Raw genomic sequence first — 136,291 nt, 5'->3', positions numbered from 1 at the left:
GGCAGTCTGGTCTCTTCGATTAACGGAAAGATGTATAATGTTATTATCAACATTTACAATAATATCAAATCACGTTTTCACTTTGGATCAGACTTTTCTGAATTTTAACCTTGTTCCATTTGAGTTAGGCATGCAGGGAGAGAATCTCTATCCTTCGCTTTTCTATGTATCTTAACGATCTGGAATTGATTTTACAGAATAATAATAAAGAAGGTTTGTGCACTATCTCTGATGAGTAAGAAAGAGTTAAAGTTTATTTTAAATTGTTTGTCATTTGATATGCTGATGATACTGTCTTAAAGGGTCTCATGGGTATAAATCCATTTTATTAAAATATAGGATTTCTTAAAATGAACTTTATCGTATACTTAAGGTGGCTCGGGACTATTCGACTGCGCATAATTTCACGCATGAATTACAAAAGTATTTGTCGTAAATTTGACATAATTTTTCGAAATATTTTGATTGATTAGAAATGTTAAATCATTGTTGTTATGTGATTTATAGAATATTTTCGTTATTATTCGTATTTTTTAAAGGGTCAAAATGACATTTCAACCATTTTCACCATTTTCCCGCAAAAATTTGGGTTTTAAGGCAAAATATTTTTTTTTCCTTATCGGTGACCTATGTTTTTTATTGGCTCATTCTTTGAAGCTATATTCCAGCTTTCCATATTACAGTTTTGGACCAATTGTCATAGAACGTTTTTTTGTAATTCCGATAAAAATATGTCAACACCTCTATTTTCCCTATCATTTCATTGAAAAATGGCCCCTTTTACATACCTGTTTAAAAGTAAAATTTTGAGCTTAAATGGTCCGTGACCCCCTATTTTTTTTCGACCAATTTGATTCATTTTGTTTAAAGAATAAAATAACCAAAAATACGGCACTTCTGATAGAAACTTCGAATAGGCCCGAGCTACCTTAATAGATAAAATTAAATAAATGGGATAACTGTTCATTTAAGCTCACAATCTGCCTTCTAAGAAGCATGCATTTTTGTAAAGGTACTTTTTTTCTGTTGAACTAATAGGAGAAAAATAGGTAATATCAAAACAAAGAATGAACTAAATTACCGAATTCACTTAAATGTTACACTTGTTTAGTTTATGTATAGTTTATTTTAAAAAAGTAATAAAAAATATAAGTCACCGATGAGTTAAAAAGATATTTCAATATTATTGTAAACAAATTTCAGTGTTGCACCTGTGGCGGAGAGCCAGTTTTTAAAACAACATTACTTCCCTTGAAAATGGACTGTTGTGAAATTAACATTTAAATATTACTGTTGATATAAATTATTGATAAAAATGATTGTTTTACAAGTCATAATATCTATTTACTTTATTGTGCTTTAATTTGTTGAAGATATTCACAGATTTTCATATATTTGCAACTTATCATTTACTTATAGAGCTTTTCTATTGATCTTGCTCTTGTAAAATTAGTCCTGAGATAAATGTTTGTGAAATTGCATTACCGACCGTGCAAGGGCTGTATAGCCAGTCAAGGTCGTTAAAACTTCCAGTTGTGAAATTGCTTAATCATTTAGAGAGCCAAAGTCTTCCTATAAAGACTCTTTACGATAAGTGCTTTTATGAAAGAAAAGCTACGCAACACTGCTTGTCGACATTAGTCACTCTGCAGTACAGCTTTTCATATAGAAAGCTTGATGGTCTTGCACAGACCTTACCACTAACTGTAAGATGACATTGTTATATATAGAACAAGATGTTTATCTTCAGTCTTGCTGGTCTTGCACAGACCTCACCATATTTTGTCACTTTTATGTGAGTTTTAACTTATTTACATTTGAATACTTTTATCTTTACAAAATTGTTGATATTTGTTAAATTGTAATTTATTATAATAAACTATGAAAACTTGCTATTGTTAAGTCATACAAAGCCACATATGAAGGATCAGAGACTCAGGATTCCGATACCTACTCTTTACACGGTCTGGGGTAAAATATGTTAAAGTTGACACAGAAAATACGCAACGTAAAAACCCCTCCGGTTACACACCAAAGGGAGATAATTTCGAGCTTTTTCAATGATATAAACATTTTAAAAGTCATCTGGGGCCAAATCGAATCGAATGTTATGGTTGATTTTTGTATCATATAAAGTAGCAACTAATAGTGTAATAAATAAAATGTGTAAAAAAAAAGTTTAAATTTTTGCGGAAATTTTTGTACCCTCGAGCCTCCTTAATGGCAGAATCTTAGATAGATTTTTACAAAGACAACTGGGTTGAGTTGAATATCGTAGCAGCTACGTAGTGCTATGTAGATTTTGACTATTGAACGTGTAGCTGTAGACTAGTTGTTACATAGATATTGATAGTAGCTACGTAGCTGCTACGATATTGAACTCAACCCAGGACTCCTTAGATGAATATTGGGAGTTGTGTCCAACAAATATCAATTTTCTATAGGAATGTATGCAACCTTTGGCAAAACCAAACCAGATGCTCCGCAGGGCGCAGCTTTATACGACCGCAGAGGTTGAACCCTGAACGGTTGGGGCAAGTATGGACACAACATTCAAGCTGGATTCAGCTCAAAATTGGGATTGTGATTAAATAGTTGACACAGCATAGGTTTCTAACACAGAATGAATGTGGTCTAATAAACTTAAAATTTGTTTTTTTTGCCTTTGAGCAATTCACTATGCTGTTGAATATTAATCCTCTCAAAAAAATGTTTGAAGAAATTTTCTTTTTATTTATGAAATCTGAAATGACAAAAATTGAACCTCTCTCCCCCCCCCCCCCCCACCCCTCCCCCCCAATTTTTTTTTCACATCCCCCTTTCCCTTATTCCAAAACTGATCTCAATTCAAATTTCTGATGGAGTTTGCAACAATAACTACTCATTTAAATACATCGTAAAATATTAAAATAGTGCTTTTTATCATTGAATGGTAAAGATTGTTTTAATTTATCAGTTGGTAGTAAAAGTGAATATACATTATAGATTGTATAAAACAATGATTTAAGTTGATTCAACTTCTATTCTGGACAAATAAAGATAACTCCAATTGAAAATTTCTTGCTTTTGCGCAATATTGTGCAATTAGATATTTCTTGCTATTGCGCAATTGAAAATACTTGCTAATGCACAATACTGTGCAATTGAAGATTTCTTGCTATTGCGCAATACTGTGCAATTGAAAATTTCTTGCTAATGCACAATACTGTGCAATTGAAGATTTCTTGCTATGTTGAATACTGTGCAATTGAAAATTTCTTGCTATTGCACAATACTTAATATAATAATTTTGGATCCTGATTTGGACCAACTTGAAAACTGGGCCCATAATCAAAAATCTAAGTGCATGTTTATAGTCCGGCGGCTACAAGCATATTTCAGACGAATTGTGCACATCCAAAACAAGCATGAAATTTGGCATAGATCTTCCTCAACTATTACTCTTTCATTTCAGATAGGGAGGCATTTGAAAAAAATGTCTCATTTCCGGTAAAATCCAAAATGGCGGACATCATACTGATATCAGCCCTATATCGAAGGCTATTAAGTGAAAAGGTGTTATTATCATGCTATTTACATAATATTTGGTATCAACCTTTGTTTTGTACTACTTTTGGATATATGATATAGGTAAGATGTCTTCAACAACTCTACTTCCGGTAAAATCCAACATGGCGGATATAGTACTAGAATAAGTTTTTTTTAGGGAGGGTAATTGAAATGTGTTTTAATGTATTGCTACTATCATTACACTGGGCAGGAACCTTTCTTTTGTGCCTCTCGTGGATACAATGTATAAGACATATCTCTTTAAAAACCTTACTTCCGGTAAAATTTAGAATGGCGGACATAGAAATATCAATTTTCTATTTTAATATTCAACTTTTTTCAAAATATAAAGAAAATGTTTTTTGTTGGTTTTTTTTTGCTTGTCATTAAACTATTGGCTTCTAGTTATCCTCAAAACCACTAAATATTTCTAATGGTAATTTTTAAATCACACTTCCGGTATTAAAAAAAAACCAATATGGTGGAAATTTCAAAAATGAGTCCTCAATACATATCTTTCATTTAGAGTTTTAGATAGATTGGTTAAAACAAAATAAAATTACTGAAGTACTAAAACATTTTTCAAATTATTACTATTTGGCTGAAAATACATGTTTATTCACAGTCACCACCACATGTAAACAAAACGGTGCACGGGAGACCCGATTTTCCACATTAACAACGACCCCGACATCCTCTGTATCTGTATCTGTATGAATGCGTTGTCAATACCAATTCTGGCTTTAATATAACAGTTTGAGAGAGCGCCGACGATTTATTGACGAGGAGTAAGAGCAGATTTGACGCTCTATACGCTTGATTTGCGCACTACAGTGTCGTCTTGCTGATTCGATGCGATCACTGTCTTTATAAAGAATGAGTTTGAGTATTGTGGTGTTTTGCTTAGTAGAATGTCAAAATACTTACAGTGATTCTTAACTTGCTTTTCCACAATATTTGTTGCGTGGTATTCTTTGAACTTCTTTGCAGATATGTTTCTCTAAGGACGTGCTTTTTGGAGAAATTCGTCTGGTTCAATAGCGGGAATCAGCCCCTAAACCACTTTGTACATTAATATCAACTTCTAGCTTGTTCGTCTTGCAATTTTCTGGAGGTCTTGTAGTTCCAGTTTGGCAAGCATATTGGAGACACATACGTCCTCTCTTGACTTGTAACCTATGGTGATAAATCTTGCCGCTTGACGTTGTATCCTTTCTAGTTTATTTATGTTTGTTACCATGTTGGGTCCCATACTATGGCTCCACATTCCATCGTTGATCAACGAGCGAGATGTAAGCTGTTTTTTGCAATCTTGTGGGCAGTATTTCAAGTTTCTTCTTTGAAAGCCTAGTGTTGAATTTACTTTCTTTGCCACGTTTCATATGTGGGAAGTCCATTTGGGGTCTTCAGAAATTTGTAGGCATAGGTACGGGTTATGCTTGACTTGTTGTAGTATGTGTCCATTTGAACTGTAGATTTTATGGCTTTTGTTTCTGACGCTTAGGATGTAGAATGTTTTGGCATTGAACCACATTCCCAAGTACATCCACAATGTACAAGCTTCTGACAAAATGATGAGGCCTTAGAAAGAGTTATTTAAAAGTTATCCTCTCTGTCCCTTCGCCATTCATAAGCACTTGAACTGGGTATCATAAGAGTCAATTCCAATCTCGTCCCCCTAAACACCTGCCTTAGTATATTGCACGTTTTACCCTCAATTAGTCTTCCCTTTTGCGCAAATAGTTATTTTCTTGATTCGTTAACCATGTTAACCCCATCTAATAAGTTTGTGTGATCTTACAGTTAAGCCTCGGTGATTTAGGCTGATAAATCATCATTCTTTATGTCAAAATCACATCTTTCAATGCCATCAATGTCTCCCACGCAGTCTTATTTTTCTTTTCAAGCAATCAGAGAACCATATCACAACTGGTAAAGACATGGATCACAATAAGTGTGTATAATCACTCATTGCCAGGTGCATTTGTAAATATATTTATCCAATGGACGTCAAGTTGGTTACCTATTCCCTATTCCCTATTCGTTACCTATTCCCTATTCCCTATTCGTTACCTATTCGTTACCTATTCCCTATTCCCTATTCGTTACCTATTCGTTACCTATTCCCTATTCCCTATTCGTTACCTATTCCCTATTCCCTATTCGTTACCTATTCGTTACCTATTCCATATTCCCTATTCGTTACCTATTCGAACAAAGTTTGGAGACCTATTGTTTTTGCTCAGTTCTTATTATTTTTATTATTCTTCTTCTTCCTCTTCTTCCTCTTCTCTTCCGCCACTTTAAAAATGAACTTGTCCGCAGCATTTCTCCAAAACTGCTTGTCAGATTTACTTAGGGTTTCATAAAATGTTAGACTAATATGTCTAGGTGAGCCATCAATCGTTCATTTGTGCATTGGGGTCTATTAAGGGGTATTTAGAGGGGCATAAAGAAGGGAGGGGTTTACTATAGAACCCTATGGGATTTTATTTTCTAAAATTTTCAAATGAATATAACTTGAAAACTGTAAGTGATAGATACATGCAGTCTTCAGAAATGATTAAAGGACAATAAAACAAATCACATGAAATATAGGGGAGTCCCTGGGGGTCATCCCTACCCCCTTCAATTCGAGAATATGCTTTTAACTTGTAAACAGTCCAGATCCCCACCCCTAAACCATATATATTCTTGTATGGGACAATAAAACTAATCAAATGAAATTAAATAAAAGTTCCTGGGGGTCACCCCCACCCCGTTCAATTTGAGAATGTACTATTATCTTGTAAACGGTTCAGATCCCCACCCCTAAACCATATATATTCTTGAAAAGGACGATAAAACAAATCAAATGAAATTAAATGGAAGTCCCTGGGGGTCATCCCCACCCCGTTCAATTTTAGAATGTGCTATTATCTTGTAAACGGTCCAGATCCCCACCCCTAAACCATATATATTCTTGTAGGGGACAATAAAAATAATCAAAAGAAATTAAATGGAAGTTCCTGGGGGTCACCCCACCCCGTTCAATTTGAGAATGTACTATTATCTTGTAAATGGTCCAGATCCCCACCCCTAAACCATATATTGTCTTGTAGGGGACAATAAAACAAATGAAATGAAATAAAAGGAAAGTCCCTAGGGGGTCACCCCACCTCCTCTTGTTTGAAAACTTATAAACGGTCAACATCCCCACCCCTAAACTATATTCTTGTAAGGGACAATAAAACTAATCAAATGAAATTAAATGGAAGTTCCTGGGGGTCACCCCAACCCTGTTCAATTTGAGAATGTACTATTATCTTGTAAATGGTCCAGATCCCCACCACTAAACCATATATATTCTTGTAGGGGACAATAAAACAAATAAAATAAAATGTAGGTAAAGTCCCTGGGGGTCACCACCATCCCCTCCTGTTTGAAAACTTGTAAATGGTGGAGATCCCCACCAGTAAGCCATATATATTCTTGTATGGGACAAAAAATCAAATCAAATGAACATGGGACCATATGAATAGCGAGTTATGGGAGCTTTATTTGGGAGACTTCGTAACAGCATCATGTTACAATTACTTCTTGTTGTTTATACTCTTATATCTGGTAATAGTTCTAAATTTGTTGAGGTAAAATGATCTTTTTATGACCTATTTATATGTGTTTGTGTTCAACCGATCCTTTTACTTTATGTTCGATACTCATTTGTTCCTTATTTGATTTTTATACGTTCTACCTTTTAACTGCTTTATGTCCGTATGTTTGAAGATGGATCTTGGTTCGAAGGGATGAAATCACCGTGTTAGCGCTTGCATAAAAAAAAGATGTGGTATGATTGCCAATGAGACAACAACCCACAATAGACCAAAATGACACAGAAACTATCAACTATAGGTCAATGTACGGCCTTCAACAATGAGCATAGCCCAAACCGTGTAGTCGCCTATAAAAGGCCCAGATATGACAATTTCAAACAATTCAAACAACAAAACTAACGGCCGTATTTCATATACAAAAATATAAACGGAAAACAAATATGTAACACAAAAACAAACGATAACTACTTAATTTCAGGCTCTTGTCTAGGGACAGGAACATACTAACATAATGTGGTGGGGTTAAACATGTTAGCAGGGTGTACATCGTTTCGGAGCATGCTATTACCTTGTTTAATTCGTTCCATCACTCGCTTATAATTCGCTTATACTACGTGTATCATACGTTGCACCTTTTAAAACATGATTTTCAATTGTTTTGTTGTCTCTGGTGGTAGATTTGGGTTCTTAGAGGTGATATAACTCTATTAGCGCGTATGTACCCGTTCCAGCGCTCGGATAATACCCTGTTACTTATTCGTTCCTTATTCGCTTTTAATGCGCGGGGTAAGTATACGTTGCACCTTGAAATAAATCGTTTTTTAATTGTGTTCATGTCTCTGGTGGTAACAATGTGTTCCTAGAGAAGAAATGACCCTATTAGAGCGCATGTTCCCGTTCCAGCGCTCGGTTAATACCCTGTTACCTATTCGTTACCTATCCACTTATAATACGTTTGTTGTACGTTGCACCTTTTAGAAAAGGATTTTCACTTGTGTTCATGTCTCTGGTGGTAACAATGTGTAATTAGAGATGAAATGACCCTATTAGCGTGCATGTACCCGTTCCAGCGCTCGGTTAATACCCTGTTACCTATTCGTTACCTATTCGTTACTTATTCGCTTTTAATACGTTTGTTGTACGTTGCACCTTTGTGTTCATATCTCTGGTGGTAATAATGTGTTCTTTTAGATGAAATATCCCTATTAGCGCGTATGTACCCGTTCCAGCGCTCGGATAATACCCTGTTACTTATTCGTTCCTTATTCGCTTTTAATGCGCGGGGTAAGTATACGTTGCACCTTGAAATAAATCGTTTTTTAATTGTGTTCGTGTCTCTGGTGGTAACAATGTGTTTTTAGAGATAAAATGACCTTATTAGCGCGCATGTACCCGTTCCAGCGCTCGGTAAATACCCTGTTACATTTTCGTTACCTATTCGTTACCTATTCACTTATAATACATTTGTTGTACGTTGCACCTTTTAGAAAAGGATTTTCAATTGTGTTCATGTCTCTGGTGGTAACAATGTGTTTTTAGAGATGAAATGACCCTATTAGCGCATATGTACCCGTTCCAGCGCTCGGATAATAGCCTGTTAAATATTCGTTACTTATTCGCTTTTAATACGTTTGTTGTACGTTGCACCTTTTAGAAAAGGATTTTCAATTGTGTTCATATCTCTGGTGGTAATAATGTGTTCTTATAGATGAAATATCCCTATTAGCGCGCATGTACCCGTTCCAGCGCTCGAATAGGTAACGAATAGGTAACGAATAGGTAACAGGGTATTAACCGAGCGCTGGAACGGGTACATGCACGCTAATAGGGTCATTTCCTCTCTAAGAACATATTGTTACCACCAGAGACATGGACACAATTGAAAATTCTTTTCTAAAAGGTGCAACGTACAACAAACGTATTATTAGTGAATAGGTAACGAATAGGTAACAGGGTATTAACCGAGCGCTGGAACGGGTACATGCACGCTAATAGGGTCATTTCATCTCTAAGAACACATTGTTACCACCAGAGACATGAACACAAGTGAAAATCATTTACTAAAAGGTGCAACGTACAACACACGTATTATAAGTGAATATGTAACGAATAGGTAACGAATAGGTAACAGGGTATTAACCGAGCGCTGGAACAGGTACATGCGCGCTAATAAGGTCATTTCATCTCTATGAACACATTGTTACTACCAGAGACATTGACACAATTGAAAATCCTTTTCTAAAAGGTGCAACGTACAACAAACGTATTATAAGTGAATAGGTAACGAATAGGTAACAGGGTATTAACCGAGCGCTGGAACGGGTACATGCACGCTAATAGGGTCATTGCATCTCTAATTACACATTGTTACCACCAGAGACATGAACAGAAGTGAAAATCCTTTTCTAAAAGGTGCAACGTACAACAAACGTATTTAAAGCGAATAAGTAACGAATAGGTAACGAATAGGTAACAGGGTATTGACCGAGCGCTGGAACGGGTACATGCGCGCTAATAGGGTCATTTCATCTCTATGAACACATTGTTACCACAAGAGACTTGGACACAATTGAAAATTCTTTTCTTAAAGGTGCAACGTACAACAAACGTATTATAAGTGAATAGGTAACGAATAGGTAACAGGGTATTAACCGAGCGCTGGAACGGGTACGTGCACGCTAATAGGGTCATTTCATCTCTAATTACACATTGTTACCACCAGAGACATGAACACAAGTGAAAATCCTTTTATAAAAGGTGCAACGTACAACAAACGTATTTAAAGCGAATAAGTCACGAATAGGTAACAGGGTATTAACCGAGCGCTGGAACGGGTACATATGCGCTAATAGGGTCATTTCATCTCTAATTACACATTTTTACCGCCAGAAACATGAACACAAGTGAAAATCCTTTTCTAAAAGGTGCAACGTACAACAAACGTATTATAAGTGAATAGGTAACGAAAAGGTAACGAATAGGTAACAGGGTATTAACCGAGCGCTGGAACGGGTACATGCGCGCTAACAGGGTCATTTCATCTCTAAGAACACATTGTTACCACCAGAGACACGAACACAATTAAAAAACGATTTATTTCAAGGTGCAACGTATACCCTGCGCATTAAAAGCGAATAAGGAACGAATAAGTAACCGGGTATTATCTGAGCGCTGGAACGGGTAATATGCGCTTATAGGGGTATTTCATTTATAAGAACACATTATTACCACAAGAGATATGAACACAATTGAAAATCCGTTTCTTAAAGGTGCAACGTACAACAAACGTATTAAAAGCGAATAAGTAACGAATAGGTAACGAATAGGTAACAGGGTATTAACCGAGCGCTGGAACGGGTACATGCACGCTAATAGGGTCATTTCATCTCTAATTACACATTGTTACCACCAGAGACATGAACACAAGTGAAAATCCTTTTCTAAAAGGTGCAACGTACAACAAACGTATTATAAGTGAATAGGTAACGAATAGGTAACGAATAGGTAACGAATAGGTAACAGGGTATTAACCGAGCGCTGGAACGGGTACACGCGCGCTAATAGGGATATTTCATCTCTAAGAAGACATTGTTACCACCAGAGACACTAACACAATTAAAAAACGATTTATTTCAAGGTGCAACGTATACCCTGCGCATTAAAAGCGAATAAGGAACGAATAAGTAACCGGGTATTATCCGAGCGCTGGAACGGGTAATATGCGCTAATAGGGGTATTTCATCTATGAGAACACATTATTACCACGAGAGATATGAACACAAATAAAAATCCGTTTCTTAAATGTGCAACGTACAACAAACGTATTAAAAGCGAATAAGTAACGAATAGGTAACAGGGTATTAACCGAGCGCTGGAACGGGTACATATGCGCTAATAGGGTCATTTCATCTCTTAAGAACACATTTTTACCACCAGAGACACGAACACAATTGAAAATCCTTTTCTAAAAGGTGCAACGTACAACAAATGATTTATAAGTGAATAGGTAACGAATAGGTAACGAATGGGTAACAGGGTATTAACCGAGCGCTGGAACGGGTACATGCGCGCTAATAGGGTCATTTCATCTCTAAAAACACATTGTTACCACCAGAGACACGAACACAATTAAAAAACGATGTATTTCAAGGTGCAACGTATACCCTGCGCATTAAAAGCGAAAAAGGAACGAATAAGTTACCGGGTATTATCTGAGCGCTGGAACGGGTAATATGCGCTAATAGGGGTATTTCATCTATAAGAACACATTATTACCACAAGAGATATGAACACAATTGAAAATCCGTTTCTTAAAGGTGCAACGTACAACAAACGTATTAAAAGCGAATAAGTAACGAATAGGTAACGAATAGGTAACAGGGTATTAACCGAGCGCTGGAACGGGTACATATGCGCTAATAGGGTCATTTCATCTCTTAAGAACACATTTTTACCACCAGAGACACGAACACAATTGAAAATCCTTTTCTAAAAGGTGCAACGTACAACAAATGATTTATAAGTGAATAGGTAACGAATAGGTAACGAATAGGTAACAGGGTATTAACCGAGCGCTGGAACGGGTACACGCGCGCTATTAGGGTCATTTCATCTCTAAGAAGACATTGTTACCACCAGAGACACGAACACAATTAAAAAACGATTTATTTCAAGGTACAACGTATACTTACCCCGCGCATTAAAAGCGAATAAGGAACGAATAAGTAACAGGGTATTATCCGAGCGCTGGAACGGGTACATACGCGATAATAGGGATATTTCATCTATAAGAACACATTATTACCACCAGAGATATGAAAACAGTTGAAAATCCTTTTCTTAAAGGTGCAACGTACAACAAACGTATTAAAGCGAATAAGTAACGAATATTTAACAGGGTATTATCCGAGCGCTGGAACGGGTACATATGCGCTTATAGAGTTATATCACCTCTAAGAACCCAAATCTACCACAAGAGACAACAAAACAATTGAAAATCATGTTTTAAAAGGTGCAACGTATGATACACGTCTTATAAGCGAATTATAAGCGAGTGATGGAACGAATTAAACAAGGTAATAGCATGCTCCGAAACGATGTAGACCCTGCTAACATGTTTAACCCCACCACATTATGTTAGTATGTGCCTGTCCCTAGACAAGAGCCTGAAATTAAGTAGTTATCGTTTGTTTTTGTGTTACATATTTGTTTTCCGTTAATTTTTTTGTATATGAAATACGGCCGTTAGTTTTGTTGTTTAAATTGTTTGAAATTGTCATATCTGGGCCTTTTATAGGTGACTACACGGTTGGGCTATGCTCATTGTTGAAGGCCGTACATTGACCTATAGTTGATAGTTTCTGTGTCATTTTGGTCTATTGTGGGTTGTTGTCTCATTGGCAATCATACTACATCTTTATTTTTATGCAAGCGCTAACACGGTGATTTCATCCCTTCGAACCAAGATCCATCTTCAAACATACGGACATAAAGCAGTTAAAAGGTAGAACGTATAAAAATCAAATAAGGAACAAATGAGTATCGAACATAGAGTAAAAGGATCGGTTGAGCACAAACACATATACATAGGTCATAAAAAGATCATTTTACCTCAACAAATTTAGAACTATTACCAGATATAAGAGTATAAACAACAAGAAGTAATTGTAACATGATGCTGTTACGAAGTCTCCCAAATAAAGCTCCCATAACTCGCTATTCATATGGTCCCATGTTCATTTGATTTGATTTTTTGTCCCATACAAGAATATATATGGCTTACTGGTGGGGATCTCCACCATTTACAAGTATTCAAACAGTCGGAGGTGGTGGTGACCCCCAGGGACTTTACCTACATTTCATTTTATTTGTTTTATTGTCCCCTACAAGAATATATATGGTTTAGGGGTGGGGATGTTGACCGTTTACAAGTTTTTAAACAAGAGGGGGTGGGATGACCCCCTCAGGACTTCCCTTTTATCTCATTTTATTTGTTTTATTGTCCCCTACAAGAACATATATGGTTTAGGGGTGGGGATCTGGACCATTTACAAGATAATAGTACATTCTCAAATTAAACGGGGTGGGGGTGACCCCAAGGAACTTCCATTTAATTGCATTTGATTAGTTTTATTGTCCCTTACAAGAATATATATAGTTTAGGGGTGGGGATGTTGACAGTTTATAAGTTTTCAAACAAGAGGGGGTGGGGTGACCCCTAGGGACTTTCCTTTTATTTCATTTCATTTGTTTTATTGTCCCCTACAAGAAAATATATGGTTTAGGAGTGGGGATCTGGACCATTTACAAGATAATAGTACATTCTAAAATTGAACGGGGTGGGGATGACCCCCGGGGACTTCCATTTAATTTCATTTGATTTGTTTTATCGTCCTATTCAAGAATATATATGGTTTAGGGGTGAGGATCTGGACGGTTTACAAGATAATAGTATATTCTCAAATTGAACGGGGTGGGGGTGACCCCCAGGAACTTTTATTTAATTTCATTTGATTAGTTTTATTGTCCCATACAAGAATATATATGGTTTAGGGGTGGGGATCCGGACCGATTACAAGTTAAAAGTATATTCTCGAATTGAAGGGGGTAGGGGATGACCCCCCAGGGACTCCCCTATTTTTCATGTGATTTGTTTTTATTGTCCTTTAATCATTTCTGAAGACTGCATGTATCTATCACTTACAGTTTTCAAGTTATATTCATTTGAAAATTTTAGAAAATAAAATCCCATAGGGTTCTATAGTAAACCCCTCCCTTCTTTCTGCCCCCCAAAATACCCCTTAATAGACCCCAATGCACAAATGAACGATTGATGGCTACATTTTATGAAACCCTAAGTAAATCTGACAAGTAGTTTTGGAGAAAGGCTGCGGACAAGTTCATTTTTAAAGTGGCGGAAGAAAAAGAGGAAGAAGAAGAATAACTAGAATTGCCATTGCAAGCAATAGCGGATGTCACCCTTCCCCCTATTGCCACTAAGCGGCAGCCACTTCAAACTTGTTTAACAGTAAATGCACAAATATGCATGGCTATTCATCTTTTTGTAAATTTTCAGTATATTCAGAGCATTTTAAGGTATTTCACATTTATACCGTTTCCATGGCAATGGCAGCCATTTTGAAAATTTCAAAAGTCAAAAGTCTCATCTAAACTTGTCAGTTACCAATAATATCAAATTTCATTAAGTTAAAACCATTTTGAGAATTTTTGACATTTTTGCAGTTTCCATGGCAACTGTGGCCATTTTAGAAATTCCAACTTCAAAAGTCATATCTAGACTTGACAGTTAACAATCATATCCAGTTTCATCAATTTTGAAGCATTCTGAAATTTTTGCTCCGTTATCCATGGTAACATAGTAGTTCCAATGATTATCAAAATCATTCAAAATCTGTATATAGTGGACAACTATATTGCATACAAATTTGATGATTTTAAGTTCAAGCATGCCAAAGTTATTCACCAATAGGTAACGAATAGGGAATAGGAAATAGGTAACGAATAGGTAACGAATAGGTAACGAAAAGGGAATAGGGAATAGGTAACGAATAGGTAACGAATAGGGAATAGGTAACGAATAGGGAATAGGGAATAGATAACGAATAGGTAACGAATAGGGAATAGGGAATAGGTAACGAATAGGGAATAGGGAATAGGTAACGAATAGGTAACGAATAGGGAATAGGGAATAGGTAACGAATAGGGAATAGGGAATAGGTAACCAACTTGACGTCCATATTAAATTCCAAAGCTTTTTGCCCTCCCAAACACAATCCATAGTTCGTCTACCCCTGTCACGGAAAAGCGAAACAATAACGACTATTCGAATCATGACTCGTGCAAGTTCGTGGTTCATTGCATCAAACACATGCACCATGATTATATTGTCAGCCTCTAAATGTGAACATGGTGATAAACTTGAAATACATTTCGAAGTAGATAAGATAGAATATCATGAGCATTTGTTATAAGAAGCAAGAGCTGCATTTAGGGGAAAGGGAATACACTGACGAATCAAGAGTCAAAACAAGATTACGACAATAAGAAAGAACTTTAAAGTTTTCATTCGCAACAGCTTGCTCAATAGATTTTGAGGGGAAGGTAGTTGTAGCAACAATTACTCAGGATGTTCTGTGCTATCCATCACATGGTGATGTTTCAAACTTAGCATCATGTTCACGTAAAGAGGCTGACACTCGAATCAAGATGCATGTGTCTGATGCAGTGAAACACAGACTTAACTGAGTCATGACTCTAACATTCGATAGTCATACTGATGTTGCTGTCATTGCGGTTTCGGTTTTCAGTGACCTAGGGGCAGACTAATTTGGCTTGCATTTGGAAGTGGGAAAAGCTTCAGATATATATCTATCCATGACCTTTCAAATACACTAGGCATTGAGATATTACACGTTTGCTGGAAAAGGAACTGCTTCGGTGACATGGATGGTGTTTAAAGATGTGACTCTATCATTTAGAATGATGATTGATCAGCCAACATCACCAGATATGGATATGACAATGTCATTGATAGAACGATACGTGGTTTTGTTGTACGATCGAACAAACTTATCAGATGGGGTTAACGAAGCAAGAAAAAATGTGTTTTTGGAAGAGGAAATACTTATTGAGGCTATTCCCACGACTCGGTCTAGTCTTTTTCAGCAAGTAAAACGTGCAATATACAATGGCGGATGTGAATGAGTAACAAGCTTGGTATTGGTTCCTTTTCTAACTAGTCCATCCCTTATGAATGGGGAAGGGGAAAATATTATCCATGGCACCCTTTTCATCAACTATTTTCTGAGGCCTCTTAATCTTATCAGGAGCTTGTACATTATAGATGTAGGAAACAATATCACGATCTTTGTAAATTTGGAAAATAAGCTCTCCGATTGTGAGTAAACATGTATATGCGGCCATAAATAAGTCATTCTAAAGATGTTTAACAACTTTAGTGATTTTATTTTGTTTTAATCAATCTATCAAAAAATCTTCATCGAATATATGGATAGAGGACTCATCTTTGTAGTTTTCGCCATATTGTTTTTTACCGGAAGTGTTAATTTTGTATTGAAACATATGCAGCTGAATAGAATTAGTGGTTTTGAGGATGACTTAAAGCCAAAAGTTTAATGACAACCCCAAAAAAATCATTTTATTTACAGTTTGAAAAAAGTTGAATATAAAAATGAAAAATTATCAATATTTCTATGTCCGCCATATTGGATATTACCGGAAGTAAGGATTTTAAAGACATATGTCTTATACATTATATCCATGAGAAGCACCAAAGAAATGTTCCTGCACCATGTAATGATAGTAGCAATACTTTAAAACACATTTCAATTATCCTCCCTAAAAATAAGCTTATTGTAGTACTATATCCGCCATGTTTGATTTTACCGGAAGTAGGGTTTTCGAAGACATCTTATCTATATCATATATCCAAAAGTAGTACAAAACAAAGGTTTGTACCAAATATTATGTTAGTAGCATGTTAATAACACCTTTGCACATACTAGCCTTCGATATTGGGCTAATTTAAGTATGATGTCCGCCATTTTAGGTTTTACCGGAAGTGAAGCAATTTTTTCAAATGCCTCCCTATCTGAAATGAAAGAGAAATAGTTGAGGAAGGTCTATGCCAAATTTCATAAATGTAGCAGGATGTGCACAATTTTTCACAAAGCCGCCGTAGCAGATCAAAGAAGCCCAAGAATTCAATTTTTGTTAAAATCAAACTTAGTTTAATTTTGGACCCTTTGGACTTTAATGTAGACCAATTTGAAAACGGGACCAAAAATTAAGAATCTACATACAGTTAGATTTGGCATATCAAAGGACCCTAATTATTCGATTTTTGATGAAATCAAACAAAGTTTAACTTTGGACCCTTTGGGCCCCTTATTCCTAAACTGTTTGGACCAAAACTCCCAAAATCAATCCCAACCTTCCTTTTATGGTAATAAACCTTGTGTTTAAATTTCATAAGATAGATAAGATAAGAAATTTTATTTCAAGTCGGGTTACTTGCTTATTTGGGCCCCTAATTCCTAAACTGTTGGGATCTCAACTCCCAAAATCAATCCCAACCTTCCTTTTGTGGTCATAAACCTTGTGTTTAAATATACACATGGAAAAAAGTATTGCAACACCTTGATTTGTTAAAACTTGAAAAATCAGCCTCTTTTTTGGATGAAATATCATAAAATATGTGTATAATATTATTGGAACATAGTTTATGATAACATTGGCATTGAAACGAACAAAAAATGTTTGAAATTTTTTTTTTTTATATAACCACAATTTTAATAACAAAATGAAGTGTTTTTTGTACAAAAAAATGCATTTTACAACTTTTACTGTAGTCGAACTTTACAATGTCAGAAATTTCAAAATTAATCTTCAGATGACTGTTCACATCATGGTTGATCGTTATATGCCAAAGAATTAGTACATTGTGCACAGCCTCCATTCAAACGAGGCCCCTCATGGGGGGGTCCTAGTAATCACATAATCACCATTTTTTTGCCAATATAATCACATAATCATTAAATATTTGCTTATCTTTAGTAATCAAATAATCATAAACTAAAAATACAGTCCTAGGTAATCAAATAATCATGAAATATTTGGTTTAATAATCAAATAATCATTAAAAAAACGGCCAAGTAATCACATAATCAAAAACCCCATGAGGGCCCTCTCAAACGGATAACCGCATCTAAACGTCTTCTGATTCCTGTCAAAAATCGACTAATTTGTTGCTAAGGTAGCAGCAACCATTTCTGATGAAGGGCATTGTTTATTTCATGATGTGTTTGAACTGGGGTGTCCTTTCAAGCACTTTCCGCCCAATAGTGTCCCATATATGCTCGATATGGTTCAAAGTCGGGCTACGATCGGGCCAAGGAAGATGAACCAAATTCCATTTGAACATTGGATCTTCCTCCACGATGCCAATTTACAACTTTGGCGAGCTCTGCACTACATTAGATACGGAAAACTGTGTGTCTGTTCGTTAGCAAAGGTCTCCGAAATGGTCTTATCGCACGATAACCAGTAGCGATGAGTTGATCTCGAACAGTTCTTTTTAAAAGGCTCCTGTATAGCCACCACTCTCTTTTTAGGAGTGTCTTGTATGCAATGGGGTTCCTTCTGACCAACCTTCATTATGCTTGATTTTCTCTAGCAAATGGTATAGGGGGTCTTCATTATCTCAGAAGGTCTTTAACAGCGTTTATTGCCTGATTTTTATTCTCAAAACGACTTATAGTGGAATGGTGATGACCAACAATACGTGCAGTTGTTACAGCGACATCCCTGTTTCTCTTATGCTGATAATCTGTCATCTTGCTGCAGTTAAAAGTTGTCAGGGACCCATTACAAGGTGTCAATCACGTAACTTTAAAAACTTGGTTATTTAAAGTGTGGAAAACAATGAGGGTAAAAACATCTGTTTTGCTGTTTATGGGTACAGTAGCTGCATGTGCAGATAAAAATTTATTGAGTCGATATTTATTGGTTAAACTCAGGTGAAACTTAAATAATGTTTAACTAGTTCTATTTTACCAAATTATATCACAAAAAAATAAAGAGTGTTTTTTTAATTTCAATTTCAATTTGGTGTTGCAATACTTTTTTCCATGTGTATATCATAGATTTCTATTTACTTAAACTAAAGTTATAGTGCGAAAACCAAAAGTCTTCGGACTACGACGACCATGACGATAACGACGACGCCAATGTGATACCAATATAAGACCAAAAATTTTTCAATTTTTGCGGTCATATAACAATCTACTTGCCACGAAAATAAATGAATCCACAGGACATCATATCACAAATATTTCAGACTTTGTATTGTTTCAGCTCAATGAAATTGATCTCATCCTATAGTAGTATAGAAACATCCCATTAATCTTCTTCATATTTAAACCCCTAATTTTCCATTCTGTAAACAAGAAACAGAGGCTAATACATTGTCTATTTCAAGTACATGTTTTCTTTCAAAACAGAGAAGAACTCAAGATTGATTCTTTGAGATTTGCTTGAATTTCTGTGGTAATTATTTCATAAATATTCTGACAAACAGCACATAAAAGTATAATGATGATAATGGATGGCTGTTTAACCGACAGAAGCATATTAATATGCATATTCATGATGAGAACATGTTAATGTAATGTGAATATTAACCCAGCTTTGTACTACACCCACACGCTGAGCCAGATTTTTTACATGCTACGGTAGTTCACAAGGGAAAAGTCTGAAGATAGACACATCACCTTACCCGGAGTCATCATCCTGACTTCGAGCCTAAAAGTCTTTGTTCGAACTTCCTAATGCGACAGGCTTAGCGTAAAAGCAGCAAATAACAATTTTTAAGTCTTTGGTTTGACCGGACCAGAGTTCGAACACTTGAACTCTCTCACTCAAGGAGAACTTTACCACAAGACCACCAAGACGGTATCATAAACATATAAATTTAACAGGTAGAATATTGGGACTGCTAAAAAACAATGTAAGTATGTTTGATAGGGACCAAAAATTTGCATTACAACAGGTCTCCTATGGACCCCTAAAAGAGAATAACTAAGATCAAACTATAAATCTTCCTTTTATTCAAATAACATTGCATCTACAAAATCACAGGTAAACATATCACACTTAAATAAAATTATATAATTAAATTAAATTTCTAAAAATTTCATGTAAACAAGTCGGGACTATTCAATTAAAATATTTTCTGTTTTTGGACATTGTGGACAAAGAATAATTGCATGTCAAATGGATATATCAAAAGTTGCCTATAGAAAGTATGTTGTTAAAAGTACATTGTTTCAATTATAATAGAATAGTCCCAACAAGATTGTCAATATCTTGAAAATTTCTATTTTCACACCGTCGTTTTTTCAAAATGGCCCATTCTTTTCTAGCAAAAACTGAGCAAACAATTTTTTTGTGAAATTTAACATGCTCAACATGAAAAAGAATACACAACTTTTAAAATGCTTTCAACAAAACAAAATTTGTAAAAAGGTCAACATAAATTTTCAGTAAAATTGTATTTGTTCGGATATTGAAGGTAAAAAAAGAAACATAAACTGTGATATGTTTCTCTTGAACACATAACAAGACCAAAAACAAACAAAAGAAGTAAAAAGGTTTTAACAAAAAGTCAAACACAAAATAATTTCACATGTAATCATGAATTACTCTACATTTATGTACCATTATTAATAGATACTGCCATTATGTTTTGATAAAATGTGAAGCATGGTACATATGTAATGAAATAAAAATGTGAATCATGATACATTTGGAGTATAATAAAAATGTGAATCATGATACATTTGTATTGAAATAAAATGTGAATCATGATACATTTGTTGTAAAATAAAAATGTGAATCATGGTACATTTGTAGTGAAATAAAATGTGAATCATGATATATTTATAGTGAGAAATCTGCTATCGTTACATACAACTGATTTAAAATACATTTAATTATATAAATTTAAAATCATTTTTTTCTCTCATGAAATCATCTCGATATTTACTTCTATGTGACTCAGTTGCATATAGATTTAATATAGACAATGTTTTACAGCTGTTCCCATACAATTACAAATGCTTTTATGGAAGATTCTCAAAATTTACATTAATTACATACATAATGCATACCAAACTTCATGGGAATGTGTGAAACCTTTCAATTTGTCAGAGAATCTTATAATATTTTGGGGGAAAATATTCCATATTCAGCAAATTCAATGTGTAAAGTATTCTATCTAAATGGTAGCTAAACTGCTTTATGAAGTAAGTTTACAGTGTTCTATTCATCTTTATTAGAAAAATATATCAGAATCTTTTTTCCCCCTACATTTCAAAAATCTGGTTTTACTTAAAAACTGTATAAAGCGGTTAGAAATATATAAAAAAAATCTTTAAAATATTTGCGGTAAATGAAATAAAAAAGCACAACTCTTAATTATAAATATTTAATAAAGAACTTTAACATATGTAATAGTAAAAAAGCATTAACAAAAATGTAAATATGTTGCAAAATACATGAAGTTCATTTGTCAGTTGTTAAGACAGAAGTAGGTGTATGAGCTTGGTAATTCGCCATTCTTACCAATGAAACCTTTGATCAGATAGTAATTTTTTTCAAATTCATTATTTTTTAAAAAGGTAATCTTAAAACTAATTCATACACATGCATACAAACTGCATAACAGTGGTTGACATTTCTTACATGAAATAATGGGATTTCCTGATTTATTGTGTAAATGATGAGTATGTGTTAATTTGCCATTTCAGAATCTAATGCATTCTGGGTAATATTTTCAAAAGCTTACACCAAACCCTGTGATTGGCTGACAATGTCCTGCAAAAATGAAATTCAACCAATGACTTGATATTTTTTTCAGTTTTGGGAACAAACCATGAAATTACCCATAATGCTTTAAATTTTGAAACAGTTGTTTTACTACACAGCAGTGATAAACAAAACCAGCTGGACTAAAAATAAAAATAGTTACAATAAGATACGATGTATGGAAGTGAACATCAGGCACTCCATGACAATGAGGATGTATTGCTGCCTTTCATTTATATCTACATACAGGTGAAACAACATTATACTGATATACTATGTCATAAGCAGACGACAACAATTAAGACCAGGTAACTGAGTAAAACAGTTCTTTGTTTCTTTAAAACAGCAAAGCAACTTTCAAATGCATAGCTTCTAACGATTGTGGCCGACCAGGTAAACCCCATTGGTAGTCAAAAGTCATTAAAAAAAATCTTGTCAATCAAAAAGGTAAGGTTGACCGTTAGAAAAAAAATTAATCAACAAAAAATCATTTGCTGTTCAATAATTTCATTAATGACTTTGGGAAGGAGTTCATGGTCAAAGCGTTTTTCTTCAAACAATTAGAAGAAACAAAGAATTTTTCTACTCTTACAAAGTACATACTGAATATTTTAACAAAATGAAGGAAAAATATTTTAACGTCAGATACAAAACTGTATGGGTACAGAATATAAATAAAAAATGTACATTTACTCATGTCTGACAAAAAAATGCATTTATTTCTTTGATTTTTTTCCTGCCTTTACAAAAGCTTTTCCTTCCTTGGCGGTTTTCTGCATGGTTCCATCACGCTTAATGGCTGGCTTAGCAGCACCACTTGCCTGAGATCTCGTTTTTCTTCCTTCTTCTACATTAATATCAGGTACTGTCCATGCAGCTAAAATAAAATGCACATTTTAAAATTAATGACAGATTTATTATCATGTTTTTATAAATTTGTTGAAGAGAGGGCAAGAGTTATGTCCCATTGAAACTATTTCAACAATGTCATTAACAAAAATTATGGATTCATGAGCTATTCCTTAACTACAGGGTGTGCAAAATTGTCAACTTTAGAATAGATTATGAATGGAAAACTACTTTTGAGTAAATAAAATGAAAGTTTGCTCTTGAAATTTAATATAAGCATGATATAGTTCTTATGATAGACTTACAGAAAAACTTTTTTTTATACAAACAAAATATGTAAAGTTACCAAACATCCATTTGTAAAAATTTTCTGAGTAATCTCCCCTTAAATGGCTTAGAAAAAAAAAATACATTCAAGCAAAAAACAAGTATCAAAGTAGTCAAAGCTTTTGGAACATCCTCTTAGTAAGCATCATTTTGTTTTTGTACATTGTAAAACATGAGATGAAAATTTAGACATTTAGTTTTAAGCATTAAATTATTATGTTTTTAATAAGGGGGCTTGCTGGTCGAAATTGATCTTTTTTCTTAACCCTTTCGCCGATGAGTCCCGGTTAACCAGGATTCACGCTTCAGACAGCTGACGATGAGTCCCGTTTTACTGGGATCCGAATACCTCTTTTACATTTCCCGCTCAAAACAGTGCAAACATGAGTTATTTTTCTTTGTTGAATACCCGGATGAAAGTGAAATCAGATCAGAGGAAATTTACGGAATTTACGAGAATTTGAAATGAGGGAACATTTTTTTGAAAGAATATGGAAAAATTGAAGCCAAACTAGTATACTTTTTTGACATAAAATGTCATTTCATGTACAAAACACTTGGAATGGACATTGTTCAGTGTAAGGTATTTGTACAGCCTCATTAAATTTTTCAAAATTTTGCCGTTTTGGGTAAAAAAAATATGCTTTTGGGTCAAAGAGCAGAATTTTGAGAATTTCACCTAGATAATGCCTAAAATTTAAAAATTTTAATATTTTATGAAGAAAAAATTATTAAAACATGAACAAAACTGTGAACATGGTGTTAGTGAATGAAATAAAGACACAAATAACTACAGACAAGTTTTTATTGACATTTATTATGAAGATCTCCCACATGAGTAATAGAAGCCAGGGAAGCCATCCTCTCAGAGTAGCTTCTGTCTGGGCAGCTATCGTTGAGAGGGTTAATATAGGATTTCGCTATATTTTTCTATAAATGAACTTTATCTCATACTTAATAGAAAAATAAAATAAAAAAATGGGGTCACCGTTCATTTACTCTCACAATCTGCCTTCGAAGAAGCATACACTTTTGTAATGGTACTTTTCTTCTGTTGAACTAATAGGAGAAATAGAAGTAATATCGAAATAAAAAAAAGACCTAAATTACAGAAATCGCTCAAATTTTACAATAGTTTAGCTACAAGCTAAAGTACAGCTTATTTGAAAATAATAATAAAAAAATAGGTCACTGACGAGTTAAAAAAGATATTTCAATTTTAATGCCAAAAAATGGCATTTTTGCACCAAAGGAAGATAATTTGGAGCTTTTTCAATGAAATATACATTTAAAGTCATCTTGGGCCAAAATGAATCAATTTTTTTAAAATGATTTTTGTACCATGTGATAAAGTAACGACTAATTAAGTAATAAATTCAAATTTGTAATGAAAAAAAAAGGTTTAATTTTTTTCTGAAATTTTATACCCTCGAGCTTAAATTGCATTAATCCAGGTGGGAACATTTGACTTTTTATTTATAAAGTGAAATTTGCAAAAACAAACCTATCATAAATGAATACTGTGTATTTATTCACTATAATAGATACAAATTTTCGTTGAATTCATAGATATCAATGAATTCAATGGAGTACAAATTTTCTATAGGCTTACATGTACAACAACAAAATCAAATATCTACGAAAACAGTTTCCTGAATCCTGTATCCACGAAATAAATGAATCCACAGTATAAACATATACATATATTATTTTGCATACCTTCAGCTATTGTCTTTTCCATGGTGGTTGTTTTTTTCATAGCTGGTTTGGCTGCAGGGGCCTTCCTTTTTGTTTCCTGTCTTGTGTCTCCAAGTTTCTCTTTTCCTAATAAATCTGCTCCTTCCTATAAGTATTCACAAATGAATCAAGAACAAAATATGTCAAACATTTCCCTATATTTTTTTTTCTGTTTTTTGTTGTACAATATTACTATATTTTCTATTTCTCTTTAAAGTACCTTAATTTCCTCTAAAGTCTAAAGTAAAATTCGATGATAACGATGATATTATGTTGGATGATCTTGCAGCAATTTTTGTTGGCGAGGTTGACCTAAATTTTCGTACATACCTATTGGATTTATTTGAGATGCTCTGCTTGATATTCAGGGGATGTTATTTTTGTTTAAATAAGTGGTCCTTTCATTTTACATATTTTTTTCTTTTATAACCTCAACAATGCATTAAGTGGGAACAGTGAGTAGACAGCTGGAGCCTCTTAATGTAAGGTTTGTAGTATGTGCCTTTACGATAGGAATCTTGTTTCTTTCGATCAATTGTGAGGTACATTTATATCTCAACTGGTTTTATATTTTTCCTATTACCTTAGCAGTGGCGACCATTGTGCCTGCCTTGGCCAGTTTAGCTTTCTTTGGGGTGGATGGGGCCTCTTTACTGATTGCATCAATCTGTTTTTGTTGACCTCTCGTCATGGCATCAGCATCCGGTCGATTGTCACCAAGTAACCTATCAGCCTCCTGTAAATGAACAAAATAAAATTCATTAGATAGTACATAACACTATAGGGAGATAACTCTGTAAAATCAGCTTAACCCTTTCGCCGATGAGTCCCGGTTTACCGGGATTCACGCTTCAGACAGCTGACGATGAGTCCCGTTTTACCGGGATCGGAATACCTCTTTTATGTTTCCCGCTTAAAACAGTGCAAACATGAGTTATCTTTCTTTGATGGAATACCCGGATGAAAGTATAAACATCGCGCTTCCGTTTGTTGAAAACCGTGTCAAAATCAGAGAAAATTTACGGAATTTACGAGAATTTGAAATGAGGGAACATTTTTTTTGAAAGAATATGGAAGAATTGAAGCCAAACTAGTATACTTTTTTGACATAAAATGTCGTTTTAAGTACAAGACACTTGGAATGGACATCGTTCAGTGTGAGGGATTTGTACAGCCTCATAAAATTTTTCAAAATTTTGCCGTTTTGGGTTAAAAAATTACGATTTGGGGTCAAAGAGCAGAATTTTGAGAATTTCACCTAGAAAATGCCGAAAATTTGAATATTTTAAGAAGAAAAAATTATTAAAACATGAATAAAACTGTGAACATGGTGTTAGTGAATGAAATAAATACACAAATAACTACAAACAAGTTTTTATTGACATTTATTATGAATGATCTCCCACTTGAGTAATAGTAGCCAGGGAAGCCATCGTCTCAGAGTAGCTTCTGTCTGGGCAGCAATCGGTGAAAGGGTTAATGTTTTAATCACATTGCATTGTTAAGGAAATATCAAGCTTCTCAATGATCAAAATAAGTGTTTGTCAAACTGCTATATATCCAATAAAATTTTTATGATAAAGTATGTGGTTCAAGTTTTTAAAATTTTTATATTTATGTGAACTGGTGAAAGTAAATATTTTGTCAAAATTTTATGGAAATTAAACAACCAAATTAATTTTAGTGAAGGTGTCAAGAGAATCACTTTACGCCAAAAATTCAGATGACTTGTATCTCAAAATCAAAGACAAAGTCGTTTAAAACATTTTCAATTCTTTTCAAGGCCCTTAATAAATTGCTGTTTGGTGTGCGACAAGGCTCAGTGTTGAAGGCCGTACTTTGACCTATAATTGTAAACTTTTACAAATTGTGACTTGGATGGAACGTTGTCTCATTGGCACTCATACCACATCTTCTTATATCTAATTACTTTTCATTTATTGATCACTTACCTTTGCTGTTCCTACCATAGTTGTTCCTTTAGCCAATTTTGTTTTCTTTGCTGGGGGTTCTGGCTCTGGGTCTTTCAAACCAGACATTACTAATAAAGTCTCCTTTCCTGAGGATTCTAAATAACCTATCCCTTCCTGAAAATAAAATGCTACATGTATAATAAAATGCAGAAAAGTACAAACCAGGTGACAAGTCTAATTCAGCAGGTCTCATTTAAGGAAAAAAGGACAAAATTGTTGATTAATTGTTGGTGGTTTTAATGCCACTTTGAGGCTATTTCGCGTGGTCAACAGTTTATTGGTGGAGGAAGTGAAGTTCCAACTAGCAACCTCAGTGTTGACTGGCTAGTGATGGCTTGCCCATAGAGGCCACTGGACAGAATTGTGGTAACAACAATAGGAACATATTGGTTGTTACTGTAGAACAGATGATCCATGACTTACAATTTTGTAACCACAATTTTGTAACCAACTCGTTATGGCCTCCATAAGATTTACAAAGCATTCTGCACTATCAACCACTAGTCTGATGCCCCAGACAAGTAATTAAATTTGTTTCAGACTTAGTATTTGCAAAACTTTGCTTAAACATACAAGAAAATGTTTTTTTGACTAGAAGTTGGAAAAGATTTCGGTGCAAAGTGGCTACTATGAGTAAAGGGAAACTATTCAATCACATAAAAGTACAACTAAATTGCATATCTAAGTAATTCTGATAATTTCAAATGCTTTTCCAAATAATGTGTGAACATGTCAATTGAAGTGCAAAGGGAGATAATTTGTATAAATAGCACAATTAAGCTACATGACCTATATAATATTAATAAGCTCAATATGCAGAATGATTTGCAGAACCTGGTTTTAGGGGTATGTGACATATGCAATGTTTAGGGAAGCTGACATCTAAATTTTATATGCATTGTAACAGCATGGGATTGTGATTACTTGTGTTGGGTTTTCACGTTTTTTAGGAACACTATGGTAGAACTGGATTGAGCTTGTTTGAACATGTTGATAGATCAAAAGAAGAAATTACACATTTGTTTTAAAAAAAAATAACACAGATTAAGTATTTAATGATAAATTTTGTAATGCATCTTTGCATGACATAAAATACTTTCTACGAATATCTATAGGGCATTTTAGGGGTGTCGAAACATGGGAAATTATCCAAGCCACCCCTCCCTTTTTTTGGCCAAATAGTGGACAAAGATACAATATACCGACGAATCCAAACAAGAGCTAGACTCGAAAAATTAGTTTGCCAATCTTCTTTGAACATGAAATTTACTGACAATTAAATTTTCTCGAGTTTGCATTGATTTTGTTGACATAACAAATACGATAATGCCGGTGACCGACATTTTTTTTTATGTTTTCCCCATTCGATTTGGACAAGGATATATTTTTTAATCAACAACGAATTTCAACCAACCTTTGCAGTCACTTGCATTGTACCATCTCTTGTAAGTTTGGTCTTTTCTTCGGCCATATTTTGATCTACTTTCTGCAAAATCAGTAACTAAGTAGGACCTATAATCTGCCGATTCAGCACGAGGTTATCCCAATGTATTTTTGGAAGGCGTTGTCACGTGACAAAAACAAAGCAATTGATTGGATAGTTGAACGGAGGCTCGCTCGGTAGCGGGATAATCAAAACAAATGCACGAAAAATACTACGCAATTTTAAACCCAAATGACTGATCGATGAAATTAGGTCAAGGACAAGGTCAGTCTGGCAGACTATACCTTTTATCTTTTTATGATGGACATGTTAATTTTAAGGACACACTTTTTTATTAAAAAAAATAAAAAAATGTTCCGGCTAGATCTACCTACTGTTTCTTTGAAGCTACCAGAGACATATATATGTCTCTGAAGCTACCAAGTAGGTTATATTAGATATCTAATATAACCTCCTTGAAGCTACTAAATAACACTGGACCGTTTAAAAATGAGATTAATCAGTGATTAATCAGGACAATAGAGCCTCCTCATTGGGTTTTTGATTATGTGAATACTTGGTCGTTTTTATAGTGATTATTTGATTACTGAGGGGGGATAGGACCTTTATCGGGACTCCGGGATCGGGTGTTTTTGACCTCGGGATTTCGGGATTGACCCTTTCGGGATCCGGGAATTCTTTCTTCGAATTTCGGGACCTCGGGATTTCGTGTTTTTAAAGCCCGGGATTTCGGGATGTCGTGTTTTTAAGCCCGGGATTTCGGGATCAGGACCCCTCCTACCCTCCCTCATTACTAGACCAATAATCTTTCATGATATATAGGACTGTATTCTGATTCATAAGATTATCAGGCTTATTTTAAAAAAATGATGTGATATACATGATATATAAGCAAAATATTTGTGATTATGTGATTACTTGCACATTCAAAGAGGTGACTCATTATAGACGTAGACGGAAACTGTTTTTAAATAACATAATATATTTCGTTAACTGTCTACAAGGTTTGAATCATGTATTCAACATTACTAGCTAAGACCCAAAAATGAAATAAAATAAAAATTAACTAGATATGTCACGTCTATCGATTCGTCACCTTTTTTGGGGGAGGGGGATGGTTTGATTCAATATTTTCTCATCAGGCTAGGGAAGTCAGTGGCGTATCCAGAACCTGTCATAAGTGGGGGGGGGGGGGGGGTAACTGACCTAACAAAAGGGGGGGGGCACTCCAGTCATGCTTCAGTGCCAGTGATTCCCTATAAAAGCAACCATATATTTCCACAGAAATATTGGAAGTTAGTCCAAAAAAAATGTTGGTCCTGTTCCTGCATGTATGTAACACAGTTACTTAGTTAAATTGTGGCCAACCTCGGTTTAGCCTGAGGACACATTGAAGAGGAAGAAAATTGTCCTGGTTGAAAACAATACAGGTTACTTCTTCCTGTGATTAAACCATGTGTTCTTACAGATTTGACAAGAACCATTGACTGATTTAATGTCTGATATGTTATTGTTTAATTATAACATATTATTTTCTGCTTTAATTCGATATATTTTCTAACTTCATCTTGCAAACATTTGACTGTCTCAAGATTCTCAGCACCTATCCCTTTAACTAATGTGTCTGTCTGTCTGTCTGTCTGTATGTCTGTATTAGTTTTTTCGTTGTCTGATTACGTTATTGGGATAATATATTTGCTGAAAACTGTTATTAAAAATTGGATTGATAGCATTTTCACAGCCAATCTTCGGTAGAAATTGAAGATCATTTGACATTGGGGTCTATCCACTAGTAATGAGGGGGAGGGGACAATAACTTTTTTTTTATGTAATCCTGTTTTTGGCTCTTTTCAAGGTGTTGTTAACTGTTTAAGTAGACTTGATCAGCTAGAAAAATATTGTGCTGACTGGTGTCTGAAAGTTAATATTAGAAAGACTAAAGTCATAATTTTTAATAAGATCTAATAAGGCTGGAAGGAAAATTCAGGCGAATTTTCGACTGCAGAATAACTTGATCGACTGTGTCGCTCATTACAAATATTTAGGTGTTCACTTTACTGCATCTGGAAGTTTTCATCTAGCTAAAACTAAACTTATAATATGGCTCTTAAGGCCTACTATAAACTTAGAAAGGATTTTATCAATTTGTCTCCTGTCTCCTGTTTTCATATTTTTGATCATACCCTTCAACCCATTCTGTTATATAATTCAGAGGTATGGGGAGGTTATAATGTCTCTCGTAATAAATTACAGTCTTCCTTATTTAATCTTGAAAATATTTTTTAAAAGCTTAAGTGTGAGAATGTCCATCTTAAATTTTCTAAATTTATACTTGGTGTACACTAAAGGAGTGTCAATTTTGCTGTATTATCAGAACTAGGGCGTTTTCCCTTACATTATGATATTGTAAAGTCAATTGTAAAATACTGGTATAGATTTGAAAATCTTACAACTGAATTCAGTCTATTGAAAGGTGCTTATAAATGCAGCCAAGAGTTCACAAATCTAACATAACTTATTGGTTCTCATTTGTTAAAAAAATATTAGAAGTTTTTGAAATTAAACAAGAAGTAAAACATTTCGGACAATATAAATTTTTGAACATATCTAGAAAATTAATTCACACTAAATATATTAGCAATTGGTATGCTAGCCAAAATAAAGCATCTAATGGAAAACTGTTTAATTATGTGAAATTTAAGCAGAATTTTGGTTATGCAAATTATCTTTCTTTAATTAAGAACTTTGATTTTAGAAGATCTATATGCAAATTTCTGCCTATAAGCTTCAAATTGAAGTTGGTCGTTTTTCAAATATTCCACGAAATGAAAGAATTTGCAAAAAATGCTCCTCTGGCTGTGTTGAAGATGAAATCCATTTTTTAAGTAACTGTGAAAATTTTAAATCAGATAGAGATGCTCTCTTTGACTTTGTTTGCCAAAGAATTCCAATTTTTTCTATTCTTGATAATCAGCATTAATTTATTTATTTATTAAACTGTGGAGACAATCAGGTCCTTAATGCTGTTGGTAAATTTATTAAAGTGAATATGAGTTAGTAATTGTATTGTAACTGTATGTAAAAAATTGTTTGTATCTATGTATCTATGCAAATCAATATTCTTTTTCCTTATTTATGTATGCTCTGTATGCCCCTTGTGGGCCCCTAATTGGAAATAAAATATGTTCTGTTATCTGAGACAAATTTAAGCTGTTAACCCACTTTGTTAACTGTTATCAGCATTTTTTCATTTGTTGAAAAAGAGAAACTCCGCAAAAAAATGAAAATTTATATTTTGTTCTTGAAGCATGTCCATCAATAAAAAAGTTTAATTCCGTATTGCCAAAATCGAGGTGTTGTAACTGACATATTAACGGACCCCTATTGACCCCTCAGTAATATTATGGTGCTGTCTTATTCGGAGAAGGATCCTTCGACCTATTAACATATACACATCATATTTCATCACATATGATAAACATATTAAGGTTAAAGGGGCACTAGCTGTCAATCTCTAGCTAGGGGTTAACTTGAAGTTCACATGAATACCGGTTAGAATGATGATGACGTTTTCACTTGCAAGTGAATCAGTCAAAAATTATGTTTAATCGCTTATTTCAACAAAATTAAAGGAAATTGATTGCTAAAAGCAAATTATTATTTCATTATTCCAATTTGATTAATGATTGATCTAAAAAAAATCATACTTTATTTTTTTATATATATCGTAGCTAGTGCCCCTTTAAGGTGGTACCCAACACTTTCACTAAAATTAATTTGGCTCGTTTAATTTTCATAAAATTTTGACAAAAAATTTACTTTGACCCTTTCACAAAAATATAAAAAATTAAAAAAATTTGAACCAAGCATTTTATCAGAAAAATTATACTGGTTATATAGCAGTTTGACAAACACTAATTTTGACCATTGAGAAGCTTAGGGACGACATCAAAAGATCGATGTAGGGAAAAAAAACTTAAATCGAATAGTTTGGGGGTGGGGTCAACATTGCTGCAAGTTTTGTTAATCTAAAATCGATTTTACATATATCCATATAGGTAAATCAATTTTTCCCAAATTAAGTTAAAAAGGGGGGGGGGGGGGGGTAGGGGTCAGCGAAAAAACTATGTGAATTAAGTTTTTTATCCTACATTGAACTTCTGATGTCGTCCCTTATTATTCCCTTAAAAACACAGTTCGTCATTAAAACGTTTATGTGATTTTACAGAGTTATCTCCTTGTAGTGTTAGGTACCACCAGAGACATATATACACATATATGTCTCTGGTACCACCTTAATTAATGACACCTTCTGTACGAAGTACGAAATTTTCGAAGTGCGGAACTGAAATAGTATTAAAACAACAAAGATAATGAATAGTAGAGATATCATAGGCCATTTTGTACATATACCAAGGGGAAACATCCTGCAAAGCTTTATTTTTTATTGTTTCGTTGCATTTAATAGCAAAATGAGATTTTGTGGCAAATAAATCCACGATTTTTGTAGAAAATGAGGGGTCGCCCCGATATTCCGACACCCCATTAGTCCGACACCCCATTGGTCCGACACCCCAATAGTCCGACACACATGTAGTCTGACAAAGGTAAATAATCGACGTATATAAAGGTTAGAGAATAATTGCAAACAGTATAAAGAATAGAGAAAATTGCATATCAATTAAAGAATATCTATATATGAACGACCCCTCCCCCAAATCCCTACACTTTCGTAGAATTTTGATATTGCAATCGGAACTACTCTTGCTTATGAGTATATCACTGAGACAGATAATATCATGTCACCTATTTGATATTACTATTGAAGAAGTACCATGACTACGTCCATATAAAAAAAACAAGGTCCTTGTAAGTTTTGGTAAACTAATTTAAGATATGTTCTATATGGGAACACATTCTACTAGAGAAGAAATGCCATCAGCAGTCTCTCCTCATAATGAATCATGTACACATGATAAGGTTTCAGCTGGAAAAACTGTCAGTTTACCATAAAGATGGACTATTGATTCCAACCATTACTATTTCGATTCATATATATACAGTACTACTGAAATTTGTAGATTTTAAAGAAATTTTGCAGTTTTTGGTTATAATCTTAAATATTATGATAGATAGAGCTAAACCACAGGCACTTGTCTCAGAAAAAATTTCTTATATACCTAATATTACATTGTTATATTAAGGTATATAAGATTTTTTGTCTGAGACAAGTGCATGTGTTTTGAAACTATATCTATAAAACCAGATTTAAACTATCATTTATAAGGAAATGCTTTTACCAAGTCAGGAATATGGTAGTTGTTATCCATTCATTTGATGAGTTTGGGCTTTTGATTTTTCCATTTGACTAAAAACTTTCCGTTTTCTTTGGAGCTTGGTATTTCATGTTTTACTTTTTATTATAATATTGTTCAATTACATCCGTGTCGGGGGTGTCGGTATAATGGGGTGTCGGACTATTGGGGTATCGGACCAATGGGGTGTCGAACTAATGGGGTGTCGGAATAACGGAGCTGCCCCAATCCACAGCCTTTCCCCTTTTACTCTCATATTTGACAATTCGGTGTTTGATAAATGGAAGACTATTGCATGCAGTGCTAGCAATGATTTCATTAAAGCATGGAAGTAATATTGTATTATATATATATATGATTAAAGCAAGTTTATAAATTTAGATATTGGTTGAAACAAATATAAATATGGACCAATTCAAGTACACCTTCTAGGGTGCGCTAAACTTTAGTGACTCAGTACGAGGTTTTTTGGAATTTAAAGGTTCTTAAAAGACTTTTTGTAAAAAATAAACACTAGCACATCATAGAAAAACAAGTGAGTAATCCATATTTTAAATTTTATAACTAAAATTTCTTTTGAAGTTTGAAAAGTTTGTACAAAAATGGCTACAGAAGGGGTTTATGACAGTCATTTTTGTACGAACTTTTGATATAATGAATCATAGAGATAGACCATTTTGTACATTGCATTGCATGCAATAATCCTATATCTATCAGTCATCAAATTGCCAAATATGAGAGGACAAGAATAAAGGCTGTGGATTTTCTATAAAATTTCCATATGTTTCAGTAGCATAGAATCAACACAAGGGTACATATAATCCTTAATATCAGTGAGATCCAGGACCATCACCATATCTTATTATCCTTTGTAATAAATTCCATTTTCTTTTAACATGTATTTAGATTTATCTTGATGTTTATGTATGGAAATAATGTAATTGTTCCTTGTTTCCCGCACGTACATATTGAGTATTCTTGATATGACAAAAAGAAAAACATATGACCAGGGATATCTGATGTTACCCGAAACACCTTTAGACTCAGCTCTGTGATTCTTTTTAAAAAATACACACACTATTTGAAAAAAAAATGCTGAAAAAAGTATTACATTACATAATACTATTATGATCATATATTGAGTAAACAAATTCTTGATTAATTATCTCCAAAATATATTTATAGAAAATGATTATAACAAGGATTTGTATAGTACAAATCCTTGATTATAATAAGAAAAACTTGATTAGTCCAGGACCTGACTTATTTTACTGATAAAAACAATTATGATTTGACAATTACTCAGTCGTTTCTCTCCCTTATCGTGTACGTTACTCTTTAGGTCGAATTAACTTTATCAGAAGAAAAAAAATCCAAGAATTGTGATAGTTAACGAACTAAACTTGATAATGATAAACAATGTCAAAAGAAATACTACTTAGAATTCAGAAGACAATTGGGTTTTCATTTAGACTAACGGTGTGTATACTAAAAATGAAAACCTCTTGATTTTTTAAAATATATTCACAGGCACTTGTTTCTATCCATTGGAAGACCCACTATCAACATTGAAAATATATTCACAGGTACTTGTTTCTATCCATTGGAAGACCCACTATCAACGTATATATTTTCCAATGGATAGAAACAAGTAACTTTGAATATATTGCCAACAAAATTATTGAAATTGAAATAAAGTAAATTTTATGGAACAGCTAGTTCCTAGGGATTTTGAAAAAGAGGGACACACCCAGCATCAGATCCACTCATTGCCTTTTAATGAGGGGCTTGCTCAAGTCTTGATTCAGTCATTCAATCATTCCCTAAATAAGTTATTATAACCAACCAAAATTTTCTCTCAAAAGGGTCAGGGGAGGGGTGGACTCCTGGTCAGGTTCCCCCTTAATCCTCCGCTAACATTAAAGAAATCATAGGAGTGGAACTAACAGAATCTGGTGTAGAGCTTTCTCATTGTCAATTATACCACATCTTCTTATTGTAAATTAAACTACCAGGTGAGCGACACAGACTCCTTGGAGCCTCTTGTTTTGTATATTGTTCATTTAAAAATATAATTTTGATAAAAGATATGTTTTAAAAACAATTATTTTTATATTTTTACAAATAAGGTGGTAAAATATGCAAAATATTCTAAAGTATGTTTGTTGCCAGATATGGTCATTGTTCTGTTGTATATACTTTTTGTTTCCTCTTTATATGAAGATGTATAAATTCTGCTTCTATTTGTTCTACATTGATTAAAATCAGACCATAAATGATCCCTCATATTTTGTTAAAAAAGTAGTAGTGTCGTTAATTGGACATGAAAGAATGTGTTGGCCAGTGGCGGATCCAGCCATTTGAAAAGGGGGGGGGAACACTCCCCCCCCTGGATCCGCCTCTGTTGGCAGTAGATTTAAGTTCCACATGAGTAAGTTCCACATAATACTACATATACTAGAAACAACCTTTAAATGTATCAAAAGAATATTGCTTTACAGAAAATTTCTTTATGTTCTTGCTTCTCTTAAAAGTTACTAGTACTAGGTCTAAATAATCTACTGGGCTAATAAGCAAGATAATAATAATCTTTTTTTTTTTTTAAAATAAACCCTTCAATGGTCAGATAGCTACTCGAGGATAGCTAGATATGTCTTTGTAGGATCAACAGTGTTAACTTAGACACATGTTAGAAGAGTTATTATCAGTTTAAAACATATAAGTTATTTCTAAAATTACATATATATACACAAAATATATGTCAGTTTGTTTACCACTTCTTCACCACAGGGCCTCTAGTTTGTTTATAATCTAAAAAGTGATATGCATGGGATTTTTATTCTTACAATTTAAGTGTGTAAAGATAACATGCTGATTTGAAGATAACATAATTTGGCACGGCATTCATTGTCTAATTGTTAGAAGATTATTATTTGATAAACTCTTTCCCATCCTTCAGATAAACAAATTAATAGTGAAAAAGTAAACAAAGTATTGAATTATCAAACAATTTGGCACTATCTTCAGTTCTGGTTCATATCAAGAACGTAAAAAGGGAAATTACCTTCAAAATTTTGTTAATGTGATTTTTACTGCATAGATGTATTAGAAATGAGGTTGTCAGTAATTCTGTTTTTCTTTTTGGATTTTTTAATGGTTTATTCAGAGTGAGTATATCTTATCTTATGATTTATAATAATCATTTCTAGCTGATTTCAATATCAAGTGAATTTTTATGACTGCATATCATCAAGTTAACGAAATGAAAAAAAACAAGGTCATATCAGAATTCAAATCATAAGATATATAATAAGATAGTTGCATTTTATATATTTAAGAAGTGCATTGTTATGTTACATGTACATGTATAACATTTTTTAAAGGTCTTAATAGAGAAGTGCAAAGTACAGGGTTTAAGAATTTTAAATTTATGCAATGTATGCATTTCTTTATCATTTGGAGAATTAGGTCCTAAAATTGCTAAATCTATGTAACTAACTTCATTTAACATTATTTAATGGGATAAATCATCATGTTTTTTGGTTCTCTTTTTTAAGCTGACCAAGTGAAATAAATTACTGTACATGATTCTGGTTTCTATATAGTTATATATAATTATCACACATGCACCCACAGTTATATCATCATATCAGAGAATGGCTATTACGTTAAAAATAAATTGTATCAGAAGTTAGATGTTGCACTGCATGACAAAATTAATTGAAAATGTTACAGAACTTTAGGTTGCAGTTTTTTAAATTACAAAATATGTGATATGTTTTAAAAAATCAAAGGAGGGTTTCAACCCAGGATAAAGGGAGTGCCAACCATACACTATATGTCCCCATTCAAAAGCATTGATCATAAAAAAGTTTTTTTTCCAAATGTGGAGCCCCCACTGGATCCACCACTATATATGATGAAATTTGTGTGTATTTAAAATGGATGAAACTCAAGTCTTAGTCATCTATGTATAGGAAAATATTTAGTTGGAAATTGGCCCAGGCAAAGACTAAATTTTGTCGAGCCTGTGATTTTTGTCACAGAAAGCTCGACATATAGGGTTAGTGAATCGGCGGCGTTGTTAGCTTACTCCTTAAAAGCTTTATATCTTATGAGTTGGAAGACCTGGATGCTTCATACTTTGTATATAGATGACTTTTTGATTCAAAGTTCTTGTCTGTCATATGTTCTTTGTCCTTGACCTCATTTTCATGGTTCAGTGACTACTTGAAAAAAGATTTTTGATTGTAATATTTCTTTCTTTCTTATCATGAGTAATAGGATAACTATATTTAGTATGTGCTTACCTTGCAAGGTCCACATGCCCGTCAGACAGTTTTCATTTCACTTTGACCTCATTTCATGGATCAGTGAACTAGGTTAAGTTTTCATGGTCAAGTCCATATATCAGATGCTTTACGCAATAGGTTTACTATATTTAGTGTATGGAATGATTGTAAGGTGTACATGTCCAACTGGCAGGTGTCATCTGACCTTGACCTCATTTTCATGGTTCAGTGGTTAAGGTTGAGTTTTTTTTTTTTTTTTAATACTTTATGCAATAAGTCAACTATATTTGGTGTATAGAAATATTTTATGATGTACATGTCAGGTTTAATCTGACCTTGACCTCATTTTCATGGTTCATTGGTCAATGATTAGTTTTCATGGTTATGTTTGTTTCTTAGATAATATAAGCAATAGGCCAACTGTATTTGGTGTATTAAATGGTTGTAAGTTGTACATGCATTTCTCGTTTGGTTTATCTGACCATGACCTCATTTGCTTGTATTATGTTAATTTTATGTGATACTTGTAGTAAAGCTTTATACTTAGGACCATCAACATAAAATCAATGGTTAGTAAAGAAGGCGAGACATTTCAGCATCAGAGGCGGATTTAGGGGGACCTGGGCCCCCCTTTTTGGGAAAAAATTTGGTTGCTTATATAGGGAATCATTGAAGCCTGACTGGAGCGGGCCCCCTCTGAGGTCAGTCAGTTGGCCCCCACTTATGAAAATTTCTGGATCCGCCTATGAGCATGTGCACTCTTATTATTTCACATTTTACAAACCCGAAACAAAATAATTAAACAAGATGGATGATTAATTAAATCGTTATATATATTTCTTTTGTCAAATTCTTTTGCAAATGATGAATTTTGCTTTATATCTGAACTGACTGTATGTATCTTTTTTAAATTGCCAGACCAATATACTTCATAACAGCTCCAAGTGTGTTCCGACTCGATGCTCCAGAGACGGTGTCTGTCAGTATTTCTGATATAGACAATATCTCAATACAGCTATACATACAGGACCATCCAGCTAAAGAAAAGACATTGTATGAAAGAACTGTTACAATATCATCAGGTCAGTCTACTAAGGAGGTACCAACTTCAATGGAGAGGGGGGGGGGGGGGGGTTATATTTTTTTTTAGTCAGACAATTTATTTAGTTTCAACACTATCAATCAAATTATTTTTTTTCAAAATTTAACAATATCAGGTATGGGGAAAATATGGATTTCAGAATATATCTTTTGTCATATGCTTGAACAGAATATTTTTTTTTCCAATTAATTGGGGATCAGAATATTTTTTTTCAGGAAAAAACCTTAAACCCCCTTAAATGTTCTCTATTTATACCTAATGGTAGAAATATAGCTGTCTTATTTCAAAATTCTTAAAATCATCAACAAGTACATTTTGATATGAGCAATATGACAGCTGCCACCAGACTGGCATTGTGATTGCTTCCAAACGCTCAAAGATCGCAGTGGCAGCATAGGTGGTTTAATAGTTCATTTAGTGACTCACTGTATCACTAGCGTATCAAAACTAAGGTTGTGGATTTGAACCTGGCAAATAGAAGGTACATTTGCCTCTGACCTGAATTGACTAGCTAAAATATTGTCAGTTTTCCTACCAATTGTTGGTACTGTAAATTCAGAAATTATTGCGTGCATTTATTATTGCAAATTTGTAATTTTAGGTTTAAATGGGATTTTAATTTTTGAGATATTCAGAAAATTCCTGTTTGATTCATAAAATTTTTTTTAAAATGCAAATTTCAATTATTGCAATCATTACCCTGTCGCCTTTCTATTTTGAACAGGTGAAGTGAAGAACACAACATTTATACTACAAGCATCAGATCTTCAAGACTCAGATGGCAATACCATACAATATGTGTCCCTTGTAGCCAAGTCTACAAATGGGAGATTTATTTTTGAGAAAGAGAAAGTGATTCTTTTGTCTAGACAAAGTGGATATATTTTTATACAGACAGACAAACCTGTGTATACACCTAACCAGGAAGGTACATTTATAATTAGGGCTATTTTCCTAATGCACTTAGGTTACAGGTTTGGTTGACTTGCTTGCTTTGTTACAGGTTTGGTTGACTTCCTTGCTTTGTTTGTCGTTTGTATAATTGTTTGCTCGAGTACTGTAATAAGTTTTACAATAGCAATCAATTGAAATGTGGGTCTTCAGCTTGTTTAATGCTTTTGAATTCTTGCATAAGCAAACATTTATACAAACAAATCAAGCAAGCTAACCAAACCTTTAAACTACATGCATTAGGAAAATAGCTCTAAGATAGAATATTTTTACAAAATTGAAACAAACTGGCTGTTAAAGCCTAATTACTATTTCAATATTTTACTTCCATTAAAGATTTAACATAAAATCATATTTTAAGTTTTTTTAATATCTCATAGCTTATGCCCCTTTAAATGTGTTTATAAGGAGATTTGACAATGAGTGCTATATAATAACAAAAAAATCAAGAGTTTCAGTAAGCTTCAAAGGGTATCCTTAATCATTAATTATTTTTTTAAAACAAGATAACCAATCTTAAAAAAAACCAGTCCGATATTATCAATTATTAATAAAAAATCATCAAATATTTAGCCTGGTAATCAAATAGTCACTATAAAAATCGTGATGTAATCACATAAAAAACAACCCCATGTGGAGGCTCATTTCTAATTTGGTTATAAAATTTGTGATTTTCACAATTAGAACTGGTTTTTGACATAAATGCAGGGCATTTTGAATTATCTACACATACAATATTTCAGTAAGGATAAGAGTAATTCCATTGGACGAGGTGAGAAGACCATCGACTGTTCCTGTACATATTGATATCAAGGTAAACTAATAAACTTTTATATTATCAATTACTCATTTATTTTTCGTTGTTATCAAATTGTCTATCAAAAACTATCTTTATATATATATACAAGATTTTGTAACCAGCAAGTAATCATATGAATGTAATCTTAAAGTAATCAAAAAGTAATCATGATTACACCTGTTTTTTGCAATGTAATCGATTACATTATGATTACTTGTAATCAGAAATGGCATGATTACTGATTAAATAGGATTACACTGCAAAATGTAATCGATTGCAGCTGATTACGATTACTGATTACGATTACCCCATGCCTGTTATCAATTGGCATGCATGGATTGAGGAAACCTTGCATTTTCGTGGATATTTGATTTCATGATTTTGTCAAAGTCTGTAATAATACAACCCAATAGCAAATTTGTGATTCATTGAACATTTAAATTTATAGTTTATCTGTACCAACGAAAAACCATAAAAATTGGTATCCCATGAATAATAATGAATCCGCAGTATTATACTCAGTTATTTCAACCTTGCTGATATAAGAATAGGATATGAAGTATGACTACCGATTAGACAACTATCCACCAAAGTTCAAATGGAGTGGATTTAAGCTATTATAATCAACCTTACAGTAAAAACCCATACTGTATAGTCAGCTTTAAAAGGCCCTGACATGAAAAATGTAAAACAATTCAATTGAGAAAACTAACTGCCTAATTTGTAACAAAATAATTTACGAAAAACAAATATGACGAACATTAACTTAACAAAAACCACTCTACAGGCTCCTGACTTGGAACAGGCTTGTATGTAGAGTTAATTCTGCTTAAAGTAATGATGTAAAATGTAGTACATAACAACAAACCAATTTTATTGTGGTTGGCCTTTAGATCCCCCAATAGGACTTGATAAAGGGTAACCCTCCCCTATTCCAATTTAAAGAGTTCCTGGATAGTTATTTTTTTATGTGGAGATTGAAAAAGTCATATCTTTTGCGAGTAGAAAAATATTGCAAATATAGGTCAAAGCATTACTATGTAAAATTTGGATCTTTCCTTGTTTAACTACATCTAGCAAATGTGAAAATTGCAAAACTAAATTGCTGTCAAATTGGCTAGTAAGGGCCAAATGTGAAATGAAGTTTCAGCGAAAATAAGTAACATTAGTTGGTTTACAGTAGGCTCTGGATTAGCAAACTTATTTGATGTACTGGATTTTTTTAACTTTTGATACGACCGCAAAAATTTTAATTTTTCGTCGTATATTGCTATCACGTTGGCGTCGTCGTCCTGCGTCGTCGTCGTTGTCGTCGTCGTCCGAATACTTTTAGTTTTCGCACTCTAACTTTAGTAAAAGTGAATAGAAATCTATGAAATTTTAACACAAGGTTTATAACCACAAAAGGAAGGTTGGGATTGATTTTGGGAGTTTTGGTCCCAAAATTTTTGGAATTAGGGCCAAAAAGGGCCCAAATAAGCATTTTCTTGGTTTTCACACTATAACTTTAGTTTAAGTAAATAGAAATCTATGAAATTTTGACACAAGGTTTATGACCACAAAAGGAAGGTTGGGATTAATTTTGGGAGTTTTAGTTCAAACAGTTTAGGATTTAGGGGCCAAAAAAGGGCCCAAATAAGCATTATTCTTGGTTTTCGCACAATAACTTTAGTATAAGTAAATAGAAATCAATGAAATTTAAATACAAGGTTTATGACCACAAAAGGAAGGTTGGGATTGATTTTGGGAGTTGAGGTCTGAACAGTTTAGGAATTAGGGGCCAAAAAGGGGCCCAAGTAAGCATAATTCTTGGTTTTCGCACCATAACTTTAGTATAAATAAATAGAAATCTTTGAAATTTAAACACAAGGTTTATGACCATAAAAGGAAGGTTGGGTTTGATTTTGGGAGTTTTGGTCCCAACAGGTTTTTAGGAATAAGGGGCCCAAAGGGTCCAAAATTGAACTTTGTTTGATTTCATCAAAAATTGAATAATTGGGGTTCTTTGATATGCCGGATCTAACTGTGTATGTAGATTCTTAATTTTTGGTCCCGTTTTCCAATTGGTCTACATTAAGGTCCAAAGGGTCCAAAATTAAACTTAGTTTGATTTTAACAAAAATTGAATCCTTGGGGTTCTTTGATATGCTGAATCTAAAAATGTACTTAGATTTTTGATTATTGGCCCAGTTTTCAAGTTGGTCAAAATCGGGGTCCAAAATTAAACTTTGTTTGATTTCATCAAAAATTTAATAATTGGGGTTCTTTGATATGCCAAATCTAACTGTGTATGTAGATTCTTAATTTTTAGTCCCGTTTTCAAATTGGTCTACATTAAATACCAAAGGGTCCAAAATTAAACTAAGTTTGATTTTAATAAAAATTGAATTCTTTGGCTTTTTTGATATGCTGAATTTAATCATGTACTTAGATTTTTGATTATGGGCCCAGTTTTCAAGTTGGTTCAAATCAGGATCCAAAATTATTATATTAAGTATTGTGCAATAGCAAGAAATTTTCAATTGCACAGTATTCAGCAATAGCAAGAAATCTTCAATTGCACAGTATTGTGCAATAGCAAAAAATGTTCAATTGCACAGTATTGTGCAATAGCAAGAAATCTCCAATTGCACAGTATTGTGCAATAGCAAATATTTTCAATTGCACAGTATTGCGCAATAGCAAGAAATATCTAATTTGCACAATATATTGCACAATATTGTGCAATAGCAAGAAATTTTCAATTGATTGGAGTTATCTTTCTTTGTCCAGAATAGTAGTTGAATCAACTTAAATCATTGTTTTATACAATGCACAATGTATATTCACTTTTACTACCAACTGATAAATTAAAACACTCTTTACCATTCAGTGATAACAAGCACTTTTTGTTACATTTTAATATTTTATGATGTATTTAAATGAGTAGTTATTGTTGCAAACTCCATTAGAAATTTGAATTGAGATCAGTTTTGAAAAAAGGGAAAGGGGGATGTGAAAAAAAAATGGGTGGGGCGGGGGGTTAATTTTTCTCATTTCAGATTTCATAAATAAAAAGACAATTTCTTCAAACATTTTTTTGAGAGGATTAATATTCAACATCATAGTGATTGCTCAAAGACAAAAAAATTATTTTAAGTTCATTAGACCACATTCATTCTGTGTCCAAAACCTATGCTGTGTAAACTATTTAATCACAATCCAAATTTAGAGCTGAATCCAGCTTGAATGTTGTGTCCATACTTGCCCCAACCGTTCAGTGTTCAACCTATGCGGTCGTATAAAGCTGAGCCCTGCGGAGCATCTGGTTTTCATCATAAACTGATTACATAATATATACACCAATTATTTTTTTAGAACCCACAAGGAGTTATAGTCCAAAGGAAGAATGGCACATACCATGGAAGTTTTATAACAGATAAATTTCTGCTACCATCACGCCCATTCTATGGTAATAACTGGACTGTTGAGGCTAGGTTCACTAATGGGGTATGTATGAAATATTCATGCTATGTATTAGCTACAGAACCATTATAGCTTTTAGGTCCTTTTTTTTTTTACTATTTGTGGACCATTTATGTATGGTCCGCAAATATTCAAAAAATAACATAAGGACTGAAGAGCCACAGTTCGGCAGCTATCTTTCATGAAAAAGTTAAATTTTATTTTGGTTTTAAACATGTTTTATTCATAATGATATGAAAAAGGCTTGAGTTCAATTTCAAACACACCTTTCTGTTTACAAACATTTATAACATATTGAATGTTTGAAATTTGAAATCATAAGTAAAGTGATCTGTTATATATTTCTTGTAGCTTTATTATTCTATAATTTTTGCAATAAGGTAGATTTTTTGACAGATAGGTGTATACCTTGTCCCTCACTTTTTGTTGGTTTTAGTATTTGGAATATGCACAAATACATGAACCATGGCAGAGAAAAACTGATAAATGCATTGCATTGAAGTATTTATTGAAACTAAATACAGATAAGAAAACATATATAAATGTGCTTATAAATACATCAGAAATTAAAAATGTTCTCCTTAAAATTTTACTTCAGAGCATCTTTACCTACCATAAAAATTATTAATTTTATAAATTTTCAATACTAACTATTATCGGGACAAGTAAAAGTAAAGATTTGCTTTCCAGAGTTTTAGAGATTTGTCTGTATAATTTAAGGCAACATTTTTCTACAAGGCTATTTAACTGACTGCTGATTTATACATAATTCCATTCTAATAATTATATCAATTTCAGTATATAACTGACATGCACATCTTTTGTCCTAGGAACAGCTGTTCTTTTAATAATTAATTCCAAATTTTTGTTTCCTTTTTCTTCAGCTTGAAACAGAAACAGTAGTGACATTTGAAGTAAAAGAGTATGGTAAGTATAATTGAAGTTTATAGACAATAGAATGAATACAACTATAATTTGTGTATTTGTTTACAAAAAAATAGAAGTAGGGAGAATATGTATTCATTTGCAAAGATTAGAAGTAGGGAGAATGTATTTATGTATTTTATTAATTATTTAATCCTGAAAAAAGAAATCCTGAGGTCAAAATTGTGCTTTACTTTAAGCAACTATTAAATATCCAAAAGAAAAAAAATCAAGAAATTTGCAATCATATGAAAAAGAAAATAAACATAAATAAACCTATGAAGAGTTGATGGGAAATAACTCATATTCATATGAAAATTCTGAGTGTGATAAGATTGTGAATGGGAAGAAAAATATGGTCAAAAATGAGAAAAATACCATACTGTAATCTGTATAGTCAACTGTAAAAGGCATGACTTGAAAAATGTTAAACAATTCAAAAGGAAAAAATAATTCATAACAATTTAACTTAATTTAACTTAAGAAAAACAAATGTGACAGACATGAACCAGTGACAACCTGTTTAAAGAAAACTGTGTTTCTAATACATTTTTATGCTAATATGCAATGATATATTGACTTGCACTCAAAATTGCCTTTCTTAATCATTTGAAAAAATGAGCAGTTAGTCTTAATAATTCAGCTCTTACAGATACCAAGATGAACAAACCTATAATATTTAAGCTGCCAATAGATGAATGGGTGTGGTTTTCTTTGAAATATTTGTTTACCATTAAATCCTGTGATATTTCAGTTTTACCAAAGTTCAGTATAACTCTGAAGTCAGAACCAGACATTATTCTCCCAACAACAGAGACGATAAGAATAAATGTTTCAGCCAAGTGAGTATTTACAAATGTTAATGTAGTTAAGGAGTTTTCTGCCATCTTGAATTGCCTCAAGTGAATTGCAGAAGACTGCCAATATTTCATCTAGATATTAATTGAAATCAGCCAAATTTACGTTGAAATTGAAATTAAATAAACTAGTTGGACTTTTTTCTCAAATGATGAAAATAAATTCTTATGATTGGATTGTATCATAATAAATTTTGTTTGTGGCCAAGTTCGGATGGATATCTAGAGTAGATAGGATTGACATGGTCATATATAACACCTGTTATGATTGGATATAGCTTTCCCGCCATTAGAACTCAATGAGCCCTGGGTTGTGGCAGGGCTGCTATCGATATCCCGGATGTTATGACGTCGATCCAATCAAATTTGAATGTAAACATATTCAGAGTAGGGGCCTTGTATTTCCGGTAATCTAGAGTCCTTACTCTTCAAAATTATTTACCGTTTATATGGAACTAGAGACAGTACTCAAGGTTCCATCCGAACTTGGCCTAAGACATAACACTACAGAAGATAACTCTGTAACAATCAGCTGAACGTTTTAATCTAGTTCTTTTAAACATTTAGTTTCTCGATGATCAAGATCAATATTTATCAAACTGCTTTATATCCAATGAAATTTAAAGTGTGTGGTTCAAGTTTTTTGAATTTTTTGTCAAAGGGTCAAAGTGAATATTTTGTCAAAATTTTATGAAAATTAAATGAGACACATTAATTTAAGTCAAAGTGTTTGGTACCCCCTTAAAATGTTATCCCTTTAATATCGTTTCTGTATCCAGAGGCTGTCATTTGAACCACAGACAATATCTTGACCAATCCTGGTTTGATAATGTCCTTTGGGGTCAAGTAGACTCATATTTACTTTGAGGTCACTCTGAGGGTCTAGTTAATGATCATGATTTTTTTAATGTTTTGTTAACAGCAGAGAAAACCATAAGTATTTTGCAATCAAAAGTTTGACATCTGAACATCATTTGGATATTTCAGTTATTTTCATGGAAAAGCAATTGATGGTACCTGTGTATTATCTTATGGAATTATTACAGATGGACAACATAAAATCAGTGATGTTGACCTGAAACAGCAGGTAAAACTTCAAATTTGAATTTTATTCACAATAAAAACTTAACTAGAAATTTTAACATAGTTTATACTGTAACCAACAAGCATGTAATGTGGACATATTTATGGTTCTGAAGATGCAAGGATACTTTGCCATTGGATGTTGGAAGTATGAATACTGTTAATTCAGAAATTATATTGCAAATGTGACCAAGTTATAATTGCAATAATTTAAACTCTCATTTTGATTTTTTTTTATATGAATTAATCATTATTTTTCTAAATATTGCAATTTAGGCTTAAGGACAAAATCTCATTAACAAATGCATGCAATAATTTCTGAATTTATAGTAGATAGGTTTCGGTATATTGAATAAGAGTTATTAATTTTGACTAACCAACTTGAAATATGTGGTACCAACTAGTTTATAGATCCTTACAACATCAAAGTGATGTCTCTAGCAAATATAAAGGAATTATAATTGCTCATAAAAAAAAAAACTTTTTCTTTAGTCTAGCAGTCAGTATACCAAGTTGAACTTTTACTGATTTTGAAGGTTTTTGTGCTCATATGCCTCTAAGATTACAATAGAAGGGATGTAACTCTTTTTCAAATTGTGTCAATTGAAACCTATCAATTACTGTGGATTCATTTATTTTCGTTGGTACCAATTTTCGTGGATTAAGAAAAACTTGCATATTCGTGGATATTTAATTTCGTGGTTTTGCTGAAGTCTGCATACAAACCTATAGAAAAATTATCATTCGTTGAATATCTAATTTTGTGGTTTGACTGTGCCCACGAAATCCCCGAAAATTGGTATCCAACGAATAATAATGAATCCACAGTATTAGTTTTAGAATTCAATGAGTGTGTAGGCAAAGGTGAAATCTTTGGTTAGCTTGTTTGCTAGCTGAACCGTGAAGTCATTGTTAGGTTAGTTAAACTACCCTTATTTAATAGTAGACTAGTCTGACAGATAACCAATCTATCTGTCTGTAGGACAGGGCTACTTCGAATGGAGGGAAGTATACCTAACCTTACAATAACTTCACAGTTCAGCTAGCAAGCAAGCTAACCAAAGATATTACCTTTAGCTACACACTCATTGAAATTGGCTGTAATGATTATTGTTAAGTAGCATTAAATACTGAGTCCCAATCTGCCAAAGAATCAGGCAGTGTTGAAAACATGACACCAAAAACTTGCACAAGTTTACATTAATTTAAATTCGAAATATATAATGGTGCATGAATATAACATTTTGTTCTGGTATCTGAAGATTTAACTTAGTTGAAATGCACTAGAAATTAACAAATAAGGGGAGCTAACTATGTAATTTGCTATTCCTAACCAACAATTATCTAAATATTTCTCTTATTACCAAACATACAGAAACTAAAGTCCTACAATTTCTAACTCAGGATGAGTTTTAAATCAAAATAGAAGGGTTTATGTCATGTTGACAGGTTTGTTTTGGCCATGTTTTAAATTCTTCTTAATTGCCTGATTCTTTCAAAGACTTGCACATGTTTTCCGTATACAGTTGCCTCAGCTTGACCTTTCTCGTAAAAATCTGGTGATTACAGTTACGCAAGTGCAAAGGGGAAACCCAAATTGGTAACAAATGTTAAAATCACTCAGTCATCAAAATAATCTAAATTTTATTGTATATGTTATACATGTTCTCACTTGAATATCCATGCTTCTCTTTTGATTGTTTACAAAGAGCTTTACAATCGGTAAACTTAGCCTTCAAAACTTAACTATTTTAATTAGTTGCCATATTTTCACAACAAAACTGACCAAGTAAAATAATTTTTTGACAATTATACAAAATGGATGTGTAACAAATGATAAAATCATACCCAGAAGACCAAGTTTATGATATATGCATGCATTGGTTCAAGAATTGAATTAACTTTATTTTTCAACAGTTACTGGTTTCATATGACTTTAATTCAAAAAAAAAATCTTTTGATGCCATTTTAATTTGTTGTTTTCAGATGACAGTGGGATCAACAGATTTTGAAATAAGTAAGAATACATTGGAGGAGAGATTTCCATCCTACTGGTTCCCTGATGGAGCAAGACTATATCTGGAGGTTACCATACTAGATAAGGGAACAGGAAGAAGGGAACAAGTTTCTGATAAGAAAACTGTGTTCTCTAACCATCCATATAAAATATCTGTAGAAAAATCACAGAAATACTTCAAACCTGGAATTCCTTATGACTTGGTAGTAAGTATTAGAATAGTTAAATATGATTGTGGAACATGATTATCACTTCTTGTTATCATGCTCTGGATGAACTAAATTAAAATAAAAAAATGTAGAATTTAAAATTGATACTATTAGTCAGAAGACAAAATTGGAACTGCATTAGTTCAGGAACAAAGAAAGTTGATATTTGATTTTAAAGTGCAGATACTTCTTGTTTGTCTAAACATAACATTTTCTTCAATCATTTCTTGGCTAGTTTTGGAAATAATCTTCATTAATTATGTTTCAGTACTCATGTTTGAACAAATAATTACATGCAGTGACACAGGTAAAGATCCTGATTTGGTATTGGTTCTTTCAAAAGAAATCTGTACTAATATTAAAAATATTAAATGAAATGACTCAGGTTTACGTATGACTTATAATAATTACATACTGTTGATTCATTAATATTCATGGGGTAACAAATTTTTTGGATTTCATTGGTATACATAAACCAAAAAAAAATTTTTTTTCAAAGAAGTACACATTTTTAACCGGATTTTTGTGACAAAAATGTCGGTTATTGATTTGGGGATGTACGATTTTGACTTTTACCGTTCAGGAGTTATGGTTCTTGAAAGATTGAAAAATGGTGTTTCTAGTCGTGTCCGTGCATTTTCTCATGAACCATTCAACCAAAGCTTTTGAAATTTTTATATGTTGTTACTGATGACAAAATAGAGGTCAAGTTCAATAATGATGATTTTGACTTATACCGTTCAGGCGTTATAGTTCTTGAAAGATTGTAAAATGGCATTTCCATTCACGTTGTTGCATTTACTCATGAACCATTCAATCTAAGCTTTTCAAATTTTAATATGTTGATACTGATGACAAAATGGAGGTCAAATTTGATATTGACGATTTTCACTTTCACCATTCATCAGTAATGGTTCTTGTGATATTGCCAGGACACAAATAAATATTAATAAATCCGGTTTGCTGTCGTTGTGACAGCCTCTTGTCTACAGACTTGCATAGTGCACACAAATTGGCAAAACCATGTTATCAAATATCAATAAAAATACAATTGTTCCTCAACCACAAAAATAAATGAATCCGCAGTACTGCCAGATTAAAATGGCTATTTTTCTCTATCATACTAACCTGAGTTATCTTCCCCTGTTCATATTTTCATTTTGTTTTTCAGATTGACACTTTCTATGCCAATGGAAAACCAGCACCAAACTGTCCACTAAGTATACGTTGTGGAAGGAGAACAACTAATGGCAGATTAATAAGTTATCTACCCCTGTTTATATTTTTGTTTTGTCTTTCAGATTGATACTTTCTATGCCAATGGGAAGCCATCACCAAACTGTCCACTAAGTATACATTGTGGAAGGAGAACAACTAATAGCAGATTAATAAGTTATCTGCCCCTGTTTATACATTGTTTAATATTCAAATTATATTGTTTTTCAGATTGATACTTTCTATGCCAATGGGAAGCCAGCACCAAACTGTCCACTAAGTATACGTTGTGGAAGGAGAACAACTAATGGCAACGTAATACCTATTAGACATGTTAGAAGACTCAATGTAGAATCTGATGAGACGGGACGAATCGTTAAGCCTATTCACATTGAAAACAGAAATACAGCATTATCATGTACAGTATGTATACAAGAGGGTCTAGATGGGGTTTACAGAATAGAGAATAATGGGCAAAAAATGGCAGAAAAAGAGTAAAAAATATAAAAATGGGTAAAAAAAAGGCCATAAAAATAAAATAAATAATTGAGTATAATGGGGTGTCACAGTATAAAGAAAAAAAGAAAGAATAAATTATAATGTGCTAAGAACAGAGATATTGAACAAAATTTATAAAGACTAGAACAATGGCTTAAAGAATGGAGAATAATGAGCAAAATTTATAAAGAAAAGAGAACAATGGCTTAAAATTTTTTAGAATACAGGCTGTGTACATCATGTATGTTATAAGGTGAAATAAGGGTTTTGTCACCCATTTCACTATTCATTGATCAGTGTTCTCCCCAGGCCGTTTTAGCGTCGCGGTACCGCGACGCTATATTTTTTTACCGTGATGCTATAATAATTCCCGCGACGCTATAATTTTTTCGAAGATGCTATTTTACTTGTCTTCAATTTTGAACTTTCATCTATTATCGATTATGATCATAAAAATTATATCACCTTTAATTGTAATCCCTTTAAGTCGGACACTAAAGGCAATTAAGAGATTAAATAGCCAGGTGTTAATTGCCCTCAGGGTGATAACTGTTTGGATGCGAATATCCCAAGCTGACACTTGTGTGACATGACTTAATACCACGTGTCTGCAATCACCAATTTCGACATAGAAAAATGCAATCACAAAAACAATTCGAAATCTATGTTTTGTATTATGAAATTTCAAAGATTAAAACGATTTTTTTTTAAAAGGTCGTTTATTTGTGCAACTCTCCAAAAAATACTTTCTTTCTCTTCCGGTAATATGGGGACGGAGTCCCCAATAACAGTAGAAAATTCAATAAAAAAAAAAATACGGGAAAATTTCCCGAATTTTTCATTGTACTAATGAACTCAAAATCGTTCAATTTTTTTTTGTGTCGTGTTTTGAAATCCCGGACCTGCGCAGAAATGTACAAAGTACTTCCTTTTTCCGGTCTCGTTTGTATGAAACTTTGAGTAAAATATATATTTATCAGTCTAGTATAAAATAGGAAGGAACGCGCAATACCAATTTCATTTTTAATAATTCCTTGATATGAAAAAACGTTACCTGATGATATTGTTTCTTTGTTTACATTGCATATGACGTCATAATTTAAATAACGTCACAACTAAATCCCTAACAACAGAACCAAAATCGGAAACGTTACAGTATTTCCGTTTCTTTTTTTTTAAACAAATATTTAAGTTACAAAAAAATAATTCATACAGACTTCGTCCCCATTTACAGGTAATGCCTGCCTCATATTAGGAGAGCGAGAATTTTGGTTTTGAGCTAAAATAAGTTTTATACTTCTTTAAAAAGTGATCATAATTGGCTTAAGTTTATGTTTAATGCATTAAAAGCGTCTTATTCATTCACAATCTCTTGTCAAACAATGTTTATTCTCGGACTCATTTTCGTAAATTTTTCTACGGCCGCCATTGCACATTTTTGTGTAAACTACGGATCCGAACCGGACCAGATATGAAAAAAATCCGCATTTTCACGATAATGACAACAGACTGACAGTAGACAGAAAAAATATACCAATAGAGAAAACTACGCATTAATAGACTATTTGTTAGATAACTTTGTTAAAAATACATATCATTTTGATGTAAAGATAAGAAACAACAGGGACTAATTCATTGAGTGCCATGAAACAATGAATTTCATAAACATGATAAAAAAAAGTTTTTAAATTGATATTATTTTGCTACTTTTGATACTTTATCTTTACTTAATATAATATAAAAAAATAGTTAATTTTGTGTAATAGATATTTAGTTTTGTATATATACAGGTTGCACTATAATGAACCATTCATTCATTTGACTTATGTGTTGGGTAACTGAAAGCACATATTTATTTTTATTTGGCACAAGAGGAAAAAAATAATTCTGTAACTATAAATGAATAAAGAAAACATAAACTGAAACAACTGTTTTTGTTGTTATAGTTTAATTGTATTCTCAGTTATGAATTGAACAATATAAACTAAAACATATAAAGGAAATAGAGCATCAACGCGACGCGACAAATGACATTAAAAAAAAATACAGTTATTTTTTTTTACGCAAAATGTTATGCTATCCAAAATTTCTGGGGAGAACACAGTTGATGTAATAGTGCAATGTAAGTACTGTAAATTCAGAAAAAAAAATTGTGATGTTTTATTATCGTGAAAAATGCGACAGGGTTATAATGGCAATAATTTAAAACTCTCATTTCAAAATTTTATATGAATTAAACAGGATTTTTCCCAATATCGCAAAAATTAAAATCGCATTTTAATCTAAAATGCATGCAATAATTTCTGAATTTACAGTATGGTTTTCTTAGATAATGGACACTTATTTTGTAATATTTTATCCTTGCTTTATTTATTAGATAAAAACAGATGCTGATAGAAATGACTATACATATACAGTCCAATCAGAGGTGACATTAGTTGTTGAAGCCATGCAATCACCATCTAACAGATTTTTAAGTGTCAAACCTATGTTGGTAAGTAGCCACATGTAATCACATGCATTCTTTATGAATTTTAATGCCCAACCTACGATGAGGGGCATTATGTTTTCTGGTCTGTGTGTCGTTTATTCTTCTGTTCGATCCTCTGTTCGTCCATCTGTCTGGCTTCAGGTTAAAGTTTTGGTCAAGGTAGTTTTTGATGAAGTTAAAGTCCAATCAACTTCAAACTCATTACACATGTTCCCTATGATATGATCTTTCTAATTTTAAAGCCAAATTAGACTTTTGACCCCAATTATACTGAACATAGAAAATGAAAGTGCCAGTTTCAGGTTAAAGTTTTTGGTCAAGGTAGTTTTTGATGAAGTTGAAGTCCAATCAACTTGAAACTTAGTACACATGTTCCCTATGATATGATCTTTCTATTTTAAATGCCAAATTAGATTTTTTATCCCAGTTTCACGGTCCACTGAACATAGAAAATGTGCGAGTAGGGCATCCGTGTACTATGGACACATTCTTGTTTGTATTGTTATAGTGACGTGTCATACACACATATTAATAAAAAATATATTGATGAAAGCTTAAACAAATTACTAACTTGAATGCATGAATCGAAGATATGCTTTTCAGAACATACTTGAAAGACTTTATTCTGCTTTTACCATTGTTTAAGTATGACGATAGTGACATTTGAGTAAATGACAAAACAGACCAAGGAAGACATCTAGTAACTTTCATACTGCAATTTTCTGAAATTTTTTCTCTTTCTACTTTCAAAAGTTTTATATTGGAATGTAGTTATACCGTTCCGTTAAAAGTAGTTGATATTAGTGTTTAAGTTTTCCTTAGTACTCTTGTTATGAACACTGTTTAACTTGACATCATTAGAATTTCTAGGTAAAAAACAGTAAACTACAATAGTTCCATTGTAGAAATTTAATAACTAGTGTTTCGTTATACCTTCTTTATTTTAGAATGATGGGAGATTAGTTGCTCAAGTTTCAACCAGAAGATTAAGATCAAATGAGTTTTACCACTTGGTGAGGCATTATACATTATTTTTTTCTTTTTCTACTTAAATTAATTTTTCAAACTTATCCAATATAAATCAATTTTAATTGATTTCGAGATACACTATTATGAAAGACTTTATCTTCCTTAGAATTAATAAACAAAATATGACCCAACTTATTTTTGTGGATATTTTTTAGTTTTTTCTGGCCAAATTTGCAGTGATTTATTTATGCTGTTTTCTATATTTGTTTTTATATTAATATAAGAGAAGATACAAGTAACAAAAAATTTATATAATTTTTTTGGTTCGTTTTTTCCAGTCACAAAGGATGTCAAAACTGAGAAAAATTTAACAAAAATAAAATTCTCCATTATTTCTAGGTAAACATCTTGCCGAATATTTATAGCATATGTAAAGATCTTACAGATCAAACTTTGCTACCTATGTTTCATTATTGTATAATAAATCATTCTTATTCAAATAAATCCTTGTCATTCAACTGTTTCAGTAACAGATACATGTTTTTTTAGCTGATTTCTGGTGGAAGAATTTTGTCAGTTTTACAGTCTAGGGGAAGCAACTCTTTTTTACAAGCTATCAACAGTGACATGGCACCAAACTTGCGTATTGTGACGTATGCCTTTAACCAGAGAAGGGGAGGAGCTACAGAAGTAGCAGCTGATTCTTCCACAATTGAAGTTGTTACTTCTTGTCACCATCAAGAGGTATTTCTTATTCTAATGCAAAATGCAACATTGTTTGTAACATTCATTTTGATTGGATAACGTCACCAATTTTCATGTTATCAATTCACAATTGATGCTATGAAAACCTTTGCTCAAGTGCAGACGATGTCTGACTGATTTTAAATGTAAAATTTGACTTTGTTTTCTTACAGTTTTATTAGAATGGAGATATCAATATTGAATTTTAGGCTCCTATGGTATTAATTGGTGATTAGATGATCGCAAATACCTGTGTACTGGCTCAACTTATGTGTCGCCAGTAAACTTAATTTGTGACCATCAAATCACTAGTTGATTCCGTCAGAGCTTAATATTCAAAACAGTTACCTTCTAATTGCTATATAAGATTATATGATAAGATAATCTTTTTATTAAAATCAAAAGATCTATATATTAGATATACACAAGACACAGAATATTCTGTCTTTAAAACAGTGTCTTAACAGGATATAATGTAAAATATTAACAGTTTTAAATTAAGTTTAAAATTCAGATATAACTCATTGAATCATAGTCTTAGCAAGCTTGATGAATACAATACATAACTACTCAGTACTGAAAATTATATTGACCAAATGATTCAGATACTTTCAAGCAATTTTAAGTAACAGACTAAACATATCCTCTGTAAAAGAACTTTGTTTTAAAGCACAAATCTAGGTATCTTCTAGTTCTGAAGGATTGATATTTTTCAGTGGACACATTTCAAATAGGCATAAGAATCATTTGAAAAATCTTTTCTATTAATGTAATATGCAAATGGATAAGCTAAGTTAGTTAAGTTTGCAACTGCTTTATTTGTTATTTTACTTTTAGTTTTCGTACTTGTTTTCGTTTTAATAGAGCATTTTGAATTAAATCATTTTTGTATTAATACCTTTAGTGTCCTTTTAAAAGCGGTAAAGATTTTTTAAAATTATTTATGAAACACCTATTTTAGGTCTGATTCGAATTTTAAGGCATAGTCATAAGAAAATTGAAAAAAAACTTATGTGTCAGAACTTTGTTATCCACTATATATGAAAATTGATGTGATAACTTCATCTTTGTAGCTTGAGATAATGGTGCCAATCACAGAAGTTAGTCCAAAGTCTGTCCTGACAATTAACGTTACTGGACCACCCCTAAGTAAAGTGGGATTTCTGGCCATAGACAAAGCTGTGTACCAAATTAGTGATAAAAACAGGCTGAAGAAAGAAAAGGTATAGACGCAACGTCAGATATTGCTACCATTAGTTGTAACAGAAAAATTACGTTCATTTTCCTTGTTGGGTAAATGCAAAGTATAACACACAAGTATAAATGCCGTTAGATTCCATTCCAATATGATTTTATAATTTAAATAGGATATTAGATTTTACTGTCATTAATTTTGTGTCTTTGGTGGAATATTACTGCATTATATATTCAACCCGAAATATGATTTAATTCAAGCGGTGGTACAAGAGACAATAGATGTGTATTCTTTGTAATATGTGCATCATTTAGTTTTGTTGAAAGCAGGACATTTACAGTAAGCAGGACATTTACAGTAAGCAGAGGAAGGAACCCTCGAATGCCATCCCTAGCATATTACGCTTGTTGCGAGGTCAAATAATGTTAACGGACAACCTTGCAAGACATTTTCATTAATTCGTATTTTCTATAGATAACCTGTAATCTTAATACAATTTGGTGTACCACTTACAGTTTTTAAAGTACCTTTTATTGGTATTATTAGTTTTCAAAGCTGAAAAATAGTCTTCACGAAATTATCTCTCTGTTTTTTGGCCGAAAAAGTTGTGTGAAGTTTTGTGAAGGCATGAAACTTAAACTGGGACATTTCCGCAAATCATTGCAAACCTATTGTGTTGAATTGAATTATGAATATGAAGCTAAAATTATTTGATAATTTGATTTTTTTGCAACTTACACTAAGTACAAAACGATCGGGCTTACAATTTGATAAACTATCTGTCAAAATTTTATTTTTTTAACTGAATATCTCAAGTTTCCCCAACTAAATTTTCCATGGGACATTTCAATTCATCATATTCTTTTCAAAATATATATGCAACTTTTATATGGAGAAAGCCATGTAAACCATTACTGAAATATATCACATCATAGAATGAGTCTTGCAAAATTTTGAAGAGCTGCGTGAACATTTCGTGAATTGTTCGAGTTTTATGTTTTAAGTTTGTTACATGGGACAACGCTAAGTAAACGTTTTTTTCTAATAATCCGTGTCTTCCGATGTCTATGAATATTATATTTTTATTCTTTCTCTATCATAATGGGAAAATTTAAGAAGCAATCATTATTTTCATATATTGTTTGACATATTTATTTCAGCATTTCTAAGAAAATTTTCCTGTCAAATAATTACTTCGCGCTATTTTTCATTGTTGTAGCAATATCTCACATTGCGTCACAATAATTTATACTATTACTTTTTTACGAAATTTTCCTTTGATCTTTCTGACTGATAATTTCCTTTCTCAGCACAGTAGAGTGAAATGAAAAATTATGGCTAAGGGTGCACATGTGCGTTGTTAATGAAATTAATAGGTAAAATAGCAATAAATAGATTATCGTTGGTCATCTCAACTCTATTGCCTTTCTCACTTTCCCCGTACCAGCTCAAGCGGGAAAGTCAATCTTGTTGAGATGAAAAATGATTTATATTAGGGATAACTACACAAAGATTCAGTACATTTTCTGTAAACAGTTAGGCCATGACTGAAAAAATGGGTCCAGATGAGCTATATACATGTTTTCATTTTTTTGGATTTTTTCAATGCTACTAATGTGCTTACCATGAATACAAAATTTTATGATGATATCTCAACTGGTTTTTGAAAATACAGCACATTCTAATTCTGGATGTATTTGGGTACATAGAATTAAAAAAAAATAATTCCAAATTCAAAAATTCTTACTAATTATTTTCTTTGGCATTTTGAATGTATTACTATTAAATGAATTCAACCTCAAAATTGTATTTTCTATCAGCATCCCAAGTCTGAATATCTTGTTAATATGTGGTTTTCATGGAAATTTTCCTGTCAAAAGTTTACTTCGCGCTATTTTTCATTGTAGTAGTTATATCTAACAATGCGTCACATGTATTTTTATTTTCAGTTTTTTTCATTTTAATATATATTTTTACATATCATTTTGTGTGTTGTTTCTTGTGGCATTGTACTATCTCATGTTTATTACCCCATAAGTGTTATTTAACAAAAAGAAAAGGTTGTGTTTTGCCTTCCCAAGGCTGGAGCTAGTAGTAAAGGGGTTTTTGTTTGTACATGTATGTCATATTTATATACAACTGCAAAATTTTTTTGGGAATGAATGGATCTCCATGAAATTTTTTAAGAAGGTTTAGATTGAGTTTGGGGATGATGGTCCCAACTGTTAAGGAATTAGGGACCAAAAAGGGGCAAAAAACAAGCATTTTTCTTGTTTCAGGATAATAACTTGTGTTTAAGTATTTTGATTGCTCTGAAATTTTACCACAATGTTTAATACCACAGGTAGATATTATGTTTCATTTTGGGGGTTATGGTGCCAACAGTTTAGGAATTAAGGGCCAAAAAGGGACCAAAAACAAGTATTTTTGTAGTTTCCAGACAATAACTTGTGTTTAAATGAATGGATCTCTTTCAAGTTGTACTACAAGGTTCCATACTACAATGGATCTCTTTGAAATTGTACTACAAGGTTCCATACTACAAATGCTTGGATTTAGTTTGGGGTTAATTGCTCTGATGAGGGATTAAAAAAGGCATTTTTTTAAGGGGTTCATATTTTTTTTTCAAAATTTTTGAAAAGTTTCATGAAGAAAGAAGAAACTTTCAATTGCACAGATTTGCACAATAGATTTATAAGATCTTTGACCACATTTTTTTGTGTGTCAGAAACCTATATTATGACTAAAATTTGATCACAATCCAAATTCATACAGTATCAAGCTTGAATATTGTGTCCAAATTTGCCCCAACTGTTCAGGGTTTGACCTCAGCAGTCATATCAGACTGCACTCAGCGAGGCAATTTTTTAGTAAATTATTTGATATTATAAGATGTTTCAACCAAGGATCCGGAAATTTTTTCACCTAATTTCGGTCATTTTTATATAACTTAAAAGTTGGTGCCCCTTTTCAAAAACAGATTGTCAAAATCTCATAAGACATTACTGCACGAGTATGCTCCTACTCGTAGCATCAACGAACTTGTTTAACTGTTGCATCGCGTTTACTTCATGATTTATCCTACCATTTTCCTAAAATCGATCAAGAGCAATTAAGGGAAGGCAACAGTTTAAGAATAAAATGATTTTAATGACTCAAAATCGTAATTTTCTCAGTCATCGCTTACGTTTCTTTCGATTCTGAAGTCGAAATTCAAACGGGATGTAATGCGACAATACTAAAACGAACAATTCCGGACTTATTCCCGGGATTAGTTTTGTTTATCAAATTCACAGGAAAACATAGTTTTTTTTAATATTTTACCTTAAATAGTGTAAGAATATTAATGAAAATAGTTGCACTTGCTTTATTTAGCAAGAAATCATTTTAAATTTACGATTGAGTGTCAATTCTGCGGAAGAGAATTTTAGGCATGCGTATCATAGTAAACAAAGCACGTGTGTTAGTAGTGAAAAAAATCTTTTTTCTACGTAAATTAAATCATAAATGTAATACATCTATTATTAAATCAAGTTTTAATTTAATTTTAAATCATAATTGACAATTGTCTTAGCTGAAAAGTAATTAAATAATGAAGACAGTTGGTATTGAATTTTAATTTCTTTATAATATTAGTTCGGAGCTTGTGATTGATAGCCAGGTGTGAATTAAAAACACAGGTAAAGAGATTAGCGATCATTATAGCCAATAGCTCCCCGAGGCATTAATATACCTATTAGGAGGGCCCTCAGGATTATAACACTTTACCGGAGTGGCAGTTTAATTACATAAAATCGATAATAAAACAAAATTATGTTTAAAATGGCGATTTGAAACTCAATCTCAACGAAATGACCGAAATTATTTCCGTTTTTAAAATTTGACCTAAATCCCAATAAATGATTTAGGACTTTTGAGTTTCCAAATCGGTCATGTCTGGCATATATGACCGTTTCCGGACCCTTGGTTTCAACCCCAATTAGCTTTCAGTTTGGCCAAAAAATCAAATCCCAAGCCTTTGAATGCCACATTTGATATCTTGAATTAAACCTGAATAATAATGAAATATGCCAAATATACACTGAATTTCTGTAATTAGAAATGTTTATAATTTATTTGGAAATAATTTGAAATACCAATGTCTTTTTATTAAATGAATATGCCATGGAAAAGATATTTCTCATGTCTTAACATATATAACTTTTTGGAAAATTGACGCTTTCAGCGGCATGTTTCTGATACTAGTGAACTGAACTTCCATTATATTTCTATGCCTATCGCTCTTGGTTTGTATTTACTTTCCATTACATTTCTCCGTCTACTGCGCTTGGTTTCGTATTTACTATTTCACATACAAACTGGAATTTGCTTGTACATTTGTATGATCATTTTTGTGTAGTAATCAACCGGGAACCAGTTTACATACCCCCGGTCCTTCTTATTAGCAAAAAGATCGAAGTGTACCAACCAATGTTGTTAAGATACTCATAAATCTATTTTAATAATTTTATTGATAATGTGAAGTAAAACTAAAACATTGTTAAAACATTGAAGATATATAATTAATTGGGGAAAACTTGAAAGGTCTTTTCTTTTTACAAACAACTGCCTTTTTTTATAAGAAAATATAATGTGTCTGTGTTGGTCCACTTTCTACTGGTTATAAGACAGATCGAAGTACTGGAAATCCATCTAAATCTTTGTTTACAAAGTTACAACAATAGAGTCTGTAACAGACTGTATCTGTATGACATGTGAATAAATTGCCAATATCGATGCTGGCTTTAATACAACAGTTTATTGGCAGGGCGGGAGAACAGATTTGAAGCTCTCTACGTTTGATGTGTGCACAACTGTGTCGTCTAGCTGATTCGGCGCGATCACTGTCTTACGGAATTCTAGTCAAATCGGCATTTACCCAAGAAGAGTTAGATAAGGAAGGTGTTGGCCAGAAATATTAACCTAATTTTATCATGTTTATTCACATTTTTAAGGGTTGAATTAATTATATATATATATATATATATATTATTGGAAGCCTAATTGACTTTAAATAGGTGCCTATTTGACTAGATGTCGATTTAAGCAGGTGCCGATTTGACTTTTTCTATTGGTGGCGATTTGACTTGTACCCTATTATTAAGGCCCTAAAGTGAGTTTGAATATTGTACGGTGTTTTACTTGGCGGAATGTCAATACACTCACAGTAAGAGTTAATCTTTACTTGCTTTTCCACAATAATTGTTTCGTGGTATTCTTTGAATTTCTTGGCAGATATGGTTCTCTTTCGGACATGCTTTTAAGAGGAATTCGTCTGGTTCAATAGCGTGAATCAGCCCCTCAACTTCTTTGTACATTAATACTAACTTTGGCTTCAACGCCTTGTTTCTCCTTGTCTGGAGATCTTGTTGTAGTTCCAGTTTGGCAAGCATTTTGGAGACTTATCCATCCTCTTTTGACTTGTAATCTCTGATGATAAATTTTGCCGCTTGACATGTTTATTTTTGTTACCGAGTAGGGGTTGCATATGATAGCTCCATATTAAATTATGAGATCAATTCTTAAAGGTCTAGTTCATTATCCAATCTGACACAAATTTCAATAACTGGAATGCCACCCAAGATGAATATATGGTGACCCTCTATAACAGCATAATTACTTGGAATTGTGTTTAATACCATGATGGTTCAATGGCATAAACTTAAATGGAGACAAAATTTAACGTGAAAGATTGTGGATTAATGTAAAATAAAAAAACTAGCTTACTATGATATATGGTTAAAGAATGAATATCAAATTATATGGGTCATGGGCAGAGTTGTTATAAAATATCAATATGGCAGAGAAGTGGTTTCAAGTTTCATATAAAGGGACCTGATTGACATGAAATAAAAAAATCAAAGGAGTATCCCTATTTGTCTAATCTTCAATGTGAAATAAAACAAATATAACAATATTGTGTAAATCTACAGAAATAGAATTTGCATCAAGTAACAGAAATAACTACATTTGTGTATGTCACTAGTAACTTATTTAATGAGTATGTGGGTAATTAGTCCTATAACATATGACTCAGGAGCATTATTTACTATTTCTATTTACTGATAAATTTTTTTTACCATCAATGTGTCACACTTTGCATTCAAAAATTTAAAAAAAATGAAAATATCAATATAAAAACGTTAAAAATTGAATAAGAATGCGAAGTCATATGTTATAGGACTAGTGGGGTATAAGAGCTTATTACAACAGGCTCTTCATAATCATTTGGTTTGAAAGGATACTAGTAGTCTGTATTCTTGATTTAGAAAAATGTAATTGCAAGAAAAAAAAAAACACTTTACTTAGAATACTTTAGATCATTCAGGTAGTCTTTATTTAGTACGTACAAAAGAACAGCCAGTAGTCATTGGATATTGTAGATCATACAAATAGTCTTGACCTATTTATTAGTGCAAAAGAACAGCTAGTAATCATTGGATATTGTATATCATTCCAGTATTCTTGACCTATTTATCTGTACAAAAAAACAGACAGTAGTCATTGGATACTGTATATCATTCAGGTAGTCTTGACCTATTTATTTGTACAAAAAAACCCAGCCAGTAGTCATTGGATACTGTAGATCATTTAGGTAGTCTTGACTCTTGACCTATTCATTTGTATTAAAAAAAAACCAGTCAGTTGTCATCTTCACTTCACACATTCATATACGAATATCAATTATATGCTTACGAGACATGTTGCAATGTTCAACTTATTATGGTATGTGAAAATCAAGACTTGCATAAAAAATATCCCAATATTAGAGGCAGTGGCGTCATTTTTCCTCAGAGCTTTCAGCTCTTTGATTTTATTCTGAATGTTGTCTGAATTGATTTGAGTAGAAACAAAGTTTTTATTTCTGTGAAAATGAGACAAATCCTAACAAAAACTAATTTATGGCAAACCAATTCACAAATATATTATATTTTACAGATGTTTTCATCTTTTGGTGATCATGATCTTGGTTGCAGTGTAGGTGGAGGAAGTAATGTCAACAAAGTTTTTGAGGTAAGAGTAATTTACGTTATACTACCATGGTAGTAATTTATAGTTTTTAAGATTTGAGTTATTTAGCTCACTTGGTTCAAATATTTGAACTATGGTGATCACTTTTAATTCATAATTTTACCTGTGTCTGTCTGTCCATTCATCTGTCCCATGAATATTTTTCGTCATCACATCTTTCTCAGGGACTATATCATAAGGTTTCAGAGTTTATATAAATCAGCTATACCGTGTGATGCTTTTTCAGATTCATCACTCAACAACTTCCTGTTTACCGAACACTTTTAGATATGAAAACCCAGTTGAGAATTTTTGTTACATTTTTCTCACAGTAACTACAATAAAAGGATTTCTGAAATTTGGTATCAGGGTTTAATAATTATAAGTCAGCTATACCATGTGATGCACTTTCTGATACATCACTCAACAATTTCCTGGGCATGCAGGGGTATCATTAGTGAGCAGCAGATTGTAGTTTCACTTGTTTAATTTGAATAATATTTGGGTTTCCCAAAGCAAATTATGTAGATTATTGTATTGTGATTATTGCTTGCAGCACTTGTAGTTATATATAATTTCTTGAATATTTTTTTTAAAATAGGACGCTGGATTGTTAGTCCTTACCAATGCAGAAGTTCAAACAAATCAAAGAGACAGTGTTAAATGTCCTTCAACTGGTCGAAGAAAAAGATCGATAAGTAATTATAATTTTTATGGCAAAAAAAAGATATTGGTTATTAATAAAAGAGGGACGAAAGATACCAAAGGGACAGTCAAACTCATAAATCTAAAACAAACTGACAACGCCATGGCCAAAAATAAAAAAGACAAACAGAAAAACAATAGTACACACGACACAACATAGAAAACTAAAGAATAAACAACACGAACCCCACCAAAAACTAGGGGTGATCTCAGGTGCTTCGGAAGGGTAAGCAGATCCTGCTCCACATGTGGCACCCGTCGTGTTGCTTAAGTGATTACAAATCCGGTAAATAGTCTAATTCGGTAGGTCATATTCATGAAAGGGAAGGGGATTGTAGTTACGACGTAAGGAACATATCCGATATCATTTGTGAAACGGTTATTCCATAACGGTCAACCAACTCGTGATGGCGTCCGTAAAATTTACGAAGGGATGATTTCAACTTCACCATTTGGAACTCTTGGTTTAATAGCTTCCTTGTGAGCAGCAAACCTCTATCAAGAAAATCATGATAGGAAATGCAAGCACGGGAATATCGTATCAATTGGGAGATATATACCCCGTATGCAGGTGCTGCTGGAATGTTGCTACTTAGAAATGGAAAGTTCACAATTGGAAAGCTGAAATCATCTCTTTTGTCGTAAAGTTTTGTTTTCAACCGACCCTCATTGTCAATTTCTAGATGTAAGTCAAGATATGAAGCCGACTTAACTGTATCTGTAGTATCCTTTATCTCTAGTTCGATTGGATAGATGCGTTCCACATAGTCACCAAATTTTGAATTGTTTAGTGAAAGAACATCATCTATATAGCGGAAAGTAGAGTTAAAGGATATTGCTAACTTCTTATCTTTCTTCCTAATAAATTAGGGATGTCAACTAGGTGAACAATTACTAATCAAGTTCTCATAAGGTTTTAGAAAACACATGTAATGTTGACAATGGTGTAAGGATAAGAAGTGGAAGTACTCATTGAGGGTCATTAGAAGATGCAACAAATTTACTTTATTTGGAAACTTTTTTATTCCACCAAATATAGGGAACAGTCAGTTTTGCAACATTTTACAGTTTGTCAGACGTAAATATTTGCTTTGACAGTTCCAATATGACTAAATGGCTAATTTTAAAACATGTTTAGGGACGACATCAAAAGTTCAATGTAGGATAAAAAAACTTAATTCACATAGTTTTTCCACTGACCCCCCCACCCCACCTCTTAACTTAATTTGGGAAAAATTGATTTAACAATAAGGATATATGTAAAAATTGATTTTAGATATACAAAACTTGCAGAATTTTAACCCCCCACCCCCAAACTATTTGATTTAAATTTTTTATCCTACATCAATCTTTTGATGTCGTCCCTTAGTTTAAAGTGTTAGCTTAAGTTTAGCCACTTATAATTGGAGTTATTTTAAATAACAATGTAAAACAAGCATTAGCAACAAAATACATTTTCTTTACTAAGTATGATTAACCAGTGATGCCTATTTGATTTTCTCAAAGAATCAATTTTATATAAAGACATTAATATTCAACAGGATACTGATTATTGTTTTGGTTTTTGATACTGAGTACTTGGATTTAAGATTTGGTCCAGTATAGAAAGCAAACAGTACTATTGTTAGAACACACTTATTCCTATTTTCGTAAATTTCAAAAACAAAAAAAGATTTGCTGTACAATTTCAGATCCAAGCGAAGAGACAAACCCATGTTGTCAAGCAGGAAGAAGATTTGCCTTCCAGTTTGGCCAGACTGGTTTATTAAGGGCCAGTGATTGTTACGCAGAAGGGCAGAATCTTCAAAAACTGATCAAAAGTTCTAAATGTGCCAAAGCTTTCTATAGATGTTGTAAATCTTATGAAGATAGATTAAGTGATACTGAATCTTTACTATCTCATGCAATGAAGGAAAATAGTGGAAACTTTTTTGATTTTGGTAAGTATCAGCTAATTAAAAGGGAATATAGTGTAACCTGAGTTATCCGACACACTGGGGGGAACAGAAAAAAATATGGGATTACACAGTGTGTCGGAATACTCTGGGTTTTTTTTCTGCAAGAATATGCATATTTTTGGACCAGAAAAATTTGTCGGTTAAAGCAGGATGTAAGAATACTCCATTGTCGGATTAAGCAGATTACACTGCATATATTTAACTTACCGGTAACAGGTGCAGTTGCATTAGACATTAAAAGAAACAAGGCTTCTCGATTATTATTGTTTTACACGTGCAAATCCAGAATTAAAAACATAAAGGCTTCCTAGGATGCAACCATTTGGGGTGATACGTCTTGTCAAAAGTCTAGTATGCATTTATTATATACATATAAAAGGGAGGTGAGGACCAGGCATACTTTAAATTGTTCTTGGCATCAGTGTAAATTGACTCCCATTCAATTTTAACAAGATTTCCAAAGGAAAATATCGGTTATTAATTTAGTGATGTACAGTGGTGGTCAGACAGGTCACTGCCAAATAGTGTTCGTGCAATAACTTAAAAACACTTGTACAAAATGTTTTCAGTTTTAGATATGTTGATTCCTGTGACTGAATGAAGATCTAGTTGGATTTTCACGATTTAAAATTTTATCATTGTTGAGTTGTAGACTTTTATGCAGCAAAAAGTGATACTTAGAGCGTTGATTTTAGCCATTCCACTTCTGAACCATTCAAATATTAAATTTACTTTTTTACATGATTCTGTTTGGGGGTCTTGATTTTATATTTTTAGTAAAAATAAATCCTTCATAAATTTTAACAATTGCTTCAGTAAGTTTTCACATTTTCACTATGAGGTCAAAGATTCATAGTAATAAATGCAAGCATTTTAAAATTGTTTAATTTACAGGGGTCTCACTAATTAGCGACAACAAGCGTCAAGAAGCGACAACAAGCGTCAACAAGCGACAACAAGAATTATTTTAGCGACAACAAGCGACAAGAAGACTATTTAGCGACAAGAAAACATTTTTTTTTATTAGAAATAAAGAAATTTGTATTTAATGTTTTTTTTTAAATATACGAGCAGATATGTCTAATTAAAATGTTTTATTATATAGATAGACAAAGAAATGAAACATTTGTGAGGAAGAAAGAGATTGTGAAGTTTATATTAGTATATTGGTAGATGCAGAAATTAAACATTTGTGAAGAAGAAAGAGATTGAGCTTCTTTTTTTATTTTTAAATATGAAGAATATGTATAAGATAATGTAGTATGTATCTGTTTTCATCAAAGTCAAAGTATGAATAAACGAATGGAGATATATATGGAGCGGGCATAATGGAATATAATATTTTGATTCATTTGCTTAATACTATGCTCTAAGTGTACTCTTGTTATGTCAATTCGATGCTTTATTTATAGAACTCTCAGCCACGCTTTGACATCTTTATAATTTAAGCGTGTTTCCAGACCCCACGAAGAGGACGTGGTTCTACCTTGGGGTCCATATTTTTTTTTTTTTTTTTTTTTTAATTATTTTTAGTCATTATATAGTAATATGTACATTCCTATCTGACATAATATTCATACATTTTGTACATGGTGGTCCCATTTTGATAAGCAAACATGTGGAACATCAAATGAGATTAACGAGTCGCGTGTCCCCTGTTTTATTGCTACAATAACATCCAACATGTCCAATTAACACCTTCAACTTTGTACACGCGTCAGACTATACAATTGCACACGCCAGAATATACAATCATTGTAAATAGTGAACACCTGTTGAACTTGAAACTCAAGATTGTCATTAATTTCCTTTCATCTTCAATCAATATGCATAAACATGATAAATATCGTTTAATGAGGCAATAAACAAATAAAAAGATGAAAACATTCACATTTTCTTTTCCTCCTGTTTGATTTCAGTTCTTTGTATTTCACAATTTGTGTCAATATTTTCAGGACAATGATGCACAAATAATTCATTTTGCGAGCTTAATATATATTGCACGAAAAGAGTTTAAAAAAAAAATTATAAGATAAATAATATGTTCTAAAACACAAGGAAAAGTAATCTCATAATACAATAATTAAACGTTATTCATAATAGATGATTAAATATTATGTAAATAATGTTTCATTTTTTTCTATCAATTTTAACTTTCTTGTCGCTAAAATTATTTTCTTTTGCATATTCTTTTAATATTTATTGCAATAATTAATTTTAATTAAAAAAAAATGTTTTCTTGTCGCTAAATGGTTTCTTGTCGCTTGTTGTCGCTAAAATAATTCTTGTTGTCGCTTCTTGTCGCTTGTTGACGCTTGTTGTCGCTAAAATTCTTGTTGTCGCTAATTAGTGAGACCGATTTACAGTATTAAGGATGTACTTAGGTGAGGTTAGTTGAAAATTGATAAATTAAGAAGTTAAAATTGATACTATAAGCTGGTAGAGCATCAATTAAGGATAAAAATAAGCTAAACATATTGATAGATCATGGACCTCTTTTTCGAAATATTTGAGATTTAAAATATGGCGGGAAAAGGCTGACTCGGGCTTTTACCTTATATTTGCATTGGTATTATTAGGTCTCAAAGCAAAAGAAAGAAAATTAAGAATCTTCTAAAATTTTGGTAAATGACCTTTCATGAGCTATTAAGTCTTATATGAAAAAATAAATGGGTGTTATGGGGCAAAATATTTTACATTGTATTGTATGGAAAAACACCAAGGAGTCCGAACATTTGACACAAATTCCAAAACTTCACCTAAGTACATCCTCAAGAAATTGTTTTCCTGACCAATATTAAGAAATTCAATACATGTTATTAATTTGTAGACAGAACAGTTGTTATGTCACAGGAGGAAGAATACACATTCAGAGATATAAATATGATGACAGAAGATGTCCCAATCAGATCGTTCTTCCCAGAATCATGGCTGTTTGAAGAAAATTCATTAGAGTAAGCGTAAATGTTTTACGAAATACAATAGCTATATATAGACATGTTTGGTTGTTGTATTTATTGTAATATGATTAAAGAGAGATGGTGGTAGATGTCAATGAGACAGCAACACAACAACACAGTATGAATTTTAGTGTTGTCATTTTAACTGGGTCAACATTTACAATTAATTCTCCATAGGCGGTAATGGTAACATTTTCCTCCGTTGCTCAGTCCATATTGTTTACTTAAACATGTCTGGTTAAATTTTCAGGGTGGCAAGTGAGATTACTTTTTTCGCAAATTGCTGGACCCCGGAAGATGGTTAAAAATGTCACTCTCCCCATGAAATAATCCCAAAATTCTGATCATAAAGTTCAATAAAGAAATTGTCCTTTCTAATAATTTATTTCAGGTCAAATCTACATATTTCTTTTCTCATCACATCAGCTCTATAAAAACAGTTCTTATTGTTCATTTATGTACATTTTTAAAATCACAGCATCCACAATTGTATGGCGGACTTATATTTTTTTTAAATTACGTCATCTGAGTTCCTCATCTCAAGGTCTATTAGGGATCCTGACTCAACTGTTCCAAATTATGCCCCTTTACTGATAGAAAAAGTGCTGAATTTTTCGTTTCCGTTCTCTTAGTTTAGTTTGCCATAACCAAATGTTATGAAACTTATACAAAATGCTAATTAGTACTACAAAATTCAGACAAAGTACAAATTTGGGTAGCCTCGCTTTTACTGTTCTTCAGTTATGTCCCTGTGTATTTTTATATGCAAGTGGGGTAAATGTCTGTGTCCCATGGACACATTCCTGAATTATTTTTGTGTTATTTTGGTAGCTGTCTTATTTTAGTATATGAAAAATCTAATTTTATACATTTAATGTTTGATACTTCCTGAAAAACTGCTTAATAGAGGTGATACTCAGTGTATAAACATTCAATTAATATATCAGTAAAACAAATAATATCTAAAAGGTTATAATCATATTGGTTTGAATTTCAGTGCAAGTGGTGCTTTAACCAGATCTATTATAATGCCAGATTCCACCACAACTCATGTTCTACAAGCTGTCAGTCTGTCACCTCTTTATGGAATGTGTGTTGCACAATCTGTTGATGTTATCAGTACCAAGGATTTCTTTGTTGACCTAGACCTGCCTTACAGTGTTGTCAGAATGGAACAGACAGAAATAAGAGCTACCCTTCACAACTATAGATCAATAAAACTACCAGTATGTGTCGATTGTCATTGATTTTAAGATGTACAACTATTGTCAGACTTATTCCTGTATTCTAATTTTAGTATTTTCTCATGTTGAACTTAATAAATAAAAATGTTCACTTAAATTTAAAAAAAAAATTGTTGACAAGTATAAATGATCTCCACAAAAATCTTGGAGAGCATAAAGTTGTCACTTTGTCCATCTGTCTTTGAATCTAAACAAATGCTTTGTGGTGGTAACTAAATGTTCTATTGGTTTGTTGGAAGGGGTAAAACCTATTAACCTTGGTGTTCAAAATTGACTGGTCACTGTTACTAAAAATAAGTTCTTTAAAAAAAAATGATATTTTCCAAGTACATGAAGTAGTAACTTGAATTTCTTTTTTTTTGTAACTTGTATTCATGGGTTATATGGAACTTATCAAGAAATTGAATTTAAAAAATCTTTTTTCTTCAAAATTTAAATTTAAATTGATCTTATTATTTTTATACTTCAGTGTCATGTACGTCTACAAAACACGGAGGGTGTGTGTTCTACGGAGCAGGATACTATTCGTATTGAGATAGAACCTAACAATGTACAGCTTGTCAGATTTCCTATAGTTCCCATGAGAGCTGGAGAATTCACCATTGATGTCATCGTTCTATGTTATGATGTGGGAGACAGAGTTAAGAAAACGTTAAGAGTTGTGGTAGGTTAAATATGGATTAGAATTGTGTCAAATTTAAATTTGTATTAATGTAAAATCAGAAATTATTCCATGCTTTTATTATTGGGATTTATCACAATTTCGAACAAAATGTGATTTTTATTTTTATGTGATTTACAGAAATATAAATTCCACAACTGCAACAAGTGTGTTATGATATTTCTCCACTCGAGACAGTTAAATTTTAATATTAAAGCGTGAGGCTTGTTGAGCTTTTTAAATAGTTAAAATTTAACTGTCAAGAGTGGAGAAATATCAAAATACACGAGTTATAGTGGTGGAATCTGTTTCTCTAATGATTTTTATCCTTCTTTTTCAAAGATTTGAAGGAAGTTGTGTACTTTTTATGTGACGTCAGCAGGCATGGTCAATTTTTTTCATGACGTCACAATAGGAAAATTCAGAAGAAACCAAAAAGATTTAACGTCACAATTTAATTTCGACCAATCATTTGCCAAGAACAGGTTTTTCACTAGTGAGGAGAAATGGTTTTCTTACACTGCTCAAGAAACGTGAAAATAGCGTAAAAATTAGAGAAATACCTGTTTAATTCGTATGTAACAATGTTTTAGATTTTAACGAGAGAAATTTATGTATTACTGAAAAATTATTACACCAGGGTTTTCGATATCACAAACTAGTCAAAACATTTACTAAATTTTATCATCGGTATAAGGACATCATTTGTAAATATAGCTCAACATGCAGACTTCTTATACGTTCAGGTATTTCACATCCAATTTTTTATGGAAATATTCTTTATAAAGCACAAAAATGTCAGTATTCACCTCAGAAACTAACAAAACCTTTAAATAGACTTATCAAGAAGGGATATAGTTACGAAACTGTTTTCAGGTCACTAAAGATTGATTATTTTGGCATTAATATTGATTCACTTATAGGGTCTTTGCATCGGAACTAAACACATTTATTAAAAAACCAGTTGTTGGCATGACACGGGTTATGTTCTTCTCATATATGTTATGATGGTATGATACTAAACCACTAACGGGAAGGATTGTGCCTGATATTCATATGATGAAATCATAATCTTTCAATCAGTTTAATTGAAGTCTGGAGCTGGCATGTCAGTTAACTGCTAGTAGTCTGTTGTTATTTATGTATTATTGTCATTTTGTTTATTTTCTTTGGTTACATCTTCTGACATCAGACTTGGACTTCTCTTGAATTGAATTTTAAATGTGCATATTGTTATGCATTTACTCTTCTACATTGACTAGAGGTATAGGGGGAGGGTTGAGATCTCATAAACATGTTTAACCCCGCCGCATTTTTGCGCCTGTCCCAAGTCAGGAGCCTCTGGCCTTTGTTAGTCTTGTATTTTTTAAATTTTAGTTTCTTGTGTACAATTCGGAAATTAGTATGGCGTTCATTATCACTGAACTAGTATATATTTGTTTAGGGGCCAGCTGAAGGACACCTCCGGGTGCGGGAATGTCTCGCTACATTGAAGACCTGTTAGTGACCTTCTGCTGTTCTTTTTTCTATGATCGGGTTGTTGTCTCTTTGACACATTCCCCATTTCCATTCTCAATTTTATATAGAAGAATAAAAACATGAGAGTTTAAATATTGGGATAATAAATAAAGGCAACAGTAGTATACTGCTGTTCAAAACTTGTAAATCAATGGACAAAAAACAAAATCAGGGTAACAAACTAAAACCGAGGGAAACGCATTAAATACAAGAGGAGAACAACGACACAACCCCAAAATGTAAGACACACAGAAACCGACTAAGCATTAGACAAAATCCGATGAAAATAACAAATACAACATCAAAACCAAACACATGAATCTGGGATAGAAAAGTACCTTGACACGTCTTATAGTAATGTGAATTCACACTAAAAAATAAGAGAAAACAAACTACACAACAGAAACACAACGTTAAAATGTAACACACACAGAACATTGTTGATTTTTCGCAATAATAGAAACATCACAGTGGCTGAAATAAGATTTGAAACTATATACATGTACATGTATTGTTTGATCAAATATAACCTACTGTGGATACATTTTATATGTTTATAGATATTCAATTTCCCTGAATATCTAGGGTCAAATTTCAATGAATTAAGTATTTTAATATTCCTGACTTTTGACTCTGGATTTATAGTTTTCCAACAGGTTCCCTTTTCTGTAGTATGACATCCTGATACTAAGTTATGTAAGAGCAATTTTAAAAAATAAATCGAGCTTAGAATCAGTACAGTTTGGGGGGAAACTTGATTGTTTAATGTTTTTTTTATATAGGACAAAATCATCATAAAACAGTTAACTTTCCCACCAAATTACTTGACTGAGTACCAGGATGTCCTACCATGGAGAAGGTAACCAGTAGAACAATTAAATAATCTGGAGTCAAAAGCCGGTTATATTAAAATGGTCTATTGTTAAAATATAGGCCCTGATTTCACAGGGCATTGGACATAGAAATATAGTTAATTGAGCCTGGTGTCCAATGGACATACATTCTTTAAATTCTGCATAACTTTTACTTATAATTTTATTTTAGAATGAAGGTAGAGAAGAAAAGAAAACAGTATCATTTTGGCTTGACCCTAAGGGTCAAAGGAAACACTACCATGATGAATCAGATCTTACAGTTCAAGGTAATTTATAAAGTTTTTTCATAAGCTTAATAATTGAATATACATGTGAGCTGCTTCGGATAGAACTCGACCTTATGCAAGTGCACAGTTGCATGTATAGAGTAAGTTGATTGAGTTTGAAACATTCAAATACAAAATGAAAGATGACTTTTGGTCTGTTTTGTATGGTTCTTAAGGATGTACTAAGGTGAGGTTTTGAAATTTGTGTCAAATGTTCGGACTCCTTGGTGTCCATACAATACAAGGTAAAATATTTTGCCCCATAACACCCATTTATTTTTTCATATAAGACTTTATAGCTCATGAAAGGTCATTTTCCAAAATTTAAGAAGATTCTTGATTTTCTTTCATTTATTTTGAGACCCAAATAATACCAATGCAAATGTAAGGTGAAAGTCTGAGTCAGACTTTTCCCGCCATATTTTAAATCTCAAATATCTCAAAAGGAGGTCCATGACCTATCAATATTTTTAGCTTATTTTCATCCTTAAAGAATGCTCTACCAACTTATAGTATCAATTTTAATTTCTTAATTTCTTAATTTTCACCTAACCTCACCTAAGTACATCCTTAAGGTAATTAATTTTCAAAAAGTTACAGACTTTCCATATATTTTTTTCAACCCAAGATAGGATATTACTTCATTTATTACACTTAACTGGGCGGAGTTAAAACGGTTCGTTCATCTTTGATCAGTCCATCTTTTGACAGGTGTTTTAGAAGAAACTCATCAATGAAGTGTCCAGTTATGGTCATTGTTACATTGTAATTCGTTTGGTGACACTGACAGGTGATTAGAAATCAATGATTATTATAACGGCAATCATCCTTATCACACACATCTTCAAATAGACTGTCCTTATGCAAATTAAAATGTAAGCTCCGCCCAATCAGTTGAAATAATATTGGTAATAACAGATGTATTGATATTCATTTGCATAAGGATGATTTATATCTGACGCCGCTCATGTGTTATCAGTATACTCTGTACACATTGTAGTTTATCTTACCTCCTATACTTTTCTAGGCATATGATTGGTTAAAAGCATCCGTGTGAAGACTGTGTATATTTCATATGGGGTTAGTAGGGGGGTGGGGCTTATTTCATACACAGTTAGTAGTGGAGTTTTGTCCCTTTATATTTCATATTAGGTAAGAAGGGAGGCGAGGCTTATTTTATACACGGTTAGTAGTGGTGTTACGTTCCTTTATAAAAACAAAACAGGACTGAGAAAAATTGAGGAAATAGATGATTAAGATGGAAATGAATTCATAAAACACATTTAAACCTAACAAGATGTTATTGTTGGCATCTGTTTTTGAAGGATAAATGGAGGGAGTTTCTTAATGCTAACAGTATTGAAGACTTGCTCATTTTGATAGGTCACTAGTCTAAATTTCACATGTTAAGATAGTCTGTAAGATAAATTCGTTACATAGTGTGCTAGTGACGTAACACGGTATATATGGGGTCAGTAAATTCCATATTAGGTCACTAGCACACTATGTAACTAATAATATTCCAACTGATATTTTTATTGATTATTTTAAACACTTTGCAAAATACAACAGAAAAAAACAAAATATATAGGGTATCCATCCATGACTAAAAAACAGTACTAAAATTAATTTGGTTCGTTTAATTTTCATAAAAATTTGACAAAATATTTATTTTGACCAATTGACAAAAATATAAAAACTTCAAATAACTTGAACCACACACTTTTAAAATCAGTAAAATTTCATTGGCTATATAGCAGTTTGACAACCAAAAAATGTGATTAAAAAGTTCTACTGATTTTCACAGAGTTATCTCCCTGTAGTGTGATGTGAAGAACCCAGGCCCAAGAAATAGAGTTAATCTCTGGTATATTTATTTAACAAATAACAATCACTATAATTTATTGCAATGATCTTAGTACTATAAGATAACACAAATGTACAAATATTTTCCTTGTTTAAATTTTTTGCAGGTATTTTTACCTCATACTGACTAGACCTTCCAACACAGCAGCTCTAGAAGGGAGACTCCCTCTTTTTTTCCCTTAAAAATTTGAAATATCTTACTTTGGAACTGGGGTTACCTGCAAGGAAGGTCAAAATGTGTTTCTTTAACCAAAATAAATTTACCCCCTTTCATCACATTAATTGTTGTGCTTTTATTGATTAAAAATTAGGTAAATGTAACTTAAATGAACTTTGTGTATTATAAATGTAATTATATAATTCATGTCATTTTTTGCAGTATCACATCCTTTCCACAGTCTTGATACACAGCTGACAACAGTAGACCTTGCCTTGCCAGAAGAAGCCATCCCAGGAACAGGACAGTGTAAAGTGTCAGCTATAGGTTGGTTTTTTATTCATCTCTTGATATTGTTCTCAATATTTGCTATCAAAATTAGACCAGGAGTTTTTGTTTTTTTTCAAGACCTATTCCGTCACAATGTTTGCAATAATAAAATCCTTACAACAATTTTATGAATTTACAACATTTCTTTTTCTTTTCAGTTATAATGATAAATATTATCATCATCATTAGCAATTTCAAAATTTTTCATGTTTATTTCACATATTTTGCAGGTAACATAATGGATGCTGCTGTTCAGACTGTATTAGGAGGGGTAGGTTCCCTACTGGACAATATTCCCCATGGTTGTGGGGAACAGACCATGATCCTTATGGCACCTCTTGTTTATGCCATGAGATATCTTCATGGTACCACTGGATTGACACCACAAGCAGAGAACAGAGGGAAATTCTTCATGAAAGTAGGTAAGATTTTCACTTTCTTTTTTGTTTCACTATTATTATTATTTTAAGATTGATGTATTTATGTGTACACATTTTTGAGTTTCTGAATCCAGAAAAATATTGTGTGCATATATTGTCTGTTGAAAGGGGTTTAGCTTTTCCTTTTAGTTTATCACAGCTAATTTTACAGTTCAAAAGGTAAAGGAGCAATAAGTCCCTTATTTGGCCCAAAAATTAGTTCTATGTTTAAGTAAACATACATAATCTTTACTTCATCAAAGAGGGACGAAAGATACCAGAGGGACAGTCAAACTCATAAGTCTAAAACAAATTGACAACACCATGGCTAAAAATGAAAAAGAAAGACAAACAAACAACAGCTAAACTAAAGAATAAACAAAACGAACCCCACCAAAAAACTAGGGGTGATCTCAGGTGCTCAGGAAAGGTAAGCAGATCCTGCTCCACATGTGACACCCGTCGTGTTGCTTATGTGATAACAAATCCGGTAAATAGTCTCATTCAGTAGGTCACATCCATGAAAGGGAAGGGGATTGTAGTTACGACATAAGGAACATATCCGATATCATTTTTGAAATGGTTATTCCATAACGGTCAACCAACTCGTGATGGCATCCGCAAAACTGCACTTAGGTACAGGGTGTTCAAAAAATAAAATGAGATTTAACATTTAACAAGTTACCATGGCAACAAACTATGACAAAATGTGTATAGATTGCAAAATATCTTAACTTTTCTTATTTTATGTCAACTAAAGTATATAATGGATTGAAAAGTATGTACACACGAAAGAAACAACTTTATATTTAGTTAGAACACATGTCAATTGTTATGATACAGCTTAAGTTGAATTATTATGTTGTTTCTTGACTGCGCACAATGTTTCCTTGAGGAAAATATTTAATGGAAAAGTCTATAGAGTTAGCTGTTTTCATGAAAATGGTGCATATTATGACGAAATTGAGACATCATAACATAAAAAAATCTTATGTGATTCATAAATATTTCTTGTTGCATGCATTTCCAAACACTATGTGCAAATTGGATATAGTTCTAAATAACTTTATTATCTTAGGCCAAAACTGGTTATTAATGCCTCTACTTCTTTTGGAAAATTTTGGCCATAGCTCATAGCTGTAGCTACTTCTTCAACTGCTATGTGCATTTGGATACTTTTCCAAATTTTTTTTATAATCGTATGCATGTACATGCAAAAGAGCTGTAGTTTAACTTGAAAGCTAAAAAGATTTCTTCTGGAGAAAATTTAAAAACATGTTAATATTCAGATATTGATGGAATAACTGTATACTCAATTATTTTTTAAAATACAGGGTACCAGAGAGAGTTAGCTTTCAGGAAACAAGATGGTTCTTTTTCTGTTTGGCAACACAGACCTTCAAGTACATGGTTAGAACAATTTATATTACTGTGAATTCCTTTATTTTTCGTGGATACCAATTTTTAGTTTGCACCGGAAAAGTGTTTTTTTAATAGATGTTTGATTTCAAGTTTTAAAAAATTTTGCATAGAAACATCTAGAGAGTTTGTATTAAGTTGAACATTTAAATTTCTGGTTAACTTCCACAAATGAAATCCAGGAAAAAATGGTATCCCAGGATTAATATGAGTCCAAAGTAACCTGTTTGATTCTTTGATGATCTAAAATTTGTGAGAATAAGTGGCCAGTATTCAGGAAGCACATTTGTACTTCATAATTATCCAACAGTCAATAGAAGGGTACGTTTTCATAATTCACAGATTAATCCTCTTTCAAGTAATTTTTGCACCATACACTGTCCAGCTGTAGCTAATAAAACAAAGGACCACTTCTGACCTGTTGCATGTCATCATTTGGTACCAGTGTTGTTGTCCAAATAATACATTATCAATTCTCTTAGAAAATGCAGGCTAGACAAAATTCATCCAAACTTGCATAAGAAATTGTGCATATAGTAATATTATGACATGGATTTTGAGGGCTTTCCTATATATCAAAATATAGATGTAGCAATTTATTTTTATATTACTTGTTTATTTCAGAGTCCTTGAAAAAAAAACCACTTGACAGAATTCAATCAAATTTTAACATATTTTTCTACCAGACATGAAATTGAAAACATGCTTATTCAATGTTTGATCAAAGTTATTTTTTGAGTTTTTCATTAGGAAAAATGTAGATTTCTGCTTATACAGTAAAACCTGTATAAACTGAACCTGTTTGGGACTTATGATTTTGTTTGGTTTTGGCTGATGTTTGGTTTTATCAGGTTTACAACGCATGCAATTTGATATGATAAAAATATGTTTGGTTTATACAGGTTTTCGGTTTAGCCAGGTTTCACTGTATATAAATTAAGATGCAACAATCATCTCATTGTTATTATTTTGCAGGTTAACAGCTTTTGTCATAAAAGTGTTTTGTCAAGCTAAGACCTACATTGATATAGACCAGAATATTATCTGTACCGGGATGCAATGGCTATTTACAAAACAAAACCAAAATGGATCATTTACCGAAACATCTCCAGTATATCACAAAGAAATTATGGTATGTTGTTTCTATTGAAATAAGATACAAAAGTTTTCTTTAGTGGTAATTCTGTAAATTTTGCAATGTTATTATTATTATGACGAGATAAGTGTAAAAAAAAAAAAAAAAAAAAAAAAAAAAAAAAAAAAAAAAAAAATTTGCATTCTAATAATGGTAGAATTATACATAGGCTGTATTTTTTGTAATCAGGATAATAAAATTCACATTTGTGCCAAACGTCAAACAATAGCAATAGTTATGCAAGCAATACTTTTGGAAATTACAGTTTCTTATATAGATTGAGTTTTCCCCAAAAAAACTAAATATTTCTAAAGACTAGAAATTTGTTATGCATGCTTAGTTGGGCAGTGCTTTTATTTGTTATGAAAATATCTGTAAAAATTATATTATTACATTGGTTGCAATGAATTACATTAATTTCACAGTGAAATAAAAACAGATGATTTCATATGTGAAATAAACGTGGTTGTTAACTACTCGCCAATGTAATAAAAAGAATTCAAATATCGAAAAATATTCTACTCATGACCGAGCGACACTGATAATTAACTCATCCGCTAAGTGTTTCTGAATTAATGTGGTGTTCTGTCAATCTTTGAATATTTATCTCTATTAGTATTTTTCATTAGTTATTATATTATTAACATAGAGGACATCTGAGATGTCTATTATGTATGAATTTTAATATGACATTGCAGAACACCTTTTGAATAATTACTTTGGCAACTAAAATCAAATAATATGTTCTTACTGTGTGGGAAAGGCTGTTGATTGAATCTTTTTAAGTTGGTACAAAACACATTGAATTTGATTAATTTTGCTCGTTTAATTTTCACAAAATATTTACTTTGACCCTTGGACAAAAATATATAAAATTCAAAAAACTTGAACCACACACTTTATCAAAAAACAAATTCATTGGATAATTAACAGAATGAAATACTCTAGTTTTGATCAATGAAAAGCTCAATATTGCCTTAACAATAGAACTTGATTCCAACATTTATCTGTTTTACCGAGTTATCTCCCTTTAGTATTATGTACCACCTTACCACTGGTGATTAGGGTATAGGAGATAGTCACTCCCTAGTCTTTTTCTAACCTGCAATAAACTCCTCACCAAAATGGGGTGTCTGTGTGGCTGTGAGAGATGAATTAACACTTCCTTAGAAATTAAGACTCTAAATTTGATGGCACACACTTCAGATTTATGAAAGTTTTCATTAAACAAAAGTTTGTTTGAAAATTGGTAACAGTTTGATTTTTGACTTTTTTTTTATATTTTCAGGGTGGTATAAATGGAGAGACATCCCTAACAGCTTTTGTATTGATATCTCTGTTGGAATGTGATTGTAGACTACAGGTGAGCCAAAGAAATGTGTTCTGTTACAGCTAATTTACTAATTCATGCAGAATAAGACTTTGATTAGCTTGCTAGCTTTGTTTGTATGAATTTTAATGTGCATATTGTTATGCGTTTACTTTTTTACATTGGCTAGAGGTATAGGGGGAGGGTTGAGATCTCACAAACATGTTTAACCCCGCCGCATTTTTGTGCCTGTCCCAAGTCAGGAGCCTCTAGCCTTTGTTAGTCTTGTATTATTTTAATTTTAGTTTCTTGTGTACAATTTGGAAATTAGTATGGCGTTCATTATCACTGAACTAGTATATATTTGTATAGGGGCCATCTGAAGGACGCCTCCGGGTGCGTGAATTTTTTGCTACATTGAAGACCTGTTGGTGACCTTCTGCTGTTGTTTTTTTCTATGGTCGGGTTGTTGTCTCTTTGGCACATTCCCCATTTCCATTCTCAATTTTATTGTTTGTATGAATGGTTGCTCTGTCACGGAATAGAAGTTCCTTCATAATATAAGTTCCAAATGAAAAAATTATTCTGGAAATTATTTCCTTTGGAATAGATATTACAGTAAATGTTCCTAATGGAATAAATGGTATAGAATATTTTTTCCAACAGGCACAGATATTATGACATTGTTTATAACAAAGTTTTCAGTGGAACTTCTGTTAGGTGAAACAAATATACGTTGACAGCTCAATCCTTAAAACGTAGTTTGACATCTGCAATCAACACAAATCTTGCCAATTTAACCTGTAAACATTATATTCCTAATTTGATTGGATATTAATCTTAATTACAATGCTTGAGAAAAAGTTTATACAAACTAAGAAAGAAAGCAATGAGGTGATCCACATAAGGTGATAAAACATTAAAAGTAAAAGACAGCAAAACAATTAGAATAGCTTAAAAAAAAACCGCATAAATTGCTTAAGACCCTTAGGTCTGCTGAGTCATATATTTAAAGTGGTGAAAGTTTAAAAAATAAACTATAAATCCTGTCTTCTGGCAAAAAAAAATAATTTTTAATAAAAAAAAAGGTTTTGTAAAATAATTTATTTTGGAATTGGGTTTTACATAGACTATGTAGGAAAATGTTTTCACTTCAAGATTGCTTAAACAAGAAAAATCTGTCCTTTACCAAAAACAATTTGCAAAATGTGTTAGGATTGGCATGAAAATTTAGGCTAGTTAGGTAAGTAAATAGACCATTTTCACCAAAGAAAACTAAAGGTTGCTGAAACTGTTCTTTAAAGGAGAAGTTATGTATTTCAACAAGACAGCAACTGTCTTACACAAATACCAAACAACATTGAGAGGTTGACTTGAGTCTTCAACAATAGATTGGTGTTGATATAAACTCAATGTTCAAAATGTAAAAAAAAGTAAATGAATTACCAAGATCCTCCATCAGATATTGATCCAATTTATCTAAATCACACTAAAAATCCAAACATTTTGAGTATAACATAAGACGACCACTGAGGTAGTTTCTGACTGGTTGTTTTAGATTTTTCTCTCAGTTAGCATTTTAGATAATGACATTTTGTTGGTTTCTGAATTTCCAGAGTTTTTGTGAGGGTTTTTCCCTATCTGTTTAAAAACCATGGTTCTTTAATGAATCTGTTAAATTATTTAGCTTTTATAAGGTATTTTTATTTTCAGATTGTTTCTATTTACTCATGTCCTAGTTTTGTTTCAGGGAACCAGTGAAAACATCAGAAAAGCAGTAGGTTTTCTAGAAAACCAGTTTTTAAGTACCCACCACCCATATTCCCTGTCAATAGCAGCATATGCTTTGGCTTTAGCTAATAGTGATAGGAAGCACAGGATAAATAGAAAACTACAGAGATATTCAAAGTTTGTAAATTTCCCTGATGAGAGGAACAAAGGTAAATAAACTTCAGATAGAAACAACCACCCTAACTCAAATTAATTTAGCTTGTTAAATTTTCATAAATTTTCATAATATTTAAACAAAATATCAGCTTTGACACTTTGACAAAATTTTTTCTTAAAAATTGGAACCATGCATTATTAGATAGATTTTATAGGATATAGCAGTTTGACAAACACTTATTTTATTCATTGAGGTGATTGATATTTCCTTAACAATAGAATGTGAATAAAATGTTCTGCTGATATTTACAGAGTTATCTCCCTGTAGTGTTATGTATCCCCTTAAAGCATATGATCCTTATAACAGTGGACTCATGAGAACTTTGGGTGCCAAAAAGATACAAGATGGAATTTGTTTTTGCTCTTGATCAGCATTGCAAGATGAATTTTACAGTTAGCATTGAGGCACGTTTACAATCATATTTCTGATGCCGGTAAAAAAGAGTCTATTTGTATATATAAAAGAACCTCTGATAGATTTAAAAAAAAATTTACTGTGAATTTCTTATTATTTGTGGGATATTAGCAATTATTGTAAATTTTTTGGTTTTGGGAAAACTAAATTTCTGATTATATAATTAATCAAATTGTACTTAATATTTTTCTTTGCTTTAAAATATTTTTATTAGGTTACCGATATTGGCCAATAGAATTTAATGATCATCGCAACCAGACAGATATTCCTTATTGGTATAGAAAGAACCCCTCAGCAGTATCCATAGAAACAACAGCATATGCTCTGCTCGCTCATCTGGAACTAGATAAGATTACATACAGCCATAACATTGTTGAATGGTTGGTTGAACAACAGCAAGCTTCTGGAGCATTTGTATCAACACAGGTTGGTTAAAAAAATGTGCCATTTTACATTTAACATTAATTATGGACAGGATTGAAAACTCATGGCAATTGTGACTATCTAATTTCTTTTCATTTGAAATTTGTTACTATTTTAATGCCTCAACCAAATATTATGAAATTATGCACAATGCTTACTACCACAAAACACAGATCAAGTTTTTAAACCACCGCAAAAATTGAAAATTTTTTGGTCGTATACATGTATTGGTATGATTTTGTCGTCGGCGTTGTCGTTGTCATCGTCCAAAGACATTTGGTTTTCTCACTATAACTTTAATATAAGTAGATAGAAATCTATGAAATTTAAACACATGGTTTATGACCATAAAAGGAAGGTTGGGATTGATTTTGGGAGTTTTGGTGCCAACAGTTTAGGAATAAGGGGCCAAAAAAAGGTCCCAAATAAGCATTTTTCTTGGTTTTTACACAATTACTTTAGTTTAAATAAATAGAAATCTATGAAATTTTAACACAAGGAATGTTGAGATTTTAACACAAAAGGAATGTTGAGATTGATTTTTGTAGTTTTTGTCCCAACAGTTTAGGAATTAGGGGCCAAAAAAACTTTGTTTGATTTCATAAAAAAATGAATTATTTGGGTTCTTTGATATGCCAAATCTAACCGTTTATTTAGATTCTTAATTTTTGGTCCTGTTCACAAATTGGTCTACATTAAGGTCAAAAGGGTCCAAAATTAAATTTAGTTTGATTTTAACAAAAATTGAATTCTTGGGGTTCTTTGATATGTTGAATCTAAACAAGTTCTTAGATGTTTGATTATGGGCCCAGTTTTCAAGTTGGTCCAAATCGGGGTCCAAAATTAAACTTTGTTTGTTTTCACCAAAAATTGAATATATGGGCTTTTTAAATACTGGTATGCTGAATATAACCATGTATTTAGATTTTCAATATTTTTGCCCAGTTATCAAATTGGATCACATATGAGGTCTAAAGGGTCTAAAATTGAACATTATTTGATTTCATCATAAATTGAATTCTTGGGGTTCTATGATATGCTGAATCTAACCATGTATTTAGATTTTGGATATTGGACCATAATAGGTAAATGTCCAATTTAAAATTTTTAAGTTTTTAAGTTTAAGTTCTTAGACCTATTTCATTCTGTGTCAGAAACCTATGTTGTGTCAACTATTTAATCACAATCCAAATTCAGAGCTGTATCAAGCTTAAATGTTGTGTCCATACTTGCCCCAACTGTTCAGGGTTCGACCTCTGCAGTCGTATAAAGCTGTGCCCTGCGGAGCATCTGGTTTGATTTTTGGTGGCATCACTTCTCCTGTGTTTTTGGTTTCCTTAATCTAACCTTTGTTTGCCTAAACTAAATGTTTGGAAACTTATACACAATGCTTATTAGCACAAAACTCATATCAATTACAAATTTTGGTTGCATCAATTTTACAGTTCTTGAGTAATGTCCCTTTATTTAAGAATTGAATGCTTCTTTTTGTAAATTTATTGGGGTGTAAAAGCGTTGACCGAAGTACATTTTGTATGAAGCGCGGAAGGGCTTCATTCTAAAAATGTACGCACGGTCAACGCTTTTACAACCCTATAAAGTTACAAAAAGAAGCATTCAATACTTATAATTACATTTTTTAGCTATGATCATGAAAACACGAATTTTATATATTTTATTATTTAATTCACCTGTGCACTTTATTGTTGGAGCACGTGTTATCATGAGTGAAAAGTTGTATTGAGCATTGCAACTGCTTACGGAATAACATGTGATGTGCAGTTAGCCAATCAGAATAAAATATTATAATGAAACATACATCTAATGTAATTATTACATTATATGCAAGCTGGGACATCATCTGTGTCCGTAGGACACGTTCCCCATTTATTTCATGATAAAATATGATGTCATATTTGCAGGATACCATAGTAGGACTACAGGCTTTGTCCATGTATAATGTGAGAACATATGCAGAAGATGTGAACATGAGGTGTACTATTACTTCTGGACATAATAGTACATTTAGGGAACACCTCAATTTACAGGAACGTGAATCTATGGTTGAGAAATCTGTTCATGATGTAAGTTTACAGTTATCGCAAGGGAACACCTCGATCAGTCATAATAAGGAACACACCATTTTGTGAACAGTTCAGTTAAAAGGAACTTATATCTGGGTTAGGAAATATGTGCATGATGTAAAGTATACAGTTACCACAATGAACACATAAGTTAGGATACACCTCCATTTACTGAAACAGTTGGTAAATCTACCTAGTTGGCATGATGAATATATACAGTCACAAGAACCACATTATTTTGGGAACACCTCCTTATGAGGGAAAAAAAAATACACAGTTCAAGATATGACTTTACAGTTCCTACAAGGAACACACCATTTTGGGAACACATACATTTAAGGAAACATAAATATTTGTTTGAGAAATCTTTTCATGACGTAGATATACAAAACAAGGAACATACTGATTTGGGAATACTTCCTTTTACAAGAACATAAATATAAGGCAAATTGTCCTTTGATAGCAGAAATTATCTGATTTGTTTATTTTTATACGCCTGTTCAGGGACGTATTATGGTATACTGTCTGTCTGTCCATCCGTCCCTCTGTCTGTCTGTCTTTTTTTTTTTGTCTGTCTGACTGTATTTTCTTTCAGTCTGTCCTTCTTTCTGTCTTTCTGGCCGTCTGTCTGTCCGGACATGTCAGACATTAACTCATAAATGCTTTAACCAAATTATTATGGTGACTGATTTACATATATTAAGATAAGCGTCGTTGTATGACATTGAGAAGTTATTGAACTTTATTCTTTCAAAATGTGATGGGCATATCATGCACTCATGGCACAGCTGTTTACTGCTTATGTGTTTAGTCATTGACATTTTATGTCAAGTGCTTTCATTAACAGTAAGGTATGGTATTTTGTATTCATGACCATGCTTTGATCATAAAGGGTTTGAAAGTAGGGTTTTACAATCATTTTACAGAAGGGTAATATACCTACATGTAGTTCTAATATTTAAGATGAGCAATGAAAATTCATAGCTGCAATGTGTACTTTGGGTAGTACGATAGTAGAGGGGCATTATGTTTTCTGTTGTGTGTCTCCGTTTGTTTGTCCGTCTGTTTGTTTGTCTGTTTGTCTGTCTGTCCTTTTGTCCGTTTGTCCGTCCGTTGTCCCGCTTCAGGTCAAAGTTTTTGGTCAAGGTCATTTTTGATGAAGTTCAAGTCCAATCGACTTGAAACTTGAAAGTACACATGTTCCCTATGATATGATCTTTCTAATTTTATTGCCAAATGAGAGTTTTTACCCCAATTTCAAGGTATACTGAACATAGAAAATGATAGTGTGAGTGGGGCATCCGTGTACTTGGGACACATTCTTTTTTTTTTTTTTTTTCTTATGGATATTAATTTTCTTGGATTGTTGAAAAATTGAAACCTAGATATTTGATTTTGTTATGTCAAAATCTCTATACAGACCTTCATAAAATTGGTACTCTTGACTTTTAAATTCATGGTTTACGTCTTCCAATGAAATCTACAAAAATTGGTATTCCATTTCCTGCATAATAATGATTTGATTATTGGTGTTTTAATGCCACCTTTATGCACCTTAGGCTATTTCTTGGCGGCCAGTTTTTATTTGTGGAGGAAGCCGCAGTGCCCAAAGAAAACCACCAACCTTTGATAGGAAAACTGACAGTCCTAGTCAATTAAGATTGGAGTTGAGTGCATCTGCACGAGCGGGGTTCCAACTCACAACCTCAGTGTTGACTGGCTAGTGATTACAGAAGTAACTGCTTAGACCACTGGGCCAAGGAGGCCCCTTGCATAATAATGAATACACTAGAGTATTGCTATTCACTAGTTTAAATACTCATACATGTACCTTTATTTTTTGTCACAATACAGATCCCTGCCACTGGAAAGTTACATGTGACAACACAAGGAAGAGGTGTGGCTCGTATGGAGGTAGAATTCCGTTATAATGTCAACGACACTGAGAGAACTGGCTGTAAATTTGACATCAATATAGAAATTGATGATATTGATGTAGACATACTACAGGAAAAGCAATCACAGAGGTGGGTTTTAAGGAGTAAGTTCGGTATTTGGCCCCATTATAAAATTGAATGGTTCAAGATAAAATATGTTCAAAGTTGTCTTAAAAACATATGAGAAAGTAAAATAGAACTATTTGTGTCAAAGTTTTATTCTAGAGTGTTGATTTCTACATTTAAAACAGGTCCAAATAAGAGATTTTGACAAAAATGGCCAGATTTCAACCAAATTTAGGACCAGGAAACATAGAGCGCAGGTGTCGACAAACTAAATATTCAAGTTAAACATGCAAAATGTCATTAAAAACATTGTGTTCAAAAATCTTTTTTTTTCGACGTATGCGCTCCATGTTTCCTGTCCAATAATCAATGCAAAATTTACCAATTTTCATGGAAATGAAAATAAGTACTGTTTGTGACGTCATCAGTAGAACGCAGTAACATTAATTTTCAACCAAAAGGCTCATTTCCTATCTAGTCAATGTATAAGCTATGATTCATTGTGATATTGTTCAATAAATCATAATTTAAAATTTAAGGTTAAAAGAGAGGGCCATTTTAGGACCTTATTGAACCTTGTCATTTGAATTGAGAAAGGAAATGGGGAATTTGTCATAGAGGCAACAACCTGACTAAGGAGCTAAATAGCAGCCTAAGGCTACCAATGGGTCTTCAACACAGGCTGGCTTCATCTGGCCCTAAACAAAAATGTGTGCTAGTTCATTGAAAATGGACATCAGATTAGATTCCAAAACAAATAAATGTCAATGAAGTATAACTTAAAAAACATACAAGACTAACAAAGACCAGAAGCTCCTGACTTGGGACAGATACAAAAATGGGGTGCTGTAAAACATGTTTTGTGATATTAACATATAAGGGGGAAAGAGGGGGAGATATCATGAAGAAAAATACATACCTGCATGCAAATTTCCATTAACCAGTATATGATATTTACCCTTAAGAGCAGTACTTTTGATGGCACATGTTTGTTAAGAATATCATTTTATTTGAATTCAGCTGTGAATAAACAATAAACCCTGTCTAAAGCGAAAGTCTTTGGCATTTTAGATTTTATTCATATTAAACAGGGTGTTTATTGGAATTAGAATTACCCAAATATTTTTTAAGTATGTCTAAACTAATACAAAAGTGTAGTGTAGTTAGGTTTCTGGTTAATGTTTGTTTTAGTCATATAGCTTGTTTTAGGTACAGATTCAAATGGGACACACACAGCAGTTGTCATAAATTGAAAAATATATAATACAGTAAATTTACAGCCGACTACAAATTCAGAAATTATTGCGTCCATTTATTATTGCAAATTTGTCATTTTAGACAAAAATACAATTTAAGTTTGCAATATTCAGAAAAATCCTGTTTTATTCAAATACAAATATGGAAAAGGTGAGTTTAAATTATTGGGGTTTTTACCCTGTCAAATTTTTCTCGCAATAATATTTTTTTTTCTTCTGAATTATCAATATTTGGTCTAAAAATAAGGTTCTCCAATTCTTAAATCTCAAGAATTACATTACAGAGACCAACAGTGCGATGTTTGTGGTAAATGCGAAGATGTTATTGATTATGATGTGGTATTAGACAGATACAATGTCCCAGATCCTGACCCCAGAATTGGTTTCTCTAACCAGAATGTGAATCCACCTCCAGATCGTGTCCAAGGACCACGACCACCATCCGGTCCAAGTGGCCCAGATTTATTAAATGTTGATTTGTCCGGGGAAGTGGATATTGAAACATCAAGAGGAAGAAGTGGCAGAGGACGTAGTGGCCGAGGGCAGAGTGGCAGAGGGCAGAGTGGCAGACGGAGAATTAATGGAAGGAGGAGCAACAGGAGAAGAACAGGCAGGTCTGCCCGTCGCCGAGGTGCCAGTAGGCAACAGAAGTGTATGGAAATTTGTGTTTCGTAAGTACATATATCATTTTACTGTAGAATTATAATAAATATTGTTAAAAAATTTATGTTAATCATGGTATTTAAACTTCAAAAGTTAAAAAAAACCTCATAGATATTCTAAATATGAATCAAAGGAATGTGTGAGGTAAACATCAAGTCACATCAATGTAATCTTGGTGCAGGTGATCATTATGAAGTGGTCTTTTTTCAAAAATATAAAAAAAATTGAGCTAAATTACATTTTTCACAACTAAAAGGGGGTTCCAACTACATGTCCCCATTCAAATATATTGATCGTAAAAAAAAAGGGTGGTTCCAAAACCCCAGACCACGTACCCCTCCCCCTATGCCACTTGGAAATGTACAAGATAGAGCAGACATAGTATTATCTATTTATTCTTGTTTAAAATTATATTTAGATTGGATATGATATTCTAGGTACATGGGAAATGAAATTTTAGACATGCCAGTGATAGATGTTGGACTACCTACAGGATATGTTGTTGAAGAAGAGGACCTAAAAAAGGTACATCTTTTATTTATATACTAATAAATATATTTTGGTGAGCAATATATTTTTGCAATTTTTGTGAATAGAAAATCAGAAGCAGATCCAGCCTTTTTAGAAAGGCAGAGTTCCCAACCCAGGATAAAAAGGGGGTGTGTTCCAACTAAATGTCCTTATTCAAATTCATTGATTCTATAAAAATGGGGGGTTCCAACAGGCAATAAATCAAATATATTCAGAATTTTACAAACTCAAAATTGTTAAGGCCAAAAAAAAAGAGTATAAAAGCCAGTAAATTGAAATTATTGTGATCCTAAAAATATCTGAAAATATAAATATTTTGAATATTTTATTAAGTCATTTATCCCATTCTGTAAACCAAAAAAATATCCTTCTATCCTTTTAAGATATGAATTATAAAAAGCTCATCAAAATTTATGACATTCGTCTGGTTAGTTTCAATGTGTCAGCATCAAAACAGAATATATTTATGCATGTCCTTTTCATGATATTGTCAGAACATTCATTTTTCTTTTTACAGGTGACAGAAGAAGATTTCATTGACAGTTATGATGTGTCTAAGAGAGCTATTACATTTTACTTACAAAAGGTTGGAAATGTTGATTATTTTATAACAGAACTATTGTCCTTGGTTTTAGAATAAGTACAGTTTCAGGTTACATTTGCATATATTGACCTTATTACCTCTGCAACAAATAAAGGATGTGATATTTTTGTCTACTAAGTGAATACCTTGTTTGACCACTTAATTTACTTGTTATTACCATAAATTAAAAAAAAAGTATAAAAAAAAGAATTACAAACTATCAAGGTAATGTAAAATAGGGATAAGTCCATAAAACATAAAAAAAAAAATATTCAAAAATTAGACTATTTGAACCATTAGAAGGAAAGTTTAGCAACTGTCATATTCCTAAATTAAAACAGATGTAGATGGGGAAAAATAAATGAGATAAACCCAATGACATTGAAAAAAGTTTAGAGGTCATGATCAGCTAAAATGGCCTTCAACAATTAACAAATGTCTATACAATTATGTAATGACAAGCTCTTAATGGCTCTTTGAGTTTCTAAACATGAGTGAATTTAATAAAGTCAGTTTGAGATTTATTAATTGTTGAAGACAATATGCTGACCTCTCAACTTTTTCAATATCAAATGCCTGTGAATACTTGAGGGTAGTAATGCCCTTTACCGTCAGGTGTCAAACTATCATTTTTAGCTACCGTTAGTCTCAAATTGGTTGTAACTTTACGGTAATTCTTCAAAATATCCTTATTATGAATTGTCAATGGTCTAAAATAATTATTTGTAAATTAATTAATTAAATTTAATTTTATTCGTCAAAATCAGTCGAATTTTTTTATCGTCTAAAAGAAAATGTACCTTTTTAATCACCAAAAATTACTGTTAATGTCATTTGGCAAGAATTTTTTTCCATTATTCATCATGAAAGTACCCCCATTACCACCCTCATACATTTCCTCAGTTATTGGTAATTTCTTTGAAATAGATACCACAGGAAGAAATTTGTTTCAAGTTACGGATGATAATGGACTTTGAGGTAGAAAATCTTCAGTCAGCAAAAGTGGAAGTTTATGACTATTCAAAGAAAGGTAACTCAATCATAGAAATTATGCCATAGTCAGAAAAAAATCCCTCAATTTTATATTGTAAAAGCAGAACTTTCTTTATGTATTTTTACTTATAAACAACTCTCCACAAGAGATTACATGACACAGAAACTAACAACTATAGGTCACTGTATTCATCAATGAGCAAAGACCATACCGCATAGTCAGCTATAAAAGGCCAAGATATGACAAATGTAAAATAATTCAAACAAGAAAACTATTTAGTAAATTATAATTTACATCCAAATAAAAAACCATATTAATTTTTCACAATACACTTTATTGCCATTTGTCTGCCATAACTGTGCATCACAAAAGTTCCTGTAAAATTAGAATGTCACAATACAAAATGTCTGATGCACAAAGGAAAAGTGATTGTTGCATGATGTGAATAGTTTAAAGAGACACAGATTCTCAGGTCAAGTGTTGTAGATCCAAATAGCAAAAAGGTCTATGGCAACCATCATTAAGGTGGTACCTAACACTACAGGGAGATAACTCTGTAAAATCAGCTAAACGTTTTAATTACGTTGTGTTGTTAAGGGAATATTAAGCTTCTCAGTGATCAAAATAAGTGTTAAACTGCTATATAACCTGTGTAATTTTTCTGATAAAACGGTTGGTTCAAATTTGTTCAATTTTTTATGTTTTTGTCAAAGGGTCAAAGTAAATACTTTGTCAAAATTTTAAGAAAATAAAAAGTGCCAAATTAAGTTTAGTTAAAGTGTTGGGTACCACCTTAAATCGATTTGTTTCAATAAAATTATAAAAACAAAGTAAAGAATACTACATTAAAGGATATCTTAAATTAACAAACCGTATAAAACAGACCATGCCAACCTCCAACTAACCAACTTGTCTAAAAACTAGAATTTCTAACATAGAAAAACAAATAAACAAGCAACACAACATCTAGATAGTCAGTTTAATTATTTTAAAAAAAGAACAGAAGTAATTTGATATTTGACTGTTAGTGTTGCTCTCCACCAATTGCAACTCATTCAAAATTTTGACCAAATTGCAATTTGTTTTATTAAATCAAATTGTTCAACTGGTCAGAAATTTGAACCAACTGCTGTAGAAAACCACAGCCAAGTCATGAAAGTGCAAGGTGATAAAATAAAACATACTTACAATCCTATAACTCCACATTAATGATGTTGTGACAAAATTAGTTTATCAGTTTGTATAGTTATATTATATTCATTTCCATGCTGAAGGGGAACTGTTTATTTTGAATTCTATATCTTATAAATATAGAATACTTTTAGAAAGAAAAACTATATGAAAGCTTAGTTTGGACAATTTTATAGCAATTCAAAATAAACAGTTCCTCTTCAGCATGGAAATGACTATAATATAACTATACAAACTGATAAACTAATTTTTGTCACAACATCATTAAAGTGGAGTTAAAGTCTTATAGGATTGTCAGTATATTTTATTTTATCACCTTGCACTTTCACATTTTGACTGAACAATTTGTTCAATATTCTGACCAGTTGAACAATTTGGTTTAATAAAACATTGCAATTTGGTCAAAATTTTGAATGAGTTGCAATTGGTGGAGAGCAACACTAACAGTCAACTCACTGTAATAAAAAAAAACCAAAAAGGTTGTATTTAGCCTAATTTAACAAAGTTATATAGAAATTTATGTTTTTTTTAAATTTCATTCATCATGTTATTCAAAACAAACATTGTTATATAATAAATATAATAGCATTATTATATTCAGTTTATAATATTTGTTTCTGTCAATATAAAACTTACTACGCTATTATGATATTATGGTAACATAATTTACATGCCTTCTGTGTGAAATATTATGATATTATGGTAATATAAAGGTTTGTGATGAGACATATATTTTCAGATGAGAGATGTGTGAAGTTTTATAGTCTGCAATATGAAGTGGCAGAATTAGATGTTTTCTGTAGTAAAGAGAATTGTCATTGTGTTGAAGGTAATTTAAAAATGTGCAGAATATACAATTTTCATAATACCAACTTTTGACTTGGAGTTTATACTTTTTTGACAGGTAACCTTCTCTCTGCTTGGATAGCCTGGTACTCGGTCAACCAAGAGCAGCAGAAATAAGTAAATAAAGCTTTTAATCAGAACATTTTTTTTGAGGAAATCAACTGTCTGATGCTTTCATTTTACAATAAAATAATGGAAAAACAGTAAGCTTTACCCACAAAGTGCACTAATTTCATGTTTGATTAAATCTTATTTTGGTTGCTCTTATGAGAATGAGTACCAGGATGTATAACCACAGATTAGGTAACCTGTCGAAAAATAATCTAATCCAATGTCAAAAGTCTTTTGTATGACTGTATTGAACAAATGTAAGTAAAACCTAATATTCAGTGGGTAAAATTTGAAAATAAACAAAAAGAGAATAATGGTATAGGGATTACATGTGCAAATGTTAAACTTATGATTTGAAATATGATTGACATAGCTTCTTTTAAACTTCTTAAAAATGACCAAAGTTTATTTACATGCCTTCTGTGTGAAATATTTGATAGGCAACACATATTTGGCTCTTGTTTTATGTGGTTTACATAATATATGTAGAAATAAAAACTGATTTGTTAGACTTGAATCTTTTCAAAAACTATGAATTTTACAATTATGTCTTAGATACATTTATGAGATCAGCATACATAATTTTTCCATAAATATATTAAGAAATATTTTAAATAGATAGAAAAAATGAAAATGGTCTCTCTTCATGCTGTTCTGAAAATCATGGATAACAGTTTTAATATTTAAAAAAAGTACTTGTGACATACATCTTATGTTATAGGTGAATGTGCAGAAATTTGGGACAACAAACTAAAAGGTTCATTGATAGATGCTGCAGCAGTGTATGACATGACTTGTCATGGATATGATTATGGTAAGTTCAAGGTTAACGGTCAATTCTTTAGCCATGTATGGTATGACTTGTAAAGGTTTTGATTATGGTAAGCTAATATAAAGGTCAGATCTACAGCAGTGTATGAATGAATTGTCATGGACATGATAATGGTTAATTAAAGGTTAAAGGTCAATTCTTTAGACATTTATGGTATGACTTGTCATGGATATTTTAATGGCAGATTAAAGGTTAAAGCTTCAGCATTGTATGACATGTCTTATCAGGGGAATGTTTATGGTAAGTTAAAGTTAAAGGTCAATGCCTCAGCAGTATATGCCATGACTTGCCATGGATATGATTATGGTAGGTTTAAGGTTGAAGGTCAATTCTTTAGCCATGTATGGTATGACTTGTAAGGGATATCAATAATGTAGGTTAAAGGTCAATGATTCATCAGTATTGTATCACATGACTTGTCAGGGTTATGATTATATGGTATAAATTGTGGCATTAACCTACTCTCACCCTCACAAGTTTTCAATAGATTTTGATAAGATTAGTATGCATGGTTTATGTAAACATATTCCACTGAGTTATATAAATGTTACTGATTGCTTAAGGTCTTATGGTAATAACTCTTTTTTGAAAGATAGATTATTTGAAAAATTGCCAGATAAGTATTTATGATTTTTAAACATAGATGACAATAATAATTACTAATGCATATTTGTCCAGTTGCATAGATTTGTTTCTACCTCACAATAGGGTAAATTTCCTGTATGTAGATGGGCAGACAGACAAAATAAAAAGCTTATCAAAGGGATGAAAATGGTACCTTACAGTTTTTGTGAAATGTAGTACTCCAAAATTTTAAATAATGATCTTTCTAACACAAGATGTTTGTTTATATTTTGAAGATGTGTGCTTACTTTCTGTACAAAGAGTGGGTGTAATGGCGGCCTAATTTTTCACTGAAACTTGAATTTTCAATTGTTAAGACGACGTAATAAAAAATCAAAATCACATTGTTACAATACAGGATGACTTTAAAACAATGAAGTACAAAAGACCTTTTTTGAATGTTTTGTTGTAAAAAGGCACAAATTATTGTAAATGTTCAACTATACTTTAAAACTGCAAATATCAGACACATGCAACTAACCAACTAAATACTAAACCATTGTGTTTGTCTGAATAATCAGGAACTTTCATGTAAATTTTTATTTGGTACTTGAATGGACTCACCAATGTGTCAACATATGAAATTTATGCAGAAATCTTTTGACCACAATATCTAAGTTAATATTTATGATATTTCTCTGGGGTAAAACTTAAAACATACAAGTATTGCAATCTGGCTTTTTGTATCTTTAACCCATTTTATACATATTGAATTTATAATTACAGTGCTAAGGATAAAAGTGAGTGGAGCAAGGATTGCTGGAAATCACATTGTTATTTCAACTGTTATTCAATCAGTCATAAATACAGGTAAGAACAAGTATTTATTAGAAATTATAATTCTTTTGAATGAAATCTTATTGGTGGTCATTTTAGTAGCTTGCCTGCCTTGATTGCTGGAGGTGTGGTTTAAATGTCTGAAGATGTCAAACTAAAGACTTGAGGGTATATTCACATTACAATTGAAACATTTTATAGTCTAAAATATGCTTAAAACATTCCATTATATGTCATATGTGCAGGTTTCAAACTCACAACCTAAGTGTTGACTGAACAACCATCTACACACATATATAAATTTAACAAATATCTAGTTGAGAAAAGGTTGTATAGCTATTAGACAGATTTCACTTAATATTTATGTCAAAGTTGAATTACATCATTTTAAGTCGAAAAACAAACGTTAGGTTAAGGTTAACAATTGATTGTGGTTAGAATAGTACAAAACTACAAAGTAAAAGAACCTCACAAATCACTCACAAATCACTCACAAATCACTTACAAATCACTCACAAATCACTCACAAATCACTCACAAATCACTTACAAATCACTCACAAATCACTCACAAATCACAAAACCTTTGCAATATGTAGTTCTAGGCAAAACATATTTAGGCCATGGTTAAACAAGGGCTATTCCAGAAAAAAATGTATGGGAGGGTTGGAAGGCACATTGTATCAATAATACATGGGTGATGGGTATCAGAGCAACTTTTCACACTATAATGTACTAAAATTCTCGATTACAATTGTCTGGGTGGGGGGTGCTGACAAAAACTGCCTTCCAACCCCCCCATACATTTTTTCTGGAATAGCCCCAATGATATTTGTAAGAACTGTAAAATGTATTAAGAACCTCACACATTTTATAAACAAATTTCATGCATCTAATTAACCTTTACAATATATAGTGCCAGACAGATCAGATTTAACAGTAGATAGTGAGGTAGACTTCTGGATAAACCTAAGATGTACTATAGAGCTATTAGAAAGTGGACATTACTACATCATATATGGTAATGGTGGATACCACTATATTGAAGAATCAGGAACCGAAAGGTATTTTAGGACTGTCAGGATGGAGTCTTTATTTCTGTATTTTAAAATTTTTATGACATTTTTCTCCTATTTTTGGGGTTCATATTATTCTTTATTCTATATATTTTACCACCCTATAGATCTTTATTCACAATTTGAGGCCGTTTTAAAAAAAAAATAGTATCTTTTCTGTAAACAGTATCCAGCCCTCATATACATATACAATGAAGTGTTAAATGTTTCATTCATTTTAGTATACAATGATGTCATTGTTATTCATGGTGTATTACAGGTACCGTTATTACCTCCAGGGCGATTCTATCATCATGAAAGATTACACTAGAGAGATGTACAATCCAGAAGCTGTAGCCCACTTAAGTTACTGGAAACGTTTCTTCACAAGGATGGAGACGCATATTAGAACAAATGGATGCTGATTTGTGATTTTTATGCATTTTACGATGAACTTTTGTGCCAAAGTTCTAATTTACATTGTTGATGTTTTGATATTATAACTTTTCGTAAAACACTGTATTTTATTGTTGAGATTTCTGTTGTTAATAAATGTATCACTGTTTTATTTTTATTAATCCTCATGTGATTGAATTACACAATGAAGGTAAATCATAAAAAGTGCTCCAGACTCATGGAATTTGTATAATGTTGTTTTTATTTTTTTTTCTTCACATCACTTGTTCAACATGGGTTTTGAGGAATATACCGACATGATTTAAAGCAAACTTAAAAAAAAAACCTAATACATTGTATATAGATTTAAAAATTGATAAGTAGCTATGGTTTTAAAACCCTCAGACAGAGTTGACCTAAAATTGAATTTACTATTATTGTTGGGCTTTTTTTTGGTCATACAGTGCTTGAACTGTTACAGTTTTAAAAAAGGTTGGATTTAAACATTTGTTATTGAGAGTTCCTGGTGAAGGTTAATTCAGAAATGCAATAGATCACACATACATTATAGTGGGTTATTATTCCTTTTTCTTGCATTGGTTATTAACAGTACATTTTTTATACCCCACGCAACGAAGTTGCGGAGGGTATAATGTTTTTGACCCGTCCGTCCGTCCGTCCGTCAGTCAGTCCGTCAGTCCTGTTTCTTGTCATCGCAACTCCTCTCAAACCACACAACAGAATTTCACGAAACCTTTTCAGATAATAAGGACATACTATGTAGTTGTGCATATCGACGGGAAATTGCGATTCAATTTTTTTTCTAGGAGTTACGCCCCTTTGAACTTATTTACTTAATGTACTACTGCAACAGTTTGTCATCGCAACTCCTCTCAAACCACACAACAGAATTTCACGAAATCTTTTTATATGAAAAGGACATATTATGTAGTTGTGCATATCGACGGGAAATTACGATTCAATTTTATTTCTAGGAGTTATGCCCCTTTGAACTTTTTTGCTTCAATGTACTACTGCAACAGTTTGTCATCGCAACTCCTCTGAAACTACACAACAGAATTTCATGAAACCTTTTCAGATAATAAGGACATACTATGTAGTTGTGCATATCTACGGGAAATTAAGATTCAATTTTATTTCTAGGAGTTACGCCCCTTTGAACTTATTTGCTTCAATGTACTTCTGCAACAGTTTGTCATCTCAACTCCTCTGAAAACACACAACAGAATTTCATGAAATTTTGTAGATAATAAGGACATACTATGTAAATGTGTATAGTGACAGGAAATTATTATTCAATATTTTTTCTTATACAATTTTTTTTTCTTGTACTTATTTAATTTCTCCAATGACAATGTGGGGACGTGGGGTATGTGAGCGTGCTCACAAAGGTTCTTTGATTTTTTTTTTTTTGAAACTATTTGCCCTCAAATCTCCAGCTTGTCAACACTGATCATGTGAGTTCAAGCACTGGCAGATGGATTCTACTCAGATCTTACTTGACTAGGATTACTAGTTTTATTAGCCGAAAGTCTGGTGGTGCTCTCGGGACACACCAACTTCCTCCATGATTAAAAGCTGTCAGCAGTAGTATAGCTAAGTGTGTTAAAAGTGACAGTGAACGCCAATAATCAATCAAATATATGAGAAGTCTGACAGTAGGAAGTTAATCAGGTTTACTTTTAATTGAAGTAGAGAGGAAACATATATATTAAGTTTTGCCATAAATACAGTAGAATTTATATAGATGAAGGAAAACAATATAACTTGTAAAAGATACTGTTTAAACAGTGAGAGGGATTAATCAATTGTTGGTGGTAAATTATTAAAACTAGATAAAATTACTTAGAGCTAATGTCAAAATTTGTTTGTAAGATCGTATACAATGTAGCATCATAAACTATTGATCAAGTTTAAATCCAGGCCAAATTAAGTTAGTTAATGTAAGTTACTTTTCCGTTATCACTAACCATCAAGCAAAATGTAAAATCACAAAAATACTGAACTCCCAGGAAATAAAAAACGGAAAGTCTTTAATCAAATGACAAAATCAAAAGCTCAAATACATCAAACAAACGGATAACAACTGTCATATTCCTGACTGGGTACAGGCATTTTCTTATGTAGAAATGGTGGTTTAAACCTGAAGCAAGTTTGATCAAAGTTTTCTCAGATATGATTGAATGTAAGGATATGTATTTGCATACAGTAGCATTTTCATGCAGTTAAGCTGCATTATGCGAGCACCCTAGATTTGTGTTCTACCCAATAAATACTGAAATACTTGCCATTGTTATTATCTAGCTGGCTACTATGTTATATATAACTAATTGAACACTTTTTTAATACTTTTTATTCTGGATTACAAAAAATATTACCAGAAAAACCTTAAATGATCGTCGAATCACCCAAAAGTTTTGAAGTTACACATAGGAAGTAGTGCTCATTAGGAATCCTTGTGTATATTGTAGTTTATTATGACCTGTGCTTTTGGCTAAGATGTCAAAGAACAATTGTATGAAATATTTAATCGCCGAAAATCTCTAAACACAAGTAGTTTAGATTTATCAAATGAAAAAAGTCGTAGGAATATTGTTTGTCATCAATAAGTAGTACAACTACGCCAGTAGTCTATTATATAATAAGTTCAACTGTTCATGTTCTTGGCGGCAATTTCAAATTAGAAGACGAAATTTTCGTATCTTTCAATTTGGAGGCAGGGGTGCAAATTAGCGGTGGTCCGAGGTCCGCGACCTTCCACTTTTGCAAGCGGAATTTCGACTTGGTTTCTAGCTACGCCCGACGTAGTCACCTTCCACTTGAAAGAAAATAAGAAATAACTTTGCAAACCTTTTCACCAAAGTCTCCAAATAAACGATCTAAAAACTTATTTTTATTATTATTATTCATGACAGGGATGTTCATTTTGTTCGACCGCTAGCTTTATACAGAAAATCTCCGACAATACAACATCCGATACGGAAGCGGATAAGGGTAAGGGTAATTCCGGGTATTGCGATCAACTTCAAAAAAATCCAAGTAGGTGAAAAAATACATCTATGCATGGTAAATGAATATAAACAATAGAATTGTAAACCAAAAGATAAATGTAAAAGAAAGAAAAAGCAGAACACATTTTATACAGAAACTCAAAATTACTTTTTGACAAATTTAAATGTCAAAATCCAATACAATGTGACAGCTGGGAACAGTATATCTAACAATATATGTTCATGGTCACAGTATACATTTTTCTTTATCAGTTATAAATGATGATAATGCATGTGAGATGCTTTTAAAGTGTAAAAATATTACTGCAATTTTGAAGGGGTATTTTTTTCTCAATTTTGAAGGGTCAATTAAAGTAGCTGGAAGTGTCTATTTGGCTTTTTAATTTTTTTTTATTCGAGCGTCACTGATGAGTCTTTTGTAGACGAAACGCGCGTCTGGCGTATATAAAAAATTTAGTCCTGGTGTCTATGATGAGTTTATTTACTTCATTTTCACAAATAATGCAACTATATTATATAATACCTGAATGTAAGCAAATCATATGATATATAGGTGGCGTCCTTTGGGCCACTCTACCCCTCCTGTTTGATAAATTGGAAACGGTCGAGATCTCCACCTCTAAACCATATCGGCGGCGGATCCAGGATTTTAGGTTAGGAGGGGCGCAAACCTTAACTTTCACCAAGCAGAGCGAGGCTTAAAATTTTTTTGAGGTAAAATCATCGTAATATTCTTTATTAAGCTGAGAACAACCCATGCTTTGCAAATTTTAGGAGGGGAAGAGGGGGGGGCACGCCCGCCACGCCCCGTCTGAATCCGCCCCTGCATATATTCAGGTATAGGACAATATAATAAATCAAATAAAATATAGGGGGAGTCATCCCACCCCCTCCTGTTTGAGAACTTGGAAACTGTCGAGATCCCCACCCCTTAACCATATATATTCATGTATGGGACAATATAACAAATCAGATGAAATATAGGGGGAGTCCCTTGGGTCACCCCACCCCCTCCTGTTTGAGAATTTGAAAACCGTTGAGATCCCAACCCCTTACCCATATATATTCATGTATGGGACAAAATAACAATTCAAATGAAAGATAGGGGGAGTCCCTGGGGTCACCGTACACCCTCCTGTTTGAGAACTTGAAAATGGTCAAGATCCTCACCCCTAACACATATATTCTCATGTATTGGACAATATAGCAAATCAAATAAAATTCAGGGGAAGTCCCTGTGGTCACCCCATCCCTCCTGTTTGAGAACTTGGAAACGGTCGAGATCCCAACACCGAAAAAAAATATATCGTCGCTGGGCTTCTAAAATGTCGTATATGACTTTTTTGGCTTAAAATACTCTTTGACACCAATGGTCTGAGCTAAATCTTTGGTATTACAAAATAGCATACAGTTAGACCAATCAAAATGTGTGAAATAAGACATATTATAAAATTGCCAATGTCAGTTGTTTGTAAAGTTTGCTTCCAAAATGTTGTATGAAAACTTGAAAATCGTTGTAGAATGGCTTTGGAAAGCAGTCCATTTATACTATTACATGCTCGTACTAAGTCAACTTGTACTATTAGCAGTCAACTAAAACCAACGTTAACTACCAAGTAGAACAACTGCAATCATTGCGAACTTGTACCACTGCAGACTCACCATAACAAATATGCATTGATAGATGCATGGCTTTTAAAACCTTGATAACATATAAATTATTTGCCTTAATAATTAATTCATTAGATAAACGTATGAATGTTTAATGTCGAAGCGACATTGCCACAGTTTTCATAGTTACGTTTGCCTTGGTTTTTGGTTAACTGCCTTCAGCGCTTACAGCGCTTTGATTCATATACTGTCGCACTCAGGTAAAGATATGCATGAATGCTCTGCTATGTTGTCTCAGATTAACATCAAATTTCTTAAATTGGTTCTCACTTTTAATCTAGGTGCCTTTTTCAAAGTTTTGAAGAAAATATTAGTGTTGTCAACGAAACGACCGAATACCGAATACCAAAAACGCTAACCGGTTAACTGGAATTTTTTTAATTTTAATAGATTTGATATAAATTTGTATTGAAATCATTAAATATTTGTTTTCTTTAAAAATTGTCGTCGTTGTAATTAATTTGACGGATCAATTGTCCAGTATATTGATTGGTATTGTTAATCTATAATATAAAATTAATTAGAACTTGTCTCTCAGCTCGGGGCAAGATCTTAAGGAAACATAATTAGTTTCATGTTTTTTTAACAGTAATTTTTAATCAGTAATACGATTAAATTTTAAGATTTACTTCATTATTTCATTTTTAATCTTAAAATTTATTGTGTAGACCTACATCTGAATGTGCAATCTCCGTCGTGCAAATTTTTGTCATACTTTAAACTAAATGCTAACTCAAAAACTGTAAAAAGCAAACCAACGTGAATGTAATCAATGTACTATACTTGATCGTACAAATATTAAGGATTAATAAATTTTAATTGAAACACCGCTCATAATTTTCGGAGACAACAAGACAAAATGGAAGAATCATCGGTTTCAGACATATTCATTTCTACGAGATCAAGACGCTTTTTTATTTTTCAATTTGAAGTTAGTACAAACGCAATAGTTGATATCGAGTTGATATCGTTTATTTGATTATTAAAAGTCAATCTTCGACAGGAATCTTCACAGACAAGCCTTATAAAACCAAAGGCCAAACTTCAATTCATCGTATTATAAAAACGTAAATGTATGACTTGGATGGAATGTAGTCACATTGACACTCATACCATATCTTCTTATATCGATGTGTAGGGTACTATTGATAAGGCCTTCAAACATTAACTTAAACTACCGGTTAACCGGTTAATCGGTCGAACGATTATACGAGTAACCGGTTAGGCAAAAGTGTACGATTTGACAACACTAGAAAATATATATCTCAAGAGTGAACTAAGGAATAATTATGTTACCATTCATGCATCTTGTAAGTTTAAGTTACAGTTACAATTACTTTATAAAATTTATGTCAAGCTTTATTTCAATAAATCGTTGAATGAAACTTTCATTTTCAATGATTTGTTAGAGTAGTTTGGTGTATTTTTGGAAAACACTGAAACTGACTGGATATTTTTATACAATTGGTTGCATCAATCCTACAACAATATAGTGTTTCGGCGGCATTTTTGTAGATTCTTTAATTGGTTTTGAATATTTATAACAATTCGGATAGAATTCTGATTGCACATTTTTCTGTAATTTGTGATGATGCATTTTCTTAGTATTCGTATGTAAAGCTTATATTTGGTTGACAAAATAAAGAAAGCTCCCTTTTTCGTCTTCAGATTTTTTCTCAATAGAATTGATTTCTCATTCTATGTGTCAATAGTTCATAAAGAAGAAAAGTATAAATCAACAAATGATGATATGTCATCAATACGTCTACCACTGTTCTACAGTATTTGAGTCACTTAAACCTGCACTCCATATCTAGATTGACAGAAACCTTAGGTGATTTATCAATAAAATCAATATTTTATACAGTAGTTAATTTAGGAATTCTTGGTCCTCCATTCTGTTCAACTTCGTACTTTATTTTGCTTTTTTACACTTTTTTTTCGGGAGTCAATGATGAGTCTTTTGTAGATGAAACGCGCGCTTGTCTGCGCAACTACAAAATTTAAATGCTGGTATGATCTATCTATGATGAGTTAATTGTTATGTCCAATTTATGGGCATTATGCTTTCTGATCTGTGCGTCCGTCCGTTCGTCCGTCTGTCCCGCTTCAGGTTAAAGTTTTTGGTCGAGGTAGTTTTTGATGAAGTTGAAGTCCAATCAACTTGAAACTTTTTCTTATTTTACTAATGCCAATTGCAAGTATTTCATTTTTCGAACCAAAGATAATTTCTGCACATTGTGTTGAAAAGTGCAAAATTGACAAAGACCAGAGACATATAATACATATACTGTATGTCTCTGCAAAGACTAATAAGGATAAAACAATTTTTACCGTGAGTCAAGATTATTTTTTATCTATATAATACACCATTCAAAATCTTCTGTATATTATAAAACTCCGATATTATTTGAGTCATTTTTACAAAACTTCGAATTATTGAAATACTAAGGCTTTGTTACCACAGGAATAGATTACCTTAGCTTTTTTTGGCAAAACTTTTAGGAATTTTGGGTTGCAATGCTCTTCAACTTCGTACTTTATTTGGCATTTTTAACTCTTTTTATTCGCGTCATGGATGAGTCTTTTGTAGACGAAACGCTCGTATTGTGCAAATACTAAATTTCAACCATGGTTTCTATAATAAGTTTAATTTGACCAACATATTATTTGCTTATGTTTTAAAGACAAGACAATTGTGTACTACCGTCACCTAGTTTATCTGGCATTGTTTATACTTATTCTGGCAGAAAATACAAATGATTTCATCTTGTCAATGGAATGCATTTTTTAGGAATAACGCCAGGCATGTTACTGTCAAGAAGCAATAAAAAGGCTACGTCACGGATTTTGTAAAATTTTTGATACAACTTTGGCTTGTTGAAACATATAAACATTAAATCTAAAAAATGATGTAATTATCGCTATTTTTACTGAAAGACATACCAAATTTGAAAAATAACCATCTTAGAATATTCACAAAGTGAATAGAATTTGAAGTTAGTTTATATAAGGAAACAATACATCTCGAAAACGATTAAGACGAAACAACTCAAGGAAAAAATTAAAACAAAAAACCCGAACTCCAAAATTAAGAAAAAAAGTAGGTCCATGAAAGATGACAAAATCTAATGGCATCAATCAAACAGAGCGAGTGAATAACATTTCCTTACTTGTATTTTGATAATTTCTTTGTCATTTGGTCTCTTGTCGAAAGTTGTCGTGTTTGCAATTATTCCCCATCTTCTTATTTTATACAAATGAATTTAACATAGACGCCAACATATAGCAAAACTATCGAACCTTGTGGTTTATTTTTTTATCAATCGTTGCTCACAAATGTGCCTTCTTTTCTATTTTAAGATTACGTCCTTATATAAACAAAGCGGTTTTTTTCATATTGGGAATCCCAACTTTCATTAATTTTGGAATTTACCTTTTACATTTTTACTGTTTTGTTCTATCATAACTATATATAGAAGCAGAATAGTTTTAGATGATTGATAATTCTTAAGCTTGTAGGACGTACTTTTGAAATATCGATTTGTATACAGTAAATATTCATTCTCTTACACATATTTTCATGACGGTTTGTCTGTATATATAGGTTCCGCATAATAAATGTTTTACATTGAACAAAATGGTAAACATCAAGAATTCTTTTTAACTAAAATGATATGTTTTCCTTCTTCATAAAACAGTTTCCTAGAACATAAAGCCTCATTAAAAGTTATTTTTAGTAATCGTAATTTACGATATCTATTTTTTTACACGAGATACGCATTTCAACAATAATTGTCTCTTCCTTACCGCTCGAGGCTAAAAAAATTTGGAAAACCCAAAACTTGAAGATATGAATATAAGCTTATAAACGAAAAAAGTCAAAAAGTGTAGACAAAGCCTGGCAAAAGAGAGAATATTAATGAATATAAAAATACCGTTTCCAAAATTTTGCAAATATAGAATATTTAACAGAAAATTCCGTTGGTGAGGTTTTCAAGAAATAGTAGATAATTGGGACAACCTATGCATGTAGTGATATAAGTAATATACCCAAATGCATGTCTTGATCGATATAAGTAATATACCAAAATATTTCGAAATTATTCATTGCTTTTTTTTTATACCCCGACCATAGCGGAGGGGACATTAAGTGTTACCCTTGTCCGTCTGTGTGTCTGTATATCCCAAAGATATTTTCCGTTCTCTAAAACTTTAGTCTGCCTCAACTAAATATTGCATCTCTTTAACCTTCTAGAGTAACTCCCCATTTACAAATGGAAAAATTGCTAAATTTTTCGTTTCCGTACTCTCACTTTAGTTACTCTTACTTTGTTTGTCTGTTTGTCTTCTTTCATTTTTAGCCAGGCGTTGTCAGTTTATTTTCGATTAATGAGTTTGACTGTCTCTCTGGTTTCTTTCGTCCCTCTTTTTTATTAGTTTCATCAACCAAATGTTTTGAAACTTGTACACAATACTTGTTACAACAAAACTCAGATCAAGTACAAATTTGGATATCATCATTTTTACCGTTCTTTAGTTGTGTCCCTTTATAACTTTATATGATATGCAAACAAGGACATCATCTGTGTCCCATGAACACATTCCTCCTTCATTTTCATAGAAAACAAAACTTCAATCACAGTAGGAGTCGCAAAATGTCGGATTGATCATTCTCAGTATCATTATTTAGCAACCTTTACGGCTTAATAATGTCATATGCACATGAAAGTAAAATCTTTATTAAAATATAACTTCCAAATCATCCTATTCCATCAATAAGATTTCCCTTTTCTCTTAGGCACCATCGAACATTCATCTTTAATGCGCGTTACTGGTGGAGGGGAAATGTTTGTTTTTCTCTCGAGACAAATATATATTTTCAACTCTAACAAAACAGAACCAAAGGCTAAAATCACAAACATACCGAACTCCGAGGAAAATTTATAACGGAAAGTCCGAAGTAAAATGGCAAACTCTATGACCAAACACATCAAACGAATGGCACGACTTTCATATTCCTGACTTGGTATAGGGAATTTTAATGAAAAAAATGGTGGATGGATTAAAACTGGTTTTATAGCTAGTTAATAAAGGCAACAGTAGAATACCGCTGTAAGAAAGTCATAAATCGATTAAGAGAAAACAAATCCGAGTTAAAAACTACTAGTAAAACCGAGGGAAACACACCAAGAGGAAAACAACAAAACAACCGAAACACTGAACATTTTTTTAGTTCCGTTTTTTTGTAAATATATCGATAAGAAGTAAATATTTATCCTCTTTACAAGAATAAAATGAAGTAGGATCAATTTTCCAATTTTCTTGCATTACTTCATACTTTCGACTGATTTTTTCCATTTTTGAAAATTTTAGGTATCTTATACCTTTTGAAAACTGAGTTTTCTTAGTTCAAAGGGTTGTATGCATACTACAAGTACTTAAGTTGTATTCCAAGTAATATTTTATGAAGGAAATTCTTAGTTTAAGATGCTCTAAGTAAAAAGACAAAGTGTCCTAAATTTAAGTGTTTACTGAGAAAAATCTTAAATTAAGTAGCTTTATGCACACGGGTCCGAATATCTTTCATTTCGTGGTTCTATTTTCATTTGTGTAAATAAACAGATATATTTTTATGTTTATACGTTTCTCAGGAACTTAATGGTTCCCTAAGAACTTGTTCAATACTCACTCGCTCTTCAATGTACAGAAATGTGGCACTTTATCTATCCATATAGGGAAATGATCTACCATATCAATTTTCTTTAACAATATGATTCATCGATAACACGCTTATCTCTTACTAACAAGACACGAGCAAAAAAGCAATATACAGGTTTGTATAGACAAATATAGACAAAGTAGAAATATCTTTAGCCCGAAAAACCCAATCGTGATAGATACATGGAGATCCATCACAAATTATAAAAACATGACCAATACTAAAGTAATAACCGCGCATTGCAATTTTCAGGATTAATTTAAAAATACAACGATATGCACCAATTTTTAACCTTTGTTGCTGCCCTACATGCCGATGGCATACCGGGATGTAAGTATGTACCAAAAGCAAAAATATCATTAAGTACTCGTACTCGGATGGTGAATCACACATCTGTTAACGACAGTTTTCACATAAACACAACTCAAGTTCAACTAATAAGCAGGTCTTGTTTATATCTTCACCTGTACCCTTAAGGCTCAATTAACGATGGTAGTTGCAAAAGGGGCTATGTTTTGGACACTTTTTCACCACCGCATTAAAGAATTCTCCCTCGGCAGATAGACAAAAGATAGTTCTTTGAAACTGCCGAAAGAGATATTACTATTTTTACCGTAAAAAGACAAATGACCAAAATTGGTATGAAATCGGGGATGAATGCGTTCAATGATATATTTCTTTCAAACTCTGAGTATATGAATATTTATCAGCTCTAGTCAGATTCTGATATGATGTTGCCATTGTGGTGTAAATGTTGACATAAAAAGCATCGACGGCATAAGAATAAGTAGGATTAAATATGTTTAAACATTTAATACCAAGAATATGTAGTGATTACACCAGATATACTATACTAATGCATACAGTGCATATATGAATATTTATCAGCTCTAGTCAGATTCTGATATGATGTTGCCATTGTGGTGTAAATGTTGACATAAAAAGCATCGACGGCATAAGAATAAGTAGGATTAAATATGTTTAAACATTTAATACCAAGAATATGTAGTGATTACACCAGATATACTATACTAATGCATACAGTGCATTCCAATTGAATCGTTTATTGTCTAATTTCACTGTGGCAGTTGATAAACAATATGGTCCCTCACTACCCACACTTTCTCATGATAAAGTTTACAATAATTGCAAATAGCCTTCCTGCATGTTTTACACCAGTACGTCGCTCCGCTGTGATTGATACATAATTGACATTTATTTGTATACCTCCGAAATGATAATTTCCGTTCTAGCATGGTGTATTCTACCTATAAAAAAAGAAGGTTAAGATGAAAAGACATATATAATGCATTATGCATTTACATTAGAAAACTAAAATAGCATATTTCACATTTCAAGAGTGACTTTATATCTTCAATAACAATGGTTAACTTTTTCTTGTTCGATATATTTGCTAAAGAATGCATTTTAAAAACCAACAAATCTCGACTAATGAAATGATGCACCTGATGCAAAATTAATAGATGCATGTTGTCAAACATTATTAATTTTAAACCATAATTGACATGATGTGCTAATTGCCCTTACATTAAATTTTATTTTTCAGAAATGCTCAAAAACAGTAACTAAAAATTATTTCTCCCGAAAATTAATTTTGAGACCAAAACTGTCAAAATGGATAAAACTATATTTAAACAACATCCCTTTTTAATTGATAAGTGTAGGCCAAAGTACAAAGCAGGCCCGTCATTTTCTGACATGTTTCATCGAAAGTATAACAGGATGGATGCGATAACAAACTCGTCATTTTTGGGTAAACTTCCGACGAAACCAAATCATCTTTTAAGAATGACGATATTCCATATTTCCTGAGAAACCTCTGCCTGATATCTTTGTCATACGGATGAACGAATCAGCGAGAAGGAAGGCTTATTGACTCTCAGGTGTTGGTATAAACTATTTATTATAATAATATCAAGACGTCAAAAATGCATGTGACCGCATCGGAAAAGAAGAATGCATGAATACGTTATCCTATTTTCAGCAACCGTATTTACGCTCAATAACACACAGCATAATAAAGATTAATGATTTGAAACGTCATTGTTAGCTCACCTGGCCTAAAAGGCCATGTGAGCTTTTCTCATCACTTGGCGTCCGTCGTCGTCGTCGTCGTCGACGTCGTCGTCGTCGTCGTCGTTAACAATTTTTCAAACATCTTCTCCTCTGAAACTACTGAATGGATTTGAATGAAACTTAACATGATTGTTCCTTAGTATATCCTGTACAAAATGTGCGCTTCGATTTTTGATCCGTCAAAAACATGGCCGCCGTTACTTAAAATAGAACATAGGGGTCAAATGCAGTTTTTGGCTTATATCTCAAAAACGAAAGCATTTAGAGCAAATCTGACAAGGGGTAAACATGTTCATTAGGTCAAGATCTATCAGCCCGGAAATTTTCAGATGAATCAAACAAACCATTGTTGGGTTGCTGCCACTTAATTGGTAATTTTAAGGAAATTTTGCAGTTTTTGGTCATTATCTTGAATATTATTATAGATAAAGATAAACTGTAAACAGCAAAAAAGATCAGCAAAGTAAGATCTACAAATAAGTTAATATGACCAAAATTGTCAATTGACCCCTTAAGGGGTTATTGTCCTTTAATGACAATTTTTCACAATTTGTTCATCATATTTGCTAACTTTAAAAAATCTTCTCCTCTGAAACTACTGAATGGATTTGGTTAAAACTTAGCATGATTGTTCCTTAGATTATCCTGCACAATGTGTGTGCTTTGATTTTTGATCCGTCAAAAAACATGGCCGCTGTTACTTAAAATAGAACATAGGGGTCAAATGCAGTTTTTGGCTTATATCTCGAAAACGAAAGCATTAAGAGCAAATCTGACATGGAGTAAAAATGTTCATTAGGTCAATATCTATCAGCCCTGAAATTTTCAGATGAATCAAACATCCAATTGTTGGGTTGCTGCCACTTAATTGGTAATTTTTTAGGAAATTTTGCAGTTTTTGGTCATTATCTTGAATATTATTATAGATAAAGATAAACTGTAAACAGCAAAAATGATCAGCAAAGTAAGATCTACAAATAAGTCAATTTGACCAAAATTGTCAATTGACCTCTTTAGGAGTTATTGCCCTTTAAAGACTTTTTTCACAATTTGTTCATCATGTTGACTTACTTTAAAAAATCTTCTCTTTTGAAACTGCTGTATCAATTTCAGCCAAACTTAGGCTAAATGAGTTTCAGAGTATCTAGTATAAATTTTATATTTCATTTCCTTGTATGTCAAGAAACATAGCTCCTATGGCTAAAATAGAACATAGGAGAAAATTATTTTTTTTTGCTTTTGAAGAAAATAGGACGATTCAAAGAACATTTAAATAAATTGAAAAGCCAACATAATCATTGATGAGAGATTAAACCAAAAAAATTCAGGTGAGCGATTCAGGCTCTTGAGAGCCTCTTGTTCTAATTCGAAAAACTCTTATAACTCTAATCATTAATTAAGAATTTGAGCAATTATGACCGCTCTGAATTGGATCTTGACTCAGTATTTGAGACAACAAAAGGCTTCTGACACAGAATGACGGTGGTATAAAACTAACAAGTCAGAGCGATAGCAAACCAAATTTTCCTGCAGAGGTCGAACCATGAACAGTTGAGCAAGTATGGACACTACATTTAAGTTTAAAACTGCTCTGAATTTGGATTATAATTGAATATTTTACACACCATAGGTTTGTGACACAAGATGAATGTGGTCAAAGAACTTAATTTCAGAAATGGGACATTTACCTATTATGGATCAAAATCTAAGTACATTGTCAGAATCAGAATTCAAAACTCCAAGATTTAAAGGAGTAGGTCCAGTAAGCACCGATTTTTTGCTCAAATTTCAGGTTCATCTGACTAAAGATGTTGACCACTTTTTAAACACTTAAGTGTGTCTATTTCATTTGATTCTATTAGTTTATGTGAAAGATTTTAACTGATTTAGTCATTAAAAACGATCCGATTCAAACTCAAATATGAAAAATCTACCAAATATGCCGAAACATGTCACTTTTCAGACAGTTTTTGTCAAAAATGAAAGTGGCCGTATCCGTGTTCATCCTCAACCTTTAAATATATTATGTATTATCATGAAATACAACTTACATTTTAATATTAAGGATGAACACGAATGCGGCCACTTTCGTTTTACACGAAAAAATTGTGAAGATTTCAGTGATTTAGCATGACTTAATGGTGCTAGTACTCAATATATGTGCATTGTATTGTCAAAAACAGCCCATATTTATGTAGCAGAAGCCTTATACTGTCAAATAAATAACTAAAGGTTTACATTTTAACAATTTTGTAAAACTGCTATATTTTGGGGCCAAAAAGGGGTCTTACCGAACCTACTCCTTTATGATGGAAGCAAATACAAATCTAATATAGAACCGTTTAAACCACAATGTGGACCAATTTAATAAAAGAGTCCATAATCCAAAATCTCTCAATACATGGGTAGATTCAGTATTACAAGGAACCACATAATTTTTTTTTTTGAATCAACTAAAGTTTAATTTTGAACCCTGATAAGAACCAACTTGAAAACTGGGCCCAAAATCTAATATTTAAATAGAGGTTTAGATTCAGCATTTGAAAAAACCTATATGTATGATTTAAGTTGAAATGAAATACAGTTTAATTTTATCCATATTTTTTCTGTGCAAAGGAAAAAAACTAAATATGGATAAATAGATATGAATATTATCAATAAACCAGTCTATTAAATTACATTATGATATTTTTTTTTCAAATTATAATCAATAGTATAAAACAACAACCAGTGATGACTAATTTCTCTATATTTAAATATGATTTAACACTCAAACATTTTTAAAATCAGCATATCAAAGAATCCAACAATCTATTGTTGTTAAAACAAAAGTTGTATTTAATATATAAGTTTATTAATAGACAATATAAGCTTAGTTTTTAAAGGAGATCACTTCATCAACAAACATATATAAAGCATTCAGAAAATTAGTTTTTAAAATTAAATAAAAAAACCTACCAAAAATTTATTCAAACAAATTATCAATGAGATAATGTTTAAAGAGAAATAACTCAACCACATTAAAAATTCCACTTATGGATATTAAAAAGGGCGATAACACAACAAGGAGAAAAGCTAAAACTAGACCTTCATTCAGTCACAGGTAACAACATATCTTAATTCCCCCCCCCCCCCAAAAAAAAAAAATAAAATAAAAAAAATTAACAAAGCGTTTTCGTACGCGTGTTATTGAGGAGACACTGTTAAGCAGCCGACTACCCGTCACCGGAAGAAAATCCGGTTAAAAAAAATATCAATAATACAATGTCTTTGCAAAAATCTATAAAACTTATCTGTAATTATCTTCAAAAGGTCTAATAATGAACAGTAAATTTCTAACTACATTTACTCCTATGTAGCTTTTAATTATCAACATTCAGAAACATAAAGTTTCAAATAAATCTGTCACTTCAACTGTAATTGTGAGATAAGACATTAACCATATGTTATATAAAAAAAATTTGTCAAAGGGTTTTCCTGTTATTGAACGGACACTGTTTTGCAGCCGACCTCCCACCGTATATCCTCAAATCAATAATCGATTCCTATTTCGAAATCTTACTTAAAACATTGAACTTATACAGTTAACTCTTATGGTCCAATATATTAAATCTAAATACAAAATCTAGATGCATACAATTAGTACCTCAATGTGGAGCAATTTGATAACGGGACTCAAAATCTAAAATATGAATGAACGGCTAAATTTAGTACACGAAAGAACCCAATACATTCATTATTTTTTAAAAGTTTAATTTTGGACCCGACTTTAGCCATAATCTAAGAACACGGTTAGATTGAGCTGATCAAAGAACCACAAAAATTCTAATTTTGTTAAAAACCAAACAAACCTTAATTTTAGACACGATAGAACTTTATGTGGACCAATTTGAAAATGTAACACACAATTAGTCTAAACGCACGACTCATATTACAACCCCAATAGTCCAATACTTTGAAAGAAATAAGTATAATTTATAATGTATTTTGGAAAAATGTTTTTCTCTTTTGACCAAAACGACTAAGACCATAGCCACAAAAATAAGTCCTAACCTTCCTATTTTAGCATGAAACATTGAGGTACAATTTCATTAAGATCCATAGACTTATACTCAAGGCATTGTCTTGAAACTATAACCTTATTGTTATTTGTCCCTTATACCTAAATGGTTTAGGTCATTACCCACACAAATCTTTCCGAACCTTCTGTTTTTTGTTAAAGCCTTGTGGTACAATTTAAAGTAGAGCAATTGAGTTATATTTCAGTTCTTGTCTAGAAACCAAATATCCTAGTACGACGTCGAAATCGACGACGATGGCGACGACTGCAAATCAAACAAATCTAACACATTTAGAATAAATAAAATACTTACTTTTGTGTTCAGCCTTATAATTACAGTGTTTCAAATACTTTTCAAATATAAATTTTATATATAGAACAGTCGCAATAGATGAATAGAAACGAAAATAGATCTTTTGAAATTTAAATATTACATATTTATGTAGCAGAAGCATTATGCTGTCAAATAAATAACTAAAGGTTTACATTTTAACAATTTTGTAAAACTGCTATATTTTGGGGCCAAAAAGGGGTCTTACCGAACCTACTCCTTTATGATGGAAGCAAACACAAATCTAATATAGAACTGTTTAAACCACAATGTGGACCAATTTGATAAAAGAGTCCATAATCCAAAATCTCTCAATACATGGGTAGATTCAGTATTACAAGGAACCACATAAATATTTTTTTGTGAATCAAATAAAGTTAAATTTTGAACCCTGATAAGAACCAACTTGAAAACTGGGCCAAAAATCTAATATTTAAATAGAGGTTTAGATTCAGCATGTGAAAAAACCTATATATGTATGATTTAAGTTGAAATGAAATACAGTTTATTTTTATCCATATTTGTTTTTGTGCAAAGGAAAAAAAACTAAATATGGATAAATAGATATGAATATTATCAATATACCAGTCTATAAAATTACATTATGATATTTTTTTTTCAAATTATAATCAATAGTATAATAACAACAACCAGTGATGACTAATTTCTCTATATTTAAATATGATTTAACACTCAAACATTTTTAAAATCAGCATATCAAAGAATCCAACAATCTATTGTTGTTAAAACAAAAGTTGTATTTAATATATAAGTTTATTGATAGACAAGATAAGCTTAGTTTTTAAAGGAGTTCACTTCATCAACAAACATATATAAAGCATTCAGAAAATTAGTTTTTAAAATTAAATAAAAAAACCTACCAAAAATTTATTCAAACAAATTATCAATGAGATAATGTTTAAAGAGAAATAACTCAACCACATTAAAAATTCCACTTATGGATATTAAAAAGGGCGATAACACAACAAGGAGAAAAGCTAAAACTAGACTTTCATTCAGTCACAGGTAACAACATATCTTAATTCCCCCCCCCCGCCCCCCAAAAAAAAATTAAAATAAAAAAAATTAACAAAGCGTTTTCGTACGCGTGTTATTGAGGAGACACTGTTTAGCAGCCGACCACCCGTCACCGGAAGAAAATCCGGTTCAAAAAAATATCAACAATACAATGTCTTTTAAAAAATCTATAAAACTTATCTGTAATTATCTTCAAAAGGTCTAATAATGAACAGTAAATTTCTAACTACATTTACTCCTATGTAGCTTTTAATTATCAACATTCAGAAACATAAAGTTTCAAATAAATCTGTCACTTCAACTGTAATTGTGAGATAAGACATTAACCATATATTATATAAAAAAAAATTGTCAAAGGGTTTTCATGTTATTGAACGGACACTGTTTTGCAGCCGCCCTCCCACCGTATATCCTCAAATCAATAACCGATTCCTATTTCGAAATCTTACTTAAAACATTGAACTTATACAGTTAACTCTTATGGTCCAATATATTAAATCTAAATACAAAATCTAGATGCATACAATTAGTACCTCAATGTGGAGCAATTTGATAACGGGACTCAAAATCTAAAATATGAATGAACGGCTAAATTTAGTACACGAAAGAACCCAATACATTCATTATTTTTTGAAAGTTTAATTTTGGACCCGACTTTAGCCATAATCTAAGAACACGGTTAGATTGAGCTGATCAAAGAACCACAAAAATTCTAATTTTGTTAAAAACCAAACAAAGCTTAATTTTAGACACGTTAGAACTTTATGTGGACCAATTTGAAAATGTAACACACAATTAATCTAAACGCACGACTCATATTACAACCCCAATAGTCCAATACTTTGAAAGAAATAAGTATAATTTATAATGTATTTTGGAAAAATGTTTTTCTCTTTTGACAAAAACGACTAAGACCATAGCCACAAAAATAAGTCCTAACCTTCCTATTTTAGCATGAAACATTGAGGTACAATTTCATTAAGATCCATAGACTTATACTCAAGGCATTGTCTTGAAACTATAACCTCATTGTTATTTGTCCCTTATACCTAAATGGTTTAGGTCATTACCCACACAAATCTTTCCGAACCTTCTGTTTTTTGTTAAAGCCTTGTGGTACAATTTAAAGTAGAGCAATTGAGTTATATTTCAGTTCTTGTCTAGAAACCAAATATCCTAGTACGACGTCGAAATCGACGACGATGGCGACGACTGCAAATCAAACAAATCTAACACATTTAGAATAAATAAAATACTTACTTTTTTGTTCAGCCTTATTATTACAGTGTTTCAAATACTTTTAAAATATAAATGTTATATATAGAACCGTGGCAATAGATGAAGAGAAACGAAAATAGATCTTTTGAAATTTAAATAGTAGTTATTTATAACAACTTGTCAATACAAATTTTGCCTGTTTAAATCTAGATCATCCAATCGTTTAAATAGCTGCACTAATTACAAGTAGCTGCAAAGTGTTCACACCTTCGATTATTGCTGCCAAGGGCTGAAAAAACATTTAGAAAAGGTAAGCGACCAATCATTTAATGAGAAAATATTAGTAGAGGGTGGGAAGGTGACGGATTTCTTACAAACCTATTTCTGCAAAGCATTTAACATGAATATGGGATCTTTCCTTAAAATACAATTTGGACAACTGGATTAAATCAGATGATTTGAAAAATACCTACCTACTTTAAAGATCAGTCTGTATCTATCCTTTCTGATACTTACCCAAAACAATTATGGCTTAACTTTCATTAACAAACACGTGTTGAAGGATATCACTATTGTGTCATCCGAAAATTTAATTGGCGTATTTACGGATGCAGTCTAGGATTATGCCAAGTGTAATAATTTCAAGGCAAAAAAGGAAATGAAGAATCTCCTCTTTCCAAATGGAAGGCTGTTGATTCAAATTAGAAATTTAAAATTCGTTTTTTGAATATTTACACTTTTTTTAAGACTTATATGTTGCTACAAAACTATCTTACCTTATGTGGTAACTCCGCACTTTGGGTTTATGTGTCATTCACATAAAATGATTAAAAGTAATTTATAGATATTTTTTATATAGATATCGACAACTGATCTTGAATTAAACTCATGATATCTCTCTCCTATTACACTTACCTAAGATAATAGTTATCAAAGGTACAAGGATTATAAATTCAATACGTCCGACGCGCGTTTCGTCTACACAAGACTCTTCAGTGACGCTCAGATAAAAAAGTTATAAAGCCAAACAAGTACAAAATTGAAGTGCATTGAGGACCCAAAATACATATACAATTGAAAGAGTATAAGGTAAAACCTCTGTGGTAAACAAAAGTTTTGTTAACAGGAACTTTATAAAGTGACCATATATTTGATATTCATGTCAACACCGAAGTGCTGACTACTGGGCTGGTGATAACCCTCGGGGACGAAGCGTCCACCAGCAGTGGCATAGACCCAGTGGTGTAAATATAAATTGAATACGCCAGACGCGCGTTCCCTCTACATAAGACTCATCAGTGACGCTCAGATAAAAAAAAAGTTATAAAGCCAAACAAGTACAAAGTACAAAAAAAAAAAATGTGTGCCAAATACGGCTAAGGTAATCTATTCCTGGGATAAAAAAATCCTTAGTTTTTCGAAAAATTAAAAGTTTTGTAACAGGAAATTTATAAAGTGACCATATACTTGATATTCATGTCATCACTGAAAAGCTGACCTGGGGGTGGAAGGGGGGGGGGGGGGGCGAAACGTCCACCAGCAGTGGCATCTACCCAGTGGTGTAAATAGTTATTAAAGGTACATTAATAATAAAAGATCTTTTCTTTATTCCTTTGGAATTTCTTCTACTTACTAACTGGAGCTTCCGTTATTGTATTGGAAATAGTTATCAAAGGTACCAGGATTATAATTAAGTACGCCAGACGCGCGTTTCGTCTACATAAGACTCATCAGTGACGCTCATATCAAAATATTTATAAAGCCAAACAATTACAAAGTTGAAGAGCATTGAGGATCCAAAATTCCAAAAAATTGTGCCAAATACGGCTAAGGAAAGCTATGCCTGAAATAAGAAAATCCTCAGTTTTTCGAAAAATTTAAACTTTTGTTAACAGGAAATTTATAAAAACAAATGACCACATTATTGATATTCATGTCAACACCGAAGTGTTAATTACAATATTGTCCGTTCAAAACGTGTAGTATTGTTTGATCTTCACATTGATGCTTTAACTATTAACAACAATTTTATCAACAATCAAAGCGATATAAGTCGCTTTCCTCTTGCATTTAATTCAAATACTTGACATTATTACTCTTTACACATGTATTTCATATTTGAACTTAAGGAAAAATGCAAAGCAATGATCCATAAAAAATGTAAATATAACTATCTTGTTTTAGAGAGAAGTTAATGGTACTCTGTAAAATACTCTTTTGGTTCAAACAAGTATCTGCAACTGTTTTCAAGATATATAGATTATCAACAAATGTGTTACGTTTATTATTATGAGATAGACTTTACAGAGAAACACTAATATTAAAAAAAAAAACAGTTGTTCAGAGAGAAATTGTAGATCTATCAACATATATTTTATGAATTATTGATGAGAAACTATTTTCGGTTTACGCAAAGTTACTTTTTCCACACATTGTTTTCTTTATACGGATTCAATAAATAAATGTTTTTTAATAAAGGTAATCTATGCATGGGATAAAAAAATCCTTAGTTTTTCGAAAATTCAAAGTTTTGTAAACAGGAAATTTATAAAAATGACCACATTATTGATATTCATGTCAACACAAAAGTGTTGACTACTGGGCTGGTGATACCCTCGGGGACGAAACGTCCACCAGCAGTGGCATCGATCCAGTGGTGTAAATAGTTATCAAAGGTACCAGGATTATAATTTAGTACGCCAGACGCGCGTTTCGTCTACATAAGACTCATCAGTGACGCTCAAATCAAAATATTTATAAAGCCAAACAATTACAAAGTTGAAGAGCATTGAGGATCCAAAATTCCAAAAATTTGTGCCAAATACGGCTAAGGAAAGCTATGCCTGAAATAAGAAAATCCTTAGTTTTTCGAAAAATTTAAACTTTTGTTAACAGGAAATTTATAAAAACAAATGACCACATTATTGATATTCATGTCAACACCGAAGTGTTAATTACAATATTGTCCGTTCAAAACGTGTAGTATTGTTTGATCTTCACATTGATGCTTTAACTATTAACAACAATTTTATCAACAATCAAAGCGAAATAAGTCGCTTTCCTCTTGCATTTAATTCAAATACTTGACCTTATTACTCTTTACACATGTATTTCATATTTGAACTTAAGGAAAAATGCAAAGCAATGATCCATAAAAAATGTAAATATAACTATCTTGTTTTAGAGAGAAGTTAATGGTACTCTGTAAAATACTCTTTTGGTTCAAACAAGTATCTGCAACTGTTTTCAAGATATATAGATTATCAACAAATGTGTTACGTTTATTATTATGAGATAGACTTTACAGAGAAACACTAATATTAAAAAAAACCAGTTGTTCAGAGAGAAATTGTAGATCTTTCAACATATATTTTATGAATTATTGATGAGAAACTATTTTCGGTTTACGCAAAGTTACTTTTTCCACACATTGTTTTCTTTATACGGATTCAATAAATAAATGTTTTTTAATAAAGGTAATCTATGCCTGGGATAAAAAAATCCTTAGTTTTTCGAAAATTCAAAGTTTTGTAAACAGGAAATTTATAAAAATGACCACATTATTGATATTCATGTCAACACAGAAGTGTTGACTACTGAGCTGGTGATACCCTCGGGGACGAAACGTCCACCAGCAGTGGCTTCGATCCAGTGGTGTAAATAGTTATCAAAGGTACCAGGATTATAATTTAGTACGCCAGACGCGCGTTTCGTCTACATAAGACTCATCAGTGACGCTCAAATCAAAATATTCATAAAGCAAAACAAGTACAAAAATGAAGAGCTTTGAGGATTCTAAATTCCAAAAATTTGTGCCAAATACGGCTAAGGTAATCTATGCCTGGGCGAAGAAAATCCTTAGTTTTTCGAAAATTCAAAGTTTTGTAAACAGAAAATTTATAAAAATGACCACATTATTGATATTTATGTCAACACAGAAGTGTTGACTACTGGGCTGGTGATACCTTCAGGGACGAAACGTCCACCAGCAGCGGCATCGACCCAGTGGTATAAACAAAGATTATAAGATGCCATTGGATTTTTTTTAGACCAAGTGATCATACCTTAATCACAATAAGGGAAACATTTCTCACTAGTCCTTTTATATATATCTTTGAAAGTGTCAAAAGGGGAACAAGAAACAACGAAAAGTCAAAATTTAGAATTTGACCTTGACCTGTGACCTGTGACTATGACCTGGTTTTTTAATTGTTTGAATCAAGGACCTTAAATCAACAGATCCTAATTTTATTTTACTGATTAAATAGTTACAAATGCTTATCACTCATTCCAAATGCATTAGGGGAAAATAACTCTCATATGGTGTCTTATCGGTTTCGTCAAAATTAGACAAAATATCCTGAAGATATAGCAAGCAATTTGATAAAATAAATTTGTCGCTTTCTTTTACGGTAACGAGGGACATCTCAGCACAAAGAAAAATCAGTTTTGTGGAGATAGCTCTTACAATTAAAAGTCTTCGAATAAACAGGGTCAGTCTCAAAGTGGAATAAGTGTTGTCATATGTAAAATATTTAAGCGACATCTTGAGAAATAAAAAAAAAACTATATAGATAATGTCGTCATGCTAAATGACTACAGGTTTGTTGAATGCTCCTGTCCCATTGAGTATAGAAAAAAGAATATGTATATATTTTTTTATCTCATTAACCTTACTATCAGGTCGGTCTTTCATTTTACCATCCTGACACCCTCGGTGTGTTTTACGACAAGAAACAGTTTAAAATTTGAATTGTCTACTATTACACGTAATCATTTGATTGAACCAAAACGATAGCAGTAATTGGCGAGTTCATAATAGGACTGATCTGGTGTTTTTTGTCATCACAGAAAGTCAGTTTGATATTTTTCAGTCTAAGACTAGATTCGTGTACTTTAATCAAATTTTGCCAGGCACTGTATGGTTTAAAGTTAGAGAAATATAAAATCAATTGAATGATCGAAAGAAGCAAATGAAAAAATAATTATATGAATAAATATATCATGTTTAAAATGTCGACTGTAAAAAAAAATGAATAAGAACTGTCAAATTGTTTCTTGCAAAAATTTTTTTAAGCGAGAACTGTCAGAGTAAAAACCACGCGGTATGAACCTACAGACTTTATTCTAGGGAAAAACGGCATAACACTATTCTTATATAGAACTATCAAACAAATTAAGAACATCTTCAGTTAGAATTGCTTAAGAAAGTTATATGAAAAATTGCTAACGTTTGGTAAATTATGCTGTTCACTTCATTTTGTTTTGATATTTATATATTCATTACCATGTATGATATCAGGGAGTATACTATCAAATAAGCAGTATTAAATGGCCATGTTTCATTGTCATGTTATGGTATGATAGACACTAAAATAGTTTGATCATATGTCTTTATTTATCATATGTAATGTTACTATGTTGCAGGTATATGAAATATAAGACGTTTCCCGATAACGACTTCCTAGAATAAAAAACTCGAATTCACTTATGTCTGTTTATGGAAAAACACGCTTAAATATAATATTCCAAAATTTATTTGTTTGCATTGACTCAATAATTTCTTTAACATATTAATTAAAAGAAACTAGTTTTGTATGATTTGAAAGAATATTTCGTTCTTTTATGCTGAATTAGTTATTTCTCTGTCCCGAATGTTCTTACATTTATTTGTACTTTATGTCTGTCATGTTTGAAGATGACAAACTGAAAGAAAGACCAATCAACATAGAACTGTCCTTAGCTTGAATTTAAGCTGACAGAATTTTATTTTATTTTGATAGTATTTGTCCGTATAGTAATACACTGTACTGTACAGATCGTTATTTTCAAGCACATACTCATATACAATTGACGTTTAAATAATTGAAATACATATGACAAATCAAATTAGCGTTATAATTAATTGCTTCTAATACTTTTAAAATATATTATATTTAAAAGTGCATTCAAAAAGCAGATTTTTATCTTTTTTAAGCCATAAATCTTGAATTATTCTAAATCTAATCGTCAAAATTAAGCATTCCAATTTCAATATTGAAATGGCCATAGTTTCTATAATACATGTATATGTTATGGCCATGAAACCTGGGCAACAACCTTATATTCACAAAAGCTGAGGTCATGCATCGGTAAAGTTTTTCTATCACATTAGGTACGAGGTCACAGTTATCGTCTTTGATTTTATTTGTCTACACATAAAGTTATGGACAGTGTATAACTAGCCAACTTTTTTCGTACACTTTAATTATTTATTTATTTCATTCATGACATACTATGGAATGAAATGACCTGTGTAAAGAACCTGAGTGCTGTATCTTTACGTTAAAAAATGATTCAATCCAGTTAAAAATGGTGAAAAAATAAGTTTGAAGGTGAGAAGCTGAATTGTAGACCCCTTTAACATCGAATTTTGCGTTATTTAGAATTAGAGCTGGCACACTTCTCTATAAATATGATATTATTTGTAGAAAAAAATCCTGCTGAAATCGTTTAAGGACAAAGCAAGTATGAGATGAATTTGGTAAATGTGATTCAGTCCTTTGGCAACTGACCTGAATGGTTTGCTTGTCTCAATTTGTTAAACTCAATAAAAGTAAAGGAATTACATCTTTATTTGAAAGAAATTCTGATAAAACTTTCCATTTTGACACTTTACAGTAAAAATAGGCATTTTAAAGCAGTTTCATTTTTATGATTAAGAGACATATTGTCTTTTTATTTGACAGCATTTAATGTTTTGATATTTGTGTTTGTATGCTAAATTCAAATTATGTAAACCATTTGAGAACTTTGAACTGTTGAAAAGAAGATTAGAATGGAAAAAAAATGCAAAATATGTTGTATTAATGACCCTGTTGAACGGTCTGTTTTATGTATGTGAAATTTGAAGATCATTGTACATAAGATGTGTAGTCCATCCTAAATATTTCACTTTATCTTTAAAAAAGGACTTGACAATGAACAGTGCTCCTTATTCATTTCATTAACTGCTTATATTTTCGTATGTAGGATAGTAAATGGTTCCAATATATTACAGTTGAGAATAAAACTACATGCTCATTTACCGTCTAAGAGTGAAGAATCGGTAAAAAAAACCATATTATACTGTTTGAAAAAAAGTTGTATGCAAGAGTCCTTTTGCATTAATATTTCTTGTATCATGACATCGTAGCATAGAAATGAGCAAAAGGTTACACATTTCCATTTCTTATAGCTTCTGTATAGATTTTAATATGTTAACAGTGATACGGCATAAATTAACTCCAAATAAGTTTTGGTCTTACATGGCTTTTGACTATTTCGTATACATGTTGCATGTTTTTTTGTAAAAAAAAATCTTCTCACAAACCACATATCAAATATTTAATATATATTAAAGAATAACTGTTGGTAAAACCACTATAACATTTAAATTGTTTGAAAAACGCATGATTATGTAAGACTCCCCTATTTTTTAGGCACATAAATTTGACTTTTGAATAATTGTAATAATTCTGATAAATCAGAATTGTGTTCAATTGCTTTTAAAATTTAGTACAAAATATTTAAGAGCATTCAAAAAGCAAATTTTCGTAAATCTTCATGCTTAAAATTATTCGATTTAAGGAGGTTCGAGGGTATAAAGATTTCAGAAAAAAATGAAATGTCATTTTTTCACTACAAATTTACTTTATTAGTTGTTACTTTATCATATGGTACAAAAATAATTCAACAAAATCAATTCTTTTTGGTCCCAGATGACCTTTAAAATGTATACATCATTGAATTAGCTCCAAATTGTCTCTCTTTGGTCCAAAAGTGCAATTTTTTTGGCATTAAAATTGAAATATCTTTTTTAACTCATCGGTGACCTATATTTTTTATTATTATTTTCGAATAAGCTGTACTTAAACTAAACTATTGTAGTATTTGAGCAATTTCTGTTATTAAGTTATTTTTTATTTCGATATTACCTCTATTTCTCCTATTAATTCAACAGAAAAAAGTACATTTACAAAAATGTATGCTTCTTTTGAAGGCAAATTGTGAGCGTAAATGACCGGTGACCCCATTTTTTTATTGTTATTTTTCTATTAAGTATAAGATAAAGTTTATTTATAGAAAAATATAGCGAAATAGTTTATTTATAGAAAAAAATAATGATTTAGACCAGCGAGCCCCCATTAAACGCCAAATTTAAGCATACAAGTTTCAATATTGAAATGGCCATACTTTCTATTATATATATCCTACGGCAATACAACTTGACAAACTATCTTGTCTTTTCAAAGCTAAGGTCATGCAAATTGTTTTTAAGAACTGGTCAAATCTTTCTATCCTATTCAGTCTGAGGTCACGGTAATCGTTCTTTGATTTTCTTTATCTACAAATATAGTCCATATGGGGACAGTGTTTAACGTGCTATATTTTTTTTCAGACCTCTTAACATAAAAATGTCCATATTTGATCCGTCGGAAGGGGACGATAAATGGCTGACCCGTGTTAAGAGAGAGCCATATCTCTTGCACGTTAAAGACACCCATGTAGATTTCGAAAAAGAGTAGGCTAATGCCGTTACAAGGCAGCACTCGTACCCGCAAAGTGGAAAGGGATTAATATAAGTTGCAAAATTTGTTCCCAATCCAATATAAATAAATATGTTTAGATACTTACCTTAAATACTAAATAAATACATAATTTGAATTAGAGCTGGTATACTGTCCGAAAAATTTGATATTATTTGCCAAAAAAATAGTACACAAAACTGTAAAAAAGATTTAAGATAAAGCTGATGCGTTTTCCCCAATTTGAACTAATTGCCATGGGCCTTTTCTTACAGTTAAGTTATTTTCTAGTTGAGATTTGTGCTAGTAAACGAAAGATAACATTCGCGCATCTGAATTTGTATGAAACGCAGATGAAAAAAATAATCAACTTAAATTCGTACATTAAAAAATAAAATCACAAAAATACTGAACTCCAAGGAAAATTAAAAACAAATAAGTCCCTTTTCAAATGGAAGAAATCAAAAGCTGTAACACATAGAATAATGTCTTTTTTTTTTTATAGAACTGAGTTTGTCAATACCTCTTATTGTTTAATTGATACATATGCGTGTCTCAAAATTGAAACATTTTTCTTTTACAGGCATTTGAATGGATTTATGGAACCTATTGCAGTAAAATGTCGGTCTGTTTTAAACTATTTAAACTTTCATGGATCTGAACACATTGGAAAAGAAGAATCACGAGGTGAAAAGTCGAATGTAAACTACGCTTTACGCAAATTGATATCTTTCCGATACAATGATATACTTCGATGTGATTCATGTACAGAGAAGGGTAAAGCTATCGGTTACTGTAATACATGTTCAGGCTTCATTGATCAATCCTGCCTCGGCTTTCATCAGAGGATACTTAAATGGCGTAGGCACAAATATTTCATCTTTGATACAGCTAGGAAAGATCGCCAAATTACAGATTTTGTACCAGAATATGCTTGCCAAATAAAAAAACATGATAATGGTGTGGTTGATGCATACTGTAGGAAATGCAAAGTTGCTGCATGCAATAAATGCATCAAAAGACATAGAAAGAAATGCAGAACGATAAATTCATTACAAGAATGGTATCACCTTTTACAGGTAGTTATTAAAACAAAAGATATCGTGGAAAATTTAATAAGAACAATTCCAAGACGTCGAAATGAGGAAAAGTTTACCATATTGTCAATCATTGTTGTATGGTTAGACCAGACACTTGGAATAGGTTGTAATACTATGCCATATTCACCAATTAAAGAGCGATTAGAGTTGGCAGCTTCAACAGAAAATCAAAGTTATTACATCGCAAGCAACACAGTTGTAGATAAATTCTGTGAAATACAGCAGGAATTACAAAGAGAATTCTATTGTCCATTAGATGTCCTCGATGGCGTGCAGAGGGAAGTAGACCGACAAACAGTTGAACAACATGACAGACAACACAGACACACAGAAGGTTATATATATTTAACTCTTCCCATTTGATTTTGATAGTTGATGCTATATCTATACTAACAAATAAGTTACTGAATAGACTCGTCAGCAGCAGTTAAAATTAGTTTACTTCTCAAATACTGAAATTTCAGATTTGCGTTTATGTGTGAAATAAAGAGGAAGCACGCGACTTTTGAAAAATTTATTTCGCCAATAATAGAGATCTACCAAACCTCAAATTTAAAAACAGAATACAAGTCCTTAATTTGACCTGTTTAGTCTTAAGCAATACTCTTAACATATTGTGTAATATGGTATTGTGTCATATTCTAATTTCGTGCTATGTTCTATTTAGTGTTTAAATTTTAGCCTATGAAATACAAACTCACTAGAGTCTACTAGAAATTATAAAAATATGTAACACACTTTTTTTTAAAACTTTTTAGATACAACTACCCTTAAACAGACAATCAACAGTAACCAGATTGAGGATTTCATCGAGGAAGAAAATATGTCAAGTTCAACAGAAGAAAGTAGTTCGTAAGTTCATATACAGTTTTCGCTCTATAAATGAACTTTAGCTACACCTACCGAATTGACTTTCATTGTTGAAGGCCGTACGGTGACCTATACATGTTAATTTCTGTTTCATTTGTTCTCTTATGGAGAGTTGTCTCATTGGCAATCATACCACATCTTCTTTTTTATATTAACTATCGAACCTGATTTATTAAAAAATACTGAGTCTTTTGTAGACGAAATGCGCGTCTGGCGTAAATACAAAATTTAATCCTGGTATCTATGATGTTTTTATTATCATATGAAAATCAATAACCAATGTATCGACTTGTTAAACTGTCATGTAAACCTTTGAATATCTCCAAAACTCATGCGATCCAATATTAATTCAGATATGAATACCAATACTTATATAAGAAAAAAGATGTTCATTGAAATGACATTTCTTGTATAATGCTTATTGTCAATGTTTTTTTATTTATCGTCAAACATTTAAAAAAAAATGTTTTTAAAAATATTAAAAATATTAGTTTACAGGACGAATTTGTCATCGAATTCGATTTCATGTTTGTGCTTCCGCGCGACAAGTTGTATTCGGATTATAATGATGACACCATTTTACCAAATATTTTGAAACTTAAACACAGTGGTGTGGACTATTAAATACAGTTCAAGTTTGATTTTGATGGTTTGACAGTAACCTTCAACAATAAAGCTCTTACAGTTATTTCGATAAATGGTACGTGTTTGCTTCCAGATGTACCACTTATAATGGTATGATGTCGTCGTCGTCTGCGTCGTCGTTCGAGTCGTCGTCTGTGTCGTCTTCAAATGACACATTGATTTCCGGACAATAACTTTTTCGTTTTTTAGTTAAAATGGATTGATCTCTATCAAATATTTCAAGAAGATTAAATACCACAAAGGGAATATTGATATCTATTTTGGGGATGACGGTCACAACCGTTTAGGGATCAGGGGCTCAAATGGGACCCAAAACTAGCATTTTTCTAGTTTCAGGATAATAACGTGTGTATAAGTATTTCGATTGCTCTGAAATTGTACCACAATGTTTAATACTACAAGTAGAAGGTTGGGATTTATTTTAGAGGTTATCGGGCCAACAGTTTAGGAATAAAGGGTCAAAAAGAGGCTATATACAAGCATTTTTCTACTTTCCAGACAATTACTTGGGTTTAAGTGTATTGATCTCTCTAACAATGAAAAACAAGGTTCCATATCACAAATGGAATGCTAAGATTGAGTTTGATGGTAATTGTCCCAAACATGAAGGAATTAGGGGCCAAAAAAGGGCCAAAACATGCATTTTTTCCTAGTTTCCAGACAATAACTTGTGTTTAAGTGTATGGATCTCTCTGAAATTGTACTACAAGGTTCCATACTACAAAGGAAATGCTGGGATTGGAGTCATTGCTACAGGGAGGGTTTTAAAAAGTTTGGGGATTGGGGTTTTCAATTTTTGAAAGGAATTAATATAACTTTTTTTCATTTTAACTTTCATTTTTTTTAAAAAGTTCCAAGAAGAAATCTTCAATTGCACAGTATTGGGCAATATATTTGTTAGATCTTTAACCACATTTGTTTTGTGTCAGAAACCTATATTATGTCAAAAATTTGATCACAATCCAAATTCAGACGGTATCAAGCTTGAATATTGTGTCCAAATTTGCCCAACTGTTCATGGTTCGACATCTGCGGTCGTATCAGGTTGCGCTCAGCGAAGCATTTTATTGTTGTCAGCTGAAAATAAAAGTATCCATAGATGAAATCAATTTAAGCTTTAAGATTTTGTAATGAAATATAAGATATAGGACGCATTTAATTTGCAAGTTGATTTAGACATAAACCGTTAGAGTAAACCTAATTCTAGTTTATCTAGTTTTTTGCTGATTTTGACATTACTGTGTTGATTACTTTGGAACTAAATGAAGTAGAAGTTTTAAAGAGTTTCTATGGTTGCCCTTTTCTGTGTTAAATTGCGTTGTAAGAAATGGGAGCTAATAACATAGCAACTGTGTTACAGGGTGTAATACTACCAAAACATGGTACGTCACAGCCTGTTCTATTCGAAAAGGGTCGATAAAATATTACCTTGAATTTGAAATTTGCAAAAATTTAACCCTGCTTTTCATTGCAGTACAAAATTTCGAAGTCACGAACACATACCTTGGGTGATTAAAAGCACTTTTCTAAATTTTGGGAGTTTTTATAAAATATTTTGGAAAGTTTTGGCTACTAAAGCTTGTAAACAGGACAAAAAGGGGTGACAATTTGATTTGTTAATTTCCAGTGATGTTGACTATTCTATATGCAATGACATATATTTTGTGAAATTTTTACTGTGTTACTGAACAGTCTAAAACGATACGCATGCTAAGTATTTCTTTATTTGAAACAAAGATAAATTCTGCCAAATGTAATGAAAAATAAAAATTTAACAAAGACTAATAGAGAATGCAATGTTTGATTAAAATCTAAAAACTCAAACAATTCTAAGACAACTAATAGAGAACAGACTTGCAGCACTTTCTGAGCTAAAAACAAAACTGACATATTTATTAAAATTTAATCACTCCTTTGATTATTCTTTGTTAAACAAGTACGAGTAGGGTGACATTTGTTTTTAATAAATATATAAATACACATAAAGCTCACATGGTAACACTCCACAAAAAGACATGCATCTGAATACGAGCCGATAACTCATAATATTTACTCCTTAATGTTGCACGTTAGGTCGGTTAAGGAGCAGTAAATGTCAATTTAGGCGTTTCGTTACTGATTGCTGAATCCACGCCTTACACCCCTTTATGCTAGCATGATACCACGACAATAAATGAGCAGTATACTTTTTGTCCACTTGAAAGTAATGATTATGTTTAAAAAAAACATATTCTGTATTTCACTTGAGTCATTGTTCACATGACTTCACTGCATTTCAGGTCGGATGACCAATCTAACAGTGAGTCTGGTTTTAGCCATCAGACTTATCAAACACAAATGACTGTACCGGATCCTATTGGAAATATGGACCAGGGCAGGTTTCAGCAGGCATGTTTTAATTAATTAAAAAAACAACGCTTTAATGAATTGTTTGAAGATGATTAATAAAAATAATAAATATTGCTTTATATTTATACGACATCTCAATCTGTGCGTCCGTATTATATCATGCCAATGTCTGCGTCGTCGTCCGAAGACTTTTTGGTCCACAGACAATAACTTGGTTCCCAAACAATCACTTGAGTATAAGTGGCTTGGAACGGATTTTTTGGTTGTTATTGTTAGTGCTGGTTAGTAATTAGATGCAGAAAAAAGGGACAACAAAGAAGCATTTTTCTGCTTAGCATACAATAACTTGAATAAGTGTGTTAGGTTGTATACCACAATTGAAAGGTTGGGAAAGACTTTTTGGGGTTATTGTCGTAGCTAGTAAGTAATTAGAGTTTAAAAGGGTTTTTTATTTTTCTTATTTCAGAACAATAACAAGAGTATGGATCTTTATGAAGTTTTACCCATAGGCTCCATTCTTTTACAGGATGGTTAGGGTTGATTTTATGGGGTGTGATCTGGTCTATATAGATGATGTGTGAATTTATCGCAAATATAAAACGCAGCTGTGTGCCTGAAATGTTTGACACATTCAAATCTTTATTGTAGGTGTCTGATGATTTAGGCGAGGATAATCTGGAGAATAATGTTCCAATAGAAAAGGATATAAAGATACTCCACGAAGCGAGATTAGAAACTTTTGAACGTGTTCACTCTGATGAATGAACTGAACGGAGAGATAGATAGATAGCTAAACTGATAAAGCACTGTAAATTTTAAGTTGATATTTATAGAAGAAGATAGGGGTACACGTTTATATATTGACAAATATTCAAAAGTCAAACAGTAGACACATATAAAAAAGAAGATGTGGTATGATTGCCAATGAGACAACTATCCACAAAAGACCAAAATGACACATACATTTACAACTATAGGTAACCGTACGGCCTTCAATAATGAGCAAATCCCATACCGCATAGTCAGCTATAATAGGCCCCGATAAGACAATGAAAAACAATTCAAACGAGAAAACTAACGGCCTTATTTACGTAAAGAAATGAATGTCTATTTGTTATTTTATGCTGTAAATCCGACCGAGCGAAGAACATAAGTGAATCAATTAAACAGATGTATTCATCAACACAAAATTATCCCCAAGGACAAACGATTTAAGATATGTCAAAAGACGAATATCACTCAATAGATTCCTGAATTGAGACAGGAAATAAAAAAAAAGTTTTTGATATATCAACCCTTTACCTATTGTAAATTTTCTGACAAACTACTCGTACTGATTTTTATTTGACCTTCTGAAAGATTTAAAAAAAAAATAAACAAATTTGTGGTTATGATAGATGGGGATATTGTGTAAGTGAATTTTTTTAAATTGATTGATGCGCAGTTTTGTTTGATCCATGATATGGTTTTAAAAAAGAACACTTAAACGACCTTTGTGAGTCCAAAACGATTTTCTGTGATAACCTTCCCAGACACGCTCAAAACCCAATAATTAAATGGAAGAGATGTGAAATAAGTAAAAACGTTATTGAATTAGACTATTTACCGGATTTGTAATCACATAAGCAACACGACGGGTGCCACATGTGGAGCAGGATCTGCTTTCCCTTCCGGAGCACCTGAGATCACCCCTATTTTTTGGTGGGGTTCGTGTTGTTTATTCTTTAGTTTTCTATGTTGTGTCATATGTACTATTGTTTTTCTGTTTGTCTTTTTCATTTTTAGCCATGGCGTTGTCAGTTTGTTTTAGATTTATGAGTTTGACTGTCCCTTTGGTATCTATCGTCCCTCTTTTATTGAGGTCTAAATACGAATACTTATTTAATCCAAATTAAAGAGACTGTTTCCGAGTATATACATTTATATAAAAATAGAGAGAAAGAGAGAGCTTTGATTGAAAGTATATAAAAAGTAATAGATAATTTCATCTAAGGTCAGCTTTGCCTGAGAGATTTGGTATTCTTAGTTTTTTAATACTTTCTTCATTTATGACCAGGGAATTCTTTTTTTAAAATTCTCCGAAATGTACTTGAATCTGGACTTGATGCCATACTATGCAATTTTTTCTTCATCATCCTTTCATTTCAACCCAGTTGTGCATATGTGCGTCAAATTGTGATTGGAGATAAGTATCATTTTACTTTAGAATGAATTGAATATAACGATTTGAGATGTACATTTATTGACAGTTATTATCTTAAAAGACAATCGACAGTTTAGTTAGTGCAAATTTTATCTGTAAAACATAGCAAGGGGCTTTGAACAAACCATGCAAATACTTATACTGTGTACAAAAAAGCAATTATTCCAAAAATTGTTTATTATACAGATATTATAAAATGTTTGTATGCTTCAAAAGTTTACTTTGCTTCAGTCATTTAATATATTTCATAATTTTAGTATCTAGTTATATTATTTTGTATATTATCTATTAAATATTTATATTGTTTGAATCCAAAAAGCTATGTATATTTGTGGAAATATAGTATTATTATTATCAGCAGGGATGGGAATATTGTGGGGGACAGATATAAGTTTTTCAGTAAATGAGAGTATTTGAACGAATACCGGAATAATATCGATATGAACGTTTAATAATTTCACAAGAGCATGTTTTTCGCATGGGATGAGGAAAGATAATATCAATCTCTTACAAACTTAGAATATGTAGAAAGTACTCAAATTTGAACGTTTTTTTAACCTCCTTACAGCTCTGGAAACTTTGATATAATCAACAATGCCATGATATTTATTATTATTATAACTCATATTGTATACCATATCCCTTTATTTCGATTTGCACAAAAACTGTAATAATACAGTATTTCTTTAAGATTCAATGATAGTCTAGAAAATGTCCTTCATTTTTGGCACTCTTAATGTAAAGGAATTTTTCATTTCACGATTAAATGATCTATGAATTAAGAAATTATTTTGTCACTGTTAATACTATGTTGAAAGCGTGTTTTCCTTTAAAGGGTTTGCTGTTATTTACAGCCGTAGAAAAAAAAATAAAAACGGGTATCCGCGTTCGTACTATCAAACATACAATAGTTATCTTAGCTAGGATATACTAAATTGATCAGAACTCTATTAATTAACATAACTTAAAAGTTTTCCATACTTGCATATTACATATTCTATAACATTTTATTATATTAGGTGACGGTATTCTTGTTGTATTGATTTTTATATTTGTAGCTTATATATTCAATATATACCTTGCAACTAAAAAACGCACCACTTCTCATGTACTGTAGTTACACAGTTTTCGTATGAATATAATAGATTATAAGCTTAACCGTTGAATTAATCCCCGGCTTACAAAAACCACTTTTATTTGAGTGGCAAAATTTTGATCCCATTCAAAATAGTCGAAATCAAAAGTCTTATTCAATTTCAAATGTTCGTTTGAAAAGTGTGCATCTGAAACTTAATTTCAAAGTCATTTTTTATTTAAAAGGTGCAAAGAAACATACAATCTTAGTTTATACAAATTTGTCAACATTGTTTTCTTTGGGGGTTCAAAAGTTGCTTGTTTAGATGTCAAAAATTTAAATGGAGAAATTCCTTTTTTTCACACAATTTGGTGTTAATATGACCATTAAAATATTTGAAGAAAAGTTTGACTGATTCTAATGACTTTAAAAAAGTCAAATTACGAAAATATTTTTTACTCCAAAGTAATAAATGGAGGTGGTGCATTCTTTGATGTTGCTGAGTATACTGTTTTGTTATTCAAATACTATATCATGCAATAAAAAATATATAACCAATTGGTATTGATAAGCATCCAGCAATGTGTCAACATTATAGCTGCCATAAACACTACAAGAACCTGATATGAGAGTTAAACTGTAATACAACAAATGGTTGCAATATAAAATCGACCACTCTCTCATTCTAAACACGACCTTAGATAAAAATTGGAAACTATAATCAAAACATCTTAAAACGGAAGGATAGACAAGTCGTTACTTTTTACTTTAACGTCCAGTGACAAATATTGCATGTGAATTCAAGATTAGATCACACGGAAGAAATTGGTCAAACATTTAACATGCTCTGCAATGATTGATCAAAATAAAGAAAAGGACGTAGGTATGACAAAACTAATTCCCCTCTGGAATCTCTTAACTTAATATATAATTCGTATATAAAAGGATATTCTTCGGACATGCATAAAACTTAAATCTCTTTCAATGCAAAACCACCCAAACTATATGAACCGCTGACAATTGTACCCGCTTCTCTTAAAAAAAGAAGATTTGTCTTATACATGAATGAGCATCTCTATTGGTAAGGCATTGGTTCACATGTAACTTAAAATGACATTTCTGAACAATGGTGTCATGATTATATTGTCTAATTCATTTTTCTAAACCTTGATTAACAGAAAACGATGAAAACAAAGAAATGGCATTTAAAATAAAACATTAAAAGCACACAGACACAAACACTAAAAGGTCAATTGGGTGAGGCACAGTTTAAAACCAGAAACAAGTCTTGCGCTCGGAAAAGATAAATAGTACATTCACTCGAAAATGCAATCATATGTTGATCGTGACAATATGAAATATGACGACAAGTCTAAATTCGAAGATATCAAGAAATGAGAAAAGATGATTGGTTTGTTTCTGGGACAAATTTATACATATATATCTTGTCCATCGATCTGTGACAAAGATATTCCACATAAGTTTAAGAACTCGTGATTGTGCCGTTTAAACTTGACGTCAAATTTAAGAAGAAATGTCACATAATCTTCCGCTTCAATAGCAAGTCTCTATCATGATGTTTGAGAACGCAGCGGTACATGTTTTAACATTGTTTTTGTCATTCAGGGGACTGTCAAGCAGGGCTCTGGAATTCGAAAAAAATAACAAGGTTTAAATGTAAAAAAAGCAATTGTTCGATAAGGCCAAGTGATTGTACAGTCGATGCTCAGGCGAATGTACAGACAGTAAAATATCTGAAATTTGGATAATGAATTTAATTACATATCGTTACAATGAATAGACCTATTATGTATATCATATAAATGAAGGCAATAGTAGTATTAAACTATACCGCTGTTCAAAAGTCATAAATCGATTGAGAGAAAACAAATCCGGGCTACAAACTAAAACCGAGGGAAACACATCCGCTACAAGAGGAAAACAAGGAAACAGCAGAAACACTGAAATACAACATAATACAAACGACAATTCAACAAACACAGAAACAAACTATAAGTTAACAACTGCCATTTTCCTGACTTGGTACAGGACATTATATATATAACAATGTAAAAACAAAATACTAATTTATTGAGTCAAGAGCGTTTCTTTTCAACATTTGGATGGTAAAGGACCCTTTTGAAATTATCCAAATAATGTCAGAGATGTGTTTTGTTTTTAGATGTTTCTTTAGAACCGCTCGAATCAAAACGGATTGAAGGCTAAATCAGTTACAAAGTGAAGGACTATCAGAGACAATAAGAGGTTTCAAAAGCTGTGCGAAACTGACTAAACCTATCTATGGCCTTGATGCAGAAAGTCTTAGTTTTCAAGATGCTTATAACATTACGTGCCACACTCCGACAAAATGACAATAGGACACAAGCAGAAGAAACACAGATCTAAAATGGTATATAAAAATCTAGACCGTTAACATATTTTTCTAGTGATGGAGTTCACCGCTACTTCATACTTAGTATCAATACGTATGGTGCTATGTAAACTTGAGAATTGTCGATTTCATTTGTTCTTCCTTTAATAGTTATCAAAGGTATCAGGCTTATAATTTGATATGCTAGACGAGCGTTTCGTCTACACAAGACTCATCAGTGACGCTCAGATCAAAAAGCACAAAGAAATACAATGTTAAAGAGCATTGAGGACACATAATTTCAAAAATTTGTGCCAAATACGGCTAATGTAATCTATGCCAGGAATATGACATTCCTTAGTATTTGGCAGAATTCATACTTATGCATTAAATTTAAAGAAAAGGACCATATAATTGATATGCTGACTATTGGGCTGGTGGTACCCTCGGTGAGGAAACGTCCATCAGCAGTGGCATCGACCAATGGGTGTAAATAGTTATCAAAGGTACATGGTCTATAACTTAATACACCAGACGCGCGTTCGGTCTAAAGAAGACTCTTCAGTGACACTCAGATCAAAATAGTCAGAAAGCCAAAGAAGTACAAGTTGAAGAGCAGTTAAAAGCTCTGTTGTTCCTATATATGTGTAAGGAGCATATCCTTTTACTTACGTCCTTATATGTTCACTCATATTTTGTCGACAGATGTAATTGAAAACATATTTAAAAAAGCTGTAAAATTTTACAATTTATGCATCAAGTTTTATTGTTCTGATATGATAGATACAGTAGATAGTGACGATGTATCAGTTGTACAGCTACTGTGATCAGTTCCAGTTAACCAGTAAGTCTTTGGCGACAAACTGTGTTCTTCCAATATAGCTTTCATCTGCAAAGGAAAGAAAACCACAGTCAAATATGATGGTCATAATTTTAAATCAACTGTTTACAAAACTAACGATTTTCTACTCCAGGAACAGAAAAACTTATCTGTATTTTGGCATTACTTTTCTAAGCTTTGGTTCTCAATGCTCATCAACTTCGTACTTTATGTAGCCTTTTTCATTCTTTGATTCGAGCGTCACTGAAGATTTTTTTTAAAACGAAATGAACGTCTTGTATATACCATTTTTATTAATGGGGATTTTAAATTAAACAATGCTTTGATATTTTTACTCCTTGGTTTTGATTGTTATTGTCTTTGTGTGACCAAAAGGTGTTAAATGCACAATTTGAATTTTCCAAAGTTTCGTCACTTCCAAAAATAAAAAAATCGATACTGCTTCGTGATTTTATATTGTAAATAAAATGGACGAGAGCCTAAAACGTGCATATAAGCACAGTTATCATATATAAA

General features: G+C 32.1%; 3 protein-coding genes and 1 long non-coding RNA gene across 4 annotated transcripts; 2 read left to right on the top strand and 2 right to left on the bottom strand.

The window, feature by feature from the left end:
• Positions 1-19,766: 19,766 nt before the first annotated feature.
• Positions 19,767-28,024, bottom strand: LOC139500853 (histone H1, macronuclear-like). Its single transcript, XM_071289744.1, has 5 exons — positions 27,849-28,024; positions 26,414-26,548; positions 25,045-25,197; positions 24,444-24,567; positions 19,767-22,425 (listed from the first exon to the last, which is right to left on the bottom strand). The coding sequence occupies exons 1-5, from the start codon at positions 27,903-27,905 to the stop codon at positions 22,265-22,267; spliced, it is 630 nt and encodes a 209-aa protein (XP_071145845.1). The 5' UTR covers positions 27,906-28,024; the 3' UTR covers positions 19,767-22,264.
• Positions 28,025-36,203: 8,179 nt separating this feature from the next.
• LOC139500845 (complement C3-like) lies at positions 36,204-96,775 on the top strand. The gene is made up of 39 exons (XM_071289724.1): positions 36,204-36,360; positions 38,404-38,567; positions 39,312-39,515; positions 40,282-40,352; positions 43,695-43,826; positions 44,687-44,729; positions 45,481-45,568; positions 46,571-46,670; positions 48,653-48,889; positions 50,339-50,530; positions 52,983-53,099; positions 54,044-54,109; positions 54,615-54,809; positions 55,883-56,032; positions 62,983-63,057; positions 63,656-63,752; positions 65,451-65,699; positions 68,548-68,671; positions 69,675-69,903; positions 70,391-70,585; positions 73,145-73,241; positions 75,487-75,591; positions 75,825-76,016; positions 77,348-77,423; positions 78,408-78,564; positions 79,856-79,930; positions 81,627-81,816; positions 82,453-82,664; positions 84,584-84,745; positions 86,600-86,772; positions 88,289-88,675; positions 89,105-89,192; positions 89,716-89,784; positions 90,709-90,811; positions 92,706-92,795; positions 93,645-93,737; positions 95,106-95,189; positions 96,072-96,219; positions 96,491-96,775. Exons 1-39 carry the CDS (start codon positions 36,305-36,307, stop codon positions 96,633-96,635), a joined length of 5,430 nt encoding a protein of 1,809 aa, XP_071145825.1. The 5' UTR covers positions 36,204-36,304; the 3' UTR covers positions 96,636-96,775.
• An 11,304-nt stretch (positions 96,776-108,079) lies between these two features.
• On the bottom strand, positions 108,080-115,895 carry LOC139500749 (uncharacterized). Its single transcript, XR_011658350.1, has 2 exons — positions 115,818-115,895; positions 108,080-108,299 (listed from the first exon to the last, which is right to left on the bottom strand). It is a non-coding gene; the product is annotated as an uncharacterized lncRNA (long non-coding RNA).
• An 85-nt stretch (positions 115,896-115,980) lies between these two features.
• LOC139500748 (uncharacterized) lies at positions 115,981-132,731 on the top strand. The gene is made up of 5 exons (XM_071289587.1): positions 115,981-116,085; positions 124,905-125,755; positions 126,180-126,273; positions 129,216-129,324; positions 129,934-132,731. Exons 2-5 carry the CDS (start codon positions 124,921-124,923, stop codon positions 130,048-130,050), a joined length of 1,155 nt encoding a protein of 384 aa, XP_071145688.1. The 5' UTR covers positions 115,981-116,085; positions 124,905-124,920; the 3' UTR covers positions 130,051-132,731.
• Positions 132,732-136,291: the final 3,560 nt, after the last annotated feature.

Source organism: Mytilus edulis, chromosome 13 (assembly GCF_963676685.1).
Source record: "Mytilus edulis chromosome 13, xbMytEdul2.2, whole genome shotgun sequence".
Taxonomy (NCBI): Eukaryota; Metazoa; Mollusca; class Bivalvia; order Mytilida; family Mytilidae; genus Mytilus; species Mytilus edulis.
Note: the sequence above shows the minus strand (reverse complement) of the source record. Positions and strands in the feature narration are given on the sequence as shown.

Coding starts and splice junctions, on each gene's coding strand:
- LOC139500853 (XM_071289744.1), bottom strand. CDS start 27,905: ATGGCCGAAGAAAAGACCAAACTTACAAGAGATGGTACAATGCAAGTG. Junction 26,549..27,848: donor CAATGCAAGTGACTGCAAAG/GTTGGTTGAAAT, acceptor TTTTATTTTCAG/GAAGGGATAGGTTATTTAGA. Junction 22,426..24,443: donor GGAAAAGACAATAGCTGAAG/GTATGCAAAATA, acceptor ATTTTATTTTAG/CTGCATGGACAGTACCTGAT.
- LOC139500748 (XM_071289587.1), top strand. CDS start 124,921: ATGGAACCTATTGCAGTAAAATGTCGGTCTGTTTTAAACTATTTAAAC. Junction 125,756..126,179: donor ACAACACAGACACACAGAAG/GTTATATATATT, acceptor AAAACTTTTTAG/ATACAACTACCCTTAAACAG. Junction 126,274..129,215: donor TCAACAGAAGAAAGTAGTTC/GTAAGTTCATAT, acceptor ACTGCATTTCAG/GTCGGATGACCAATCTAACA.
- LOC139500845 (XM_071289724.1), top strand. CDS start 36,305: ATGAGGTTGTCAGTAATTCTGTTTTTCTTTTTGGATTTTTTAATGGTT. Junction 38,568..39,311: donor AACTGTTACAATATCATCAG/GTCAGTCTACTA, acceptor TATTTTGAACAG/GTGAAGTGAAGAACACAACA. Junction 81,817..82,452: donor CCCTGATGAGAGGAACAAAG/GTAAATAAACTT, acceptor TATTTTTATTAG/GTTACCGATATTGGCCAATA.